The 144179-nt window shown below is 38.2% G+C and overlaps 2 long non-coding RNA genes across 3 annotated transcripts; one reads left to right on the top strand and one right to left on the bottom strand.

Annotated features, from left to right (window-relative positions):
* The first annotated feature begins 53752 nt into the window (after nt 1–53752).
* LOC117198039 (uncharacterized) lies at nt 53753–67585 on the top strand. Its single transcript, XR_004478965.2, has 3 exons — nt 53753–54698; nt 55769–55957; nt 67324–67585. It is a non-coding gene; the product is annotated as an uncharacterized LOC117198039 (long non-coding RNA).
* A 10784-nt stretch (nt 67586–78369) lies between these two features.
* LOC117198038 (uncharacterized) lies at nt 78370–112523 on the bottom strand. Of its 2 annotated transcripts, XR_007474982.1 has the most exons (5): nt 112270–112409; nt 111056–111183; nt 106990–107022; nt 102032–102183; nt 78370–86094 (listed from the first exon to the last, which is right to left on the bottom strand). It is a non-coding gene; the product is annotated as an uncharacterized LOC117198038 (long non-coding RNA). The 2 variants fall into 2 exon arrangements; XR_004478963.2 differs by lacking the exons at nt 106990–107022; nt 112270–112409 and adding an exon at nt 112437–112523.
* Between the last annotated feature and the right edge of the window lie 31656 nt (nt 112524–144179).

Here is a 144179-nt window from a genome sequence, read left to right on the forward strand (position 1 = left end):
CTTCACCAGATGGCACTGACCTGTGACTAAAAACAATATATATAGCAATCTATTTTAAATATAGATTGTGAAAAAGTATAGAAAAAACCCTAATAGCCATATTCAGTGTTAACCTTTTTCTTCACTCTTAAATTATTACTATGAATGCAAATAATACAATTTTGCATTTATATTATCACATGGTGCTTTTAGGGTCGGTGGATGTAAAAGGCCTTCAGACAGAGTCCCCAGTGTGCGGGGACTTAGGGACCTTAGCAAAGTGGCCTGGATACAGATTGAAGCAGCAGATGCCAGGATGTCAACTACCCATAACCAGAGCTAACCAGTTTCACTTTAGCCACCGAGAAACTTCTCAGACCATCCATTTCCCAGCAGAGGGTCTATGTGGGTCTGTTCATATAACAGTGCCAGAAGGAGGGTACTGGATTGGACAAAATGCAATAAACTTCCCCAGTCTCCAACCACTAACCTTTATTCTTTTTCTGGTTGGCTGGGAGGAATACAAGTAATGATATATTCAGCAAACATATATTGAGAATATGTTAAATGCCAGGATCAATACTGCTTAAGTTATGTGCATTCTCTCTTTTACTCTTCACTACACTTTTATGTGGTATGTACTTCCACTTCTAGTTCACAGATGGGGAAATAAATGTTTAGGGAAAATACATAACTCTGGTCAATTATCATGCAACCAGCAAGAAGTTTGAAGTCAGGTTTTTATTAAATATGTCTGTATATTGGATCTCTTTTTGAACAGGCCATTTTATTCCTGAACAATTTGTCATCCCCCTTCTAGCCATAAATGGGCACTTCTCACTTATAGGTCTAGGTATACAATATCCAAATGTAACAGCACCTTCAAATTAATGACATATCCCCATTCTATTACCCCATTTCTATCCTGGCACAAATCATGCTGAATTGGTGCCTGGATGAAGGGCAAATAATAGAATGAGACTCACCAAAAATTTAGTCTGCCTCCACCCCAAAAGGTTATTCTGTATGCCACAAGGAAGCTTTCCACAAAAGTCTGCTGTCCTATCCCAATATGATGGTTTTAAAGTTTGGTCAACTAGAAGTTCCTCTTTCCAAGGAATAGAAGTCTCCACACCTGATACTACTTACAACTGTGTGGCTCTTCCAGTGAAGAAAGATCTTAACTTAGTTCTCTGGGCCAGTATTGCTACATAGCATACCAGCTGTGGATCCACCTCATTACAGTGATACCAAATGAGGAGCCACTACAGGATCTGGGATGACAATGCCTATGACTCTCAACATAATAAACAGGCAGCCCCAGCACACCAGGGACTATATGCCAAAGGCCCAAAGTTGTGGAACATTCTAGTTCTGCTTGTTCTTGCTGTGCCTTATTTGGCTCATGGTTTGGATGTGGGATTCCACCACTTCAGCTCAATGCCAAACTGCTTGGGCTCCTTTTTCTCCTACTTGTTTGAAGTGTTCAGTCAGTTCACCGTTTCCCCATAAGAAGTTACTCCGTAACACCTGGAGGGCAAAAGGCAACTATTCAGCCACTTTTGTAATATTTTTCCAAATGTAAAACTTTGCTTTTAAGTCTTAAAGGTAGCTCAGGATTCATGTCAGGAGCTCCTGGTCCCCCTGCCCCACTAGGCTCCTTACAGGTATCACCCACAAGCCAGTAATGGACAAGGACACAGACAACAAACCATCACCTCAGAAATGATGCCCTCAGCCCAGCAGCCCAGCACTTTCAAGATGATGACCTCTGCCCAGTAGATGAACACATCTCAAATGATGATCTCAGCACAACTTGGCAGTCCTAGCCTAGACACTGACACTGCAAGATGTCCTGCCAACACAGTCCAATGCCAAAACCCACCAAATAAAGTTTCTGACCAGGCTCACCTTCTCTGTCTCCAGACTCAACCCTTGGCTCTTCCACCCCACCTATATACCCACCTGGATCCCCTATAATTTCCCTAACTGCCCTCTCTTCTCTCTCCTCCTACCTTATCCCTCAATTTCAATCTATTCAGGCCTCTCTTCCCTACCTAGATGATGCCAGTGCCACCATGGTTATTGTCAAATGCTTAAATGAAGATCCTACCCATCCTGCTTACCTACATCTCTATGATTTCATATCCTCTCTTATAACATGTAAGAATACCTTGCAAGGAACTAAAGCCTATTGGCAGGCCCCATTATCTATCCTGCTGCATCAAAGAACTCCTTGCAGATTATTTAGATTTGTTCTTGGCCCACTCTTTTCCATCTCCATGCACTGCCTTCTTGGTGTAAACTAGCACCCTCTAAGTTAGCTGATTTATTCCTACTGGTGCCACTCCATTCTCCTCTTGGGTACCTAAAACCTGAATTGGGATCCTCACCTCCACTATCTCTTCACAAAGGCCTAAAACTCTACCTACTACTATGCATAGCAGTTGGGACCTGGCCGTGATTACTGTACCTATAATTGTTCCCACATCATTTTCCATTGTGACCCCCACAACTGCAGTAGCTATGATTTTCCCTTGTCCAACAACCCACACTTCACTCTCCACTATCTCGCAGTCATCATTCCCACTTCCTCCTTTCTTTGACTTGCTGGAAAATATTTATGTAACATGTTACCTAAGAGCTAAACCTCTAATAATGCTGGACCTGCTACCTGGTGCTCCAGCCTGGACAACCACTTATACAACTAACCCCTGTCCCCTTGGAGGTGTTTGATGTCCATATTGACTACTCATCATTTTCTCCTCATCTGGCACCCCTGCATTTCTTCCCAGCATTCCCTTGCCCTCATTAAATTTCCCTTCATTGGGCTTCCCTGGTGGCTCAGTGGTTGGGGGTCCGCCTGCTGGTGCATGGGATGCAGGTTCGTGCCCCGGTCCGGGAGGATCCCGCATGCCGTGGAGTGGCTGGGCCCGTGAGCCATGGCGGCTTAGCCTGTGCGTCCGGAGCCTGTGCTCTGCAGCGCGAGGGGCCACAACAGTGAGAGGCCCGCGTACCGAAAAAAAAAAATTCCTTCATGGACCGTATATCCTTCCTGTCTCCCACCATCAATCAATATTATACACAGCCATGTCCCTCCATTAAGACTATTTGATCCTCACATGTCTGCACTGATCTAAATTTTCCCATCAGAAATCCCACTCTCCAAGCCCCCTTGGGCTACTGGTTCTCCTGTGGTACCACTCCTGTTCAGTAGGGTAGCATATTCTACTCCTCCATTCCTCCCCCTTCTGCCTTATGCACCTTGACCTTTGTTTTATGCATATTTAGTCTCTGGTCTCATTATATCTAATTAGAAAATCAACTTCTCTTATCTAGCCTTCCCACAAAAAGTAGCAGCAAATTATCTTTTTACCTATTATATTGGGCCTCTTCAAAACCTTTGGTATAACAGGCACAAATTTAGGTATTTTCAATTTATTAACACAAACTCAATCCATATAGGCCACCCAGACAATGGCATCACTCCTAGAAGACCATGTATATCAAGCAGCTCAAGCCTTAGAAGCCCTTAATGTGGCATAAATCTCTCTAGCTCCTATGGTAACTGATTAAAAGTTAGCATTGGACTACTTACTGCCATATCAAGGTGAAGTTTGTGCCTTAAATATGGGCCAATAGTACAGGAAAGATCTTTGGAATATTCCAACAGATAGAGAAAACCAAGTAATAAATATTACAAAAGTACTCTAAGATTTTTCAGCACAGGGAGATCAGCTCGGTGCTTTGTGACCGCCTGGAGGGGTGGGATAGGGAGGGTGGGAGGGAGGGAGACGCAAGCGGGAAGAGATATGGGAATATATGTATATATATAACTGATTCATTTTGTTGTGAAGCTGAAACTAACATACCATTGTAAAGCAATTATACTCCAATAAAGATGTTAAAAAAATATATAATCCATCACATCAACAGAATATAGAAAAAATTGTATGATCATATCAATAGATACAGAAAAAGCATTTGACAAAATCCAACACCAATTCATGATAAAAGTACTCAGCAAACTAGGAATTAGGGAAACTTCCTGAAAAAAAAAAAAAAGTACTCTAAGAGATTCCCTGGGCCCTGGTTGATTTCTTCTCCTGAATTTCTCCTTCTGCCTGCAGTGAAGGTGCTGGCTGTACTATCTTTCAGGGAGTTATAATAATTGCTGATCTGATTATTTTGAGTTGGTTTTGCAAATTTGATCTCTCTCAAGCATACGTTTATCTACAGGAAATGTAGTAGGTTGCTGTGCTAACTCAGACCTCAGGAAAAAATTTGTATCCTAACTGATGTTTGATTTAGTACCAGCGACCTCTAGGCCACATTTCCTATTTGTGTCTGTTGCCTCCTTCAGCATCCTAATAAGGCTCACCCTGCCCACACACATAGTCCACAAGCTCTTGCACCCTTTTGATGCCTCTTTAAAACTTTATGCTAATAGCTGTCTCTTAAATTTCATGCCAGTTGGGATTCCATATTTTTTAATTGAAGTATAGTTGATTTACAATATTATATTAGTTTTTAGCTGTACAACATAGTGAGTGATTTGGTATTTTTACAGATTATACACCATTTAAAGTTGTTATGAAATATTGCTATATTCCCTGTGCTGTACATTATATCCCTGTATCTTATTTATTTTATACCTAGTAGTTTGTACTTCTTAATCTCCTTCCCCTATCTTGCCCTTCCCTCCATCCTTCTCCCCTCTGGTAATGACTAGTTATAAAATGCCCATGCACTTGCCTCTCTCTCTCTCTCCCCCTCTCTCCCCCCAGACTTTTTCCCAAAACAACCATCTTCCTAGCATCTTGCCTCAGAATTTCCCCACTTGTGTGAGTAACACATCTTTCTTTGATAGTACCAAAGAATTACTGTCTTGATTTTCAGTATCTGAACCTAATATTTGCAGGCAAGGAGGTTTTATTTTTTAAATATTTATCTATTTATTTACTGAGGTAACATTGGTTTATAACATTACATAGTTTCATGTGTACAACATTATATTTCTACCTCTGTATACACTACAGTGTGCTCACCACCAAAAATTTAGTTTCCATCCATCAGCATATAGTTGATCCCCTATACTCATTTTGCCCTCCCCACCCCTTCCCCTCTGGTAACCACTACTCTGTTCTCTGTATCTATGTTTTTTTTTTTTTGGTTTGTTCATTTATTTTTTTTGTTTGTTTTTTATAGATGTCACAGTCGAGATGGTATAACAAGATGGTTTATTTACCCTCCACAACAGCCAAAACAATCAGGATAGGCTGTTCTTCCTCCAACTTGTTTGAGTCTGCCTAGGCAAGCAGGTACACATGCCCAGCTGAATCCTACACGAGGCCTCTGCTCCCACCCACTGTCCCCAGGCTTCATTCTGTATCATTCAATGCAACATATCTGAAAAGGGAGACCACCACCATTTCACATGCACATCTATTTAAGCAATAGGGCAGAGGATGAAGAAATGGAGATGGGAACTCTGAGAAACAATGAATACATTATAATCTGAAAAATCTGTCTTTCTTGGAGAGGAAAACCAAATTGGGGGGGGAATTCTGTCCTTTCGGAGAGAAAAGACAAAAACAGGGGAAAGACTTTTGCTGTGATATAAGCAAATTCATCCATTTAATTCAACACACACTTACTAAATATCCTCTATGTTCCAGGAATTGTACTAGATGTTTGAGAAAGAAAGGTGAATAAGAGAGCATACTCCTTGACCTTAGGGAGTTTATAGTCTGATGGAGTAGGCAGACAAGTAATCAGGCTTAAGATACATGTAAAGAGTGCTACGAGGATATTCCAGGATGAAAGGAGAGAGATCCCTGTTGGGTAATTAACTGAATATAGGGGATTCAGTGAGGCTTCACAGAGAAGTGACTTCTAAACTGGGGTTTAAGGATGAAAAAGAGTGGAACAGTTTGAGGGTATTTTAGACATAATATTTCAGAATTCAAAACAGATGAGCATGCATGATGTCAGGGAGACATGGGAAATTATAGTCCATTCAAAGGTCAGTGGGTGATTGGATTCAGCTGAAGTATAGGGTGTACATAGAGAAGAAGCTAAAGAAGGAAATGTCAGGAGACAAATCATTAAGAGTCTTGGGTGGTATGCCAAGGGGTCTGGATTTTATTCTTTGGTTGGTGTGAGTTACTGAAGAGTTTAAAGCAGGGAAGTGATAGAATCAGGTTTGTTTTTGAGATATAGCATTTTGATAGCACTGTGGAGGACAATTTAATTAGGAGACGGGAAAGGCTGGTTAAAAGAATTTACCAGTGATCTGTATCCAGTGATACAGTTTTATTGATGCAAAAATAGCTAAAATTAAGGCACTGACAATAGGAATAAGGAAGAGTGAACAAATCCAAGCGATAATTAGGAGGTAGGAATTGGCAGCCAAGTGGATGAAGGAGAATGATAAGAAGTGATCAAAAATGACTTCCAACTTTCTGACTTGGACCATGTGGCTGTTTGTTAAGGTAGAAAATACCAGAGGGAAAGAAAGAGAAAGAGAAAGAAACAGTTTTGGTGGAAGAAGAGGAAAGAAAAAAAGGGGAAGACTTTACTTTTGTATGTCCAGTTTGATGAGCTCTGAAGAATGTCTTAGAAGCAACTGAGTGTGTGGGTCTACAATTTAGGAACAAGATCAGGAGGCTGAGATTTGTGAATCATCAGCCTATAGGTGGCCATTAAGGCTAAGGGCCCGACTGGGCTCATGTAACAAGCTTGCATAAAGTGAAATGAGAATGAGCTAACAATAAAGCCCACCACAGGAAAGGCTAATATATCAGGGGCAGTTAGAGAAATAAAGCCAACAAGGGCAATTGAGACGCACTAGGCACATTTCATGAGAATCACAAGAAAGTGGTGTCACAGAATCAAGGGTAGGAAGTATCAATTGATGAAGAGTTCAAATAAGGTAAAGACTGAAAAGTATCTGCTGGAATTAGCCTTGGTAAAGCCATTTTACTGGAGGGATGGGAGGCCTGCAGTCCACAGTAGGTTCAAGAAGGAATGGGAAGTAAAAACGTGGAGATAACTATAAGAGACAATTCTTCTTTAAAAAAATACTTGATTGTGAAAACAATGACCAAAGAATCTCCATCTTCTTTATTGACTGCAATGAAAAAGCCAGTGGATAGTGAAATGTCAAGGGAAGGAGAAAGGACAATTTAAGGAGGAAGGTCCTAATGTCACAGGAGGGCAGGGGAGTTTCAGAACACAGATGTATGATTTAGTTTTGAAAAAGGAGGTCTCTCATTCCACTAAACTTCTAGGGAAGATTGTAAGGATGAGTGGAGATACAGATATTGTCATGAGGGTAGGAGGATGAACTGTAGGGAATCACATGTTCTGGACTCTGTTTTCTCTGACAAGTAGATGATGTCATTTGATGAAAACAGAGGACTCAAGGACAGTAGTGAATGTCTGAAATAACTACTGAGTTAAAGGGGAGAGAGAGCCAATGAGGGACACATAGAAGCATTTCTTTTCTTTTTTTAAAATCAATCCATTGAAGCATTTCTGGTTAGCACTGAAGGCCAAGTTGAGACTGTAGAACTGGAGCTTGTAGAGGCACATGTGCTTGGAGATGTGCTATTAAGGAAAATAACTAAGGAAAGCTATGATTACCACCCTCAAGTGAAGTAGGGAAAAATGGACAGTTAAATAAAATTGGTTCAAATGCTGCCAAACAAGCGGGTAGAATGGTCAAGAATGATAGAGGGTTTAGTGCATTGACAAGAAAGTGGTTAAAGTTATGAACTGGCAAGATAAGGAAAGATATGCAGACGGGAGATTGCTGATAGAGAAAATAGAATGTCAAATACTTGAGGTCTCTATGAGATCATACACTAACTTTAGTGGAAAGAAAGGAAAGATAGGTGAAAAGGTAGGAAGTGGTAATCAGAAAGTAGCACTAGAGTTTAAAATGTCAGAAGTATAGAAGTTATGAATTATGACTGTGTCCAGGATGTGGCCATGAGAGGGTATGCCTGGTATGGAAGAAAGGGGAAGACAACTGGAATTGAGTAAACCAAGAATCCGTGAAGTTAGGGAGTTAGTTGACTTGTATAAGCAGATATTGAAGGCAGTGAAGATGAGATGGATAGGATAGATAGTAAGGACATGAACATAAGGAAAATGACCAAGGGCTAGCAGACAGTAATGATCAAGAAGGGTAGCTGATTATATAAAATCAGATGGCATGAGTGGAAGTTTTTATATGCGGGTATAAAAATAATGCGTTCGAAGTGGCAACTGGGTCTCAGAGACATCTCTAGGAATGTAGTATCGGGGCTTGAAAGAACTATCAACTTTCCCATAGAAGCTGCAAGAAAAGGAAATGTCCTCAAATGAGAGCCGAGTTTCAATTGCAAGAATTCTTCCAAGAGATGGAGATTACATGCAATAGACAGGGTTCAGAGGACGGGAAGTATTCTGGGTATACAAGTATGAGAAACTGGAAAAGCTAACATTTCAGGCAGAGGTAACAGATATGGGGTATGCTGGGACCACCTGACTTCAAAATCAGGAACAAGTGTGGTCTCAGGGGTGTAGAATAAAAAAGCAGATAGAAGAGGGCTTTGCTGAAATTTTTGGAGATCTCAGAAGAATTTCTAGTTTAGAGTATCATACTAACTGAGTCAACTGATCCCAAGACCCTCGCTACTAGCAGAGACACAAAAGCAGTCTGCCAGAAAATGGGGAGATGTTGTCTACAATTTTAAAAATATACTTACTCAGTTGTACAGTGGACCTGAGTAGATGATTCCTTCTGGAAAAAAGACCAGCAGCTCCTTAAGGAGTGAAAAGAATTGGGGAGGGGTGCAGTGGAAGAAATTATGTAGAAGTAATATATTTTTTAAACATTTTTATTGGAGTATAATTGCTTTACAATGGTGTGTTAGTCTCTGCAGTATAACAAAGTGAATCAGCTATACATACACATATATCCCCATATCTCTTCCCTCTTGCATATCCCTCCCTCCCACCCTCCCTATCCCACGCCTCTAGGTGGTCACAAAGCACCGAGCTGATCTCCCTGTGCTATGCGGCTGCTTCCCACTAGCTATCGATTTCACATTTGGTAGTGTATATATGTCCACGCCACTCTCTCACTTTGTCCCAGCTTACCTTTCTCCCTCCCCGTTTCCTCAAGTTCATTCCCTAGTAGGTCTGGGTCTTTATTCCCGTCCTGCCCCTAGGTTCTTCATAACCATTTTTTTTTTTAGATCCCATATATATGTGTTACGAAATTTGTTTTTCTCTTTCTAAATTAATTCACTCGTATGACAGACTGTAGGTCCATCCACCTCACTACAAATAACTCAGTTTCATTCCTTTTATGGCTGAGTAATATTCCACTGTATATATGTGCCTCATCTTCTTTATCCATTCATCTGTCGATGGACACTTTGGTTGCTTCCATGTCCTGGGTATTGTAAATAGAGCTGCAATGAACATTTTGGTACATAACACTTTTTGAATTGTGGTTTGCTCAGGGTATATGCCCAGTAGTGGGATTGCTGGGTCGTATGGTAGTTCTATTTTTAGTTTTTTAAGGAACCTCAATACTGTTCTCCATAGTGGCTGTATCAATTTACTTTCCAACCAACAGTGCAAGAGGGTTGGTTCACTTTTCTCCACAGTCCCTCCAGCATTTATTGTTTGCAGATTTTTTCATGATGGCCATTCTGACTGGTGTGAGGTGATACCTCATTGTAGTTTTTATTTGCATTTCTCAAATGATTAGTGATGTTGAACATCCTTTCATGTGTTTGTTTGCAATATGTGTAGCTTCTTTGGAGAAATGTCTGTTTAGGTCTTCTGTTCATTTTTGGATTGGGTTCTTCGGGTTTTTTGATATTGAGCTGCATGAGCAGCTTGTAAATTTTGGAGATTAATCCTTTGTCAGTTTGCTTCATTTGCAAATATTTTCTCCCATTCTGAGGGTTGTCTTTTTGTTTTGTTTGTGTTTTCCTTTGCTGTGCAAAAGCTTTTAAGTTTTGTTAGGTCCCATTTGTTTATTTTTGTTTTTAATTCCATTTCTGTAGGAGGTAGGTGAAAAAGGATCTTGCTGTGATTTATAAAATAGAGTGTTCTGCCTATGTTTTCCTCTAAGAGTTTTATAGTGTCTAGCCTTACATTTAGGTCTTTAATCTATTTTGAGTTTATTTCTTTTTTTTTTTTTGAGTTTATTTCTGTGTATGGTGTTGGCGAGTGTTCTAATTTCATTCTTTTACATGTAGCTGTCCAGTTTTCCCAGCACCACTTATTGAAGAGGCTGTTTTCTCCATTGTATATTCTTGCCTCCTTTATCAAATTAAAGTGACCATACGTGCATGGATTTATCTCTGGGCTTTCTCTCCTGTTCCGCTGATCTGCATTTCTGTTTTTGTGCCAATACCATACTGTCTTGTAGCTTTGTAGTATAGTCTGCACTCAGGGAGCCTGATTCCTCCAGCTCCATTTTTCTTTCTCAAGATTGCTTTGGCTATTCGGGGTCTTTTGTGTTTCCATACAAATTGTGAAATTTTTTCTTCTACTTCTGTGAAAAATGCCAGTGGTAGTTTGATAGGGATTGCATTGAATCTGTAGATTGCTTTAGGTAGTATAGTCATTTTCACAGTGTTGGTTCTTCCAATCCAAGAACGTGGTATATCTCTCCATCTGTTTGTACCATCTTTAATTGCTTTCATCAGTGTCTTATAGTTTTCTGCTACATGTCTTTTGTCTCCTTAGGAACATGTATTCCTAGGTATTTTATTCTTTTTGTTGCAATGGTAAATGGGAATGTTTTCTTAATTCCTCTTTCAGATTTTTCATGATTAGTGTAAGTGAATGCAAGAGATTTCTGTTCATTAATTTTGTATCCTGCTACTTTACCAAATTCATTGATTAGCTCTAGTAGTTTTCTGGTAGCAACTTTAAGATTCTCTATGTATAGTATCATGTCATCTGCAAACAGTGACAGTTTTACTTCTTTTCCTATTTGTATTCCTTTCATTTATTTTCTTCTCTGATTGCCGTGGCTAGGACTTCCAAAACTATGTTGAGTAACAGTGGTGAGAGTGGACATCTTGTCTTGTTCCTAATCTTAGAGGAAATGCTTTCAGTGTTTCACCATTGAGAATGATGTTTGCTGTGTTTTTGTCATATATGGCCTTTATTATGTTGAAATAGGTTCCCTCTATGCCGACTTTCTGGAGAGTTTTTATCATAAATGGGTGTTGAATTTTGTCAAAAGCTTTTCCTGCATCTATTGAGATGATCATATGTTTTTTATTCTTCAGTTTGTTAATATGGTGTATCACATTGATTGACTTATGTGTATTGAAGAATCCTTGCATTTCTGGAATAAACCCAACTTGATCATGCTGTATGATCCTTTTAATGTGCTGTTGGATTCTGTTTGCTAGTATTTTGTTAAGGATTTTTGCATCTATTTTCATCAGTGCTATTGGCCTGTAGTTTTCTTTCATTGTGAAATCTCTGTCTGGGTTTGGTATCAGGGTGATGGTGGCCTTGTAGAATGAGTTTGGGAGTGTTCCTCCTTCTGCTATATTTTGGAGGAGTTTGAGAAGAATAGGTGTTAGCTCTTTTCTAAATGTTTGATAGAATTCACCTGTGAAGCCATCTGGCCCTGCATTTTTGTTTGTTGGAAGATTTAAAATCACAGTCTCAATTTCAGTGCTTGTGATTGGACTGTTTATATTTTATATTTCTTCCTGGTTCTCTCTTGGAAGGTTGTGCTTTTCTAAGAATTTGTCCATCTCTTCAAGGTTGTCCATTTAATTGGCATAGAGCTGCTTGTAGTAATCTCTCATGATCCTTTGTATTTCTGCCGTGTCAGTTGTTATTTCTCCTTTTCATTTCTAATCCTACTGATTTGAGTCTTCTCCCTTTTTTCCTTGATGAATTGGCTAATGGTTTATCAATTTTGTTTATCTTCTCAAAGAGCTAGCTTTTAGTTTTATTGATCTTTGCTATCATTTCCTTCATTTCTTTTTCATTTATTTCTGATCTGATCTTTATGATTTCTTTCCTTTTGCTAACTTTGGAGGTTTTTTGTTCTTCTTTCTGTAATTGCTTTAGGCGTAAGGTTAGGTTGTTTATTTTAGATGTTTCTTGTTTCTTAAGGTATGATTGTATTGCTATAAACTTCCCTCTTAGAACTGTTTTGCTGCATCCCATAGGTTTTGGTCATTGTGTTTTCATTGTCATTTGTTTCTAGGTATTTTTTGACTTCCTCTTTGATTTCTTTAGTGGTCTCTTGGTTATTAAGTAGTGTATTGTTTAGCCTCCACGTGTTTGTAGTTTTTACAGATTTTTTTCATGTAATTGATATCTAGTCTCATAGCATTGTGGTCAGAAAAGATGCCTGATACGATTTCAATTTTCTTAAATTAACCAAGGCTTGATTTGTGACCCAAGATATGATCTATCCTGGAGAATGTTCCATGAGCACTTGAGAAGAAAGTATACTCTGTTGTTTTGGATAGAATGTCCTATAAATATCAGTTAAGTCCATCTTGCTTAATGTATCATTTAAACCTTGTGTTTCCTTATATATTTTCATTTTGAATGATCTGTACTTTGGTGAAAATGTGGTGTTAAAGTCCCCTACTATGAATGTGTTACCGTCGATTTCCCCTTTTATGGCTGTTAGCATTTACCTTAAGTATTGAGGTGTTCCTATGTTGGGTGCATAAGTATTTACAATTGTTATATCTTCTTCTTGGATTGTTCCCTTGATCATTATGTAGTGTCCTTCTTTGTCCTTGTAATAGTGTTAATTTTAAAGTCTACTTTTTCTGATATAAGAATTGCTACTCCCGCTTTCTGTTGATTTCCATTTGCATGGAATGTCTTTTCCATCCCCTCACTTTCAGTCTGTATGTGTCCCTAGGTCTGAAGTGGGTTTCTTGTAGACAGTATATATACGGGTATTGTTTTTTTTTATCCATTCAGCCAGTCTATATCTTTTGGTTGGAGCATTTAATCCATTTGTATTTAAGGTAGTTATCAATATGTATGTTCCTATTACCATTTTCTTAATTATTTTGGGTTTGTTATTGTAGGTCTTTTCCTTCTTTTGTGTTTCCTGCCTAGCAAAGTTCCTTTACCATTTGTTGTAAAGCTGGTTTGGTGGTGCTGAGTTCACTTAGCTTTTGCTTGTCTCTAAAGCTTTTAATTTCTCCTTCGAATCTGAATGAGATCCTTGCTGGGTAGAGTAATCTTGGTTGTAGTTTCTTCCTTTTCTTCACTTTAAATATGTCCTGCCACTCCCTTCTGGCTTGCAGAGTTTCTGCTAAAAGATCAGCTGTTAACCTTATGGGGAGTCCCTTGTATGTTATTTGTTGTTTTTCCCTTGCTGTTTTTTATATTTGTATTTAATTTTTGATAGTTTGAATAATATGTGTCTTGTCACGTTTCTCCTTGGATGTATCGTGTATGGGACTCTCTGCACTTCCTGGATTGATTTGCTATTTTCTCTCCCATATTAGGGAAGTTTTCAACTATAATCTCTTCAAATTTTTTCTCATTCCCTTTCTTTTTCTCTTCTTCTTCTGGGACCCCTATAATTCGAATGTTGGTGCATTTAATATTGTCCCACAGGTCTCTGAGACTGTCCTTAATTCTTTTCACTCTTTTTTCTTTATTCTTCTCTGAAGTAGTTATTGCCACTGTTTTATCTTCCAGGTCACTTATCCATTCTTCTGCCTCAGTTATTCTGCTATTGATTCTTTCTGGAGAATTTTTAATGTCATTGATTTTGTTGTTCATCATTGTTTGTTTACTTTTTAGTCCTTCTAGGTCCTTGTTAAACATTTCTTGTATTTTCTCCATTCTATTTCCAAGATTTTGGATCATCTTTACTATCATTACTCTGAATACTTTTTCAGGTAGACTGCCTATTTCCTCTTCATTTGTTTGGTCTGGTGGGCTTTTAACTTGCTCTTTCATCTGCTCTGTGTTTCTCTGTCTTTTCATGTTGCTTAACTTACTCTGTTTGGGGTCTTCTTTTTGCAGGCTGCAGGTTCATAATTCCCCTTGTTTTTGGTGTCTTCCCCCAGTGGCTTATGTTGGTTCAGTGGGTTGTGTAGGCTTCCTGGTGGAGGGGACTAGTGCCTGTGTCCTGGTACATGGGGCTGGATCTCATCTTTCTGGTGAGCAGGTCTAAATTCGGTGGTGTGTTTTGGGGTGTGTGTCACCTTAGTATGATTTTAGGCAGCCTCTCTGCTAATGGGTGGGGTTGTGTTCCTGTCTTGCCAGTTGTTTAGCATAGCGTGTCCAGCACTGTAAATTGCTGGTCGTTGAGTGGAGTTGGGTCTTGGTGTTGAGATGGAGATCTCTGGGAGATTTTTGCCGTTTGATATTATGTGGAGCTGGGAGATCTCTGGTGGACTAATATCCTGAATTCGGCTCTCCCACCTCAGAGGCACAGGCCTGACATCCGGCCAAAGCATCAAGATCCTGTCATCCACATGGCTCAGAATAAAAGGGAGAAAAAAGATAGAAAGAAAGAAAAATAAATAAAATTAAATTAAAAGTTATTAAAATAAAAAATAATTATTAAAAATAAAAAAATTAAAAAGTAATAAAAAACAAGAAAGAAAGAAGAGAGCAACTAAACCAAAAAACTAATCCACCAATGATATGAAGTGCTAAAAACTATACTAAAAACAAAAGAGAACAAAAAAAAACCGGGCAGACAGAACGCTAGGACAAATTGTAAAAGCAAAGCTATAGAGACATAATTTCACGCAGAAGCATACACATACACACTCACAAAAAAAGAAAAAGAAAACAATATATATATCGTTGCTCCCAAATCCACCACCTCAAATTGGGGTGATTTGTTGCCTATTCAGGTATTCCACAGATGCAGGGTACATCAGGTTGATTGTGGAGATTTAGTCCGCTGCCCCTGAGGCTGCTGGGAGAGATTTCCCTTTCTCTTCTTTGTTTGTACAGCTCCTGGGGTTCAGCTTTGGATTTGGACCCGCCTCTGCATGTAGGTCGCCTGAGGGCGTCTGTTCTTCGCTCAGACAGCACGAGGTTAAAGTAGCAGCTGATTCCGGGGCTCTGGCTCACTCAGGCTGGGGGGAGGGAGGGGTATAGAATGCGGGTCAAGCCTGTGACAGGGGCCGGTGTGACACTGCAACAGCCTGAGGCGTGCCGTGTGTTCCCCTGGGGAAATTGTCCCTGGATCAGGGGAGCCTGGCAGTGGCGGGCTGCACAGGCTCCCGGGAGGCGAGGTGTGGAGAGTGACCTGTGCTTGCACACAGGTTTCTTGGTGGCGGCAGCAGCAGCCTCATCATTTCATGCCCCCGTCTCTGGGGTCCCTGCTAATAGCCGCGGCTCCGGCCCGTCTCTGGAGCTCTTAATCCTCTCTCCTCACGCATCCCGAAACAAAGAGGCAAGAAAAAGCCTCTTGCCTCTTCGGCAGGTACAGACTTTTTCTCGGACTCCCTCCTGGCTAGCTGTGGCGCACTAGTCCCCTTCAGGCTGTGTTCACGCAGCCAACCCCAGTCTTCTCCCTGGGATCCGACCAAAGCCCGAGCCTCAGCTCCCAGCCCCCACCCACCCGGGCGGATGAGCTGACAAGCCTCTCGGGCTTGCGCGTGCTGGTCGGCACTGATCCTCTGTGCGGGGGAATCTCTCCACTTTGCCCACTGCACCCCTGTTGCTGCGCTCTCCTGTGTGGCTCCAAAGCTTCCCCCTAGAAGTAATATTTGTTCAATGGAAACACTGAACTTTGTTGGCGACCTATGATATGGGCTAAAATGATAAAGCCCACCTTGGGATATATAATCTTATAAAACCCCGGAAAGTCAACTCTGCTGCCTCAACTGGTACCCTTAATCATCATACATGTGTACTTCTAAGGTTTTCCTTCAGCTTCACCCCTGATCAGACCCATAATCATCCAAGGCAGTCTGCAGAAGAGTCTTAGATATGAAAAGTGTCCAAATAGCTCTCATATAATTTTTAAAAACCCACAAAGCTTGATGGAAAAGGTGGGTGTGGGGAGACAATATCTTGCTTCAAGTGATATTTCTGGAATTATTTTTGAGATCTAGACTTTAAAATGAATCTTCTGGAAGATTAGGATGAGCACCCACTCACTTCTGCCAAAGCCTCACTTAGAAAAGGTTTCAGTACTCTTAGCAAAACCTAAATGGCACAAAACAACCCCCTCATCATAACTCCATGTTAATCTAAGGAAATTAGACATCATCCATCCTGTTGGGCAAGGCTCTGTGACTTGCAAATCAAAACAGAGACTGGCAAAGGAAAACGAGTAAAAGACAGGAAAGACCAGCAGTCCATTAAATACACACAAGATATGGATGAGAATCTGGACTTATCGTTACCCTGTCACTTTCAGCTCATGGATTACTACTACTTAATATCTGCCCCTCCACCCAACACAAACATTAATACACCTTCTTTTCCACACTACCTCTCTCTGATGGTTGTTTCTACTTTTCTCAAGAATTCTTGTAACAGATTAAGATACTGGGACTTATACAGAGCTTTATAACAGTAATAGCTAGTGTTTGTTAGGGGCTTCCCATACATTAGTTATATCACACAACAATTTAATTCAAAAATACTAATGTTATCCCCATTTTTTCAGATGTGGAAGCTGAGAGATCAATTTTCCCAAAGCCACACAGCTAAGTGGCACTTATTAAGTGATGGAGCCAAGATTATCATGCAGATATCCAGGTTGTAGCTCCTAAATCACTGTACAACTGTGACTTTTAAACCTGCTTTTAATGGGAATTGCAAAAAGACAGCATAATATACTGTTTATAATGCTCTTTCTCCTTATAACTTTTTGTTAAGAAGATGCATTACTAATAAAATCACACAATTTTAGTGCTAAAATAGATGGTAACAATCCTTTTTTGTCACTCCTTTTACAGACAGAGAAAATGAGATTGCCAGAGGAAAAGTGACTAGCCCAATAACATAGAGCTCATTAGTGACAGAACTGAGAATCTAACCCATGTCTTTCTTACTGCAAAATCTCACTACCATCCACAAGGTGTTTCCTCCAGTGGCCTACTGCAGTGAGTGCAAGTCCATCAATAGTAACTTCCTTTGCTATAGGTTTTGTGTTAAGCCGTCTTTTTTTCTTTTATTGAAGTATAGTTGATTTACAATGTTGTGTTAGTTTCAGGTATTTAAACCATCTGTCTCCATCACTCATTTGCACCAAGAGAAATCCTGCTATAAAATGTATTAGCTAAGCAATTAGTTGATGAGACATAGGAAAGTCATTTTTAATGAGGAGGAGGAAGAAAGGAAAGATCTACAACTAGAGAAAGGCAGGCCAGTGCAGACACAAGAGTTTCTGCCTCAGAAGTAAGGGAACAGAAGAAGGACACTGAATAACTGGAGAAATGAAATCTAAAGAAGTACTAAAGGGAGTACTGGGGTGCTGATAAAGGAAAGTACTCGCAGGTGGTAAAAACAAATCTCACTTACCCTTTACTATAATGAATAAAATTTCAAAAATGCTTTGCTATTTACAAAGTGCTTTATGTAAAGTAGTTCCTACAGAGCCTGCCTAGTAGGCATTTAATAAATGTTAGCTTTATTTATTTATTTATTTTGTGGTACGCGGGCCTCTCACTGTTGTGGCCTCTCCCGTTGCAGAGCACAGGCTCCGGACACGCAGGCTCAGCAGCCATGGCTCACGGGCCCAGCCACTCTGCGGCATGTGGGATCTTCCCAGACCGGGGCACGAACCCGTGTCCCCTTCATCGGCAAGCGGACTCTCAACCACTGCGCCACCAGGGAAGCCCTGTTAGCTTTATTTTTATTTTCCTCCTGTATTTACATTCTTGAAAATATTTTGAGATATATCAGGGCAGGCAGTGTTGTGTCTAACAGCAGGCTGTGTCTTACACTGGAAAGAGAATGGACGTCAGAGCCTCCAGACAGGACTTGAATCCTGTTTCAATCACTTAGTTGGTGCTAAGCAGGTGAAAACACAATTCCATCCTGAGAAAGATATTCAGGTTATTTTTCCCCTGAATTTCAATTGTTTTTCCTGAAAATATTCTAGGGAGAGGGCTAAGATGCTTCTGAGAGCTCCCAACATACTGTTTCCAAATTCAGATGAAATCTTTATGGAAAAGAGGCGCCAGATTTGTGTTTTTACCTTCTCAGTGCTATCTTGGTAGTGCTTTCTTTTAGCTCTTTATCTAATAAACTCTCAAAGAAATGAACCTTCTCATATTAACTAACACCTTTGGCCAGAATGCAAGCTCACATGCCAATGTGAATACATAATGCAACAGAGGAAAATGGAAGAGAGAAGACATGAGTGCTGCATTTTACAATGTATAACTGTTGCTGGCTGACAGCTCATATTTTTTAACCAAAAGCAAGTACTATTGCTTTATGTTGTCTCTAGAAAATGAAAGGGCTTTCTATGTGATTGTTAAGGGGAGAAGAAACTTTTCCAACCCCTTAAAATTAAGCTGGATCTCACTTTAAAGTAATCAAAGCAGAAGATGCTACCAAAATGATAGATGAGCTTCAGATTTTGAAAAGTCAAAGGATGGTTTGCCATAATTTCTGGCACCATATCTGATTCACTTGGTCTAGCTGTTCAGAGCACTGTGGTAAAAAGACTCAGTGGTAAAGAAAACCACGTTCAATTATTGATGCTACTATGGGTGTAGGAAGAAGTGGTTATACGGATGCCATATAGTTGCTGTATCCGGTATAGACACACTTATAAGTGACTGTCCAGGACCTATGATCATAACGTATATGTAACCATCTGATAAAAGAAATTTTTACCTACTGAGATATAGTGAAGTCTTTCTGGCTTATGCATGATTTAACTTGAATTTTATGCCTGTTTGTGGCCTATCAAACATACGCTGTACATCTGCTTTAATTATTAAAGAAAAGGGCACACTGACAAGAAGTAAAGAATGTCCACGTTAAAAATAAAGATTAAATGCCCTTCTTTCTGGGATGCTAATTCTGGTACTGCTTTGATGATAAGACTTCCTTCCTAGCTGCCAAGGCCATACTGTACGTGCTGTGCTGTATGTGTATGTGCTGGTCTGTTTTTTTTAAACATTGAAGAAATGTATCTCTGACTTGTTTAATGTTCTTTGTTCTGACAAGATATAAAACTGTGCTAAAAACCCTGCTTCTCTGGATCAGTTTCTCAGAGTAATCTAAGAAGCAGGATTCCAGGTTAGCTCTCAGTTTGGCTCAAATAAAACTCTTTTCTATTCTTATTATTGATTGTTTATTGATTATTTTCACAAACACATCCATCATCCTCTTGTCATAGACTGAGACCTTCTCAATGCCTGGAGGTAGGAAAAGACCTCAGGAACAATGCTCAGAATAGGTAGCATGTAGATGTTTGTGTGGGAAAATGCTGGCTCCTCTGTCTACAGGCACTTCTAACATAATTTCACAGCCCAGATGAGTCATCAGTCTTGTCTCCTATTGCTTGAGGGCAGATGATTATTTGAGCATATTTGAGCATCATGATGACATGGAGCACTCATTTTGTTTTACATGTGGGAATGTTCTGAAAGGGTTTGGAAATCCCTACTCATATTTAACTAAGATATAGTGTAGGTGAAGTAAAAGGAGAGATAAAGCTGACATACCAGGGTGAGGAGTTTTCATGTAGTCCAGTATGCAGTAGGGAAATATGGAATGACTTCTGAGAGATATGATAAATGCAATGTTTTAAAAAATAAATTGGTATTATAATAATAACAAACTCTATTAAGCATACTTGTACTACTTTATAAAAGTGTTGTGTGTGTGTGGTAATCCCACAACAACCCTAAGAATTAGATGTTACTAAAATTCTCATTTTTTTTACAGGTGCGAAAACTAAAGCACAAAGAAATTAATTATTTTGCTCACTATCACAGGAAGAATAAGTGACACAGCCAGGATTTAAACCCAGGCAGTCCAGCTCCCCAGCCTGTGTTCCTAACCTTGACTGATTCCCAATCCTGAGTACAAATTAAACTCACCCAGAGAGCCATTAAAATATATTCATATCCCTACCCAAGACCAAGTAAAACAAACCTCTGGGAATGGGACTGTAGCATTTGTAGGTTTTAAAAGTGTCTAGTGGTTCTGATACACTGTGAGGTTTGAGATTAACTTAACTACACTCTGCTGCAAGTGGGCAAAATGAATTAGCATGTTTCTTTGTCTAAAGGAGAATAAAGTAGAATCTCTCAAACCTGCCCCTGCCCAGAGATGACCACAGTTAGACTTTTGGTGAACATTCTATGCATATACAGAAAAACGATACTTAAAATATGAAACAAACAGTATAGGGCAGTTACCAAACAGAACAGACACTGGTCATAAACAATAACTATTTTGTTGCCTTACCAGTGTATACTGGTTGAATTTTTAAAATTATATATATACACACATTAATATATATTGTAGATATTTTCCATGTCAATAAAAGAGATCTACATTATACTTTTTAATAGCTATATCATTTCTCACTTATGGAGTTGGCATACTTTATTTAACCAGTTCCCTATGTTCTTTTTTTTTTCTTATTAGAATTGGACTCAACAGCTCTTTAGATTTGCTGCACACATTGTTTTATAAATTCAGTCTCCCCAGACTACCAAAAAGTAACAAAAGAGCAGGCATTAGTTCCAATAGAATAGAAACAATCTTACTTTGTAGAGGAAATCAAAATCTTCCCTCACATTTTTGCTAGCTGCTGTAGGCCAGCCCTACAATTGGCATTCATCTTGCAGAAAATATATGAATCCTCTGGTCAGGACAGCTTGCTTTGGGGCCAGGTCTCTGAATGTAGGGGACAATATATTTGCTTTTCAGCTCATGCCATCCATTTTGGCTTCTATAAAGTTCCTGACTGTGCTTGAACTTTTGACTACCCTCTTTACCTTGTCTTTCTGTATTTTGGTCCTCCTTGAATTTCTTCAGCATGCCTACCTGTGCCTGACCTCAGGATTTCCCCATCACATGCGTCTATCAATCCCATGTCTTTTGCTTGCAGGCTTGGTTTCTGATTTGATCTTTGCCTTGACCTTTGGTTTGGGTTTGATTTCAGGTTTCCAGCTATTTCCCTGCCTGGATCACCATTGCCTGTACCCTTGATTTCTAGCCCATTCTTTACCATGTCTCAAACCTGTGGATGTCTGTAGTATTGTGTAAATAAAAATCCTGCTAACAATGCAGAGTATTCACCACAAAGTGTAGAAAGGAAAGATTGATGTTTCATTTTTAATAAGCATCCAAGTTATGTGTGCATAGGCAGTTTGTAATATAAAACTATAAAGTCAGGGCATTTTCACATACATTTATATAGATAGATTGCAGCCATACATAACACATACTCTTCAGGTTTTATGGTATCCTTGTGTCTCCTATAAGAGGACTTAACAGGACAATTTGTATATATATATATTTTTTTTCATATAGTTCATCCTAAGTTCAGTTGAGAATTGAGATAGGTATTTGTTCTAGTTAATTACCTTCCCATAGGAATAGAAAATCCTCTCTTACCTCCTCTATAAGCAAATGGTTACAGCCTAAGACAAAGCTGGTTAAGCTATCAAGTGCCAGGAAGACTTTGCTAGGTGTTTACATTTCAAAGGGGATGAAATCCAGACCCTTGAAGAGAGTTATTTACATTCCAAAAGGTTAGATTACAGACTCTGGTTGAATTGGGTTTCCCAAAGAGTCTTAGAAGGAGAGGGCAAATGATCTATTTGCCCATTAAAAACAGAAACAATTATTTTTATTTACTCGTACAGTTAGCTCTGTCTTTGACAACACTGGGAATTCAGACCCAAAGAGCAGTTATGGGAGCTTCCTAAAAGGCAGTATAGAGCTGAAAAGACTCAGGAAACCTTATCTTCCAGATCTCATATTAACTCACTGAGCACTAGTAAACTAAGATTGCTCCTAAATTCTCCAACAGCATCCCGGAGCACACAAGTCTAGGAGCTGCCTACTTTCTACCAGTATTAGAGAATTAATTCATGCTCCTAAGACAACCAACTACTAGAAACTGGCTAATGTCTACAGAGAAAAACTAAATTCACTCAATAGAGTAATGATTTAGCCTTCTGTTAACTTGGATCATTTCTTTGTTTCAGACAAGTCTTTTCAATGAGTGTTTTTGCTTTCTTAAGTTCATTTGTACCAAGGCTATTTGTCAGAAGAGGTCATGCAGAGTGTTATGGTTGGTATTCCAGACATGCTCTTCACATCTGACAGTCTGCATGTTTACTTTAATACAACATCTCCTTGTAACCCAAGTACTAGATCTCAGAAATCACTCTTATTTATGATTACTGGTTGCTAGTCTCATCATCTTCAGATCTCAAAATTCTTAATGAACCTCTTGGCCATGCACTCAGGTCATTAATACAGATCTTGCTCAAATTTGTTGCAAGAGAACATATCACTTCGAGCTCTGGAAGTGAATCACAGTTTTAAGTCAATGGTCAACATTTTCAAACAACCTAACTGAGTGGTTGCAATTAACAGATTAATAAGCATACTTTACATAGATTATACAAAACAGGCTCCTCCTCTGAGAAGAGAGGGTTCCTATAGTTTGCTCCAGGTTTGAACAAGAGTGAAGGCTTACATTTCTTCTGATGCACGGACATGATTTAAAGGGCTCAGGCAGTGATAACTGGACTCTGATCAGATGCCTCAAAACTAATAGAAGGAAAACAGGGAGATGGGAACTGGGATCAAGGGGGAGAGGGGGAGGAGCCAAAGAAGGAGGAAGAAGGTTGTTTTCTCAAATTTGAGGAGTTGGCAAATATCTCCAATGTGGAATGCATGGGTGGAAGCTAGAAACAAATAGAAAAAAACCCATAAATGCCCTTAACACACAGAGGACAAACTAAAATTATTTACCATATCTGTATTTACATGTACATATATAAAGGAGTTCAGGGAAAAATTGATGCCAATTTAAAATTTCGAATGAGTCAGAGAGGTTTGCATTCTTTTTTTCTTTTTATTTATTTTTTTATTTACTTATTAGTCATCCATCTTATACACATGAGTGTATACATGTCAATCCCAATCTCCCAATTCATCACACCATAAACCCCACCCCCCGGCGCTTTACCTGCTTGGTGTCCAAATGTTTGTTCTCTACTTCTGTGTCTCAATTTCTGCTCTGCAAACGGGTTCATCTGTACCATTTTCTAGGTTCCACATATATGTGTTAATATACGATATTTGTTTTTCTCTTTCTGACTTACTTCACTCTGTATGACAGTCTCTAGATCCATCCACGTCTCAACAAATGACCCAGTTTTGTTCCGTTTTATGGCTGAGTAATATTCCATAGTATATATGTGCCACATCTTTATCCATCCGTCTATTGATGGGCATTTAGGCTGCTTCCATGACCTAGCTATTGTAAATAGTGCTGCAATGAACACTGGGGTGCATGTGTCTTTTTCAATTATGGTTTTCTCTGGGTATATGCCCAGTAGTGGGATTGCTGGGTCATATGGTAATTCTATTTTTAGTTCTTTAAGGAACCTCTATACTGTTCTCCATAGTGGCTGTATTAAGTTACATTCCCACCAACAGTGCAAGAGGGTTCCCATTTCTCCACACCCTCTCCGGCATTTGTTGTTTGCAGATTTTATGATGATGCCCATTCTAATTGATGTGAGGTGATACCTCATTGTAGTTTTGATTTACATTTCTCTAATAATTAGTGATGTTGAGCAGCTTTTCATGTGCTTCTTATTCATCTGTATGTCTTTAAGGAGAAATGTCTATTTAGGTCTTCTGCCCATTTTTGGATTGGGTTTTTGTCTTTTAAATATTGAGCTGCATGAGCTGTTTATATATTTCAGAAATTAATCCTTTGTCTGATGATTCATTTGCAAGTATTTTCTCCCATTCTGAGGGTTGTCTTTTCATCTTGTTTATGGTTTCCTTTGCTGTGAAAAAGCTTTTAAGTTTCATTAGGTCCAATTTGTTTATTTTTGTTTTTATTTCCATTACTCTAGGAGGTGGATCAAAAAAAATCTTGTGATGATTTATGTCAAAGAGTGTTCTACCTATGTTTTCCTCTAAGAGTTTTATGGTGTCCAGTCTTATATTTAGGTCTCTAATCCATTTTGAGTTTATTTTTGTGTATGGTGTTAGGGAGTGTTCTAATTTCATTCTTTTACATGTAGCTGTCCAGTTTTCTCAGCACCACTTATTGAAGAGACTGTCTTTTCTCCATTGTATATCCTTGCCTCATTTGTCATAGATTAGTTGACCATAGGTGTGTGGTTTTATCTCTGGGCTTTCTCTCCTGTTCCATTGATCTATATTTCTGTTTTTGTGCCAGTACCATACTGTCTTGATGACTGTAGCTTTGTAGTATAGTCTGAAGTCCATGAGCCTGATTCCTCCAGCTCTGTTTTTTTCCCTCAAGACTGCTTTGGCTATTCAGAGTCTTTTGTGTCTCCATACAAATTTTAAGAATTTTAATTCTAGTTCTGTGAAAAATGCCATTGGTAAATTGATAGGGATTGCATTGAATCTGTAGATTGCTTTGGGTAGTACAGTCATTTTCACAATGTTGATTCTTCCAATCCAAGAACATGGTATATCTCTCCATCTGTTGGTATCTTCTTTAATTTCTTTCATAAGTGTCTTATAGTTTTCTGCATACAGGACTTTTGTCTCCCTAGGTTTATCCCTAGGTATTTTATTCTTTTTCTTGCAATGGTAAATGGGAGTGTTTCCTTAATTTCACTTTCAGATTTTTCATCATTAGTGTATAGGAATGCAAGAGATTTCTGTGCATTAATTTTGTATCCTGCAACTTTACCAAATTAATTGATTAGCTCTAGTAGTTTTCTGGTGGCATCTTTAGGATTCTCTATGTATAGTATCATGGCATCTGCAAACACTGAGAGTTTTATATCTTCTTTTCTAATTTGTATTCCTTTTATTTCTTTTTCTTCTCTGATTGCCATGGCTAGGACTTCCAAAACTATGTTGAATAAGAGTGGTGAGAGTGGACATCCTTGTCTTGTTCTTGATGTTAGAGCAAATGCTTTCAGTGTTTCACCATTGAGAATGATGTTTGCTGTGGGTGTGTCATATATGGCCTTTATTATGTTGAAGTAGGTTCCCTATATGCCCACTTTCTGGAGAGGTTTTATCATAAATGGGTGTTGAATTTTGTTAAAAGCTTTTTCTGCATCTATTGACATGATCAGATGGTTTTTATTCTTCAATTTGTTTATATGGTGTATCACATTGATTGATTTGCATATATTGAAGAGCCCTTGCACCTCTGAGATAAATCCCACTTGATCATGCTGTATGATCCTTTTAATGTGTTGTTGGAATCCGTTTGCTAGTATTTTCTTGAGGATTTTTTGCATCTATATTCATCAGTGATATTGGTCTGTAATTTTCTTTTTTTTTGCTGTATCTTTGTCTGGTTTTGGTATCAGAGTGATGGTGGCCTCATAAAATGAGTTTGGGAGTGTTCCTTCCTCTGCCATTTTTTAGAAGAGTTTGAGAAGGATGGGTGTTAGCTCTGCTCTAAATGTTTGATGGAATTCACTTGTGAAGCCATCTGGTCCTGGGCTTTTGTTTGTTTGAAAATTTTTAATCACAGACTCAATTTCAGTGCTTGTGATTGGTCTGTTCATATTTTCTATTTCTTCCTGGTTCAGTCTTGGAAGGTTATACCTTTCTAAGAATTTATCCATTTCTTCCAGGTTGTCCATTTTATTGGCATAAAGTTGCTTGTAGTAGTCTCTTAGGATGCTTTGTATTTCTGCGGTGTCTGTTGTACCTTCTCCTTTTTCATTTCTAATTTTATTGATTTGAGTCCTCTCCCTCTTCTTCTTGATGAGTCTGGCTAATGGTTTATCAATTTTGTTTATCTTCTCAAAGAACGAGCTTTTAGTTTTATTGATCTTTGCTATTGTTTTCTTTGTTTCTCTTTCAGTTATTTCTGCTGTGATCTTTATGATTTCTTTCCTTCTGTTAACTTTGGGTTTTGTTTTTTCTTCTTTCTCTAGTTGCTTTAGCTGTAACATTAGATTGTTTATTTGAAATTTTTCTTGTTTCTTGAGGTAGGCTTGTATCACTATAAACTTCCTGCTTAGAACTGCTTTTGTTGCATCCCATAGATTTTGGATCATCGTGTTTTCATTGTCATTTGTCTCTAGGTATTTTTTGATTTCCTCTTTGATGTCTTTAGTGATCTTTTGGTTATTTAGTAACATATTGTTTAGCCTCCATGTGTTTGTGTTTTGTACATTTTTTCCCTGTAATTCATTTCTAATCTCATAGCGTTGTGGCCAGGAAAGATGCTTGGTATGATTTCAATTTTCTTAAATTTACTGAGGCTTGATTTGTGACCCAAGATGTGATTTATCCTGGAGAATGTTCCATGCACACTTAAGAAGAAAGTGTAATCTGCTGTTTTATGATGGAATGTCCTATAAATATCAATTAAATCTAACTGGTCTATTGTGTAATTTAAAGCTTGTGTTTCCTTATTAATTTTCTGTTTGGATGATCTGTCCATTGGTGTAAGTGAGGTGTTAAGGTCCCCCACTATTATTGTGTTACTGTCGATTTCCTCTTTTATAGCTGTTAGCAGTTGCCTTATGTATTGTGGTGCTCCTATGTTGGGTGCATATATATTTATAATTGTTATATCTTCTTCTTGGATTGATCCCTTGATCATTACGTAGTGTCCTTCTTTGTCTCTTGTAACATTCGTTATTTTAAAGTCTATTTTATCTGATATGAGTATAGCTACTCCAGCTTTCTTTTGATTTCCATTTGCATGGAATACCTTTTTCCATCCCCTCACTTTCAGTCTGTATGTGTTCCTAGGTCTGAAGTGGGTCTCTTGTAGACAGCATATATATGGGTTTTGTTTTTGTGTCCATTCAGCAAGCCTGTGTCTTTTGGTTGGAGCTTTTAATCCATTCACATTTAAGGTAATTATCGATATGTATGTTAGTATTACTATTTTCTTAATTTTGGGGGGTTTGTTTTTGTAGGTTCTTTTCTTCTCTTGTGTTTCCCACTTAGAGAAGTTCCTTTAGCATTTGTTGTAGAGCTGGTTTGGTGGTGCTGAGTTCTCTTTGCTTTTGTTTGTCTCTAAAGATTTTGATTTCTCCTTCGAATCTGAATGAGATCCTTGCTGGGTAGAGTAATCTTGGTTGTAGGTTCTTCCTTTTCATCATTTTAAGTATATCATGCCACTCCCTTCTGGCTTGTAGAGTTTCTGCTGAGAAATCAGCTGTTAACCTTATGGGAGTTCCCTTGTATGTTATTTGTCATTTTTCCCTTGCTACTTTCAATAATTTTACTTTGTCTGTAAATTTTGTCAATTTGATTACTATGTGTCTCAGCATGTTTCTCCTGGGGTTTACCCTGTATGGGACTCTCTGTGCTTCCTGGACTTGGGTGGCTATTTCCTTTCCCATGTTAGGGAAGTTTTCGACTATAATCTCTTCAACTATTTTCTCGAGCCCTTTCTCTCTCTCTTCTCCTTCTGGGACCCCTATAATGTGAATGTTGTTGCATTTAAGGTTGTCCCAGAGGTCTCTTAGGCTCTCTTCATTTTTCTTCATTCTTTTTTTCTTTATTCTGTTCTGCAGCAGTGAATTCCACCATTCTGTCTTCCAGGTCACTTATCCATTCTTCTGCCTCAGTTATTCTGCTATTGATTCCTTGTAGTGTAGTTTTCATTTCAGTTATTGTATTGTCCATCTCTGTTTGTTTTTTCTTTAATTTTTCTAGATCTTTGTTAAACATTTCTTGCATCTTCTTGATCTTTGCCTCCTTTTTTTTCCTGAGGTCCTGGATCATCTTCCCTATCATTAATCTGAATTCTTTTTCTGGATGATTGCCTATCTCAATTTCATTTAATTGTTTTTCTGGGGTTTTATATTTTTCCTTCATCTGGTACATAGCCTTCTGCCTTTTCATCTTGTCTATCTTTCTGTGAATGTGGTTTTTGTTCCACAGGCTGCAGGATTGTAGTTCTTCTTGCTTCTGCTCTCTGCCCTCTGGTGGATGAGGCTATCTAAGAGGCTTGTGGAAGTTTCCTGATAGGAGGGACTGGTGGATGGTAGAGCTGGTTGTTTCTGTGGTGGGCAGAGCTCAGTATAACTTTAATGTGCCTGTCTGCTGATGGGTCGGGCTGGGATCCCTCCCTGTTGGTAGTTTGGCCTGAGACGACCCAACACTGAAGCCTCCTGGGGCTCTTTGTTGGGGCTAATGGTGGACTCTGGGAGGGCTCACCCCAAGGAGCACTTCCCAGAACTTCTGCTGCCAGTGTCCTTGTCCCTTGGTGAGCCACAGCTGCCCCCCACCTCTGCAGGAGAACCTCCAACACTAGCAGGTAGGTCTGGTTCAGTCTCCTGTGTTGTCACTGCTCCTTCCCCTGGGTCCCGATGTATACACTAATTTGTGTGTGCCCTCCAAGTGTGGAGTCTCTGTTTCCCCCAGTCCTGTTGAAATCCTACAATCAAATCCTGCTAGTCTTCAAAGTCTGATTCTCTAGGAATTCCTCCTCCTGTTGCCAGGCTCCCAGGTTGGGAAGCCTGACGTGTGGCTCAGAACCTTCACTCCAGTGGGTGGACTTCTGTGGAATAAGTGTTCTCCAGTTTTTGAGTCACCCACCCAGCAGTTATGGGATTTGATTTTATTGTGATAGCACCCCCTCCTATCGTCTCATTTTGGCTTCTCCTTTGTCTTTGCATGTGGAGGTATCTTTTTTGGTGAGTTCCAGTGTCTTCCTGTCGATGATTGTTCAGCAGTTAGTTGTGATTCCGTTGTTCTTGAAAGAGGGAGTGAGAGCATGTCCTTCTATTCCACCATCTTGAACCAATCTCCAAGGTTTGCATTCTAATGGCATTATCAGGGTGGGATAAATCATAAGAATAAGAAAGGCAACTGATGACATAATAGATTGTCATTGTCTGAAGGAACCAATAATAAGTTAGTCCAACTTTCTCCTTTTATGAATGAGAACTGAGGTCCAAAATGAAGAGATATGCAGACAAAAAATGTTGCCTTCCATTTCTGTAAGCAACTAATGTTGCCTGCCATCAAGCCATCAGCCACTACACTACAGTATAGTGTAAGTATAACTTTAATATGCACTGAGAAACCAAAAACTTCCTGTGACTTGCTTTATTGTGATATTCATTTTATTGTAGTGGTCTGGAACAGAACCTGCAGTATCTCCAAGTATGCCTGGGATTCATGAAGGGTGTACAGTAACATAGATTTACCCTCTCCCCTAATTCTTTGCTTATTCTCTGCAGTTTGAAGCTCAAACATTCTTGTCTCCACCTTAGTCTTATGTTTTCCTAGAGTACAAGTCAGAGTACTGAGATAACTTAGTCATAATATACTTTAGGTCAGGAAACTCGGCTTTAGATGCAGTCTAAGATTCCTTCCACATCTGGGATTCTACCATCTTCCCCAGGACTCCTTGCTTTGTGATTTTATTATATCGAAAAAGATAGGCTGAGAGCAGGAGTGAAGGAGTGAAAGACTAAATATGATATAAATTGCTTCCTTGTGAAGGAGGGACAAGCAATTTGAAATAAGGAGGTAGCTATGGAAATTAGAAGTTCCCCTTTGGTTATTATCTATGGCCCACTATAGTGTCCAATCTATGACCCTTCCCTTTATCTGATATCTGACCCTCACCTCTCAGTGTAATGGGCCCCTGAGAAGTGCTATGCACACTAAATAGCTCTGCCTACCTAGTCAGGGCTGACTTGACCCGACCTAAGCTGGGCAATCAAGTATCAATAGAGGAACCTTCTTTCCCTCAAAAAAGAGGGAGATGTGGTTATTAATGATTTGTAGTGTTAAAGCATCCAGGATCTTTCTTTTGTGTGTCTGGGTAATGGAAATCAGATAAAATGAGAAAAAGGGAAGAAGATGGAGCAGCTTAAGGTAGGGGTACCTGGGCCAGCAAAGCTTGGGCAGTGCTTAGGAGATGCCAGATAAGATGAGAAGGAGCATGGATGTTACATTTCAGCTGAGCATACCTACCTGGGCTGAGAATAATACTATGGTTACCAAGTATGACCACTCCCTCTAGGAGATTCTAGACACTAGTACAGGATGTGCAGATGGTAATATTGATTCCCCAGCATTTTTAGCTAATCATGCACCTCAAGGATGTGAGAAAATGGAGATAAAAAGGCTTGCAATGTGCGCTGGTAGGGAGAGTTTTCAGTGTTCTGGACATCCATGCCTCACCACAGGGCAGATTTCATAAAAAACACCTGAAAATCTTAACCCATATCTCTGGAGTTTGAGGGCTAAAAGAGATCAGTACTTGAGTCCTGCCTGTGGAAGATGGAAGGGAAGAAGCTGTGACTAAAGTGGCCTCAGCCTGGTGCCAAAATGATACTATGGCTATGTTGGGAACAAACTGCACTTTCCATGAAAGCAGGACACAGTCTGATTCCAACAGAAGGGGACTCTTCTGTGGTCATCTTACAATGGACCCCATCCAAGAAGACTATCCAGAAAGCACCAAGATTCTGTCAGCAAAGAAGACCATCAGAAGCTCAGTGTCTGAGGGAGAACTCAGAAATAACAGCTGAAGGGGCATGGCCCATAGTCAGATGTTTCCAGTGAGGGATCACCAAAGAACCTGTCAAAACATCCTGTGAGAAGGGTCACCAACTTTTTATCCACTATGTTGAAGGTCCTGATGTCAGATGGCAACCATACCAGCCAGCAAGCCCTGTTCTGCTTTTAATTCTCCTTCCTCTTTCCTCTCCATTACTGTAGGTGCTCAAAGGAGTACTTAGTGAGTAGGGCAGAAAGTGGAGAAAGGAAAGAGTAAAGAGGCCAATGTTACTTCTCGCATCAGTCATGGGTTTCTCAGCCTGAAGCAGGCCAGAGCTAAGAGAGTGTAGTTTCAAAGTAAAAGTTTGAGTTTTCATATTACACTTGATGTAAATTTTTGTGACAGAAATCAAACTGTTGTTACATGTGAAAGGAGCACCCAAAGCTGTGAGATTTCTCCAAGATTTCTTAAAGAGGAGGAAATAATTCCCTTAAGCAGATTTAAAGGTTCAATGAGAGAAAGAATAAAGTTGCTTTCTGTTTGCTCCCTACTGAATCAAATTCATGCAATAAGCTTAAGTACCAGCAACAGTGTCAGATGGATCAGAATCCCTGCCACCTACTTTCTAGTTTTCACATGACTGGAGACCTCACGTGGTCTGTAACATAGGTCCTGCCTGTCTTCACAGGAATGTACCATATATGCATCCAGTACCCTGTCCAGCCAATGCCTTTGCCTATGTCCATCTGGTTTTCACAAAAAGGGGTTTTCTCAAGGTCTTCAGGACAAGTCTCAGATCAAAGGGGATATTTAGACACCTGGCGAAGTAGTAAGACTGAGCTCTGAACCTTGGATGTTGGATTACAGAGAGCTGAGCCCCTCAAACTGGGTCAATGGAGAGAATATATCCTGACTACACCCAGCTCAAGTTGGTTTCCATCTCCTGAAACCAACTCTCTTAATTAACACATCAAACTAGCTAATTTGTTAGACCTTGATAGGGATACCAAGGAAGATTCATTTGTTCAGTGGCTTCATTCAAGATAAAGAGTATACATCACTTATTAATTGTTACAAGCAAGATTTGTGTTAACATACTTGCTGTAAAATACAGATATAAATTTTATTAAATCTATCATTCTCTTATACAAAATTATAACAGCTTGCTTTGTGTCAGGGACTTCTCTAGACATAGGGATATAGCAGTGAATAAAACAGATAAAGTCATTGTCTTCATGGAATCCATGTTACTGTAGATGGAGGTAAAGAATAGACAACAGAAAATTAAACTAATAATTTGGTAATTTTTATAGATAAAAGAGATAAGTGAATAATAGATAACAGAAATAAGCTAATAAGTATAAAGAAATTATAAAATGTGAAATAGTGAAACATGTTGTGTTGAAACAACAGAAAAATAAGGTCATGGGATGAGGTCATGGGGTACTTGGTAGAGGAAGCTCCTGCTTGGCAGCAGTGGTAGGACACATCCAGAGCTCAACAAGAGTGGTAACAGCTTCCTTATCTCTGGGTAACACCCCTTTCTCCTTTTTGCTACAATAGCCCTTTGTAACATCTCTGCAAACAGTTCTCTGCATTAAATCCCTCTCTACCTAAAATACCTTTGAGTGATTTGTTTCTTAACCAGACACTTGAGATAATACTTTGGAAGGGCAAAGATCCTGCTAGCTCTTAGAAAGAGGTACAGTCAGGTTTCACTTTATTTGTCTCTTACACCTGCCACCATTGTGGGTTGGTCTCACTTTTTTATCTCTAAAGAAACATGCCTACCATGAAAAGCTCCTGACGCTTGGTAATAGGCAGTAGTGTGTAGTAGTTTAAGAGCATGTACTCTAGAGTCAAAATGCTTGGATTCAAGCCCTGGCTCTCGGGCTTCCCTGGTGGTGCAGTGGTTGAGAGTCTGCCTGCTGATGCAAATAACACGGGTTCGTACCCTGGTCTGGGAAGGTCTCACATGCCGCGGAGCAGCTGAGCCCATGAGCCATGGCCGCGGAGCCTGAGCTTCCGGAGCCTGTGCTCCGCAACGGGAGAGACCGCAACAGTGAGAGGCCTGCGTACCGCAAAAAAAAAAAAAAAAAAAAACCCTGGCTCTACCATGTTTTGGCTGTGTGACTTCAGGCAAATTGCTTGATTTCCTTTGCCACAGATTCTTCATCTACAAAATAGGGATAATAATAATTCTACTTCATAGGAGTTCACGAGGACACATTTGATTAATACATATAAATTTCTTAGAATAATCTTTGGTACATAGTAAGTATTTACTTACTATGGTACTTACTATAGTACATAGTAAGTTATTATCTTACAATTTCCCACCAGACAGGTGGCTGAGAAAAAGAATTTGCTTTCTCTTTCAATAAAAATTGAAAAAAAAACCATGTTCATGGATTGAAAGGCTTAATATTGTTAAGATGGCACTATTACCCAAAGCAATCTATAGATTCATCACGATCCCTACCAAGATCCCAACGGATGTTTATGTAGAAATTGACAAGGTAACCTTAAAATTCACATGCAAATACAGGGGACCCAGAATAACCAAAACAATATTGAAAAAGAACAAAGATGGAGAGTTCACATTTCCTATATTTCAAAACTTACTACAAAGCTACATTAATAAAGATTTTGTGGTATTGGCATAAATACAGACATACAGATCAATGGAATAGATTAAGAGTCCAGAAATAAATCCTTACATTTATGATCAATTGATTTTCCAACAAGGCTGTCAAGACTATTAAATGGGAAAGAATAGTCTTTTCAACAAATGATATTGTAACAGGGAAGAGCCAAATCTGACTACATGTTGGATCTGTTTCTTTTACTTTAAACTTTGCTTCCCATGGCTTTTGTTCATTAAAAGGATACTGTCTATGTCTATACATAATGGCCTAACCCAGGGAACCCTGCCCTTCTGCCTGAATGTTAAACCAAAGTGCCTTTGTTCAGGGAAACATCTGGACCCTGTCCACCTGTGGATGGCTGCAAGAAAGAAGAAATTAACACATCCCCTCTTGTAGGCTGGCCATTCCAGGGGATATTTGCAAAACTTATGGCCTTTTTACTTTACTTCCTCATCTCCTCACCCTCTCTATGCTATAAAAGAAACTGGCATCCAAACCCCGATAAGATGGTTATTTTGAGACATTAGTTTGCCATCTTCTCAGTCTGCCAGCTTTCCGAATAAAGTCGTATTCCCTGCCTCAACACCGTGTCTCCGATTTATTGGCCTTTCGTGCAGCGAGCAGAACAAGCTTGGACTCGATAACAATATTGCAATAACTGAATATCCTCGTGTTAAAGAATTAAGTTGGAACCTACCTCATATCATATACAAAAATGAACTCAAAATAGTTTATAAACCCATCAACCTAAATTTAAGATCAACAACTATAAAACTCTCAGAAAGGTATCTTAGTCATGACACTAAGCAAAAAACCAAAAAGAAATAGTTAAATTGGACATCAAAATCAAAATATTTTGTGTTGCATAGGACACCACAGGTAAATGAAAAGACAACACACAGATTAAGAGCAAATTTTGGAAATCATATATCTGATAAGGAACAAGCAATCACAATGTATAAAAACCACAATATATAAAACCACAATGTATAAAAACCTCTTATACCTCAACAGTAAAAAAAAAAAAATAACCCATTTACAAATGGGCAAAGGGTTTGAAGAGACATCACTCCAAATAAATACAAATGGCCAGTGAACACATGAAAAGATGCTCAACATCTTTAGTCATCAGAGAAGTGCAAATCAAAACCACAATGAGATACCACTTTACACCCACTAGAATGGCTGTAATAAAAAAGTTAGACTATTGTTTGTATAGGTGAGGATGTAGAGGAAATGAAACCCTTACATATTGCTAGTGGGAATGTAAAATGATAGCCACTTTGGAAAATATTTTGGCAGTTCCACTAAATACTAAACCTAGAGTTAAACTTTGCCTGGGAGGAAGAATCAATAGCCCTCTTGGGTTGTCTCTTTCAGCAAGTTCTTCCCAATGCATCTCTTAAATTTAGCAGTGGTTTTGGTGTCTCTTCTCTGGTTAGGGAGATACAAGGTAAATACATAAAATTTTATACACAAAAGTTTATAATGGCTTTATTTATAATTTTCCAAATTTGGAAACAATCCAAATGTCCATCAACTGATGAATGGATAAACAAACTGCTATGTCCATACAATGAAATATTATTCTTCAATAATAACTTGTCTTTCATGAACATGTACTCTGTCCAGCCCCTTCTTTGGCTCCACTGAAGTCTCCAAAAGCCCTAGTATATGAAGACCATGGCTTAGATGAATGGTTCTCAAATACTGAAAGTCTTGCCACATCAGAATCATCTGGGATCCTTAGCAGAATCTTCAGATAATCTGAACGGGTCTGTGATGGGGCCCAGGAATATGATTTTAATGGGCTCTACAGGGTTGAGAGCCCCTTCAATTCTGACATGCAGATTCTGTTAGGAACAATGCAGTAGACAGGCTTTCATCATGAGTATAAGTGCTTCCCAAGTATGCCTCACAGAGACCAAGGACAGAGGGTCTTCTGATTTAAGTCAACAGAACAGAATGGTTCTTAGGTGTGCCTGCAGCTCACGTTTGTAGTTTTTTTTAAAAAACAGCTTTTTTTTTTCAGAGCAGTTTTAAGCTTACAACAAAATTGAGAGGGAAGTATACCCCTGCCCCCACATATGCATAGTGTCCCTCATTATTAACATCACTCGCTAATTTTGTTTTTTAAAAGGATGCGTCTACATTGACAAATTATAATCACCCAAAGTCCATGGTTTACCTTAGGGTTCACTCTTGGTGTTGTACATTCTATGGCTTTGGACAAAAGTACAGTGACATGTATCCATCATTATAATATCATATGGAGTATTTTCACTGCCCTAAAAATCCTGTGCTCTGGCTTTTCATCACTTCCCCTGACACATACCCCTGGAAGCCACTGATCTTTGTGGCAAATCTCCATAGTTTTGCCTTTTTCATAATGTCATATAGTTGGAATCATACAGTATATAGTCTTTCAGATGGGCTTCTTTCACTTAGTAATATGCATTTAAGGTTTCTCCGTAGCTTTTCATGGCTTGATAGCTCATTTCTAGTTAGCACTGAACAATATTCCATCGTCTGGATGTACCACAGTTTATTTATTAACCTACTGAAGGACATCTTGTTTGCTTCCAAGTTTTGGCAATTATGAATAAAGCTGCTATAAAAATCCTTGTGCAGGTTGGTTTTTTTGTTTGCTTTTTTGGGTTTTTATGGTAGACAAAAGTTTTCAACTCCTTTGGGTAAACATCAAGGAGTGTGATTGCTGGATTATATGGTAAGAGTATGTTTAGTTTTGTAAGAAACTGCCAAACTGTCTTGCAAAATAGCTGTTCCATTTTGTATTGCCACCAGCTATGCATGAAAGTTCCTGTTGCCATCAATACTTTTCTATACCCATTCCAAAGCCATTTTAGACCTACGCTTTTCACAGATGAGAAAAGTGATGCAAGTATTACATAGCAAATCAGGGACCTAAGAAAGACTTGAACCCATCACTTGATTCCTTAACCAGGGACAAGCCACCACACCCACTGCTTAATTTAAATGATGCATTAGGAAGAACTTGAGGCAACCAAGAGTTATTGATTCTTCCTTTCAGGAAAAATGTGAGTCCTAGACAGAGTACCTGTCTGCCTGGATGGTGTCTCTATAGCCAAAATCTCCACTATCAGTGTCATGCCTTGAGAAGCCTGAATTCTGTATTCCCTGGGCCTTTGAAATGAAAGCTAGGTACTGTGGAAGCGGGAACTATTATTATGTATTGTTTTCCTTTCAGTATTGAAAGCATCATCTCTTAGAGCATTTAAAAAACATTATTATAGTAGTAAAAATGGAAGAGGCTCATAATTCCACCACACTAACCCCTGAAAATATAAATAAATAAAAGAAAATCATGGCACTATGGACATAAACATGAATACATTCTTTGTGTTTATTTCCAGCTTTTCCTGAAGATAAATTAATAAAAGTTGAATTTTGCAGGCAAAGTATATGCATTTATTTACATTCCAAGATTTTTGCCAATAAATAACATTAAAATATTTATATCTATTTAAATTCCCACTAACAGCATGGGAAAGACTATACTTCCCCTACATCATTCCTAACATTTAAATACAGTTCAATACAACTAACATCATAATAAATGGTGAAAGACTGAAAGCTTTCCCCCTAAGATCAGGACAAGATAAATACACCCACTTTTTCGACTGCTATTGGATATTGTAGTAGAAGTTCTAGCCAGAGCAATTAAGCAAGAAAAATAAATAAAAGTGGTCCAAATTGGGAAGAAGAAAAGTAAAATTACCTATACTCACAGATGACATGAACCTATATGTAGAAAATTGCAAAGCATCCACAAAAAGTCTACTAGAGCTAATAAATTCAGCAAATTTGCAAGGTACAAGATCAACACTCAACAATCCACTGTGTTTCTATACACCAGAAATGAACAATCCAAAAAGGAAATTAAGAAAAGTTTCATTTATAATAGCATCCAAAAGAATAAAACATAGGAATAAATTTAACCAAGGAGGTGAAAGACTTGTACACTGAAAACTATAAAACATTTGTGAATGAAATTAAAGAAGACCGAAATAAATGGAAAGACATTCCATGTTCGTGGATTAGAAACTTAATACTGCTATGGTGGAAACACTACCAAAGCGATCTATAGATTCAATGAAATCTTTATCAAATTCCAACAATTGTTTTTTCAGAAATGGAAGAGCCAATCCTCAAATTCATATGATATTGCAAGGAGCCCCAAACAGTGAAGACAGTCTTGAAAAAGTATAAAGTTGGAGGATGCATACTTCCCAATTTCAAAACTTAACTACACAGCTACTGTAATCAAAGCAGTGTGGTATTGGCATGAGAGACATATAGACCAATGGAATACAATTGAGATTTCAGAAATAAATCTATACATCTATGTCCAATTGATTTTTGATAAGGGTGCAAGTTCATTCAATGAGGAAAGAGCATTCTCTTTAACAAATGGCACTGGAACGACTGGATATCCACATGTGAAATAATGAAGTTGGACCCTTACCTTGTACCATATATAAAAATTAACTCAAAATGGATCAACAACCTAAATATAAGAGCTAAAATTATAAAACTATTAGAAAAAAACTGTAGGGGTAAATTATAATTTTGGATTTGGCAAACTGAAAAGAATGACTATGAATTGATACTGATAGTATCGTTTAAATGTTTTGATCAATTAAAAATTAACTTAAACTTGACCTAAACATTATAGTCAATGTTATTATCATAACTAATTTTATAAAAGTCCATTGATACAAGCCTCCAAAACAGGGGCTGTTTATCAGGTATCTGCTTTGTCAGGAACCTGGGAATTCTAAGTGTGTGCCTGATGTAGGTCTCTACAGATACTTCACCACAGTCTTCTGGGATATGGAAATAGCATCTCCATTCTGTAAGAGTCAAAGCTATAAAGCTCTTTTCTAAGATCCTACAGGCTTTTCTAAGATCCTTCAGTGGGAAACCTGAGATTGGTACAAAGGCTCTCATCCTAAACACCTGTCCCGGTCTCCACCCCTTAGTCCCTTAGCTGTCCATTACAGGTCTAGGAGAGGGAGATGTTCTCCTATTGTTCTATGGCATGGTATCACCAGAATACTCATTTTAAGTTCTAGAGACCTGGGTCTATGTTCCTTTCCTCCCGCTAATGAGCTTGGTTTTCCTCATATGTAAAGATTAGGGAGATGGCCTGTGTCATCAGGTTGTTTTTACCCATTCAGTATTTTATGATCTAGGATCTGATACTCATTCCTTGTTAAGCATTGATTTTGTCCCCCACCAAAATATGCTGGAGTCATAACCCCCAGTACCTTAGAATGTGACCTTATTTGGAGATAAGGACTTTATAGAGGTAATCAAGTTAAAATGAGGACATAGCCATGGCTCATTGAAAGGCTTTCTCCTTTTATTGGGACATAATTGGAATAATTGTTTACGCAACCAAGGCCTTGCCTTGGTATATTTTGGTGTACTCAAGAAAAGAAGAAATCATCCAATTTGAACGTACTGCAGATAAAATCTGGTAAGGAGATGTTCTTGGATATGATTCCTAGCCTCAGGATAAGGAAATAATAAAAGGCTTTTAAAAGTGCATTTTGACAATCCTTATGAAAATTTTGGCAAAGCAAACTAAAGGAGGCCTGTCTGGTAAATTAAATTTCTTCCTGCACCTATAAAAAATAATCAGACCAAGTCTAATGAGACCAGCCTTATTCTGTGATCAAGAATAATCTTTCTTTGAGATTAATTTTATCAGCAAGAGGAGACTATACAGAAAAAATTATGCTTCAAAGGAAAACTATGCATTGTCTATAGTACAATTTCTACATTGTCTCATTCTGCTTCTACGGGAGTTATTTTACAACCTGAAAACATACAGTAATAAAAAATAAGTTTTGTTTATAGATATGAAAGTGAGTTTTATCCTGGAGAGAATAATCCTCCTTTCCAGTGGAAAAAGCTGGTTTTGTTTTCATCTAAAGGTTTATTTCAATATTCTTGATTTATAAATATGTCTGTGTTTTGGATTCTCTTTTAAACAAGTTATAACACCTACCCAACTTCCTCATTATGAGTACAATAAAGTCATTAAGATGCGTTCATTTTATAATTCTATGAGAATCACGATTTTACTTTTTTTGAAAATTATCCTTTATTTATCCTTTAATAAACACTAGAGATGAGCTCAGTGAAAAATGTGTATGAACTATAATGAAGAAAAATATAAATCTGTTTGGAGTTTCAAATGGAAGTATGAATAGAGTCAGCAACAAGCCTTCTTGGGTAGGAACACTCAAATGTGAATTTGCCCCTAAATAAATCTGTAAAATCAAAGCAATCCCCCAAAGATTTTCCTATTAGAAAATTTCTAGACTGGTATTTCTTTTCTAATTTGAAAAAAACAGAAAACAATCTGAAACTTACTTGGAACACTATCAAAGGGAAGCAGAAAAATTCTGAAAATGTATAAAAAAGAAATGAACTAACAGATTTGGTAAATAAATTATAAAGTAAGGTATATGTAGTATATGATGAAAATGGAAAATAAAGTGAGAAAATATCTAAAGACAAGCAACCTTTTGAAATCATGTTGAGTCTAATTTGAATAAATACAAATCTTATCAGGTAATATTTGGGCAAAAAAATAATTTTAGAGCATGTGTGTAACAAAATGGAAAAAGAAAGAGAGAGAACCATGTGGGCTCACTCTGCGATTTAACATTTGTAGAGTGCCAGTAAAAACAGGCACTTCAATTTATCACAACCATTATTTCATAAACTCATAGGACTCAAAAAAATCTTTGGATCTATTGACTGGGTTCTCCCTAATAGTGGAGAATGTCACTGACAGTGGTACACATGATGGTCATAGTTTCAGAGGGGAGGCTGTTACTGAGCTGAATCTTCTTAGTAACATGTCAGCAAAGCAAAAAATCTCAGTGAATGGGCTCAAAAGCAGAATGGAGAAGGCAGAGGATCCTTCTACAGGTAGGTAGAACAACTGTCCTAGCAGGCCCCAAGCAACACATTGACATACTTTGTCTTGGTAAGGCATTTTAGGCCCTTCTTGGGAGAAGCAAAATCATATCTCAAGACATTATGACAAACTCATTTTGAAAAAGAGGTGTGAGTTGGAGAACGAGGGAGGATGATTATATACAGATTGTATTCAAATGAGCCTCAGAAATAGATGTGAACACTGACTGCCTTAAAAGCAATGGCAGGTTAGGTTGTTTATTTAAAATGTTTCTTGCTTTTTGAGGTTGGATTGTATTGCTAGAAACCTCCCTGTTAGAAATGTTGTGCTGCATCCCATAGGTTTTGGGTCGTGGTGATTTTTTGGTTCTTTTTTTGCTCTATGCGAGCCTCTCAATGTTGTGGCCTCTCCCATTGCAGAGTACAGGCTCCGGACGTGCAGGCTCAGCGGCCATGGCTCACGGGCCCAGCCACTCCGCAGCATGTGGGATCTTCCCGGACTGGGGCACGAACCCGTGTCCCCTGCATCAGCAGGTGGACTCTCAACCACTGCACCACCAGGGAAGCCTGGGTCATGGTGTTTTCATTGTCACTTGTCTCTAGGTATTTTTTGATTTCCTCTTTGATTTCCTCAGTGATCTCTTGGTTATTTAGTAGTGTATTGTTTAGCCTCCATGTGTTTGTATTTTTTACAGGTCTTTTCCTGTAATTGATATCTAGTCTCATGGCGTTGTGGTAGGAAAAGATACTTGATACAATTTCAATTTTCTTAAATTTACCAAGGCTTGATTTGTGACCCAAGATATGATCTATCCTGGAGAATGTTCCATGAACACTTGAGAAAAATGTGTATTCTCTTGTTTTGGGGTGGAATTTCCTATAAATATCAATTAAGTCCATCTTGTTTAATGTATCATTTAAAGCTTGTGTTTCCTTATTTATTTTCATTTTGGATGATCTGTCCATTGGAGAAAGTGGGGTGTTAAAGTACCCTACTATGATTGTGTTACTGTCAATTTCCCCTTTTATGGCTGTTAGCATTTCCCTTATGCTTTGAGGTGCTCCTATCTTGGGTGCATAAATATTTATAATTGTTATATCTTCTTCTTGGATTGATACCTTGATCATTATGTAGTGTCCTTCTATGTCTCTTGTAATATTCTTTGTTTTAAAGTCTATTTTGTCTAATATGAGAATTGCTACCCCAGCTTTCTTTTGGCTTCCATTTGCATGGAATATCTTTTTCCATCCCCTTACTTTCAGCCTGTATGTGTCCCTAGGTCTGAAGTGGATTTCTTATAGACAGCATATTTATGGGTCTTGTTTTTGTATCCATTAAGCCAGTCTATGTCTTTTGGTCGGAGCATATATTCCATTTGCATTTAAGGCAGTTATCGATATGTATGTTCCTATTACTAATTTCTTAATTGTTTTGGGTTTGTTATTGTAGGTCTTTTCCTTCTATTGTGTTTCCTGCCTAAAGAATATCCTTTAGCATTTGTTGTAAAGCTGGTTTTGTGGTGCTGAATTCTCTTAGGTTCTGCTTGTCTGTAAAGGTTTTAATTTCTCCATCAAATCTGAGTGAGATTTTGCAAGAAACAAGAAACGTCTTAAATAAAAAAACCTAAACTTACAACTAAAGCAATTAGAGAAAGAAGAACAAGAAAGCCCCAGTTAGCAGAAGGAAAGAAATCATAAATTTCAGATCAGAAATTACTGAAAAAGAAATGAAGGAAACAACAGCAAAGATCAATAAAACTAAAAGCTGGTTCTTAAGAAGATAAACAAAATTGATAAACCATTAGCCAGACTCATCAAAAAAAAAAAGGGAGAAGACTCAAATCAATAGAATTAGAAATGAAAAAGGACAAGTAACAACTGACACTGCAGAAATACAAAGGATCATGAGAGATTACTACAAGCAACTATATGCCAATAAAATGGACACCTGGAAGAAATGGGCAAATTCTTAGAAAAGCACAACCTTCCGAGACTGAACCAGAAAGAAATAGAAAACATAAACAGACCAGTCACAAGCACAGAAATTGAGACTGTGATTAAAAATTTTGCAACAAACAGAAGCCCAGGACCAGATGGCTTCACAGGCGAATTCTATCAAACATTTAGAGAAGAGCTAACACCTGTCCTTCTCAAACTCTTCCAAAATATAGCAGAGGGAGGAACACTCCCAAACCTCATTCTATGAGGCCACCATCACCCTGATACCAAAACCAGATAAAGATGTCACAAAGAAAGAAGGCTACAGGCCAATATCACTGATGAACATAGATGCAAAATTCCTCAACAAAATACTAGCAAACAGAATCCAACCGTACATTAAAAGGATCATACACCATGATCAAGTGGGGTTTATCCCAGGAATGCAAGGATTCTTCAATATACGCAAGTCAATCAATATGATACACCATATTAATAAATTGAAGGAGGAAAACCATATGATCATCTCAATAGATGCAGGAGAAGCTTTCGAAAAAATTCAACACCCATTTATGATAAAAACCCTCCAGAAATTAGGCATAGAGGGAACTTACCTCAACATAATAAAGGCCATATATGACAAAACCACAGCCAACCTCATTGTCAATGGTGAAAAATTGAACCATTTCCTCTAAGATCAGAAACAAGACAAGGTTGCCCACTCTCACCACTATTATTCAACATAGTTTTGGAAGTTTTAGCCACAGTAATCAGAGAAGAAAAAGAAATAAAAGGAATCCAAGTTGGAAAGAAGAAGTAAAGCTGTCACTGTTTGCAGATGACATGATACTATACATAGAGAATCCTAAAGATGCTACCAGAAAACTACTAGAGCTAATCAATGAATTTGGTAGAGTAACAGGATAGAAAATTAATGCACAGAAATCTCTTGCATTCTTATACACTAATGATGAAAAATCTGAAAGTGAAATTAAGGAAACACTCCCATTTACCATTGCAACATAAAAGAATAAAATACCTAGGAATAAATGTACCTAAGGAGACAAAAGACCTGTACACAGAAAACTATAAGACACTGATGAATGAAATTAAAGATGATACAAAGAGATGGAGAGATATACCATGTCCTTGGATTGGAAGAATCAACATTGTGAAAATGAGTATAGTACACAAAACAATCTACAGATTCAATGCAATCCCTATGAAACTACCACTTGCATTTTTCACAGAACTAGAACAAAAAATCTCAGTTTGTATGGAAACACAAAAGACCCTGAATAGCCGAAGCAATCCTGAGAAAGAAAAACGGAGCTGGAGGAATCAGGCTCCCAGACTTCAGACTATACTACAAAGCTACAGTACTACAGTAATCAAGACAGTATGGTACTGGCACAAAAACAGAAATATAGATTAATGGAACAGGATAGAAAGCCCAGAGATAAACCCATGCCCCTATGGTTAACTAATCTATGACAAAGGAGGTAAGGATATACAATGGAGAAAAAGACAGTCCCTTCGACAAGTGGTGCTGGGAAAACTGAACAGCTACATGTAAAAGAATGAAATTAGAACACTCCCTAACACCATACACAAAAATAAACTCAAAATGGATTAAAGACCTAAATATAAGGCCAGACACTATAAAACTCTTAGAGGAAAACATAGGAAGAATGCTCTGTGACATAAATCTCAGCAAGATCCTTTTTGACTGACCTCCTACAGAAATGGAAATAAAAACAAAAATAAACAAATGGGACCTAATGAAACTTAAAAGCTTTTGCACAGAAAAGGAAATGATAAACAAGACGAAAATACAGCCCATAGAATGGGAGAATATATTTGCAAATGAAGCAACTGACAAAGGATTAATCTCCAAAATTTACAAGCAGCTCATGCAGCTTAATATCAAAAAAACAAACAACCCAATCCAAAAATGGGCAGAACACCTAAATAGACATTTCTCCAAAGAAGATATACAGATTGCCAACAAACACATGAAAGGAGGCTCAATAGCACTAATCATTAGAAAATTGCAAATCAAAACTGCCATGAGGCATCACCTCACACCAGTCAAAATGGCCATCCTCAAAAATCGAGAAACAATAAATGCTGGAAAGGGTGTCGGGAAAAGGGAACCCTTTTGCACTTTTGGTGGGAAAGTAAATTGATACAGCCACTATGGAGAACAGTATGGAGGTTTCTTAAAAACACTAAATATAGAACTAGCATACAGCCCAGCAATCTCACTACAGGGCATATACCCTGAGAAAACCATAATTCAAAAAGAGTCATGTACCGCAATGTTCATTGCAGCACTATTTACATGGCCAGGACATGGAAGCAACCTACGTGTCCATCGGCAGAAGAATGGATAAAGAAGATGTGGCACATATATACAATGGAATGTTACTCAGCCATGAAAAGAAGCGAAACTGAGTTATTTGTAGTGAGGTGGATGGACCTAGAGTCTGTCATACAGAGTGAAGTAATTCAGATAGAGAAAAAGAAATACCGTATGCTAACACATATATATGGAATCTAAAAATATATATATGGTTCTGAAGAACCTAGGGGCAGGACAGGAATACAGACGCAGACGTAGGGAATGAACTTGAGAACACGGGGAGGGGGAAGGGTAAGCTGGGACGAAGTGAGAAAGTGGCAGGGACATATATACACTACCAAATATAAAATGGATAGCTAGTGGGAAGCAGCGGCATAGCACAGAGAGATCAGCTGGGTGCTTTGTAACCACCTAGAGGGATAGGATAGGGTGGGTGGGAGGGAGATGCAAGAGGGAGGAGATATGGGGATATATGTATCCTCATGTATGTGTGATTCACTTTGTTATAAAGCAGAAACTAACACACCATTGTAGAGCAGTTATACTCCAATAAAGACATTTAAAAAATTTTTTAAATTAGGAAAAAAAAAGCAATGGCAGATGTCAGACAAACTTGCAACTTCCAAGATACCTCTGATTGTATGGCAGGCTTAAATGACGTCATCCATTTAGCATGCAAATCACAATATACCTCCATTTCTTCAAGTGCCTCCTAATAAGGGATTTCATTCCAAGAATGCTAGGATGATTTTATATTGGAATACCATAAGTGTAATTTATTTGAATAAAGTAAAAGATAAAAAAATTTCATCTTAAACATTACTAAAAGGGCATGTGTTAATATTTGATGTTTTTTTATAGTACCTACGATGCTTAGAAATATAAAAATGTTATTTTGAACTGTTAGACCTCAAAAAAGCCCAATATCATGTTTGCTGAAGTAATGCTAATGTCATCACTCTTAGAGTCAATGTGACAAGAAAATTTTACACTAGCATTACTATTTGAGAGTATACAAAACATTAGGAAAGTGAAGTTTAAAAAGGTTTGACCGCTGAAGGACAAAAAAAAAAATTCCAGCTATTTACTTAGTTGCAGTGCAAGTGGATCAACTGAAAATGTAACCGAGCGTGACCCTATGGGGCCTTCGCAAGACAGACCCCGCCTTCAATATCCTCTGCTTTTCTCTTGTTTGTAGATAGAAAAGCTGTAGTCTCCCACACTTACCCTGAGTAACAAAAACCTGGCTCAAGAATGAATGACTGAAAGGATGTGACCATATAAAAACAAAAGTAGCAGTTGGTCCAGGAGGACTGGTAGGAATTTTAACAGTAAATCAGTCATATGGCAGTCACAGAATCTTTAGCTCCTAGATAACAGTATCTGCTGCACATTTCCCGAGTTGTTTTACAGATGCTAAAACCCCACCAAATGGAAGACATTAACTACTTGATGATTGTGAGCACATTGCTCCCAGACCTACTGGAGCCTGAGGATTGATAATGTTAACCCCTGTGACACCTTCCTTTTACCTCACCATCAACAAATCAGATCATTGTGCATGAGCTGATCACATACCTTGCAACTCCCCTCCCTCACCTGGCCTTTAAAAATGCTTCCCTGAAACCCATCAAGGAGTTCAGGTTTTTTTGAACATTAGCTGCCCTGGACTCCTGCCTTGCAATAAATGCGGCACTTTGTTTCACCACAACCCAGTGTCAGCAGATTGGCTTTATTGCCCGTGGGTGAGCAGACCCAATTTTGTTCAGTAACAATATTTAGCCCAAATATTGCATGCAACGTACTAATGCTAAAAAATTATTCATCGTTTATCTGAAGTTCAAATTTCACTGGGCATTCTGTATTTTTATTTGCTAAGTCTGGCAAACTAATTACATGATAACCTAAAATGCAAGTTCATATAAAAAATGTGTGGACAAAAATTGCTGCCTACCATTCCAGTAAACAACAAAAGTTATCAGCCATCAAGCCATCAGCCACTTGCAACCGCCCCCTACAGGTGTGCCCGGAGGGGAATTCAGGATGGAGAAAATGAAACATTCTGTGCTCTGGATACTGGCCCTAGATAGTTAAGATGCATATCTAAGGAATAATTTCAATGGGCCCAGATTCTTGCATCTTCCCATACATAGAAAAGCAGTAAAATCATTAACTTGAGATGTCTGTTTTTCTGTTTGATTTTGACTTATTTGACATCACACACATAATACACTTCTGGAAATTCCACTGTATACCCATGGAAGGATGGGTGTGGAAAAACAATAACATCATTATGAAAAATAGTTTTGACCTTACAGAACCCCTTAAAGGCTTACCTAGAAAAATAACTGCCAGAACTGCCCTTTTACTAAAGCAGTAAAATGGAATATTATTGGACACAATCCACTATTTTCTTCTGAACAAATTTCACTACAGATACATTAAACTTGAGATCAGATAATATTTAGCTCATTATAAGAATGACATCTTAAAATCAGCATAATGCCACAAGACCAAAAATTAAAATAGATCCAAATTTACTGGGCTATAGTTATTACTATTTTTTAAAAAAATATGTGAAGCTGAAAAAAGCCTTTGGTGTTCGTTACTCAAATCCTCCTGAGGGCAGTAAGTCTGTGGCTGATGTACTTGGTGATGGCCTTGGTATCTTCAGACCCAGTGTAATCAACCACCTTTATGGGTAGCAGGCACAAGGCTGTTTATATCTCCCTGGAGTTGACATTTGTGCAACTTGTGCTACAGGCAAGGTAGGAGGCCTTGTCTGAGACGCACTTGAGTATGTAGTAAAGGAAAGAATTCATGATGTTCATGGCCTTTGATGAAATGCCAATGTCAAAGCAAACATGCTTCGGAATCTTGTAGACATAGGTGGAGTAACTCAGCATCTCATTCACTTTTTTCTCTTTTACTGGGTTTTAGAGGTAGCTTTCTTGGAACATTTATTGCTAAACAGAAAAGTTAGTAGAAAGCTCAGGCATGTTGGTAATATCTTTCCAGTGCCTTGGAAAAAAGAGAATGACTCTTAGTGATAGGATGGGTCTCATATATAGGCCCCACATTCAAATGAGGTCTTGGGTGAACATAATAATTCAATTGGATAAAATGCTATGCAGGAAAGCCCATCAATAAACCACACCACGTTAGATGTGACAAGATAGTCCCCCTAATTGTGGTGAGCCAATTAAAAGGCAAGAAGCCTAGGAGATTCCTGTGGACTCCACCAAAAGAACTTTGAAATGATGCCCCTATAGCACCAACACTATAGAGATGTCAGCTTCAGCCCTTGAAAAAGTATGACCTCTATAACTCATAATGCCAGAGGATTGACACTGGCTACATTTGGGACACTTGTCCTCTGATCCAGAATCCCACTGTTGTCTCAGTATGGGGCCACCTTGGCTTAAAAATGAACTCTCTGACTTGGGGAAACATAGTGGTTCTGGAAAACCAGGGACCTTGCTGACCAGTCACTGCCTCTGATCTTATCAAAGTACCTATAGGTAATAATACTATATTATATACTTCAAAAAAGGAAAGGGAGTACAGGAATGCAATCCCCCCCATTACTAGAGAGGTGGCCTAAAATAATAAGAAGGTCACAGACACCCCAAAACACACCGCCAAACAGGGACCTGCCGACCAGAAAGAAAAGATCCATCTTCATCCATCAGAACACTGGCAATAGTCCCCTCCACCAGGAAACCTACACAACTCACTGAACCAACCTTAGCCACTGGGGGCAGACACCAAAAACAATGGGAACTACGAACCTGCAGCCTGTGAAAGCAGACCCCAAACACAGTAAGTTAAGCAAAATGACAAGACAAAGAAACACACAGCAGATAAAGGAGCAAGGTAAAAACCCACCAGAACTAACAAATGAAGAGGAAACAGGCAGTCTACCTGAAAGAGAATTCAGAATAATGATAGTAAAGAAGATCCAAAATCGTGGAAATAGAATGGAGAAAATACAAGAAACATTTAACAAGGACCTAGAAGAACTAAAGAGCAAACAAACAATCATGAACAACACAATAAATGAAATTAAAAATTCTCTGGAAGGGAACAATAGCAGAATAACTGAGGCAAAAGAACGGATAAGTGACCTGGAAGATAAAATAGTGGAAAAAACTACTGCAGAGCAGAATAAAGAAAAAAGAATGAAAAGAATTGAGGACAGTAGCCCAGGGGAAGATGGCAGAAGAGTAAGATGCGATCACCTTCCTCCCCACAAATGCACCAGAAATACATCTACACGTGGAACAACTCCTACAGAACACCTACTGAAGGCTGGCAGAAGACCTCAGACCTCCCAAAAGGCAAGAAACCCTCCACGTACCTGGGTAGGGCAAAAGAGAAAAGAATAAACAGAGACAAAAGGATAGAGACGGGACCTGCACCAGTGGGACGGAGCTGTGAAGGAGGAAAGGTTTCCACACAGTAGGAAGCCCCTTCGCGGGCAGAGACTGTGGGTGGTGGTGAGGGAAAGCTTCGGAGCCGGGGAGGAGAGCACAGCAACAGCAGTGTGGGGGGCAAAGCGGAGAGATTCCCGCACAGAGGATCAGTGCTGACCGGCACTCACCAGACCAAGAGTCTTGTCTGCTCCCCATCTGGGGCGGGCAGGGCTGGTAGCTGAGGCTTGGGCTTCGGTCGGAGCACAGGGAGAGAACTGGGGTTGGCAGTGTGAACACAGCCTGCAGGGGACTAGTGTGCCACGGCTGGTGGGGAGGGAGTCCGGGGGAAAGTCTGGACCTGCTGAAGAGACAAGAGACTTTTTCTTCCCTCTTTGTTTCCTGGTGCGCGAGGAGAGGGGATTAAGAACGCTGCTTAAAGAAGCTCCAGAGACGGGCGCGAGGCACGGCTAAAAGCGCAGATCCCAGAGACAGGCATGAGATGCTAAGGCTGCTGCTGCCACCACCAAGAAGCCTCTGTGCGAGCACAGGTCACTACCCACACACCCCTTGCAGGCAGCCTGTGCAGCCCGCCACTGCCACGGTCCCGGGATCCAGGGACAACTCCCCCGGGAGAACGCACGGCGTGCCTCAGGCTGGTGCAACATCACACCGGCCTCTGCCACTGCAGGCTCACCCCGCACTCCGTGCCCCTGCCTCTGCCCGGCCTGAGTGAGGCAGAGCCCCGGAATCAGTGGCTCCTTTAACCCCGTCCTGTCTGAGCGAAGAACATACGCCCTCCAGTGACCTACACGCAGAGGTGGGGCCAAATCCAAAGCTGAGCCCCTGGGAGCTGTGAGAACAAAGAAGAGAAAAGGAAATCTCTCCCAGCAGCCTCAGAAGCAGCGAATTAAAGCTCCACAATCAATGTGATGTACCCAGCATCTGTGGAATACATGAATAGACAACAAATCATCCCAAATTAAGGAGGTGGACTTTGAAAGCAAGATTTAAGATTTCTTCCCCTTTTCCTCTTTTTGTGAGTGTGTATGTATATGTTTCTGTGTGAGATTTTGTCTGTATAGATTTGCTTCCACCATTTGTCCGAGGGTTCTCTCCATCTGTTTTGTTTTTTAATTTTTTTCTTAATAATTACTTTTTATTTTAATGACTTCATTTTATTGTACTTTATCTTCATTCTTTCTTTCCTTCCTTCCCTCCTTTAGACAACGAATCATCCCAAATTGTGGAGGTGGACTTTGAGAGCAAGACTTATGATGTTTTCCCCTTTTCCTCTTTTTGTGAGTGTGTATGTGTATGCTTCTGTGTGAGATTTTGTCTGTAGAGCTTTGCTTCCAACATTTGTCCTAGAGTTCTATCCATCCGTTTTCTTTTTCTCTTAATAATTATTATATTTTAATAACTTTATTATATTTTATCTTACTTTATTATATTTTAATTATCTTCTTTCTTTCTTTTTTCCTTCCTTCCCTCCTTCTTTCCTTCCTCCCTCCCTCCCTCCTTCCCTCCCTCCCTCCCTTCTTTCTTCCTTCCTTCCTTCCTTTCTTTCTTTCTTTCTTTCTTTCTTTCTTTCTTTCTTTCTTTCTTTCTTTCTTTCTAATTTTTCTCCCTTTTATTCTGAGTGGTGTGGATGAAAGGATCTTGGTGCTGCAGGCAGGAGTCAGTCCTGTGCCTCTGAGGTAGGAGAGTCAACTTCAGGACACTGGTCCAAAAGAGACCTCCCAGCTCCACATAATATCAAATGGCAAAAATCTCCCAGAGATCTCCATCTCAACACCAGCACCGAGCTTCACTCAATGACCAGCAAGCTACAGTGCTGGACACCCTATGCCAAACAAAAAGCAAGACAGGAACACAAACCCACCCATTAGCAGAGAGGCTCCCTAAAATCATAATAAGTCCACAGACACCCCAAAACACACCACCAGATGTGGACATGCCCACCAGAAAGACAAGATCCAGCCTCATCCACCAGAACACAGGCACTAGTTTCCTCCACCAGGAAGCCTACACAACCCACTGAAGCAACCTTAGCCACTGGGGACAGACACCAAAAACAACGGGAAATACGAACCTGCAGCCTGCAAAAAGGAGACCCCAAACACAGTAAGATAAGCAAAATGAGAAGATAGAAAAACATACAGCAGATGAAGGAGCAAGATTAAAACCCACCAGACCTAACAAATGAAGAGGAAATAGGCAGTCTACCTGAAAAACAATTCAGAATAATGATAGTAAAGGTGATACAAAATTTTGGAAATAGAATAGACAAAATGCAAGTAACATTTAACAAGGACCTAGAAGAACTAAACATGAAACAAACAACGATGAGCAACACAATAAATGAAATGAAAAATACTCTAGATGGGATCAATAGCAGAATAACTGAGGCATAATAACGGATAAGTGACCTGGAAGATAAAATAGTGGAAATAACTACTGCAGAGCAGAATAAAGAAAAAAGAATGAAAAGAACTGAGGACAGTCTCAGAGACCTCTGGGACAATATTAAACACACCAACATTCGAATTATAGGGTTTCCAGAAGAAGAAGAGAAAAAGAAAGGGACTGAGAAGATGTATCAAGAGGTTATAGTTGAAAACTTCCCTAATAAGGGAAAAGAAAGAGTTAATCAAGTCCAGGAAGCACAGAGAGTCCCATACAGGATAAATCCAAGGAGAAACACACCAAGACACATATTAATCAAACTATCAAAAATTAAATACAAAGGAAAAATATTAAAAGCAGCAAGGGAAAAAACAACAAATAACATACAAGGAAATCCCCATAAGGTTAACAGCTGATCTTTCAGCAGAAACTCTTTATTCTGCTCTGCAGTAGTTATTTCCAATATTTTATCTTCCAGGTCACTTATCCATTCTTCTGCCTCAGTTATTCTGCTATTGATCCCATCTAGAGTATTTTTAATTTCATTTATTTTGTTGTTCATCATGCTTGTTTCATCTTTAGTTCTTCTAGGTCCTTGTTAAATGTTTCTTGCATTTTGTCTATTCTATTTCCAAGATTTTGGATCATCTTTACTATCATTATTCTGAATTCTTTTTCAGGTAGACTGCGTATTTCTGCTTCATTTGTTAGGTCTGGTGGGTTTTTATCTTGCTCCTTCATCTGCTGTGTGTTTTTCTGTCTTCTCATTTTGCTTATCTTACTGTGTTTGGGGTCTCCTTTTTGCAGTCTGCAGGTTTGTATCTCCCGTTGTTTTTGGTGTCTGCCCCCAGTGGCTAAGGATAGTTCAGTGGGTTGTGTAGGCTTCCTGGTGGAGGGGGCTAGTGCCTGTGTTCTGGTGGATGAGGCTGGGTCTTGTATTTCTGTTGGGCATGTCCACATCTGGTGGTGTGTTTTGGGGTTTCTGTGGACTTATTATGACTTTAGGCAGCCTTGCTGCTAATGGGTGTGGTTGTGTTCCTGTTTTGCTAGTTGTTTGGCATAGGGTGTCCAGCACTGTAGCTTGCTGGTCATTGAGTGAAGCTCGGTGCTGGTGTTGAGATGGAGATATCTGGGAGATTTTTGCCATTTGATATTATATGGACCTGGGAGGTCTCTTGTGGACCAGTGTCCTGAAGTTGGCTCTCCCACCTCAGAATCACAGCACTGACTCCTGGCTGCAGCACCAAGTGCCTTTCATCCACATGGCTCAGAATAAAAGGGAGAAAATGTAGAACGAAAGAAAGAAAGAAAGCAAGGAAGAAAGAAAGAAATAAAGAAAGGAATGAGGGAGGAAGGAAGGAAGGAAGGAGGGAAAAAAGGAAAGAAAGAAAGAAGAAGATAAAATAAAGTAAGATAAAATAAAATAAAGTTATTCAAATAAATAATTATTAAGAAAAAATATATATTTTTAAAACAAAAAACAAACAAAACAAAAAAAAACCCAAAAAACAAAAACAATAAAAAAAAAACCGGACAGATAGAACCTTAGGACAAATGGTGAAAGCAAAGCTATACAGACAAATCTCCCACATAAGCATACACACACACACACTCACAAAAAGCAGAAAAGGGGAAAAAATCATAAATCTTGCTCTCAAAGTCCACCTCCTCAATTTGGGATGATTTGTTGTCTATTCATGTATTCCACAGATGCAGGGTACATCAAGTTGATTGTGGAGCTTTAATCCGCTGCTTCTGAGGCTGCTGGGAGAGATTTCCCTTTCTCTTCTTTGTTCTCACAGCTCCCAGGGCTCAGTTTTAGATTTGGCTCCGCCTCTGCATGTAGGTCGCAGGACAGCGTCTGTTCTTCGCTCAGACAGGACTGGGTCAAAGGAGCAGCTGCTTTGGGGACTCTGGCTCACTCAGGCCGGGGCGAGGGAGAGGTACGGAGTGCAGGGTGAGCCTGTGGCAGCAGAGGCCGACGTGACATTGCAGCAGCCTGAGGCGCGCCATGCGTTCTGTTGGGGAAGTTGTCCCTGGATTCCGGGACTCTGGCAGTGGCGAGCTGCACAGGCTCCCCGGAAGGGGGGTGTGGATAGTGATCTGTGCTTGCACGCAGGCTTCTTGGCGGCGGCAGCAGCAGCCTTAGCGTCTCATGCCCGTCTCTGGGATGTTAGCCGCGGCTCATGCTCGTCTCTGGAGCTCCTTTATGCAGCGCTCTTAATCCCCTCTCCTCGTGCACCAGGAAACAAAGAGGGAAGAAAATGTCTCTTGCCTCTTTGGCAGGTTCAGACTTTTCCCTGGACTCCCTCCAGGCTAGCCGTGGTGCACTAACCCCCTACAGGCTGTTTTCACGCCGCCAGACCTCTCCCTGCGCTCCCGACAGAATCCCGAGCCTCAGCTCCCAGCCCCACCCACCCCGGCGGGTGAGCAAACAAGCCTCTCGGGCTGGTGAGTGCCGGCACCAATCGTCTGTGTGGGAATCTCTCCACTTTGCCCTCCCCACCCCTGTTGCTGTGCTCTCCTCTGCGGCTCCGAAGTTTCCCCCCTCCGCCACTCGCAGTCTCCGCCCGGGAAGGGGCTTCCTAGTGTGTGGAAACCTTTCCTACGTCACAGCTCCCTCCCACTGGTGCAGGTCCCGTCCCTATTCTTTTGTCTCTGTTTTTTCTTTTGCCCTACCCAGGTACGTGGGGAATTTCTTGCCTTTTGGGAGGTCTGAGGTCTTCTGCCAGCGTTCAGTAGGTTTTCTGTAGGTGTTGTTCCACAGGTACATGTATTTCTGGTGTATCTGTGGGGGGGAAGGTGATCTCCGCATCTTACTCTTCCGCCATCTTCCCCTCGTCTGTATCATTTGCTTTTGAAATGTTTGGAAGAATTCACCAGTGAAGCTATATGGTCCTGGAGATTTCTTTTTGGATAGGTTCTTATTTAAAGATTCAATTTCTTTAATACGTATGAGACTATTCAGATTTTCTGTTTCCTCTTGGATCCATGTAGATAGTTTTGTTTTTCAAGGAATTTTTCCCATTTTATATAAACTGCCAAATTTATTGGCAACCTGATTTCCAGTTTTACCAACCATTCTTTTGCATCATCAATGCAAATATCCAAACAGTGGAAAAGACACCTGAGCAAGAATCAAAGCTGTGTCATCACACTGTATTAGCATTCATTAATTCTTCAACTGCACATATTCATAGTAAAAGGAAGAAAAAGAAAACAAAAATACTTCACTGAAGAATATCCTACATGAAGCAGTTAAAATTAATTTTATCAGAGCTGAACCATTGAGCATATGTATGTTTAATATTCTGCGTGATGAGGTAAGTATATACAAAGTGCTTTTGCACTTTAATACTGTTACTGTAAAAATGCCCTTAACCTCTCTGTACCTATTTACTTATTTGTAAAATGTGAGCAATGATTCTTATATAAGTGAATTATTGTGAGTAGCTAAAGAAACAATCAATATAAGGTGCCCAATACAGCATTTGTATTCAACTGTTGTCATTTTCCCCTTCACTTCATACTCTACTTCTAATTGATGAAATAAAATTTATATTTTAAGGCAAGATAAGAAAAAATAAACATAAAATACTTTCTCTGCGTGATTGTTTGTTTTTCTTTCTTCTGACGCTAGTAATGTAGCTTCTTAAAAGAATAGCATTCTTTCCCAACTCTGTAGGGGGTCATAGTGACTTGCTCCTTGCTTTGTATATGCTTACCTGGACTGTGTATTCTTGGTGAACTTTACATAAAATATCAGTATGTCATTTTGATGTACAATCCTTTGTATTGAAAACGTATATGACTGTGCCTTCAACTTCTAATGGGAGGAACAGTTCTCAGAGCTTTCTGAAATTCTGCTTCCTGGGTTATAATCTTCAGTTTGGCTCAAATAAAATTCCCTTATTTTTCTTCTTAACTTGATAGTTAATTGAATTTTCATCGACATAACACTAGGACTAGATGGGTGATTAGTACACAACTATGTTTATAGTATCTAGATGATTAAATGCCTGTGGCTAATGCTGAAGCCATATGTGACAGTTTACAGGGTCAGCCTCAAACCTCCTCCAACGTGTAGTGAGGAAAGTTCCATCTGTGTTAGCACCAGGAAATTTTTGCTCATCTTATAGATGACAAAAACTTCTTAATAGCCAAGTTTTTCATCTGCTTATGATTGTAAGAAATGTAATGGTCTTAGAGGTTATCTGATCCACCAACTTCAGTTTAAGATAATCTGAAGCTCTGAGAGGCTAGATTAGTTATTAGCCAAAACAGTGGCAGGACCCAAAGCAGAAAACACTTTTGTGATTTTTCCTGATACTCTGCTTAATAATCCTGCCATTTAATCATTGTGCTTTCTTGTCTGATTCGTTTCGTGCTTTAGGTTATCAGAAAGTTTATGAACTGCATATCTATAAATAATTTTGAGCCCCTGGAAGACAAATGTACCCTTGATAAGAAGTTCCTGTGAAAAGAATCTAAGCATAATAATTGAGCTTCTGGTCAAAGCATTGAAAGGGAATCAAGAGATCTGGGTGCTGGTGCCTGTTCATCACTAGCTCTGGGAATTTGGGTAAGTCTCTCCCCTGTTGCTGTCCTCATCTATAAAACAGGGAAACATCATGTCTTTCTCTCAATCATCAGAATACGTTGTGCCAAATCCCTCTCTGACACCTTGCATTCTATAGGAATAAAACAGAGCTGAATGACAAATTTTATGTGTATTACCATCAGTGTATTGATAAAATAAGAATTTTCATATATAAGAATATAAATGTTTATTAATATAAATTTACCAAAATCTTATCTGTATAAATATTTTCAACCTGATTGTCTTGGTTTATATTTCCAGTTAAACCCTAAAAGGATATAGTCTAAAACATTTATTCATTCAGGTCTCTCTCTCTCTCTCTCTCTCTCTCTCTCTCTCTCTCTCTCTCTCTCTCTCTCGCACGCACACACACACACACACACACACACACACACACACACTGGACTCAAGCACACTCTGGTGCACATACATAGTCATAAGCCATGGGAATGGGTCCTTAGCCACACAGTAGGAAATATGCACTATCCTCTGTAGCAACAAGTGAAATCATGTGGAAAAACAAAGGGAAATACAATTGATTCCAAATTGTATGGGTCAAAGTGATCGGAGAAGGCTTTCAAATGAACTGAAAATAATCTGAAACTCATTCCTGCCAAGCTGATAGGCTATCTGATCTGAGTCAATACTGTTGGGTTTATCTAGCACTGAATCCTGTACCTTTCCCTGCTGTTATCAACTCTCTTGCCAAATAGTTTAGAGATAAACCTTAACTTGGCTGGCATGTGTTTGGGTCATGTGACCTTATTCTTTCAGTTCCACACTCCAGGTTGGTGAATCATTGGCAAGACTGGCTGCCCAGTCTCCCTAGACACACCTAGAGCCACCACTGGTCTTGAGATGGAAGAGTATCCTCCAAGGTTCTCCCTTGCAATCGAGGGACACAAAATGTATTCAATGAGTTACAGATAATAGGATGACTCACTGACTGTAAGCACTTCTGCTTCCATCCCTGCCACAATGCCACGCTGAAGCTTCCTACTGAAAAAGGGGTAGGAAATGAGAAAAACAAAAGGAAAGGAAGTAAACAATACCTCACAAGAATGTACTTCTACGTATGGTTTTCCTTCTTAGATATTTCTAAAATTCACAAACATCCATTCTCTTAGCTCATATGCTGTGAGTATCACAGGAACTTATATTAAGTATTAGGAAACTAAATTAAGAATTTTACTCAATATTTTAGCTATTTGAGCTCAAGTTTCTGAAGTTTTCCAGTGTAAAATGATGCCTCAACAATGTATCCCAAATGTGGTATAGATTTCCATTCATTCAGACCTTCTTTTATAAATTTTTATTGATATGTCACATGCATATAGAAAAGTACACAAATCATAGGAGTACAGTTCAATGAATTTTCATAAAGTGAACACACCTGTGTAATCAGCAACCAGATCACAAAACAGAACACTATATTCAAATCCAGAAGCCACTTATGAGCTCTCCCTCCCCCATCACTACTGGCCCATCCTAAGCAGGTAACCACTGTCATGCCATCTAACACCATACATTAGTTTTGCCTGAATTTGAACTTTATATAATTGGCATCTTATAATGTATGCATCTTTTGTGCCTTGCTTCTTTTGACCAACATTATTCTTGTGAGAGTCATCCATGTTGTTTTGCATCAGGGTTTAAAAAAATATCTTTTATTCACATTGTTACTATGTAACACTTGTGCACCTGGGACCTGAGCTCAACCATCTTGAGGTAGGAGAGACTGAGAGAGGGCAGTGAGTTGTCCTTTGTACAAACAATTACCTGAATTCTTTTGTTTGTTCTGAAACTGCAATGATGACTGCTGTGAGCTGAATTGTGTCCCTGCTCCCCCACCCCCAATTCATATGTTGAAGCCCTAACTTTCAATATGATGGTATTTGGAAACGGGGCCTTTGTGCAGTTGATATGAAGTCATAAGAGTGGGATCTGTATAATGGGATTAGTGCCCTTTTAAGAAGAGATACCAGAGAATTTGCTTTCTCTCTCTCTCTCTCTCTCTCTCTCTCTCTCTCTCTCTCTCTCTCTCCACCATGTGAGGACACAGCAATAAGATGACATCTGAAAAAGAAGTGAGAGCTCACTGGGAAACTGAATCACTGGCATCTTGATCTTGGACTTCTCAGCCTCCAAAACTGTGGGAAACAAATTCGTATTGTTTAAGCCACCTAGTCCGTGGTATTTTGTTTTGGCAGCCTTAACTAATACAATGACAGCTTGAATAACAAAATGGATCATTAGATATAAGTGTGATTTCCTTTCAAGGGCATCAATTTGCATCTGTTTGGAGACTCATTATTAAACACCTCTCATGATACTCTTCAAACATCCAGGAAGCAGGAAAGTACTTATTTGCCTATAGAATAAAAGACCTATTTGAGTCACATACTTTTCCTTCTCCCAGGCACCTGCAAAATCCTTTTTTTAAAGATTAAACTTTTAAAATTAAACTTTCTTTTGAGATGATTACAAATTCACAAGCAGTTGTACGAAATAATACAAAGAAATCCATGTACCACTTACCAAGTTTCCCCCAATGGTAACCTCTTACAAACAGGAAACAGATATAGCCAAGATACTGAACAATTCCACTACACAAGGATCTTACTTGTTGCTTTTTTTGTTGTTTAGGGTGTTTTTTGTTTTTGGCTACAACTTCTTAACCTTGTACTCCTATTCCCACTTCGTTCACCTCTGGCTACCACTAAATTGTCTCCATTTCTAAAGTTTTGTCATTTCAAGAATGTTACATAAATGGAATCATACAGTGTGGAAAGTTTTGAGATCAGCTTTTTTCACTCAGGATAATTCCCTGGAAAACCATCATAGTTGTTACATGTATCAGTAGTTCATTCCTTGCATTTACCCTTAGACCTAGCAATTCCATTTATTGGATTTTTACCCTAAAGATAAAATTTTAGCAATATGAAAACACATATACAAAAGGTTATTCATTGTAGCATTATTTACAGTTACAAAACACCAGAATACAATCTAAATGCCCAAATAAAGGATATTAGTTGAATAAACTATAGTACACACACTATGCAGCTATTAAAAAACGATAGGGCTTCCCTGGTGGTGCAGTGGTTGAGAGTCCGCCTGCCGATGCAGGGGACACAGGTTTGTGCCCCGGTCCAGGAAGATCCCACATGCCGCGGAGCAGCTAGGCCCGTGAGCCATGGCTGCTGAGCCTGCGCGTCCGGAGCCTGTGCTCCGCAACAGGAGAGGCCACAACAGTGAGAGGCCCGTGTACCGCAAAAAAAAAAAAAAAAAAAAAAAGTCACAGTACTTCTTTAAGCAAGATATATTTTACATTTTATCTGCCTTAATCTTAGCAGCTATTCACACTGCCAGTGATTATTCCCGTTTTTCAGATCAGATTATAGCAGTTAGGAGATGGTTAAATAAATCAGGGAAACAGCCTTGTAAATGCTTGTGCAGTAGTTAAAACTGGAATTACTCTAACGCTTTTCCGTTGTGTTCTGAAGGCTCCAGAGCTTTGAATGCTCTAATGTGGGTAATCGATGATGGCTAGGGTATTGCTCAGTTTCTATTACAATGATCTGTATTGCTTTAAAATCAACAAATTAATGAAAATTTTTGAACATTTTCTGTTTGGAAAAATAAGTAACAGTTGACTGAAAATCCAAGAGAAAACGTCTGCAAACAATGTAGGGTTTATATCAATAGTTTATAAAGCATGCTTACTATTAAACAGGAAGAGATCGGCAGATGATAAGAACAGGATATCCATTTAAAGAATAATCAATATTCATGCCCAATAAATATCTGAAGGTATTCCAAAACACATTAGTTAATGAAATGCAAATTAAAATCCTGAGAATAAAAATCCTGGATGAGATTGCAATATAGAAAAAGAATATGTGAATGTGAATACATTTTTGTGTACTTCCCCTGTTAGTTCTAAACATTTAAAATTTTATATTCCTTGGGATTTTCTATGTAAAAACTATGTCTTGTGCAATTAGGGGCAATTTCAATAGTACATTGAATAAGAATGTACATTGAATAAGACAAGAGCAGACATCCTTGTCTTATTCCTGATCTTAGGAGAAAGGCATTCTGTTTTGCATTAAGCATAATGTTATCTGTAGATGCCTTTTGCCAAGTTGAGGAAGTTCCATCTATTCCTAGTTTTCTGAGAGCTTTTGTCATGAGTGGGTGTTGAACTTTATGAAATACTATTTCTACACTGATTGATCACATTATTTTTCTTCTGTAGACTACTAATGATTGAGTTTCAAATGTTGTATTAGTCTTGCATCCTTGGAATAAACTCCACTTTGTCATGATGTATAATTCATTTTATATATTGCTGAATTCCATTTTCTAATATTTTGTTAAGCATTTCTGAATCTATATTCATGAGAGGTATTGCTCTATATATTTTTTCTGTTTTTAAATTAATTTTTATTTGAGTATAGTTGCTTTACAATGTTGTGTTATTTTCTTGCTGTACAGCAAAGTGAATCAGTCATATGTATACATATATCCACTCTGTTTTTGATTTCCTTCCCATTTAGGTCACCACAGAGCATTGAGTAGAGTTCCCTGTGCTATACAGTAGGTTCTCATTAGTTATCTATTTTATACATAGTAGTGTGTGTATATATATATATATATATATATATATATATATATATATATATGTCAATCCCAATCTCCCCATCTGTCCCATCCCCGCTTCTCCCCTTGGTATCCATAAGTTTGTTCTCTACATCTGTGTCTCTATTTCTGCTTTGAAAATAAGTTCATCTGTACTACTTTTCTAGATTCCACATATATATGTTAATATATGATATTTGTTTTCCTCTTTCTGATTTACTTCACTCTGTATGACAGTCTCTAGGTCCATCCACATCTCTGCAAATGGTATTTACTATTTCATTCCTTTTTATGGCTAATATTCCATTGTATGTATATGTACCATATATTCTTTATTCATTCCTCTGTTGATGGACATTTAGGTTGCTTCCATGTCCTGTCTATTGTAAATAGTGCTGCAGTGAACATCGGGGTGCATGCATCCTTTTGAATTATGGTTTTCTCCAGATATATGCCTAGGAGTGGGATTGCCGGGTCGTAAGGTAGTTCCATTTTAAGTTTTTTAAGGAACCTCCATACTGTTCTCCATAGTGGCTGTACCAATTTATATTCCCACTAACAGTGTACAAGGATTCCCTTTTCTCCACACCCTCTCCGGCATTTATTGTTTGTAGAATTTTTGATGATGGCCATTCTGACTGGTGTGAGGGGATATCTCATTGTAGTTTTGATTTACATTTCTCTAATAATTAGTGATGTTGAGCATCTTTTCATGTGCTTGTTGGCCATCTGTATGCCTTCTTTGGAGAAATGTTTATTTAGGTCTTCCACCTATTTTTTGATTGGGTTGTTTGTTTTTTTGATATTGAGCTTCATGAGCTGTTTGTATATTTTGGAGATTAATCCCTTGTCAGTTGCTACATTTGCAAATATTTTCTCCCATTCTGAGGGTTGTCTTTTCATTTTGTTTATGTTATCCTTTGCTGTGCAGAAGCATTTACGTTTAATTAGGTCCCATTTGTTTATTTTTGGTTTTATTTTCATTACTCTAGGCAGTGGATTAGAAAAGATCTTGCTGTGATTTATGTCAAAGAGTGTTCTGCCTATATTTTCCTCTAAGAGGTTTATAATATCCAGCCTTACATTTAGGTCTTTAATCCACTTTGAGTTTATTTTTGTGTATGGTGTTAGGGAGTGTTCTGATTTAATTCTTTTACATGTAGTTGTCCAGTTTTCCCAGCACCACTTATTGAATAGACTGTCTTTTCTCCATTGTATATTCTTGCCTCCTTTGTCATAGATTAGGTGGCCATAGGTGTGTGGGTTTATCTCTGGACTTCCTATCACTCTGTATTTTCTTTTTTTGTGTGTGTGCTCTTTGCCTGGTTTTGGCATCAGAGTAATTCTAGCTTCATAAAGTGAATTGAAAGTCTTCCACCCTTTTCTTTCTGGAAGAGATTGTGTAGAATTGGTGTTAATTATTCTTTAAATATTTGTGAGAATCTTCCAGAGAAATCATCTTTGCCTGCAGATTTTGTTTTTGGAGAGTTGTTAAATTAAAAATTCCATTTTCTTAGCAGTTATATGGCTGTTCAAATTATTTATTTCATATTGGGTGACTTGTGGTAGTTGGTGCTTTTGGAGGAATTTGTCACTTTCATCTAAGTAGTAAAATTTCTGTGTGTACAGTTTCAATATTTCTCTTATTATTTTGATGTCTGCAGGTTTTGAAACTGTCTCCTGTTTCACTCTTGATAAATGTCTTCTTTTTGTTTTGTCATTCTTGCTAGAGGTTTGTCAATATTATCAAACTTTTCAAAGAACCAGCTATTTGTTTGATTTTCTCTATTGTTTTTGTTTTCAACTTAAATAATTACTTGTCTTATTTTTATATTTCCTTCATGAGATAAAAAGAGAACCCAAGGAACTCACCATGATGTCATTCCTTGGGTCCTGAGGTCTTAGTCAGTCTCTCTTCTCCTTTCCACCTTTCAGACTCTTCTTAAGTTTGTATTGTATATAATGTCCTTAATTTTTAGTTGAATTTAGGGAGAGGAATAAAGAACAGTACTTGTACTCCATCTCTCCAGAGGCAGAAGTTTGTATGATATTTTAATTTGCACACTTGGGACATTTTGTTGGTAGAAGTCAATGAGATGAGTAAACCAGCACTTCTCTGTCAATATACTGTTCCTCAATTTGTCTGTGGACTTAGAGGTCTTCTTCTTTATGGATTGAGTTACTTTTCTATCACAGTGAATGGGTATTTTTATTTCCATCAAGTTATCATTATTTCTAACTGCACGAATGATGTGAATTATTTTGTAGGAAAACTATGAAATACAGGAAAGGAAAACAAAATCTACCTGAATCCTACCAACATTGCTATCATGTTTGTATATATGTGAATTCAAAGCAGAAAATAGGAAGGGCCAAGCTAGTCACACACTCCTGTCTGATACTGAGATTGTGTGAAGGGACAGAGGAGGTGTGAAAAGGCCCATCAAAAAGTAAAGCCAGAATGCTTATTCTTAACTCATGTGTTTTTAAGCAATTTACTCTAGTAATTTTTTGTCTACTTATAAGCTGCATAGACATTTTATTTAAAAATTTTATTGAAACACAGTTGATTTACAATATTATATTAGTTTCAGGTGTAAAACATAGTGATTCCATATTTTTATAGATTATACTCCATTTAATGCTATTATAAAATATTGTCTATATTCCCTGTACTGTACGTTACAAACTTGTATCTTATTTATTATATACCTAGTAGTTTTTACCTCTTAATTCCCTTCACTTATCTTTCCACTTCCCTCACTCTTCTCCCCACTGGTAACCACTAGTTTGTTCTCAGTATCTGTGAGTCTGTTACTGTTGTGTTATATTCACTCATTGGTTTTGTTTTTTAGATTCCATATGTAAATGACAGCAGAGTATCTGTCTTTCTCTGTCTGACTTATTTCACTAAGCATAATACCTTCAAGGTACATCTATGTTGTTGCAAGTGGCAGAATTTCATTCCTTGTGTGACTGAGTAATATTCCATTGTATGTATATATATATACATATGTATATACATATATATATATATATGCATACCACATCTTCTTTATCTATTCCTCTGTTGATGGACATTCCTTGTCTTGGCTATTGTAAACAGTGCTGCTATGAACATTGGGGTGCATGTATCTTTTCAAATTCGAGTTTTCTCTGAATATATGCCCAGGAGTGGGATTGCTGGATCATATGGCAGCTCTATTTTTAGTTTTTTAAGGAACATCCATACTGTTTTCCATAGTGGCTGCACCAATTTACATTCCCACCAACAGTGTAGGAGGGTTCCCTTTTCTCCACACCTTCTCCAGCATTTGTTATTTGTAGAGTTTTTAATTATGGCCATTCTGACTGATGTGAGGTGATATCTCATTGTAGTTTTGATTTACATTTCTCTAATAATTTTAACTTTTTATAATAGATATTTGTATATGTATGGTAGTTAATATAAAATAGTATCTACATATATTTTATGCATTCATGACATACCAAACTTTTTCTTAATTTATTTATTGATATTTCTAGGATACACAATTCATCTTCTAGTGCTTTCAAATTGTCACAAATCTCCTAAATATTTTCCAATGTATTTATTGAAAAACAACTGCATATAGGTGGGCCTGTGTTGTTCAAGAGTCAACTGTACTGTGGGCCATAAAAATTAGAAGGTGCTTTTGTGGAATCTGCTTTTATGTGCTGTTATGCTTGGGCTATGCAGGTGGATCCTGGCAAGCCCCTTCCATCTAGAAGTAAAGGCCATGCTCCTGAGACTTTGATATTGCTGAGGAGAGGAACAGTTGGGGTTCAGAGAAGCCAGCTGTAATCAGGGCAGGTGGGATTGAGATCACAGACATGGTGTCTAGAAGACATGGAGTGTTGAGCTCTAGTTTTGGACAGAAGCTGTCACCCTCTTCTCTTCTGTGCTCTCTTCTGGGCATAGCAAGTCTTCTGGGTGTGCCCCTGGCAAAGGTGGGATCCATATCTTGGCACCTTCCAGATTAAGACAAGGATGGAGGTTTAGGTCTAAAATGTCAAGTAAATGTCATTCAAGTGCCAGCTTCAATTGTTGGCAGCAACTGCCTTTGACACTGTATTTCAAATAATTCAAGATTTTATCTGGAAACGATGGGCAACAGTGCTGGGATCAATTAGCAATGCCTGCCTTGGGTATAGAAGATGAGAGAATAGTGCATATTCCTAATATTTGCTGAGACTGGGTCTGTCTTTCCCAAGTCTTATTCCAAAGAGAGGGGAAGTCAAGTGGCCACCCCAACAAGTGCAAATAGATTTATTTCCATCTGAGGCTAAATGAAATATTAGCTAAGCAAATAGTACTCTTTATGAAGGGTCTGTTCTCCTAAGCCTCTTCTCTTAGTCTGAATTATCAACAATGGGTATTTACTGCTTATTTAATTCCATCCATCAAAAACAGGCATGACACTATTGATGGTATAAGGCAGATTCCCAGGTATCAGTTATTCTTGAACACCTTCACATAATCATACACCAGTACCACATAATCATACACCATCAGTTGTATTGCTTTGCTAATATTTTCCATAAATTGCTTCACTTTATAGAACTTTTTCCTGAGTATATTATATACACAGAAAGGTACATACATCTTAAGTGTGCAGCTTAAATAATTTTCATAAAATGAACACACTGTGTAACCAGCATCCACTTAAAGAAACAACATTCCCAGCCGCCTCTCACCTGCCACCCCCAGGTGTCTGGAGGTGATGCTGGAACTTCTCCTCTTTGTTTCCAGACTGCAGGTGGAGTCAACACTTAAGACAGCAGATCAAAGAAGTGGACAAAATCTGGGCCTTTGATTATATCACTGACCTAATGACTCAACCAACCCAGAAGCCCACTGTACTTCTGGCCTTCCTTGTATAGGAAGGAGGTATATGGGAGGCATTTGGGAGTTTTTACCCTGGGGTATAATGAATAATACTCTGTAGACATTCTTTAAAGAAAAAGTAAAGCCGGAAAATATAGACTTGAAAATGGCCAGAACTTTGAATGTGTTCCTCTACTCACACATAGATACAATGACGGGGGTCAGAAACCTTACTGGCTTGAGATATTTGAGCACAAACTGTATCCAATCTTGTTTGACCATTAAGCTACAGAGACCAGGGGCTACTCCTACATAGCTCACCTTATAAATAGAAACAAATGTGTGTATACACACACACAAACACACACACGTACAAATACACAATTGAACAAAGACATCAGTTGCCAAATATCACAGCTGAGACAGTTTTAGCCTGGGCTTGTTACTAAACAATGAAAATAACAACTACTAGAGTTGAAAATATATTATCGAAAATTTCCAGTTTTCAACAAAATATTACAAGACATGCAAAGAAACAAGAATTTGTGACACATTTTCATGGAAAAAAAAGCCAAAAGAAACTGTCTTTGAGGGTCTCCAGATATTGGATTTAGCAGATAAACACTTCAAAGCAGTGATTAAAAATATGTTCAAAGAGCTAAAGAAAGCACTTAAAAATAATTATACAAAAGTGTGGCAACAATCAATCAACAAATAGAGATCCCCAATAAAGAGAAAGAAATAAAATAACCAAATTTCCATTTGGTTCTTTGAAGTTGTAAAGTATAATAAATGAAATGAAATTTCACTAGAAGCTCAATAGCATATTTGAAATGGCAAAAACAATAATCATAACACCAAAAAGGGGTAACATCATGAGAAATTATCCACTCCAAAGAACAGAGAGAAAAAGAATGATAAAAAATTAATAGTTTCAGAGAACTGAAGAACATCATGAAGTTTAACAAGCAATAGGAGTTGCAATAGGGGAGAGTGGGGGGGAGAAATATATTTGAAGTAATAATGCCTGAAAACTTCCCAAATTTTGATGACAAACATTACAGTAACAAGAGGCTCAACCAACCCCAAGTAGAATAATTACTAAAAGATCTACAATGAGACACATCATAGTTAAACTATTGAAAACCAATGACAGAGAAAACTTTGAAAACAGCAAAAGAAAAATAACTCAGCACATACAGAGGATCAACAATATGATTAGTACTCAACTTCTTATTGGAAGTAATGTGGTCAGAGGCAATGGTGGTAGAAAAAAATCCTGTCAACCAAGATTTCTATATCCAGCAAAATTATCCTTTAAAAGCTAAGGTTAAATAAAGACATTTTCAGAAAAAGATGAGAGAATTTGCTGTGCATACCTATATTACAAGAAATGCTACAGGAAGTCCTATAGGCTGAAAGGAAATGACACAAGACTGTAGCTTGAATCCTCAGGAAGAAATGAATAGCAACAGAAATGGTAACTATATGGGCTAATTTAAGAGAACTTATCAATGTATTGTCTCATTTATTCTCTTAAATTCTTTAAAAGGCATAAGATGCTACAAAGCAATAATTATAACTGTATTGTTGAATTTATAACATATATAGATGTAACATATATGACAATAATAGTATAACAGGGAAAGACTCTGACACCATAATGTATCTATCTCTTCTGCTGCTTTAACCTCTGAGTCATAATCCTCTGCTTAGCCCTGCACATAGACATATTAGTCACTAAAGGAATTTTGCCCAAAGCTTCGGGTGTACATGATAGCCTCATTTCAAAGAAACTCTACCTCCCGCGTGGTGATAAGGAAACATGAGCAAGAAAAACTAACATTTGTCTATCTAGTTCTGCAGGAACATCAGACCAGGTTAATGTCAATCAGAGTCAACTGACCAAGAAAAAAGAAGTTTCGTAACCTCCCTCAGACCACCACCAGTGCCCAGCTGCTTGAGGCTATTGCTCACCACCTGACCTTACCTCCTCCTGCTTCTCCCTTCACTAGCATAAAAGAAGCATGAATTATACCCCAAATTAATATGGTTCTTTAGGCCATTAGTCCGCCACCTTCTTGGTCTGCTGGCTTTCCAAATAAAGTCAAGATTCCTTGTCTCAACACCTTGTCTCACAATTTTTGGCCTGTTGTGCAGTAAGTAGTATGAACTTGGACTTGGTAACAATAGCACAGAGGAGGGAGGGATGGAATGCACTTTCATTTGAGCAAATTATTTTTATTAGTTTGGAATTGAATTAGTATTACTCTGCAATAGATTATGATAAATTAAGATGCATGTTGTAATCCCTAGAGCAACCTCTAACAAAAAAAAAATCTCAAAAACTATTGTAAAAACATAAAACCAACAAAAGAATTTAAATGGATACCAAAAATAATTTTAACCTAAAGAAAGGAATCCAGTAAGAATAGATGAACAGAAATGGTAAGAGACATATAGAAAACAAATACAAAAATGAGAAATGAAAATCTAAGCACATCAATAATTACATTAATCAAAAGGAAACAAATGACAAACTCAATAACAAAGCAAGACTCAACTATATGCTGTCTTAAAGAGACACACCTTAGATTCAAAGACACAAATGGTTTGAAAGTAAAAGATTCTTAAAAGATATGTCTTGCAAACAGTGACTACAAGAGTATTGGAATGAATTCATTAATATTAGAAAAAATAGACTTTAAAATAAGAAATATCATTAGGATATTAGGAAATATTTCATAATGATAAAAGGGCCGATATCTCAGGAACATAAAACAAAAAAGCTGAGCCCCAAAATACATGAAACAAAAACTGACAATTGAAAGAAGGAATAGTTGGAAACTTCAAAACTCTATCGTAATTGGTAGAGCAACTAGATAGAAAATTAACAAGGATATAGAAGACTTGAACAGAATTATCAACAAGTATTACAGGTGTGCATGTGCCTGTATATATAAAATGCTTCACTCCACATAGGCAGAATACACAATCTTTTCAAATGGAGATGGAACATTCTCTAAGGTCGACAATACACTAAGCAGTAAGACAAGTCTCAATAACTTTAAAATGATGAAAATCATGCCATATGTTTTCTCTAACCACAAGAGAATTAATTTAAGTATCAAGAGAGAAACAAATTTTTGAAATCCCAAAACATTCAGAAATTAACACACTTCTTAGTAACACATGGGTGAAAGCAAAAAAGAAAGTTAGAAAATATTTTGAAATGAATGCTCAATCATAGCATATCAAAGTTTTGGAATACAACTAAGCCAATGCTCCGAGATAAATTTATACCTTCAAACACCTATATCAGAAAAGAAGAGTCTCAAACCAATAACCTAAACTTCCATCTTAAAAAACTATATACAAGAAGAGCAAACTAAGCCAATGCAGCACAAAAAAGAATAGAGCAGAAATCAATGAAATGGACATTAGAAAAAGAATAGAAAAAAATCAATAAAATCAAAAGTTGGTATTTTGAAAATGTATGCCAAAGTGCCAAACTATTAGCTAGACTGACCATGGAAAAAATGGCAAAAGTAAGTAATGAAAGGGGCACATCACTACCAACTCCACAGAAAGTAAAACGATTTTAAAGGAATACTATGAACAACTTTATGCCAACAAATTTGATAACCTAGGTGAAATGGACAAATTCCTAGAAAAGACATAAATTATTAAAACTAGCTCAATAAGAAATAGATCTGTATAGACCAACAACAGGTAGTGAAAATTAATTAGTAATTACAAATACTCCAACAAAAGAAAGTCCAGGCCTAGATGGCTTCACCAGAGAACTCCACCAATATTTAAAGAAAAAAAAATCCTTAACAAACTGTTTTGGAAAATGATAGCAGTATTATCTTGATATAAAAGCTGAACCAAGGTGGCGAAAGAAAATTAATCTACAAACTAATATCCCACATGAACAAAGACATTAAATTTCTTAATAAAATATTAGCAAATTGAATCCAGCAACATATCCCAGGAAGGCAAGATTTGCTTAACATCTAAAAATTAATTGATATAATACATTTTATTAATACAATAAAAGAAGAAACACATGATCATCTCAACAGATGCAGAAAAAGCATTTGACAACAACCAACAACCTTACATGGTAAAAAAAATTCTCAGAAAACTAGGAATAGAGGTGAACTTCCCAAACATGATTTAAAAAAAGGCATTTGTTGTAGGTGCAACCTGGTGGAGAGTTTCTTAACATTGCTTCCTTACCTTAGGGCCTACCATACTCCAGCATGGCTCCATCTTGATTTAACTAATTACATCTGCAATGACCCTATTTCCAAACAAGTTCACATTCTGAGGTATGTTGTCATTAGGGTTTCAACATATCATTTTGGGGTACACAATTCAACCCTTAACAATCCCCTTGGACACTCAGGTACTTTGGCCTCAATACTCTAGTTTTCCCTTTAAAAATCTCTATTATAACGCAAGCTTTCCAAATGTTCCAAACTGTGCTAACACCTCCAGTTACATTTTGTCAGATCCACTCCCTACGCATTAAAATGCTTCTGTTCCAAGGTCAAAGGACTCAGGGAAGCCCAGGACTCATCCCCTGCATTTTCACTAATCCCTACCTACAGTAAGTTGGCAATGAGATTAATTAAGAGGCAAAAGAAAGGGGCATTATGGGCCCACCTGATAAGCCACTGAAGCTCTGCAAAAATAATCCAAAGTGATAGAGCTAACTATCTATGAGGGAACATGTGCAGATAACATAATTGAAATCCAGAAACAGTCCATCACATCCCAGGGGAAATCCTGTGTAGAGATTCTACTGAACACAGTTAAATAAATCAGGTAGTGTGGAGAGCAGTAAAATGTACATTTAAATGTGTCAAGCCCATGTGTCTACAACAGCACAGTTGCCCAAGCATAAGGGAGGGATGTTTTGTCAACAAATGCAGCTCTGTTTAGGGAGGTGGTTGGTCAGAGCTTAATTCTGCAGAAATGATCAAATGGGAAGCAAAGCCATGAAGGGGCAGAGGGAGCAGAGGGAAATGTAGTTGTCAGCACACTCTCATAGACACACACACACACACACACACGCGCACACACACACACACACACACACACTCACACTCACATACTCATCAGGCTCTCTTATAACAATGCTAGAATTTGCCCAAGATAGTTTGCTGAGGTTAAAGAGGACAAGTTCAGCCTTCCAGTGCAAATAGTTACCTGAAAGTGGCTTGAATTTTAGCCTTTACCAGTGTACAGACAGTGAAAACATGCCATCCACATAAAGCTGATAACAGGTAATATCAGAAACATTCTGAATTCCAAATAACATGAAGTTGTGAGAATTGATTATGCCACATCAAGGTAAGGATTAAAAGTGAGTTATAATGGAAACAAATGATGAGAGATGATTAACTGTCTATTAGATTAGCAATGATTCAAAGTATCACCAACATGCGAAAAATAAGCACTGTAATACCTAATTGTAAAGGATATAAATTAGTAATAGAATTTTGAATGTAACGTGTTTTTTTCATTTTTTATTAGTTATCTATTTTATACATATTAGTGTATATATGTCAATCCCAATCTCCCAATTCATCCCACCAATGCCCCCCTGTAACGTGTTAATATAAAAGTTTTCAAATTGTATAGTTTTGGAAGAAAAACTTCAGGAACTTACAAAGAAATGCGTACAAAGATATCTGCATATGTATGAGCAAGAGTGTAAAGTATACTATTGTCAGAATAGAAAATATGCTAAGGGAAATAAACTTTCATCACTAGGATACAGATGAAATAAATTTTGGAGCATCCGTATGATGAAATGCCTGGTCAATGTAAAAAAAACCTGAAATTATGTTGTAAAATAACTTAAAATATTATGATATAAAAATATTTGCATGGAAAGATGGTCATAATAAGTGCAAACATGGCTCACAAAGATCATTAATGGAATCGTAAACTTCAACCATCTGGGGAAGGCAAAAATCCCATCCACCGCAACTATCAGTTCGAAAGTAAAGTTGTACCGCATAATATCAGGATGTTATTTAAGAGTGCTCTTAAAAGAACACATGGTGTGTGGCTAACAGGGTCTTGGTGCCCTGGCTGGGTGTCAGGCCTATGCCTCTGAGGTGGGAGAGCCTAGTTCAGGACACTGGTCCACCAGAGACCTCCCAGCTTCACATAATATCAAACGGCAAAAGGTCTCCCAGAGATCTCCATCTCAACACTAAGACCCAGCTCCACTCAATGACCAGCAAGCTACAGTGCTGGACACACTATGCCAAACAAATAGTAAGACAGGAACACAACCACATCCATTAGCAGAGAGGCTGCCTAAAATCATAATAAGGTCACAGACACCCCAAAACACACCACCGGGCGTGGGCCCACCCACCAGAAAGGCAAGATCCAGACTCATCCACCAGAACACTGGCACTAGTCCCCTCCACCAGGAAGCCTACACAACCCACTGAACCAACATAAGTCACTGGGGGCAGACACCAAGAACAATGCAAACTATGAACCTGGAGCCTGTAAAAAGGAGACCCCAAACACAGTAAGTTAAGCACAATGAAAGAACAGAGAAACACACAGCAGATGAAGGAGCAAGGCAAAAACCCACCAGACCTGAAAAATAAAGAGGAAATAGGCAGTCTACCTGAAAAGGCACTCAGAATAATGATAGTAAAGAAGATCTAAAATCCTGGAAATAGAATGAAGAAAATACAAGAAATGTTGAACAAGGACCTAAAGAACTAAAGAGCAAAGAAACAGAGATGAACAATACAATAAATGAAATTTTAAAATTTCTAGAAGGGACCAATACCAGAAAAACTGAGGCAGAAGAACAGATAAGTGACCTGGAGGATAAAATAGTGGAAATAACTACTGCAGAGCACAATAAAGAATAAAGAATGAAAAGAACTGAGGACAGTCTCAGAGACCTCTGGGACAACATTAAACCCACCAACATTCGAATTATAGGAGTCCCAGAAGAAGAAGAGAAGAAGAAAGGGACTGAGAAAATATTTGAAGAGATTATAGTTGAAAACTTCCCTAATATGGGAAAGGAAATAGTTAATCAAGTCCAGGAGCACAGAGAGTCCCATACAGTATAAATCCAAGGAGAAACACACCAAGACACATCTTAATCAAACTGTCATAAATTAAACACAAAGAACAAAAATTAAAAGCAGCAAGGGAAAAAACAAGTAACATATAAGGGAATCCCCATAAGGTTAACAGCTGATCTTTCAGCAGAAACTCTGCAAGCCAGAAGTGGGTGGCAGGACATATTTAAAGTGATGAAAGAGAAAAACCTACAAACAAGATTACTCTACCCAGCAAGGATCTCATTCAGATTTGACGGAGAAATTAAAAGCTTTACAGAGAAGCAAATGCTACGAGAATTCAGCACCACCAAACCACAAATGCTAAAGGAACTTCTCTAGGCAGGAAACACAAGAGAAGGAAACGACCTACAATAATAAACCCAAAACAATTAAGAAAATGGTAATAGGAACATACATATTGATAATTACCTTAAATGTAAATAGATTAAATGCTCCAACCAAAAGACATAGACTGGCTGAATGGATACAAAAACAAGACCCGTATATATGCTGTCTACAAGAGACCCACTTCAGACCTAGGGACACATACAGACTGAAAGTGAGGGGATGGAAAAAGATATTCCATGCAAATGGAAATCAAAAGAAAGCTGGAGTAGCAATTCTCATATCAGAAAAAAATAGACTATAAAACAAAGACAATTACAAGAGACAAAGAAGGACAGTACATAATGATCAAGGGATCAATCCCAGAAGAAGATATAACAATTGTAAATATTTATGCATCCAATATAGGAGCACCTCAATACATAAGGCAAATACTAACAGCCATAAAAGGGGAAATTAACAGTAACACAATCATAGTAGGGGACTTTAACACCCTACTTTCAACAATGGACAGATCATCCTAAATGAAAATAAATAATGAAACACAAGCTTTAAATGATATATTAAACAAGATGGACTTCATTGATATTTATAGGACATGCCATCCAAAAACAACAGAATACACATTCTTGTCAAGTGCTCATGGAACATTCTTCAGGATAGATCATATCCTGGATCACAAATCAAGCCTTGGTAAATTTAAGAAAATTGAAATCATGTCAAGTATCTTTTCCGACCAGAATGCTATGAGACTAGATATCAATTACACGAAAAAATCTGTAAGAAATACAAACACATGGAGGCTAAACAACACACTACTTAATAACCAAGAGATCACTGAAGAAATCAAAGAGGAAATCAAAAAATACCTAGAAACAAATGACAATAAAAACACAACGACCCAAAACCTATGGGATGCAGCAAAAGCACTTCTAAGAGGGTAGTTTATAGCTATACAAGCCTACCTTAAGAAACAAGAACCATCTCAAATAAACACCCTAACCTTACACATAAAGCAATTAGAGAAAGAAGAACATAAAAAGCCCAAAGTTAGCAGAAGGAAAGAAATCATAAGGTTAGTTCAGAAATAAATGAAAAAGAAATGAAAGAAATGCTAGCAAAGATCAATAAAACTAAAAGCTGGTTCTTTGATAAGATAAAGAAAATTGATAAACCATTAGCCAGACTTATCAAGAAAAAAAGAGAGAAGACTCAAATCAATAGAAGTAGAAATGAAAAAGGAGAAGTAACAACTGACATTGCAGAAATACAAAGGATCATGAGAGATTACTACAAGCAACTATATGCCAATAAAATGGACAACCTGGGAGAAATGGAAAAATTCTTAGAAATGCACAGCCTTCTGAGACTGAACCAGGAAGAAATAGAAAATATGAACAGACCAATCACAAGCACTGAAAATGAAACTGTGATTAAATATCTTCCAACAAACAAAAGCCCAGGAACAGATGGCTTCACAGGTGAATTCTGTCATTTAGAGAAGAGCTAACACCTATCCTTCTCAAACTCTTCCAAAATACAGCATAGGGAGGAACACTTCCAAACTCATTCTACGAGGCCACCATCACTCTGATACCAAAACCAGACAAAGATGTCACAGGAAAGAAAACAACAGGCCAATATCACTGATGAACATAGATGCAAAAATCTTCAAAAAATACTAGCAAACAGAATTCAACAGCACATTAAAAGGATCATACACTATGATCAAGTTCCTGGTTCAACCCAGGAATGCAAGGATTCTTCAATATATGCAAATCAATCAACATGATACACCGTATTAACAAATTGAAGGAGGAAAACCATATGATCATCTCAAGAGATGCTGAGAAAGCTTTTGAGAAAATTCAGCACACATTTATGATAAATACCCTACAGAAAGTAGGAATAGAGGGAACTTTCCTCAACATAATAAAGGCCATATATGACAAACACACAGTCAACATCGTCCTCAATGGTGAAAAACTGAAACCATTTCCACTAAGATCAGGAATAAGACAAGGTTGCCCACTCTCACAGCTATTACTCAACATAGCTTTGGAAGTTTTAGCCACAGCAATCAGAGAAGAAAAAGAAATAAAAGGAATCCAAGTTGGAAAAGAAGAAGTAAAGCTATCACTGTTTGCATATGACATGATACTATACATAGAGAATCCTAAAGATGCTACCAGAAAACGATGAGAGCTAATCAATGAATTTGGTAACATACTAGGATAGAAAATTAATGCACAGAAATCTCTTGCATTCCTATACACTAATGATGAAAAATCTGAAAATGAAATTAAGAAAACACTCCCAGTTACCATTGCAACAAAAAGAATAAAATATCTAGGAATAAACCTACCTAAGGAGACAAAAGACCTGTATGCAGAAAATTATAACACACTGATGAAAGAAATTAAAGATGACACAAATAGATGGAGACATATACCATGTTCTTGGATTGGAAGAATCAACATTGTGAAAATGAGGCTACTACCTAAAGCAATCGACAGATTCAATGCAATCCCTATCAAAGTACCACTGGCATTTTTCACAGAACTAGAACAAAAAATTTCACAATTTGTATGGAAACCCAAAAGACCCCAAATAGCCAAAGCAATCTTGAGACAGAAAAATGGAGCTGGAGGAATCAGGCTCCCTGAGTGCAGACTATATTACAAAGCTACAGTAATCAAGACAGTATGGTACTGGCACAAAAACAGAAATATAGATCAAAGGAACAGGATAGAAAGCCCAGAGATAAACCCATGCACATATGGTCACCTTATCTTTGATAAAGGTGTCCAGAATATGCAGTGGAGAAAAGACAGCCTCTTCAATAAGTGGTGCTGGGAAAACTGGATAGCTACATGTCAAAGAATGAAATTAGAATGCTCCCTAACACCATACACAAAAATAAACTCAAAATGGATTAAAGACCTAAATGTAAGGCCAGAAAGTATCAAACTCTTAGAGGAAAACATAGGCAGAACACTGTATGACATAAATCACGGCAAGATCCTTTTTGACCCACCTCCTAGAGAAATGGGAATAAAAACAAAAATAAACAAATGGGACCTAATGAAACTTAAAAGCTTTTGCACAGCAAAGGAAACCATAAACACGATGAAAAGACAACTCTCAGAATGGGAGAAAATATTTGCAAATGAATCATCAGACAAAGGATTAATCTCCAAAATATATAAACAGCTCATGCAGCTCAATATTTAAAAGACAAACAACCCAATCCAAAAATGGGCAGAAGACCTAAATAGACATTTCTCCATAGAAGACATACAGATGACCAAGAAGCACATGAAAAGCTGCTCAACATCACTAATCATTAGAGAAATGCAAATCAAAACTACAATGAGGTATCACCTCACACCAGTTAGAATGGGCATCATCATAAAATCTACAAACAACCAATGCCGGAGAGAGTGTCGAGAAAAGGGACCCCCCCCCCCTTGCACTGTTGGTGGGAATGTAAATTGATACAGCCACTATGGAGAACAGTATGGAGTTTCCTTAAAGAACTAAAAATAGAATTACCATATGACCCAGCAATCACACTACTGGGCATATACCCAGAGAAAACCATAATTCAAAAATAGTCATGTCCCACAATGTTCACTACAGCTCTATTTACTATAGCCAGGACATGGAAGCAACTTAAGTTTCCATCGACAGATGAATGGATAAAGAAGATGTGGCACATGTATACAATGGAATATTACTCAGCCATAAAAAGAAACGAAATTGAATTATTTGTTGTGAGTTGGATGGACCTAGAGTCTGTCTTACTCTGACTCTAGTAAGTCAGAAAGAGAACAACAAATGCCGTATGGTAACACATATATATGGAACGTGAAAATAAAAATGGAATAAAGATGCAGACGTAGAGAATGGACTTGAGGACACGGGGAGGGGGAAGGGTAAGCTGGGATGAATTGCAAGAGTGATATGGAGATATATACACTATCAAATGTAAAATAGATAGCTAGTGGGAAGCAGCCACATAACACAGGGAGATGAGCTCGGTGCTTTATGTCCACCTAGAGGGGTGGGATAGGGGGAGTGTGGGAGGGAGATGCAAGAGGGACGGGCTATGGGGATATATGTATACGTATACCTGATTCACTGTGTTATACAGCAGAAACTAACACAACATTGTAAAGCAATTATACTCCAATAAAGATGTTGAAAGAAAAAGATCATTAATGACATGGATGCTTTGTTGCTTATATACAGGTCTCTAGCTATTTGGCCTTAGGTCTCAAAGGATAAAAATAAAAATCTTTTTGTTCTCACATAGAGCTTTCTCTTCAGCATGGTAAGAGGCTGAATTTTCTGTCTGGTGCCTGTCAGTATCCTTGTACACTAGCAATGCCTCCCTTTCCCCCCAGACTTTCAGAAATTTGTCCGGTGAGTTTTGGCCACCCTTCCCTCCCACCTTCCAGTTCCGGAAAGCTCAAGCTGCAGTTCAGGTTTGTGTCACGAGGTGGCACCAACGTACCGCTACCGTCAAACTTCTCTACAAAGACATTTATTCAAGGAGCAAAAGAATACAGTACTCTCCCTTAAACGCCAGCCTTTGAACCTATGCACTGAATAATTCTAATATTGTCTGAAAAAAAACTCATCGTAAAAGAAGACTGTAAAGATGTATATTCCAGGGACTGCACACGATGAAACACCAGGTGGCAATAGCTCCTTGGCAGTGGGCGGCAGGCGCGTGGAAGGCACCGCAGGCAGAGGTGACTGAGAGAGGATGGGGCATAGGAGCGATGTCTGGGTAGCTGTGTCCAGGGTCATGGACAAGAGATGCCCGATAGGGGGTGGGGGAAGGTCTGGGAAGCCTGTACAGGGGTGGGGTAATGGAGAGTGAAATGCCGTGTTCTCTGGGAGGGACCTTCTGCAGCCTATACACTTCAGCCTACACTGACGGAAGAGATACATCAATGAACGCGATGTAGATTTGTGGTCAAAAGCAGGTGGAACTGTTTTAATATAGATATGAATTTTCCAAAAAGAATTGGTATCATAGTAAACAAATCATATATCGTTTGTTACTTTTGGAAAAGGTACTTCTTTCCCTTAAAACAGAAAAAAAAAGGGGGAGGGGATAGATGCCATCTGGTGGCCAGACCCAGGATTGCAATCTCTGAGAGTATCAGACCAGGGGACTGGTCAGCAAAAGGAACGAAGGGATAGAGGTTGTGATCTTGTCTTAGTGATTGCAGCCAGTATTTTCTGGAAACTTGCGCTTACTGTGAGCAATCCCTCTGTGTCCATCATTTTCTGAGATCTCTAAACCTGAGATGGGGTGTCCAGCCCTGCCCCGAACTAAAGAGAAAGCTGCACTTGTAAGCATGTGTTTGGGGTGATAGAGCTAGAGGAGACCTAGAAACACACACACACACAGTCAATTCCATTTTAAAATCTACTTCATTTCCCCAGGAAACTGAATACAATGAATGCTTTTCCAAAGTAATAAATACATGTTCACATTACCTTTGTCAGTCTGTTCACAGTACTTTGTTTTCAATTTTTTATGAAAATGCTTTTTTCCTGAATACATTCCAAACAATACATGAAAGTACATTTTCTCACCTCTCTTACAGGCCTGACTCCCGCCCCTTGACCCAAAAGGATCTGTTGTCATAGAACAGTGCCTCCCCTCCAGACGTGTCCCTGTAGGTGAGGGTACATGACCATAGACAACTGCACACACACAGGTGTCTCTTCCTAAAGAGGAATCACATTATTCATCTTTTGCATCTTGTCTTTTCCACTTAATATTCTTCTTAGGATTTATATTTTCATCTCATTAATTGTAGTTGTGATGGTTAATTTTATGTGTTAACTCAGCTGGCTATGGGATGCCCAGATTAAACATGATCCCGGTTGTGTTTGAGGGTGTTTCTGGATGAGATTAGTATTTGAACTGGTGGACTCAGTAGACTGTCCTCCCCGCTGTGGGGTGGGACTCATCCAATCTGTTCAAAGCCTGAATTGAACAAAAGGCAGAGGGAGGAGGAACTCCCCCACTTCTGCTTCCTGCTGCACTGCCTGACATCTCATCTCACCTTCTCTGGCCCTCACTCCGGGATTTAAGCCATCAGCTTCCGGGGTTCTCAGGCCTTTGGACTCAGACTGAACTACGCCACCAGCTTTCCTGGGTCTCCAGCTTGCAAAGGACAGACTGTGGGACCTCTCAGCCTCCATAACTGCACAAGCCAATTCCTTTTGATGAATCTCCTTTTATATATAAATACATATCCTGCTGTTTCCATTTCTCTGTAGAACCCTGAATAACACACTAGTGGTTTAGGCATATTTTAACATGTTTACTATTCATATATATATATTTATTTGAGTTCTTTGTTGAAATTAGTTGCCAATCATTTGTTAATGAGTGTGCTTCACAAATCATGGATATTAACCCACTATGAGGCGTAGTTTACAAATGTTTTCTCCCCTCTTTTAACATAACTCTTTTTTTTAATTTAGAAAGTTTTCAATTTCAATAATTAGACTTAAAAACAATGCAAGTATTATTAAAAAAGGAAAGAAAATGTGAGGAGCATGTACCGCCAGCCTCCAGGCAGGTTAGAGCATTCAGAGTCCTGGAGGCATCAAGAGAAAATGCAAAAAAACTTTAAAGTATTTCCACAGTTGGCTGTTGACCTGGAAAAAACAAAGGTGTCTTCCTGATTTACATAAACTCCCCTAAAGTCAGTACCCTGGTATGATGTTGGCCAAAATGATGGGTAACTTGAATAGCTGTTAGGATTAAAGAAGACAAAATATAAAGCACAATTTCTTAAAGCACTTCCTTACATATCACTTTCCTTCCCTCCAGATCACCTGTCTCAAGGGCAACACCGAGCCTCTGTCTGAGCCCTACTCCCCACTTCAGGAATCAGCCAATGGATGTGGCCCAGACACCCAGGTCTCTTGGAATAAGGGGCAGAATTTCATCTCCTCTGTAATCTTCCTCACTCTGAGGGGCTGGTGAGTGAATACCCACGGGGCCACAATAGCAGGGAGTGTGACTGACCATTTTTCCAGCCCTGGAAGCCCATTGTCTAAAAGGGAGGCCGCTCTGTGTCCTCTATGGAGGGCGAGGGATAGAACCTCATCCCATCCTGCCACTTACTGGAGAGCTGACCTAGGCTCTGTCAGCCTGAGCTTGGGCATCTGTGATGTGGGACTCACGATACCTATGTCACAGAGCTGTCCTGAGGGGTGAATGACAAATACTGCCCAGAGTATATGGCACGTGGTGGGACTTCAAAGGCTTTTTAGAAGTCGAGACTCAGTAGCAGGGGCTGGCTGAGACTTAGGGCTAAGGCAGGCATTATGGAAAGGTGTTTTTCATTGTTTCTCCTAATGAGAATACACATATCTTTATGATGGAAGCAAATCTCTCTCTGGTGTGCGTTGAGTTCAAAGTTTAAAAGACAGAAGGATCTCTAGTTTCCTGGGAGACTCAGAAGCTCCTAAGAGCTGCCCAACATCGTGCCTCTGCGCCGACCCTAATCCAGTTCCCCACACTGGGAAGGCAGGCTTGCCTTTGACTCACCTGGTGAGCTCAGTGAGAGATGGCACCAGGGCAGCAAGCCGTAGTGTTTGCCTAACTCCTGCTCCTGGACTGCTACGCATGTTAATACGTTTATAGGAAAATTCTAGACCTGTCTCCCATTCAACAGTGTAGGGGTCCTCAGATCACGCGTCATCCAGTGACGTCACACCACAATTTCAACCATCCACTGCCTCACTGAGAGGCAAAATTCCACAAATTACTTCCATTTCTTTGACACACAAGTATCCATCTTACCATTCACTAATAACTGAATATATATTGTTAAATCCCATACTGTTCCATTGGAGGCATCTCATTAACTCTATATTGGAAATAGGAGGGTAAGAGGGGAAATGAATTATGGGCAAATTCAAAGGTTAAATCTGAGATGACATGGCTCCTTCACATTAACTTTTTTTTTTAAATTAAGACTACATTTTTTAGACAGTTGTACAATCACAGCAAACTTGACTGGGAGGTACAGAGATTTCCCATATACCCCCCGTCCCCATACATGCATAGCCTCCCTCATTAACATCCCCCATCAGAGTGGTACATTTGTTACAATTGATGAAACTACGTGGACACATCATAATCACGCAAAGTCCACAGTTTACCTTAGGGTTCATTCTTGGTGTTGTACATTCTATAGGTTTGGACAAATGTATAATGACATGTACCTATCATTATGATACCACACAGAGTAGTTTCATTGCCCTAAAAATGCTCTGTGCTCTGCTTATTCATCCTCTTCCTTTCTCCTTGAAAATCCTAGCAATCACTGATAATTTTACTGTTTCATAGTTTGCTGTTTCCAGAATGTCATATAGTTGGAATCATACAATATGTAGCTTTTACTTTTTTTTTTTTTTTTTGGCGGTATGCAGGCCTCTTACTGTTGTGGCCTCACCCGTTGTGGAGCACAGGCTCCGGACACGCAGGCTCAGCGGCCACGGCTCACGGGCCTAGCCGCTCCGCGGCATGTGGGAACCCGTGTCCCTTGCATCGGCAGGCGGACTCTCAACCACTGCACCACCCAGGAAGCCCTTAAGTTATTTTTAAAATAAATTTATTTATTTATTTGTATTTATTTTTGCCTGTGTTGGGTCTTCGTTGCTGTGCGTGGGCTTTCTCTAGTTGTGACGAGTGGGGGCTACTCTATGTTGCAGTGGGCAGGCTTCTCATTGCAGTGGCTTCTCTTGTGGCAGAGTATGTGCTCTAGGCATGTGGACTTCAGTAATTGTGGCACATGGGCTCAGTAGTTGTGGCTCACGGGCTCCAGAGCACAGGCTCAGTAGTTGTGGTGCATGGGCCTATTTGCTCCGCAGCATGTGGGATCTTCCCAGACCAAAGCTCGAACCTGTGTCCCCTGCATTGGCAGGCAGATTCTTAACCACTGTGCCACCAGGGAAGTCCCTTCTTATTTTTTATTGAGGTAACATTGGTTTATAACATTATATGTTTCATGTGTACAACATTATATTTCTAATGCTGTGTACACTACAGGGTACTCACTGCCAAAAGCTGTTTCCAGCTGTCACCATATAGTTTATCCCCTTTACACATTTTACCTTCTCCCTCTCTGCCTTTGTTTGGCTTGTTCATTTATTTTGTTTGTTTTATTCCACATATGGATGAAATCATATGGTATTTGTCTCATTTCATATGACTTATTTCACTTAGCATAATATCCTCAAGGTCCATATTGTTGTAAATGGCAAGATTTCATCTTTTTATGGCTGTGTAGTATTCCAGTGAGTGTGTGTGTGTGTGTGTGTGTGTGTGTGTGTGTGGTGTGTATGTGTATAACATCTTCTTTATCCATTCATCCATTGATGGGTACTTGGCTATTGTAAATAATTCTGCAATGAACACTATTAGAATGGCTATTATCAAAAAGGCAAGAAATAAGTGTTGGCAAAGATGTGGAGAAAAGGGAACCTATATATAGGTTGTATGTTGGAATGTAAATTGGTAAAATCAGTATGGAAAACGGTATGGAGATGCCTCAATAAATTACAAATAGAACTACCATATGATCCAGCTATCCCACCTCTAGGTATTTATCCAAATATGAAAACACTACTTCAAAAAAGATATGTAGTCTTCTTCTGATTGGCTTCTTTCACTTAGTAATATGCACTTAAAGTTTGTTCATGTCTTTTCAAGGCTTAATAGATCATTTCTTTTTAATGCTGAATAATAATATCCCACTGTATAAATGTACCACAGTTTATTTATCCATTCACCTAATTAAGGACATCTTAGTTGCTTCCAAGTTTTGGCAATTACAAATAAAGCTGCTATAAACATCTGTGTGCAGGTTTCTGTGTGGACATAAGTTTTGAACTCCTTTGGATAAACACCTAGGAGTGTGATTACTGGATTGTGTGGTAAGAGTATGTTTAGTTTGGTAAGAAACTACCAAACTGTCTTCCAAAGTGCTGTAACCATTTTGCATTCCCATCAGCAATAGATGAGAGATCCTGTTGTTCCAATTCCTCTCCAACTCCAGTTGCCAGTGTTCTGAATTTTGGCCATTCTAATAAATGTGTAGTGGTATCTCATTGTTGTTTTAATTTGCACTTCTCTGATGATATATGATGTGGAGTATCTTTACTTACGTTTATTTGCCATCTGTATACCTTCTTTGATGAGTTGTCTGTTAAGGTCTTTGTCCCACATGAAAATTAGGTTGTTCATTTTCTTATTGCTGAGTTTTAAGAATTCTTTGTATATTTGGGATGACTGTCATTTATCAGATATGTCTTTTGCAAATATTTTCTTCCATTCTTTGACTTGTCTTCTCTTTCTCTTGACACTGTCCTTTGCAGAGCGAAAGTTTCTAATTTTCATGAATTCCAGCTTATCAATTATTTATTTCACAGATTGTGCCTTTGGTATTATATCTAAAATGACATTGCCATAAAAAAGGGTAACTAGGTTTTTTCCTAAATCTTCTAGCCATTTTATAGTTTTATGTTTTAAATTTAGGGCTGTGATCTATTTTGAGTTATTTTTGTGAATGGTGTAAGGTCTGTGTCTAGATTCATTTTTTCCCATGTGCATGTCTGGTTCTTTCAGCACCATTAGTAAAAACTATCTTTACTCCATTCTTTTGCCTTTGCTCCTTCGTTGAAGATCAGTTGACTATATTTATGTGGGTCTTTTTACAGGCTCTTTATTGTTCCATTGATCTATTTGCTCTTTTGCCAATACCACAGTGTTGTGAACTTTATAAAAAGCCTTGAAGTTGGGTAGCATCAGCCCTCCAACTTTGTTCTTCTCCTTCAGTATCATGTTGGCTATTCTGGGTCTTTTATCTCTCCATATAAACATTAGAATCAGTTTTTCAATATCCACAAAATAACTGGCTGGGATTTGGGGGGGGGTTATTGCATTGAACCTACAGATCCAGTCGGGAAGAACTGACACCTTAACAATACTGAGTCTTCTTGTTCATGAACATGGAACATCTCTATTTATTTAGTTCTTTGATTTCATTCATCAGAGTTTTGTAGTTTTCCTCATATAGATCTTGTACATATTTTGTTAGATTTATACATAAGTACTTCATTTTGGAAGGTTATAATGTAAATGGATTGTATTTTCAATTTCAAATCCTACTTGTTCTTTGCTGGTATATAGGAAAATGGCTGACTTTTGTATTTTAACCTTGTATACCACAACCTTGCCATAATTGCTTATTTGTTCTAGAGGGGTATTTTTGTTGTTGATTCTTTTGGATTTTCTACATAGATGATAATGTCATTTGTGAACAAAGACAATTATATTTCTTCCTTCCCAAACTGTATACCTTCTATTTCCTTTACTTACCTTTTTGCATTAGCTAGAACTTCCAGTATTGATAGTGAAAAGGAGTTGTGAAAGTGAACATCCTTGCTTTGTACCTGATTTTATTGGGAAAACTTTAAGTTTCTCACCATTAATATGATGTTAGCTGTAGGTTTTTTGTAGACATTCATTATCAATATGAGGAATTTCTCCTCTATTCCTAGTTTATTGAGAAGGTTTTTTTTTTCAATCATGAATGAGTGTCGCATTTTCTCAAATGCTTCTGTCAAATGCACTGATGTGATCATGCGATCAATCTATTATACTTCCCTTTGCAATTCTATTAGTTTTTGCCTCACATATTTTTATACTTTGTTGTTAAGCACATAAATGTTAAAGACTGTTATGTCTTGGAGAACTGACTTCTTTAATCATTATAGAATGCCTTTCTTTATCCCTGATAACTCCCCTTGATTTGAAGTCTGCTCTGTCTGAAATGAATATAGCTACTTCTGCTTTCTTTTGGTTAGTGTTAGCATATTCCCCACGCATTTACTTTTAATCTATATGAATCTTTGTATTTAAAGTGAGTTTCTTGTAGACAACATATGGGTAGGTCTTGTTTTCTGAAAAATATTATATTCAACTATTTAATGTGCCTACTCACAAGTAGTAGACTTCTAAAGGGTTTCTAATTTTTCTTTTTTACCTTTCCTGCATTTCCCATTTTTATCTACAACAAAAGCACTTGCGTTCTGAAGCAAAAAGAATAAAGAGAAAAAATAAGTATCCCCAGCCATTCCACAGTGGGTCAGTGTCAGATAAAGAATATTCCTAAACCAAGGGAATTAGGTAATGAGGTGGCCACAAAACTAATTTATGAATCTATCCACATGACAGTCCCATTTTGGTAGCTTCAGGAAAAATATAATTGCCTAGGGGAAGGGCAAGCATATCTCTCAGATAAACCTTACATTTGACAGTCAGATGACATCTCCACTTCCCTGGATTTTAGATAAAAGTAGTTTCACAACACTCTTTATGTACTCTCCCAAATAAAGCTCCTTGAATTAAAAGAAGGCTCATCCGCTTAACCTCCCAATAATCTAAACAATGAATGCCACAAGGGAGTAAAAGGGTGACAGTCTGCATGGGATCACTCAGAGTTCAGCTCCACAGCATCCAGAGGGGGAAAAACCTTAAACAGTGGGATTCAGGGTTAAAGTTTAGTCACAGGCTTATTCAGGAGCAATCAACACATACATATTAAAACACCACTGAATCACCTTCCTTGTGCAACTAAGAATAATAAAAGGAAAGGAAAATATACACATGCCCAGCACTTGTAATACAAAATCAGATCAAGTTCAAAATGGGATGCATCCTCAAGCCAATCAAGGGATATGGGTAGTAGTCTGGAAACAGAAAAACTAAATTTCACCAGGATACTACAGATTAGATTCTAGGTACACAGGCCTACATGAGTAACTGAATGAAAGCCAGTAAATTAGGCCTGCACTTTGAGCTAGATGGCACTTGGGAAACTAAGCCTTTGAAGACCTCAGGGAAAAAAGGGTTGAAAATAGTATCTGCAGAATGTGCTAGTGCTCCCTACTGCACATAAGCTAAAAATAATGGTTGTGTCCATTTTAGTAGCTCTGCAAGAGAATATACATGGCAAGGAGGGCATATATGGCAGGTCACAATGTTGAGATGTGCATGTGTATTTGCTCTCCTTATGTTTCTTCCTTCCTCCTTTCCATCAGGTAGCCAGCACCTATAGATACAACCATGCAAGAAAACAATACCATATTTCACTTAGGGATATATACATACGTAATAAAATATATATATATATATATATATATATATATATATATATATATACACACACACACACACACACATAGGTAATAAACTATAAAGAAAAGTATTAAGTATGAAAAACCCAAAATCTTGATAAAAATTACCTCTGGGGAAGAAGGAGACTAATATAATCAGAGAAGATTCAAAGTGAGTTTCAACTGCATATGTGATATTTTATTTCTCAATTTGAATATACAGAAGTCTGTTATATTATTTTCTATAAATCTATGACTGAAAATTTCAAAACAATCGTTCTTTCTATAAGCTTTAATTCTGCTCTGAAAAATGATCCATTACTAACTTAGAAATTGTGGAAAATATTGTCAAGTCCAGAGATAAATAAATAAATAACCAGAAACCTACCATTCAGTGATTTAAAAATAATGTATGATGTTTGTGCATTTACTCTAATCATATTCTCCAGGTATGTACATATAATGCTTATATATTACATATGGGTCTCATATCTCTGGAGGCTCAATATTAGCTATAAAGATCATGAAATCAGTAATTAAATTTGCCCAGCTCACATCTAATTTTATCTAACACCAAAGCCCATGTTGCTAACCATTGGGATATACAAACTTTTTCTGTTATGGATGAGGCCAACACAAGGGAAATGACTATGCTTGGTCCTATAAAAAATAAATCTGTATTTAGGACATAGGTATCCTGATTTCAGTGTGTTATAAGGCAGACCCTTCTTAATACTCTGTTATTTTGTACTTTCTTCTTTCTGGCGCTCAATGGGTTAATGCTATTCCAATGTGAAAATGGAAGATAAAAGGGGAAGAGAAGAAAATACATTAAAAACTAATAAGAGAAGTGATGTCAGCAAAATGGCAGGCTAAGAAGCTCCAGGCCCTCATTCACCCACAAAAACATTATAAAAAAATAACTAGAGACTTGATAAAATAACTTTATAAGAGATCTGAGAATAGTCAAAGGTCTACAGCAACTAAGGAACACCCAGTCAGGAAAAGACCTAATTAAAAATGGTAGGGAAAGTTTTGAGTCATTACTTACCCTTTCCTTACCACCTGCCCAGTGTGGCAGCAGTTTTGATTTGGAGGAGGTGGCAACCCAGTTCCCAGTCCATCCTTCAAACCAGAGGAAGTAGAGTAGACCTTATTTCCAATATTCTAACTTGTCTGAGTGCTGCCTGAAGGACTCCTCTTTGTTTTTCCTAACTTTGCAGACAGGCGGGAAAGGCAACAGTGCCTGTGAAAGGGGCAAGGAGACTATAGGTCTACAGAAAGCTGAGACAAGAGATTATAGGTGGAGGCATACAATAGACTATCTAAGGTGCCAAGAAGAATCTGGGGTGAGACTCTTTGGGAAATTAATACATTTAAAAGTAGCCACCTATAAAGGGGAACTGAGATATTCAGACACAGGCCCACACAACATGCATGTTCAGAAAAGGCCTGAGAAGATCTTAAGCTTTCACTTCAGGCTAATTCCTATGATCAGAGCAAGTCCAGCTCATTGGTAAAGGATCACCCTTGTAGAGAGCAAGTCTGCAAAGACTGGTAGAGGTAGTTGTTATTTGAGATGTTCATACTGCAACCAAAAATGACAAAGCATACAAAGAAACAGGAAAATATAGCCCATTCAAAGGCACAGAAAAATTGATAGAACCATCTCCACCCAAAGAAGCCCTGACATAGGACTTACTAGACAAAGATTTTAAAGCAACTGTCTTATATATGCTCAAGAGACAAAGGAAAACAGACAAAGAACTAAAGGCAATCAGGAAAAAGAAGTATGAATAAAATGAGAATATCAGCAGAGACAGAAATTTTTAAAAGGAACAAAACAAATTCTGGAGCTGAATGATATTATAATGTAATTGAAAAATTCATTAGAATGGTTCAATTGTAGATTTGATGAGGCAGAAGAAAGAATCAGCGAACTCAAAGATAGGACATTTGTAAGTATTGAGTCTGAGGAGCAGAAAGAAAAAATAATGAAGAAAAGTGAACAGAGCCTAAGGGTCTTATGGGATACCATCAAGAGGACCAAAATACACATCATGTGAGTCCCAGAAGGATAAGAGAGCCAGAAAGTGGCAGAAAGATTACATGAAAAAAATAATGGCCAAAAACTTCCCAGCTTTGACATAATATGTAAATGTACAAGTAAAAGAGGCTCAACAAACTGCAGCTATGACAAACACAAACAGTCCCACACCAACAAATATTAAAATCGAACTGTCAATAGGAAAAGACAGAGAGAATCTTGCAAGTAGCAAGAGAAAATCACCTTATCACATACAAGGGATCCTCAATAATATTATCAGCTGATTTGTCAGCTGAAACTTTAGAGGCCAGATGTGGTAGGATAATATATTTAAAGTACTTAAAGAAAGAATCTATCAAATGAGAATTCTATATCTGTCAAAACTATCCTTCAAAAATGAGGGTGAAATCAAGGCATTCCCAGATAAACAGAAGCTGAGGAAGTTCATTAGCACTAGACCTGCCCTACAAGAAAGACTAATGGGAGTCCTTCAAGTTGAAAGGAAAGGACACTAAACAATAACTTGTGGCTATATAAAACTATAAAGATCTCTGGTAAGGTAAATATATGGACAAATATAAAAATCAGTATTTAAAAATTTTTGGTTTCTAAATCCACTTTTAATTTTGTACAGGATTTAAAAGACAAATACATCAAAAAATAATAAATCTATTTTAATAGTTACACAACGTATAAAAACGTAATTGGTGATATCAATAACAAAAAGTGGGTGGGAGGAGGACAACACTATAAACCAACTGGCCTTAACAGACATATACAGAACACTCCAACAAACAACAGCAACATATACATTGTTCTCAACTGCACATGGAATATTGTCCAGAATAGGCCATGTTAGTTACAAAACTAGTCTTAATAAATTTTGAAAGATTGAAATCATACAAATTATCTTTTTAAATCACAATAGAATGAAACTAGAAATCAGTAACAGAAGGAAAACTGAAAAATTCACAACTGTGTGGAAATTAAGCAACATACTCTTAAACAACCAATGGGGCAAAGAAAAAAACACAAGTGAACTTAGAAAATACCATGAGACAAATATAAGTGAAAATGCAACAACCAAAACTTATGGTACAGCAAAGCAGTGCTGAGATGGAAATTTATAACTGTCAATGCTTACATGAAAGAGATGATCTCAAATTAACAATCTAACTTTACAGCTTAAGGAACTAGGAAAAGAAGAACAAACTAAACCCAAACCTAGCAAAAGGAAGGAAATAATATGTGTGGTTTAAAGTGGAGATAAATAAAAACAGAAAGCAGAAAAACAAAAGAAAAAAATCAATGAAACCAAAATGGTTCTTAGAAAATATCAACAAAATTGACAAATCTTTAGCTACACTGACTAAATAAAAAGAGATTACACAAATACTAACATCAGAAATGAAAGTGGGGACATTACTACTGATTTTACAGAAATGAAAAGGATTATAAGAGAATACAATGGACAATTATACACCAACAAACTGAATAACCTGGATGAAATGAACAAATTCCTAGAAACACACAGCCTACCAATTGAATCATGAATAAACAGAAAATCTTTCATTCATTGCTGGTGGAAGTGCAAGATGGTATGGCCACCTTGGAAGACAGTTTGGCAGTCTCTTAGAAAGCTAAACATACTCTTACCTCATGATCTAGCAATTGCACTCCTTAGGATTTACCCAAATATGTTGAAAACTTATGTCCAAACAGAAACCTGCACAAGGATGTTTATAGCAGTTTTATCCATAATTGCCTAAACCTGTTAGCAATCAAGATGTCCTTCAGTAGGTGAATGGATAAATAAACTGTGGTACATTTATACAATGGAATATTATTCATTGCTAAAAAGAAATGACCCATCAAGCCTTGAAAAGACGTGGATGAACTTTAAATGCATATTACTAAATTAAAGAAGTCAATCAGAAAAGGCTACACATTGTATGGTTCCAACTATATGGCATTCTGGCAACGGCATGAATATGGAGACAGTAAAAAGATCAGTGATCGCCAGTGGTTGGGGGAAGAGAGGGATTAATAGGTTGGGCATAGAACAATTTTAGGGCAGTGAAATTTTTCTGTATGATATTACAATTGTGGACATATCTCAGCATATATTTGCCTAAACCCACAGACTGTACAACACCAAGAGTGAACCGTAATGTAAGCTATGGACTTTGGGTGATAATGATGTGTCAATGTGGGTTCATCGATGTGCCACAATGGTGTGGAATTTTGATAGTGAGGGAGGCTGTGTGCTGGAGAAGGGGTCATATGGGAACTCTTTAATTTTCTGTCCATTTTTCTGGGAACCTAAAACTGCTATAAGAAAATGGTCTATTTTCAAATATTCTCAAAGTATTGAAGAAGAGGGAACACTTCTTAACTCATTTTGTAAGACCGATATTATTCTGATACCAAAACCAGACATATACACTACAAGAAAAGAATACTTGGCCAATATCCCTTATATTGATACAGATATCCTAAAAAATGTTAGCAAACCAAATTCAGAAGCATATAGAAGGATTATACACAATGACAAAGTGGGATTTATTCATGGAATACAAGTGTGGTGCACCATTCAAAAACTAAACAATGTAATATACCACATTAACAGAATGAAGGTAAAAACACACAATAAATTCATGTTTAAAAAGCATTTGATAAAATTCAGTACCCTTTCATGATAAAAACAGTCAACAAACTAGGAATAGAAGGAAACCACCTTAACATAATAAATGCCATATATGAAAACCCACAACTAACATCATACTCAATGGTGAAAACAAAAGTTTTTTCCACTAAGATCAGGAATAGGAGAAGGATGCCCATTTTCACCACTACTGTGCAACATAGTTTTGGAAGCTCTAGCCAGAGCAATTAGGCAAGCAAAAGAAATAATAAGTATCCAAATTGGAAAGGAAGAAGTTCAACTATCTCTGTTCAGAGATGATATGATCTGACGTGTAGAAAACCCTAAGGATTCCACACACAAAAAAATTATTAGAACTAATAAGTTAATTCAGAAAAATTGGATACAATATCAACCTGCAAAAATAAATTATATTTCCATACATTAAAAATAAGTAATCCAAAAAGGAATTTATGAAAAATTACACTTACACTAAGAAGAATAAAATACTCTAGGAATAATCTTAACCAAGGAGGCAAAAGACTTGCAAACTGAAAACTACAAAACATTGTTGAAGGAAATTAAAGAGAACATAAATAAATTGAAAGATATCCTGTGTTCATGGATTAGAAGATTTAGTATTGTTAAATTGTCAAAACTACCCAGAGTGATCTACAGATTCAGTGTAATCTCTATCAAAATCTCAATTGTGTTGTTGGAGAAATTTTAAAAACGTATCCTAAAATTAATATAGAATCTCAAGGGATGCAGAATAGCCAAAACAATCTTGAAAAAGAAGAACAAATTTGGAGGACACAAATTCCTCATATCAAATTTATTTCAAAAATATAATAATCAAAACAGTGTGCTATTATCATACAGACAGACACATAGATCAATGGAATATAAGAGACAACCCAGAAATATACACTCACCCCTATGGTCAAATGATTTTCAACAAGGGTGCAAGACCATTCAATGGGGAAAGGCCAGTGTTTTCAATAAACGGTACTGAGAAAACTGATATCCACATGCAAAAGAATGAAGTTGGGCATTTATCTTACACCATATACAAAATTAACTCAAAATAAATCAAAGACCTAAATGTAAGAACTAAAACTATAAAACTCAGAAGAAAACATAGGGGAGAAGCTTCATAATGTTGGATTTGGCAACAACTTCTCAGAAATGATACCAAAAGCACAGGAAACAAAAGATAAAATAAATAACTTGAACTTCATCAATAACTTTCATGCCTCAAAGGACACCATCAACAGAGTGAAAAGGCAACACAAAGAATGGGAGAAAATATTTGCAAATAATATATCTGATAAGGGATTAACATCCAGAACATAAAAGGAATTTCTATAACTACAACAAAATGAACAATTTGATTAAAAACTGGGCAAAGAACTTGAATAGACATTTCTCCAAAGAATATGTACAAATAGCCAATGAGTACTTGAAAATATGCTCAACATTACTAATCATTAGGAAAATGCAAATCCAAACCACAATGAGAACAACTTTACACCCATTAGGATAGCTATTAATAAAAAAAATAAACAGAATAGACATTTTTGCAAAGAAGACATACAGATGGCTAACAGGAGCATGAAAAGATGCTCAATGCCACTAATCATGAGAGAAATGCAACTCAAAACCACAATTAGGTATCACCTCACACCTATCAGAATGGCTATCATCAAAAAGTCTACAAATAACAAATGTTAGCATAGATTTGGAGAAAAGGGAACCCTTGTACACTGTTGGTGTGAATGTAAATTGGTGCGTCCACCTTGGAAAACAGTATGGAGGTTCCTAAAAAACTAAAAATAGAACTACTGTATGATCCAGCAATTCTTTTTTTTTTATATATATCTGAAGAAAATGAAAACACTAATCTGAAAAGATACATGCACCCCAATGTTCATAGCAGCATTATATACAATAGCCAAGATATGGAAACAACCTAAGTGGCCATCAACAGATAAATGGACAAAGAATATTTGGGGGATATATATATATATATATATATATATATATATATATATATATATATATATATATATATATATTACACAGCCATAAAAAAGAATGAAATTCTGCCATTTGCAACAACGTGATGGACCTAGAGAGTATTATACTTGGTGAAATAAGTCAGACCGAGAAAGACAACCTATGTTATCACTTATATGTGGAATCTAAAAAGTAAAACAAATGTATATAACAAAAAAGACTCACAGAGAACAAACTGGTGGTTACCAGTATGGGGAGAGGGCAGAGAGGAGGAGCAAGAGAGAGATATGGGATTAAGTGATACAAACTGCTATGTTATAAAAGAGATAAGCAACAAGGATATAAATATTCTACAGCACAGGGAATATAGCCATTGTTTTGTAGTAAATTTAAATGGAGTATAATCTATAAAAATATTGAATCACTATGTTGTACACCTGAAACTAAAATATCCTAAATCAACTACACTTCAATTAAAAATTAATAACAAAAAACAGAAATTAGCAAGTGTTGGTGAGTATGTCGAGAAATCATTACTTTGTGCCTTGCTGGTGGGAATATAAAATGGTGCAGCTGCTGTAGAAAACAGGATGATGGCTCCCCCCAAAAATTAAACAAAGAATTTTCATATGATCCAGCAATTACACTTCTGTGTATATACCCCAAAGAATTAAAAGCAACACTCAAACAGATATTTGCACAACAAAGCTCTCAGCAGACTATTCACAATAGTCAGAAGGCAGAAACAACTCAAATGTTCATTGACAGATGAATGGAGAAACAACTTGTGGTATATGCATACGATGGAATATTATTCAGCCTTAAAATGGAATGAAATTCTGATACATGCTACAACATGAGTGAACTTTGAAGACGTTATGCTAAGTGAAATATTCCATACACTAAAGGACAGATATTGTTATTATTTCATTTATATGAAATATATATAATAGTCAAAGTCATAGAGACAGAAAGTAGAATAGTGGTTACCAGGGCTTGGGGGAGCAGATAACAGGGAGTTAGTTTTTAATGGGTACAGAGTTTCAGTTTGGGATGATAAAAAAGTTCTGGAAATGGGAAGTGGCAATGGTTGTACAACAATGTGAATGCACTAAATGCCACTGAACTGTACATTTAAGTATGGTTAAAATGATAAATTTGTTATGTATATTTTGCCACAAATAACAAAAGAGGGGGGTGGGAAAGAGAAGCATGCTGACACTCTTTTTCTGTCTCTGAATGTTGTTAATTGGGTGTGAAGCTTGGAACTATGGCAGCCATCTTGAGATCACGAGAGCCAGACAAACCAACACACACTGAAGATGGAAAGAACCTGAGTCCTTGATGACACTGTTGGAACAGCTAAATTAAACCAATCATGGAATTGGCTTTCTGCCAGATTTCTTGTTAAATGAGAAAACTCCCCTTATTGTTTAAAAATAAGTATTGAAAGGATGATTACTTCCTCTTCCTCAACATCCTCAAGTATCTCATCCTATAAGAATGTCAGCAAAGCTTACCCATCATATAAATATGCATATACTTCATTTCCTTCTGCTTCAAATTCAACTGATCTCTATGAGATATTCATGTTAAAGTCTCTTATATGGGAAGAAGAACTTTCCTAACTACGACTCAAAATTCAAGCACATTAAGGAAAAATGATTAGTAAATTTGACTACATAAAAAAACAATAACAATTTGGCATGGCATAAAACATGCTAGACAATTAAAAAGACACAAGAAAAATATGTGTAACTAATATCTAACAAACTGTTGATATTCCTTCTATATAGAAGCTTATCAGAGTCATTAAAATATAGTCATTAATAAACAACAACCCTATCAGAGACATGGAAGAAATAAACAATTAATGGAAAAAATGCAAATTGTCTTTAAACATATGTAAAAGATGCTCAAACTTGCTTTTAGTAAGGGAGATGCAATTAAAACTACAGTAAGATATACCATTTCTAAACTATTAGATTGGCAAATCCAAAAGATTATCAACACACTCATTTGATGAGGATGTAAAAAAAAACATGTCCTTTCACATACTGCTCATGGCGATGCAAAAGGTTATGATTACTGTAGTAGGTTTAATATTTGTTTCCAAAGATATCAGATCCTAATCTCTGGAACCTATAATTCTTACTGTATTTGGAAAAGGCATCTTTGCAAATGTGATGAAGTTAAGGATTTTGAAATGGAGAGATTATCCAGGCTCTAGAGGCAATCGTAAGTGTCCTTACAACAGAGAGGCAGAGGGAGAATTGACACAGACACAAAAGGAGAAGGCAATGTGACCAGGGATGCAAAGGCTGGAGTGACGCAGGCACAAGCCAAGGAATGTCAGCAGCCAAGAGAAGCTTGAAGAGGCAAGGAACAGATTCTCCTCTAGAGCCTCCAGAAGGAGCGTCATGCTGCTGACACCTTGAGTTTGTCCCAGTGAAACTAATTTTGGACTTCTGACCTCTAAACCAGTGAGTGAATTAATTTCTGTTTTTTATAGATACCAGGTTTGTAGTTATTTATTATGGTAGCTATAGGAAAGTAATGCAACCACTATAAAAGGGAATTTGATTATACCTAGCAAAATTATATGTTCTTATGCTTTGACTAAGAAATCCCATTTCCAGAAACATTATATCTATATACTAAAGATATATGGGTAATGACACAAAAAGATGACAGATATAAATACAGACATTCATTGAGGCACTATTTGTATAAGAAAAAATGGAAGCAACTTAAATATCCATCAATTCTGTGCTGGATGAACTATCACACAACCCACAGTATATACTAAGTAAGCTCAAAGAAGAATTATGAATAGCTCCACATAAAGCTACGGTGGGACCTCCAGGATATACTGCTAAGAGAAAAAGTCCATGTACACAAAGGTATATAGCATGGTATTTTTTTAATCTAAGAATTGGGGTAATTCAAATACAGTTGACCTTTGAACAACACAGGGACTAGGGGCACTGACCCTCCACACAGTTGAAAACCTGCACATAACGCATAGTTGGCCCTCCATATACTCAGTTCCTCCATATCCATGGGTCCTCTGTATCTGTGGTTCCGTATCTGTGGTTCAACCAACTTTGGATCAAATAGTATTGCAGTATTTACTACTGAAAAAAAAATCCATGTATAAGTGGACAAATCTGTATTGTTCAAGGGTCAACTGTATATACACTTTTACTTATATTAAAAAATAAAAGGAAAGGACTTTTGTTCGGGGGACAAGATTTAATAGACATACTTCTCCCTATTACTTTGGCTAGGTACGCTAAAAATCCTGGATATTACAGGTAAAACAAATATAAGACGCCTCTGAAAAGTGGAAAGAAAAAAGGCAGACTGGCTGGGGACTTTGAGATCCAAGTAATAAGGCAATTCCCTTGGCTTTATTTTTACCTCATACACACCAGATGGGGTGCTGGAGAAGCAGGAGACCCTAAAACACCAAAAGGAAAAGACAAAAAGAGCTCTAAGAAAAGCCTGCTGTATTTAGACACAGGACCAGAAAAAGGGGGAACGTAGCAAGAAACAAAGCTTTTAGACAACAACTGCCCTAACATCACAGAGTGAAACACAGCTGCACCCTCACCATGGCAGCAAAGACTGAGTGGGAAATGTGGATTCCATGCTCACTTGATTATAAACAAATACCCCTCCCCACTCTTTGGGGTGGTATCAGAGAAGACCTCATGGGGAAAAAGGGCTTTCATCCCCACCTGGTGGAAATGAGCACACACCCCACCCATGGTGTCAGTGGAGACCATGCAAGGAGTCTGACTTCCACCCACATCCAGTGAAAATTAGGCTCCGCTTCCCTCCTCTCTCATAGAAGGGAAGGCACCCTTCCCCTCTCTGGGCTGGTGCCACCCGAAGCCAAGTGAAACAGTGGAACTTTCACGACCATCCAGTGATGAGGAGCCCTCCTCCCTTCCACAGTGTCAGGGCATGCCACAAGGAAGGCAGGCAAGAAGTGCCTTCCCACTCCTACCTGGGTGGTGTCGGTGGAGACCTGGTGGGGAGTGAAATCCTTCTTCCACCAAGCAGTAGTAACAAGGCTCCACTTCCCTTCCATCCCCATGCCTGGCCCATCCCCCATGTTAGTAGAGCCTGAGTGGGGAACCTGGACTTTTATCCCCACCTGGCAGTAATGAACACCCCCTCCCCCTGGGATGGTGTCAGTGGAGGCCACATAGGGAACAGTAAGGAGGTGTGCTCCCTCTCCCAGCCAGGGTAGTGTAGGTGGAGGCCTGGTGGGGAGCCTGAAATTCCACCTCTACCAAGCACTAATGAGGCAGGCACCACTTCCTCTCCCTCTCTACCCTCCAACTCCTGAGTCAGAGAAGACTGAGTGGTGAACCTAGACTTTCATCCTCACCTGGTTGCTATAAGACTGTGATCCCTTTCCCCCACTGGCATGGTGTCACTGAAGCCTTGCTAAAACAGATGACTTAAATAAGACACAGTCTCATAACATAATACCCAAAATGTCCTGGATATAATCAAAACTCTTCTATCCAAAAAATCTTAATTGAGTGAAAAAATATGATCAACAAACACCACCACCACAACAAACAACACCACCAAGATAATAATAGATATTGGAATTTTCTAACGTAAATTTTAAAGTAGTCATCATAAAAATGTTTCAAAAAATATTGCAATGAGAAAATACAAACATGCTTGAAATAAATGAAAAAAGTAGAAAGTCTCAGCAAAGAAATGGAAGATACACAGAAGAACCAAATGGAAATTTTATTTTATTTAATTAATTAATTTATTTTTTACCATCTTTATTGGAGTATAATTGTTCTACAATGGTGTGTTAGTTTCTGCTTTATAACAAAGTGAATCAGTTATACATATACATATACATATATCCCCATATCTCTTCCCTCTTGCATCTCCCTCCCTCCCACCCTCCCTATCCCACCCCTCTAGGTGGTCACAAAGCATGGAAATTTTAGAACTGAAACATACTGAAACAGAAATTCAATGGATGGATGTAACTGAAGAATGGAGAGGAAAGAGGAAAGTTAACGTGAAGGCAGAACAACAGCAACAACCCAACTTTAACGACCGAGAAAAATGGACTAAAAAAATATAGAACAATGCCTCGGGGACCTACCTATGGGACCATAAACAAAAGATGTGATATTCATGTCATTTTTTCTTGGAAGGAGAGGAGAAAAAGTGTTTGAAGAAATTATGGCTAACAAATTTCAAGTTGAGCAAAAGACAAACCTAGAGGTTCAAGAAGCTGAGCAAACCCCAAGAAGAATTGTTCCAAAGAAATCCATGAAACACACATCATGATCAAACTTAGGAAAATATTAAAGACAAACTCCCAAAAAAAATCGGAAAAAAATTTGAAAGCAGGGAGAGAGAAATGATGTGTTATCTATAGGAAAAAAACAATTCAAATAACAGCATTTTTCTCATCAGAAACCATGGAGTATAGAAGGAAGTGGCACAACCTTTTTCAAGTGCTGAAAGAAAACTGTTAACCTAAAATTCTATATCTGGTGGTTATGTTATCCTTCGGGAAAGGTGGGGTATGCAAAGACATTGTCGGATGAAGGAAAATGAAGAGAATTTATCACCAGCAGAATGTAAAGTAAAAGAATCACTAAAGGAAGTTCTTAAGACAGAAAGGAATTGATAATAGAGGTGCTCATAGAATGTCAGTTAGGAAGAAAGAAAATTGGAAAGAGCAAAAATATAAACATAGTAGCTTTTCCTTTTCCTCTTGAAATTTCTAAAATTCTGTTGAATGGTTGAATCAAAAAGTATTACACTATGTTACGTGGTTCTCAATGAATGTACAGAAAATACTGAAGACTATTCTACTACAAAATGTGGATAATAATGGAACTTTATTGATCACACAATGGAGAGTTGGGCATGCAGATACTCACCACTGTTTGAGCTACCTATTTGATAATTAAAATCTCTACATCATCTCCATGAACACTCACTTACTTTGGTATCATTCTCTTTCCTCTGCCCTTAGAAAATATCCCTATCAGAATGCAGTGCTTTTCAGATGTTTCAAATCTGTTCTAACACCACCAACTGCATTCTGTAATATCCACTCCCTGGTTATTAAATGCTTCTATTCCAACGTCAAGGGACTCAGGGCAGCCCAAGAATTGTACCCTGCATCTTCATTAATCCCTACCTTCAGTAAGTTGGCAGAGAGATGAATTTAGAGACAAGGAAAGAGGCATTGTGGGCCCACATGGTAAACTACTGAAGCCGTCCAAAAAAGATCCAGTGATAGGGCCAACTGTCTATGAAAGAACGTGTGCAGATGACATAGGTGAAATCCAGAAACAAACCATTATATCCCAGGAGAAATCCTGTGCAAAGACTCTACTGAACAGAGTTGAAAAAGGTCAGGAAGTATGGATAATAACACGTTTAAGTTAAGTATACTGAGCCCATGCATCTACAACAGCACAGAGTTACCCAAGCAGAAGGGAGGAGGGGTTTTGTCAAAAAAGATCTGTTTGGGGCAAGGGTCAGATCTTAACTCTGCAAAAATGATAAGTGCACAAGAAAAATATGTTTTTTTAAAAAAGCCTAAACTTGTCAGAACAGTGCTGTGTTGTGATGCACCTCACTGAGAGGATGAAAGGAGAAAAGCAACAAAGGAGGAGAAAAGCCTGAGTGACCTCAGGGATGACGCAGAGATGAAACAAAGGAGGGTGTGGGGAGAGACAACAGGTGGACCGAGTGTTCTGGTTAAGAATGTGACTCCAGGAGGCAGGTAGAACCTCGCTGGCAGATGGAGTCCATGGGACCTGGGATCAGAGAGAAACTAAAGAGGGTGTATGGTTTCCAGATAGTGTGGGGGATCCATTAGTCGTGAATCCTTCCCCTTGATGTCTGCTTCCTACTTTAATGGAGGTTTAGGGAACTGAGCATCAACTCAGCTTCCCTATTGTCTGTGCTCCCAGTTCTTCTCTGCCCCCATGGACCAGCGACACACCAGCAGGGCACTTTCCTCCTTACCATCGTTGTCCCATTTCAGTGTAAAGGGGCTATGTAGTGTCCCATGGAAGCGAATGTGTTCCTTCCCCAATCAGTCCTACACCCGGACAGCCTCAGACCCCTGGAGTGTCCCATCAGTTACCTCCGAGCTCTGTCTGCTCACCCGGGAGCCCCCACTCTTCACTCCAGTCAGGGTGGACTTCCCCCCTACTTTCTCCCATACAGCCCCCACAAGTCCAGCCCACTGTCCCAGGCCCAGCTCCTCTTTGAGGAGTCTCTGAAAACTTCCTCCTCTTTATAAATTAAGAGGGTTCTACAGAGGTGACCATAACACCACAAGGAACAAGAATGTGTGAAATCATAAACATGACCTCTGTAGCCCCTGAGTCAGTAAAGGTATGAATAGTGACACATGCTTCATAACACACAGCAGGGAAAGGAACTCACCCTGGGTGGCTCAGGCTCTGGGACCCAGAAAGAGATCCTGATTCTTGTTCCAGTGTCCCTCCCTGCCAACCCCCAGTCACCTCTTCCTAGAACTCCAAGTAGGTCCCGAACCCTCAGGTCACCAACAGAGGATGGGAAAAGCACTATTATTCACTGGAAAGAATGAGGATTTTTCCCCAGCCCAACTCCATTACACTGCATACCACAGAGATGGCACTGAAATTCCTACGTAATATAGTTAGGTGTGTGGTTCCCTTCCTTTTCTTACATCCCCAAATGCTCACTCAAATATAGTAATGTTATTGAGGTTAATAAACAACAACCCTGTTAAAGATTGGAAATTAGGATAGGAAGGAAGCAAACATTGGTGTTGTGGACGATGTGCCAAATACTGTGCTGGGATCTTGATGAAATTTTACCCTTGAACTCCTCATGTCACTCCTTTGAGTGTAAGGACCAGGAGATAGACATATAAACACATATACACACATATAAATATATATATACACATATACATATGTGTGTATATGTGAGTGTGTGTGTGCACACGTTATATATTAAATAAATTAGCAAGCTAGAGGATAAGAACACTTACTCTGTGTGTGTGTGTATAGTGCCAACATGCAGAAAAATATTATAATTTGTTTAGGAAAGTTCTCATATGGAATAAAAGGATATAGTGATGCATGGGAATAATCATCCCTTTCTGGAGAGTAATTATCTCTAGGGGAGAGGAAGGGGATACAATCAGGGAGGAGTAAAGTTTTCTCTTAAGCTGGATTGATTTTATAGCTCTATGCTCTTCATCTGAAATCCTTCATAAGTAGTAGCACTTTTAGGGGATTCAGGTTTTTTTAATATCATAAATGTAATACATACTCCATTTAGCAAATGTTTAATATTTTGAGTAAAATGCGGTGTTAAAAAATATCAATACCCAGCAATCCCATCATCATTGAAATTTACACTATGCTATTTCGTTCCATTATTTTCCTCTGCATGTAAATATGTAAACGTAATATACATGTATTACATACACATTTCCTATAACTATTATCTTACTCTATATACAATTCAGTATCCTTTTTTCTTGTTGTTATTTTGGTTTTGCTTTTATCTTAATTCTTGCCTTGAGTACTAGCATGTAGAGAAAGTTTTCTGATTAAATGACAAGGTATAAGATGAGATGTAACTATGATTTGTAATGAAGCCTTTACCAGTTAACCCAGCCCCAACTCTTGAACAAGATATATGATTGGAAATGCCATACCTGTAACATATTAAATAATGTTACATGTCTGGGTCTGCTCATGAGCTGTCTATAGACCTCCTTTTATCTGTGTGTCAATCACTCTATCCAACAGTTATAAAATCATAGTTCGGTGGAACACTGTAATGCCAGGCAGTATAATCTTCACTCCTATCATTCACCCTTTGGATGGGTGGTAGGAATAATAATAATAATAACAACAATAATAAGCAATAATAATAATAATAAGCAATAATAAAAGATACCAATGATCATAGAGCACATAATAGATAAACTGCTTGCTGAAGATCATGCAACCAGCAAGTAATGAGTCCCAATGTCAAATCCCAGTCCATCTGACTCCAAAGCCCATGCCCCTAACCACTGTTTCTATATTTAGTGCCCTTCTATATTAGGCCCGAGGCTAGCACGAGGGAAGAGACTCACCCAAGGTCCTGTGCTCTGTTGATAGGTCTGGCTACTGGGACACATGTTTGATGATTCTCATCTTCTGTCTAGCTGACCCATTATTATTCCTTCTCTTCTGCACTATTTCTTCTTCCTGGGGCTCAATAAGAAATTGCTTCACTCATATCAAACTAGAAGGAAAATAAGGAGACAGGAAAGCATGTGGAAAAAAAAGAAATGATGAGATGGGACCAAAGTTCACTTCTTGCTGATACAATTCCAGATGCTGGTTCAAATCTTCTATCTTATGGGACAGAGGAGGCAGGATGGGCCAGGAGTAATATGTCTCAAAATCCCGCTACATGCCAGACATTCTTTGAGGTTTTTTTTCCTTTTCTTCTTACAAGTCTGGAAATATGCACCCTTAGTCCCATTTTACAGATGGCCAACCTCAGATTCAGAGGTATGTAAATTTTCCAGGGTCAAATGTCTACACTTTGCCCACTACACAGATCAAGCAGCAGCCTCCTGTTTTAGATGACAGAATTCCAGGGCTTAAAAGACTTATAGTGGAAACCTCGCCTGATGTAGAATCTGGGCTGTGTCATGCTCCCCATTGGACATGAAGATGATGGTAGGGATGAAATCCTACTCTGTGGGCCAAGAGGACTGGGTGTGGGGGCCACAATGACTAGCTGATTCTTGAGGTGCTGAACTGGACCCAGAAAGCAGCACAAGCTGTTGCCCTTTGGAAAGAGAACCTGAATGGTAGGATATTAACATGTACACAACTACTATATGAAAGGGGTTTTACATTTTATCTCATTTAATGCTAACTCTATTTAAGACAAATAATTATCCCTATTACTCAGATAAGGGAACAGAAGTACAAAGTTAAGCAACTTGACCTAGGGAAACAACCGTATAAATTACTGCTCCAGGACTCAAAACCCAAAATGACAAAAAGACTAAGTTTTTCCCCCCCCGTCCTGTGAGCTAACATTCGGATTACCTCAAAGCATTACTATTCAGTTATACTTTTTCAAACAATGGAGTGAAGCACTCTTTAAATAATGAAAATCACTATAAAATATAAACTACCATGTGAATAACAAAAATTAAAAATCAAAATGTGTGTGAAAAGTTGGGAAAATTATTTACCACTTATATTCAGACATAAGGTTTATAACCTTGACGTGCAAAATACTCAAACAATAAAGATAGGTCAATGATATCAAGTGATAATGTGCATAAAAAGCAATAAATTCCCAATAAATACTTGGAAACATTCCATGTCAAATAAACAAATGAAATGAAAATGAATTTTATTAAATGAAATAAGGAAGTCATAAAGTATGCAGAATATGATCCTATTTCTGCAAAAGAATACACATCAATGTGTGTATGTGTGTGTCATTAAATATAAGTTAGTGCATTACATACAGAGAAAAATCTGGAGAGTAGGCACCAATAAATTAAAAGATACCTGTATTATGATGAGCAGAAGATGGAGGCAGAGGGAGAGATAGAATGATTTCAGTTTCTTAATATACATTTCAATATTGTTTAAAGCTTGTTAAAAAACAAAAAGTATTAACTGGTAATTTGAAAAAGTTATTGAGATAAAGTTTTGTAAAATAGGAAAACCTTCAAGGCAAGCCACAAAACGACAATGCAAAGATCCATTTATTGATTTAGAAACATGTTCATATACTGTTGTGTGAAAATAACACATTAAAAAGATTTCTTTGATAATAATTCAATGTGTGTGGGTTGATGGGAGAGAGAGGATATTTTCATTTTATAAATTTGCATTTCTGTAGTGTTTTAAATATGGAGCATTTATTGTATAAAATGTTAAAAACTTATAATAATTATGATCTGGTTATAAATATCATGCTCATATATTCATTGCTTTGGAAACATGTTCATAGCATACTGTTTTATGAGTAAAAGAAGCAGATCATAATGATTTATTTGACACTGTTCCTCTGTATGTGTGTATTTCTATGTCTCAAACTTCATACCAATTACTCATATACCAACTCATGCAGCTTTCCATTTAGCTCACATGGGATGGGACTTCTAGCTTTAGGGCTTGAAAATCCCAGGATGGGCACAAATATAGAGGGATCACCACCAGTATGTGGAAAGTTCCAGAAAGCTTTGGCCTATACGATGGAATTCATTCACCCCCCCCAATCCCCCTTCCATTACCTAACCCTTTGCCAAGCCCCTTAGGGGGCTGGTGATTCTGATGCATATCGCCAGGTGGCATCTTTCTCCATTTTCTATGGATTATTTTTCCCCCCAAAAGGCATAATTTTTAGAAATAGAAACAAAATAGTTTCTGAAAAGTAGATAACTAAATAAGTACAGGAACTTTCCTGGTAGTCCAGTGGTTAAGAATCTGCCTTCCAATGCGAGGGACGCGGGTTCAATCCCTGGTCGGGGGAACTAAGATCCCACATGCCACAGAGCAACTAAACCCACGCGCTGCTGCTAGAGAGAAGCCTGCAACAAAGAGCCCATGCACCACAATGAAGACCCAGCGCAGCCAAAATTAAAAAAAAAAAAGTACAGCGTAGTTCCAACCCTCTTTGTAAAATTCATATGTATTTAAAAGACTGAGAGGATGTATACTTAGTTTTGTTTCCTATATCTACAACTGCATTTACATCTCTTTTATTTATTAATGTGTATAGTCTACTGTGTACTAGGCACTGTCAGTCCAATTCCACATTTGCATCCCACGCCTTCCCTCTCTTGATCTCTAGACCTGCATAACTGGAAATGCTCACAGGGAGCAAAATGGATGTTAGTGCCTACCCAAAACAGACTCCATTCCAAGCAAGTGTAGTTCAAGCTTCACTCCGAGTCCTGGAAAACCAACATCTAAACAGGAAATGATGCCGTTGAGTGGGGAAAGTTTGCCACCTTGGGAAACTGAGGCATTTTATAATCCTCATGTCTGTTCTTTTGCATACTACTAAGGGGCTACTACCTTCTAACAGGATCTCACTCTCAGATACAGAGTAAAGGATGCAGTGACCTTTATGTGATTTCAGTGTTGATTCTCCTCATGGGTTTTACTTTCTCTTTACTCCTTGTCTAGGTCTGGTGGTAGATTTCAGAACTGGTTTTGTGTCTGTCTTATCCCTAGGGGATGGTCCCTTCCATTTAGTCATCTGAGAGGTTCATGTGAGGTGACATGGAGTTTCTGCTTCAAGTAAGATCTCTACCAGTAAGCAGGCCTGGCCCAAGTTCCACAGGAGACAGAAAAGAGTAGAGACCAAGCTCTCAAATACAAGCACTGGACTGGGACGCTGGTCTAAGCATCTAATTCTCCTGATTTAGTGGAATAGTTTTTGTAGACTTCTCACATGATGGACACCTCCCCTCAGCATTCCTCTTATACCCAACACCCCAATATGATCCAAATTCTCTTCTCTATCTCCTGCTTATTAAACTACACTGTCAGAGAAATTCTCCTATGACCTGGTAGTGGAGAAAACTTGTTTAACTATGACATACATTCCAGAAGTAATAAGGGGAAAGAGTGATATGTATAATTTGTTTTTTCATTAAAAATTGAATGGTTAAAGAAAAACATAAGTAAAGTAAAACAAAAAATTAAAAATTGGGAAAAATACTTACAATTTAGGTAACAGTTATATCCCTAATATGTAGAAGTCTTATGAAAAAGTGGATGCAAAAAACAACATAAGACAAAAAAAGGGGCAGGTATTTCACCAAAAAATGTAGATGCAAGAGTAAAAAAAAAAGTCTTTAAACACAAGAAAAATGCTCAACCTAACTCATGATAAGCAATGCAAAGAAAAATAACTATAATGATATACCTCTTCTTACCAATTAGATAGTCTGTGAAGAAATAGACATTCTCATATATTGCTGGTGGTAATGTAAAATAATACTGCCCTATAGAGGGGATTTGATACTATCTAGTAAAATTACATAGGTATTCAGTCTTGGAACCAGTAATCTCTCTTTAGAGAATTTATCCCCCCAAAACAATGCAAAAATACAAAAAGTCATAATAAGCACAAGGCCATTCCTCGCAGAACAGTCCTTAACAACAGAAGATTATCAACAAGACAAATGTCCACCAACAGGGGGCTGGTTGAGTAATCTAAAGTACATCTATATCAGAGAGTACTCTGCAGCCATAAAAAGCAATGAGGATTCCCTCTCTAGACTGTTAAGGAGTGATCACCAGGATATAATGTTACATGAAGAAAGCAAGGTGCAGAAAAAAATGTATAGAGCTGCTGCTGTCTAATATGGTAGCCACTAGCCACAAACAGCTATATAAATTTAATTTTAAAAAAATAAATGAAACTAAGAATTCAGTGATTGTACTGGCCACATTTTAGGTGCTCAGCCACCACTTGTTGCTAGTGGCTATAGTGTTAGTGCAGATAAAGGACATTTTCACTTCTGCAGAAATTTCTATTGGACAGTGCTGGTGAAGAATGTGCCACCTTTTAAATCTGGATGGGGAAGGAAACTAATATACATATTTCATTTGCTTGCATATTTAAAATATGGAAAGTTAAAACAAAAACGGACAAAATTACCTACAAGCAGATGGAGGAGCAGCCCATGCTGCAAGGCAATGATGTGTTTTCTCTTGCTTCATGCGTTGAAAAGTTCAAGAAACAATGACCAACCCAGAAGCAATGCTCAATTCTAGTCCCCAGGTAGAGTCGTCTGAAAACATGTCCCACTAAAAGGAATCAGGCTTCCTTTTAGGTCTGGGCAGGGACTGTACCAGGTGAGTCTAGACCAAACTCTCATACCAGAAAGCATATCAAAAGGACTCAAGCCAACATGAAGGGCACCCCCCCAGACAAAGAGAACAATTTGAACATCAGAAAGATTAATGACTACAATGGGTTAAACCACATCAAATATGTAAGCATCTGTGAGCTCACTACGGCACTTAAAACAAACAAACAAACAAACTCACTGCTCACCTTTGGTGGATCCCAGAGAAAGAACTCATTATTCTGAAAAGTGGAAATAATGCAAAAGAATTACATATACGTTCCTCCTACCTTCCTGTGTGTACCACACCTCAGTGTAACCTCATAGTTACTTTATAGAAGAATTCCAGCTAATAAATGCAGAAGAAAGTATAGAATTAAAACATCACCTTTCTGCAACCTTTAAAAGCATATCTAGGCAATTATCTTCAGAGGCTGCAAAAAATGTGTGATGAAAAGCAGATGCAAAATTTGAAAATGGATGGATCAGGCTGACAACACCTAAGACCCAGTGATCAATCTCAACAACACAGAAGGAGAGAAAACCACACAAGATGAGCCCCCAGGTATAACACCACCGCATCTGAGGTACTCTTGCCAAAAACCTGAATCTGATCAAGCCTCTAGATCTACTTACCAATTTAAAGGAAATAGGAGGGGGCCAGTAGAACGTAATAAATACATAAAAAACACAACAGGGATACAATCATCAAAATCCAGAAAGCAAACTCCACAGGACAAAAGTTATAGTTTCTTAAGCAAATCAACTGGAAGGTTAGAAAAAAAAGAGGGTAGACATTCTTTAGATAAAAAGAGATTTCAGAGAAATTAAAATTAAAGTCACATGAGCTACTATCACATGAGCTACTACCGCACACACAGTAGAAGAACAAGAATGAAAAAGGTGGAAAATACCAAGTGTTGGCAAGGATGTGGAGCAAATGGAACTCTTATATCCTGCTGTGGGGGAATATAGATTGGAACAACTACTTTGAAAAACTCATTGGAAGTATTGACTGAACCGAACATACACATACCCTTTGACTCAGAAATGCTACTCTTAGGTACATACCCAAGAAATGAAAAAAAAAAGCCTATTCAAGAAAGTGTATAGCCTCATTATTCAATAAGACAAAAAAGTGGAAAATATCCAAATCTCCATAACAAAGATATTGTGAAATATCCACACAATGCATTTGTTTTCATAATTATTCCCTTTCTGTTTTTCTTAAAACTCTAGTATATGACAAAATGACTCCTGAAGCATAATTTCCACACAAAGAGATACGACCCCGCCTAACCTTAACCACTGTGGGCTGAGATAGTTCAAAAAAGGTCTTTTTTCTTCTTCCTAAGTGCACTGGTTCAGTGTGGGTTCTAGAAACAGAGTCCTGCCCCTAGTTCTGCCACTTACAAACTGTGTGAGTTTGAATAATTTTATTTCATCCTACAGTCACTCAATTGTCTCATCTGCAAAACCAGGATTATACAGTACAGTAAGTCCCCTACATACAAACCTTCAAGTTGCGAACTTTCAAAAATGCAAATGTGCATTCGCATGTCCAGTCACGTAAGTTAGTTCTCGTGTCTGGCGTACATTGTCACGTGTGTGCATCCTCTACAAGTGGTTGTGCTTTTGTGTACTTTACTGTACAGTACTGTTGCTGTGCAAAATGAGGAGCTTACTAATGATGACCTGATGGAATTGGAGGCCCAGAGAAAGGACAAGGAGAGACAAGAGGAGGAAGAAGTAACTGAAGAACTAAAGAGATTCACGACACAAGAAATGGCAAGAGGATTTTTTTTATTTGAGGAGGCACTGCTAGTTTTTGAGGAACAGGACTCAAATGTAGAATAGTACACGAAGGTTGCAACAGCCATTCAGAATGCAATACTGTACTACAATGTCATCTATGACGAGAAAAAAGAGCTACTACCCAGCTATCACTGGATCATTTTTTCAAGAGGGTAGATAGAATTGAATCCAGCAAGGAACCAAAACCTGTGCCATCAACGTCAGGCATGAGTAAAATTGCAGCTTGCCCTCCATCTCCCAGTGAGGACAATCCTTCAGGTCTACCATTTCCCACCTCCTCTCCCTCCTCCAGTCAGTAACTCTTCTTGCCTGTTCACTCGATGCCAGCCCCTGTATGCCAGCTGTTGTACTGTACTACTGTACTTTTCAAGGTACTGTACGATTAAAATTTTTTTTAAATCTTGTGCTTGTTTTTTATGTATTATTTGTGTGAAAAGTATTATAAACCTATTACAGTACAGTACTATATAGTCAATTGTGTTAGCTGGGTACCTAGGCTAACTCTGTTGGACTTAACAAACAAATTGGACTTATGAACATGCTCTAGGAATGGAACTCATTCGTATGTAGGGGACTTACTGTACTGATCATAGAAGAAAAAAGTTTTTAAAAATATTGCCTTGTGTTTTGGTTTTTACAAGGATAAATGATCAAGAATCACATTATTTTAAAAAATCAACTGCAGAGACATTGGAATACTGTACTCTCTGTGATCTTGGGAGAGTGAAAGTATCTCAGTGTCTCTGTTTCCTTTTCTGTAAAATGGCAAAAACAATCATCTGTACCTCAGGGGTTGTTGTTTTGAGACTTAATACATGAAAACTCTTAGAACAGTACTAGACATACAATAACAACTCAATAAATGCTAGATGATTTTTAGAAATACAAGTTTTTTATCATTTTGATAGTCTGAGTTTCCATGTGTCTTTAATAAAGCTTAATGATCTAACAACCGAATCCTATTCATCAATTGATGCATATTTAAATCACTAAATTTCACTATAACCACTGTTGAATGACTTAGTTCTTTGGAGAACGTCTCAAAAGCACTTGGAACAACTAATCTCAGGAAGCACACCACCATTTCTGCACATGGCCAAACATAAAGCTGAGGTCCCATGCAGGATCCTGCCTTATCCTCACATACCCCCCATGCACCCACACTGCAGGTCCCTCCTGCCCTACCTCCAACAGGCCCTGTCCAGGCCACCCATCCTCTGCACACCACTGCAGCTCAGGGCCAATCCACCCTCGTCTCTCCCCTGGACCCTGCAAATTCTCCTAATGGTTATCCCCATAGCTATCCTGTCCCTGTCCAGTCCATTCCCCACACAGCAGCAAGAGTCACCTTGTGAGCACATGAATCAGAGCATGTCACTCCCACCCTCTAACCCTCAGAATAAACTCCAAACTCCTTACACAGCCCACACCATGTGGCTCCTGTCTGCCCTTGACCTCATCTCCTACCATCTGCACTTTGTCTGCCAAGTAACTGCCACTTGAGCTTGTCCTTTGCTCCTGGAACAACTGGTGTGACTCACACCACAGGGTGAATGACCCAAAGGCCTGCCTTGGTTTCCTCTTGTCATTCAGGATTCAACTCAAATGTCACTTCCTGATAAAGAGATTCACTGACAACTATTGGATAATAATCTATTGTATAATAATCCCTGTCCCAGTCATTTTCTATTCTATTTATGTGTTTATTTTCTTCAAAGTGCAAATCCCCATATGAAATTGCCCCGTTTATTGATTTACCTCCTTATTGCCAGTTTTCCCAAACTAGAATGAAAGTTCCAGGGATCCTGCCTGTCTTGTTCTCTGTGCTGTGTCCCCAGTGCCTCTCATACACATTTTTGAATAAATATTCCTTAAATCAAGGAATTGTTAACCTATTTAACACAAAGGAGCAGGCACAGATTTAAAGCTGAGTGTCAGGAACAAATGACAACAAAATTAGACATCAAAGGATTCAAAATTTTAAGAAGATATTGTTGCAAATCTATAGCAGTATTTTTCAAACTTGGGTGAGTACCATAATGAACTGAAGAAATTATTCAAAAGTAGATACCTACCACCCCACCTCCCTGGTTTGGGCTCAGCAACCTAGGGTGAGCCCAGGTATCTGCAATTTTAACAAGCACCACCTGACAATTTTGATGAGGTGGTCCATGGACCACACTTGGAAAAATCCTGAGCTAAACAGCTGACGTTTGTGTAGCATTAATCTGATGCCTACCATGCATCTGGAACCATGCACCAGAGTTCTATGATACCTGTGGTGTGTCTGTTAATATTATTACTTGAAAGTTCACTGGTCCTTCCCTCCCACCTACAATCACAGATTTCTTTCCCACATGGGCTCATACCTAAACTCCACAATACTCCTGGGTGGTCGGAAGCATTGGGTACTGTTATCCTGTTGTATACAAGACAATGGAGGGAAGGGTGGTGACTTACCTAAAATGTCCCAGTGATGGGGCCTGATCTCTTCACTCTTGCTCCAGGAACCTGTCTAGCAGATTCAACATCACACTTAGTTCTTCTCTACTGGATCCTGTTTCTGTGGCTCAGAGTCCATACCTTCTCTGATGTTCCACCGTAGGAAGAGTAAGAGGATAAGACAGCACATGGAATAGAGAGGAATGTGAAAGGATGGAAAAACACGTGAAATGCAGGGGAAGGGGTTGAGGATGTGCTTGTCTGTCCCCACTCAGTTCACTGCAAGTTGTGCAATGATACTTTTCCTCTTCCCCAGCTCCATCACACAGCCCCCTCCACACACAGCAGTGACACTGAGGCTCTCACATCATGGACATGTGCGCTTATTCCTGCTTGTTTAACATGTCCAACTATTCTCTCTGGAGGTCATGCTATTATGGTAATGTCAGAGGCATCAAATTGATAGAATGAAGGAGGTAATGTTGGAATGGAGAAATACAATTTGCTGAGGGCCTACTAGATGCCATACATTGTTGGTTGTAATTTTTGGACTTTTGCTCTTCAAAAATGAAGTGGGTATCATTATTTCCTTTCTACAGACAGGGAGATCGTCAGGCTCTGAGAGCAAAGTACATGATCAAAAAGTTCTAGGGAGGTGTCAACGGACATAGAAGCCAACCTGAAGGGGCTAACACTGGCCAATTCTGTGACAATTTGAGCATCAAAATATATAATGATAGTAACAAATGTAAAAAAGGTAACCACTTGAGCAAAGTAGGAATCTGTGAGTTATACAGATATAAATACATGAATAAATACATAAATAAGGGGGAGGGAAAAGCTCTACCATGCACTCAAGTGCCAACTAATAAATCTGGAAGGAATGAGGGAATCAGAAAAGCAACACTTGACAACTATCATAGTAACAGATGACTCAGCCAAGAATCAAAAATGGATGTTCTGTCTGCACTAAATCCCACAGCCGTCACTGAGCCACCATGGTAACCAAGCTGGCCAAGGAAAGCTGCCAAAAAGAAACAATAACCCAATTTGGTTCCTAATATGTGCTAGGAACTGAATAGGACAGACACACGCGCACACACATCCATACACACACGCATGTGCTCTCTCCCTCTCTCTCACTACCCAAGACCTTGCCTTATCCTCCCTCGCCCCTGTTTTTAAAAGGCAAATAGCTCCAGGACACCCCTGGAGCAAGACACCACACTCACTGGGGCCGGGAGGCACCCCAAGGGCACATCTCTCTGCCCCACCAGACAGCCGGGACACCGATTCCCAAAGCAAGAAAGACACGACTTGGATCCCTTTGTCTCCCCACACCCCAGGGCTGCTCAGCCCTCACCGCCAGGACCCACACCCTCAGCGGAGTCTCAATCACCTGAAGGCGGGACCTGCTTTTCTCGTCAGGCCACGTCTGTCTCTGTAGAAAAGTCGTCACGGTCGCCATATTGACGTCAGGTTTCTATGGCAACTGAGATACGCTGGCTAGTCCCCCACACCGGAAATGCCACTGCACACTCCTCCACCCCCAGGCTTCTCGCTTGAAAGCAAAACACCTTCGCTCTGCTCTTTAGGCTGCCACGTGAGAAAGCGTAATAATTAGAAGAATTAGATTGGGATACAGACAATTGGCGGAACTCTGCCTAGTTTGGTGGAACAGAGCATGTCCCTGCTGTCAGGAAGTTTGTTTGCTCTAAAGAGACAGTAGGGGAGTATTACCAGTACACAGAGACCCAGGGAGGTATCCTAGGGTTCTTGGAGATGAGCTAGCCCGCAGAGGGTGAACATGTAAAATCACAGGCCATGCTAAGCAGAGAGTTAATGTGGCAGAAAACTAACAGACTGTCTATAATTATGTGACTGGATGATGTAGGAACACCAAAAGATGGTTTGATGATCTTCCCTTACCACAAATACATCCTGCAAAACAGAAGTGGTCCCAAAACTTCATTATACATATTCTACACATTTTACTTCTTGATGCTACATTTCCAGGTGGTCTTTATGGCAGTTATACTGTTTGGTTTAGGTAAAAGTCATTTTTTCTCTGGGAGAGAGGAGAAAGGTGGGCCAAGATTAACATTTGTTGAAGTCCTACTGCATGTTATACACTCTGTACAGGGTTTTTCATTTGCACCTCACAATTCTGTAAGAAAGACATCATGGGTCTCCTTTACAGATGACCAAAGGCAGGCTTACAGAGGCTAAGCAAGTATTCCAGCATCACACATGAAGTTAGGGGCAAAAATGGGGGTTCAACTTTTGCCCACATCACAATATACTTTTCATTCATAACAGAAGCAGCATCACCTCCAAGGAACTGAAAATTGATTCTTAGGGGTGAAGAGATCTTAGATAGTACTGTGTTGTGTTGCCCCCAGAAAGATCAAGGTACATAAACAGATATACACCACATCTCTGGTATTAAAAATTTCACATTCTGTGGATGGGGCAATGATTAGGGAAAAAAGTGTCTAAAAAACCTCCATAAAGTGGATGATAATGAAAAAAGGTTGAGAAACACTCATATATTCAATGATATAGCATGTAGATGATGGGCCACCAGGGCTTAAGGACTGGTCATTTTACACTCCCTCATCGATGCTCACTCTTCAACAGCGAATATTGGTGGTGGTGGTGGTGGTGGTGGTGGTGGTGGTGGTGATGATGATGATGATAATGAAGAAAATGAAATCCTGTTCCTGGGGTCAAAAGACCTGGGTATGGAGACTGTGTGAACTGACTGGTTTTTAAGATGGCAGACAGGGGCTCAGTCAGAAGAGTAGGTGTTTCTTCTGGCAAAGATGATCTGGAGAGTAGGATATTAATGTTTTTAAAACTAACGTAAACAAGTGGAACTGTAAGTTGTGTCTTCTTTAATTTTAACATTTATTCAAGTTACAGGTTATTAAATCCATAATTCGGATTAGACCATAGTAAGTTTGGAGATGGTTAAGTAAATCAGGGAAATTTCATTGCAAATGCCTGCTCAGTAGTTAAAGCTGGAATTATTCTAAAGCTTTTCTCATTGTATCTGGGCAATTGATGCTATCCAATATACTGCTATTTTTTTTTATAGTGAATTGTATTATATTTTAAATTAAAATAGTATTGCAATTAAAAACATTTTGTATGGCAAAAAAATCAGCAAAGCTTGTCTGAAACGGCTAGAGTAAATATTTTCAAATTATATGAGGGTAATTCTTTTTTAAATTTATTTTTATTGAAGTATAGTTGAATTACAATGTTGTGATAATAGGCTAATTCTTGTGATATATAACAGATGGGCAAATGAAGTGGTAGGCAGCCTCCAAGAAGACACTCAATGATCCACACCTCTGTATTCATGCTCTTTTGTAATCACTTTTCCTTGAATGTGGGCTGAGGTTAGTTGCTTCTAAGGAATAGAATATTTGTGAAGTGATGGGATGTTACTTCTGAGATTAGTTACAAAGAGGCTGTGGCTTCATTTGAAGTACGCTCTTATGCTCACCCTGAGGAATGCCAACCACCATGCTGTGTGTTGCCCACATGTCAAGGAACCGATGTCTCTGGCCAGCAACCAGTGAGGCCCTGAGGCCTGCCAAAAGACAAAAGTGTGAGCTTAGAAGTGGGTCCTCACCCAATTGACCCTTAAGTGACTGTAACCCCAGCCTATACTTTAATTGAATCCTTGTGAGAGACTCCGGGCCAGAAGCATCCAGCTAAGCCACATCCAGATTCCTGACCCCCCAAAATGGTGAATTAATACATGTTTGTTACTTCAAACTGCTTTTATTTTGGAGTATGTTATTATGCATTAATAGATAACTAATACATATATAATCACAGAATACATGTAAAGAGCAATATACATGTTCAACAAACATTTGAAAACAGTTTATCTAATGAAGTACAAATGAAAACTAGAGATATACTATTTTAGATGAAAAAAGGCATGTTGCAGAACAATAGGGATAATGTGATTCTAATATTGTAGAAAAGGTATGTGTATTCTGTGTGTCTGTGACTATATGATAATAATTCACCTACAAAGAAACACAGCTGGTGAACACGCAACAACCTATTGATATTGAACACCTTTGGCTCAGAGCGGAGAGTTAGGCAAGAGTGAGATTCAGGGTGATTTCATTTTATGAATATAAAAAATATATTTATGCATACAAATATGCAAATTTATACATAATATGTAAACAAATATATACATTTAATATTTAGAATATAATTATATATTGCTTGAAATACTATAAACAGGACATAGTATGAAGATAAAAATTTAAAAACAGAAGTGACATTTAAAGAGATTAAGAGATAATTTACTAATGATTTTATTGTTTTGGAAATATATGGTATGTTTGAGTGTACATCAGCGTGTTTCTATTCCTGAAACTTGATACTATCTGTGTGAGTATATGTCTCAAACTCTATCACCCTAAATATTCATGGGCTGTAGCCATTATGATTTGGGTCAAATTCACAATGTGTCACTTTCTAAGTGTGCAAGCTTAGGAAAAGTACTTAACCTCCCTGTCTCTCAGTTTCTTCATCTGTAAAATGAGGTTGAACAACCTCACAGTATAGATGTGAGAATTAAATGTCGTTACTTGATCCAAAGCAAATGTTAGCTAATTTTAATACTTTCATTTTTTTTGAGCACCAATCTTTTTGAAAGCACTAAAACCTATAATGTAAATGGCAGATTACTGACATTGAACGACATTCAGTATATATTAGTAGTGAATAAAGGCAGGTTACAATATTACAGGAAGGAAAACATCTTAGATTTTAAAAATATCATGACTGTATTTGCAGAGGCAAAACAACAGAAATGGTAAATATCTGGGTAAATATAATAGACTATTCATCTCCTCTTGAGTTCATTAAAATTTTTAATCGTTGAAAGCAAAAAATATAATAACATTTTCTGATGACATGTCAGTGAATGTAAGTAAAATACATTAGAGAACCATAACCTTAAGAGCGGAGGGCAAAGGGATCTACAACATGGTAAGGTTACTACATGTCATTTGAAGTGGTAAATTAATGATTTTAAACAGACTTTGAAAAGTTGAATAGGGAGTTTTATAGCAACCACTACCAATGGCTATACAAAACCAAAAATGTTATACAAAGAGACATTGTCAAAATCAAAATAGAAAAATTAAAATGAAGTATCAAGTAATGTTCACATAACCCAAAAGAAAGCAAATAATGCAAAGAAGAGGAAGCAGAGGAATGAAAACCAGAGGGAACAGACTGAAAAGGAATAATAAAATGGTAGACTGAAATTCAAATATTTTAACAATTACTGTACATGGTCTAAACACACTAATTAAATGACAGAGATTGTCTAGATGTTGTATCAATTTTAGAGGAAGGAGTTTTGAAGTCTGAATAAATTGTGGATTTTTTTTACTTCAGTCCTATCTGAAACGTAGTTATATGTTTATATGTCTATAATTTGCAGCTCTGCTGTTCAATGAATACACATTTACGATTGCTATATCTTGTTGGTGGATTGACCCCTTTACCATTATGTAATATCCCTCTCTGTGTCTGGTAATTTTCTTTGCTCTGAAGTCTACCTTATCTGATGCAAATATATCCACTCTTGCTTTCTATCAATAAAATTTTCCTGTTGTTACCGTTTTACATCCTTTCACTTTCAAACAACCTATATCATTGTATTTGAAGTGAGTTTCTTATAGGCAGCATTGAGTTGGGTCACATTCTTTCCTTTAATCCACTTTGCCAATATCTGTCTTGTAATTGGTATATTTAAATGATTTACATTTAATGTAATTATGGATATGTAATGGATTGTCTGTAATTTTATTTTATTATTTTTGTTCCCTCTCTTTTTTGTTTCTGTTTTCTTTTCCCTGCTTTCCTATAGGTTACTTGAACAAATTTTAGAATTCCAATTTTATTTATTTATTGTTTTTTTGAGTATATCTCTCTGTATAGAATTTTTTGCTGGAGATATATTATCACTGTCTGTTGTTGTTAACACTTCACTACTTCTACTGGGTGTTAATGCTTTCAAATACCTTTTGAAAGCATCTATAGACATGGGCATTTTTCTCCTTGACTCTATTATTACACTAGATTATATTAATGGATTTCCTGAGATTGAAACAGCCTTCTGTTCTTAGAATAAGCTCCACATGTTATGATCTACTTTTTAATGTGCTGTTGGATTGTGTTTGCTAATATTTTACTTAAGAATATTCCTTCATATTCATGTAGGAAACTGTTCTATAATTCTCACTTGTGATGCAATCTTTATTAGGTTTGGAATGAATTATATACTTGCTTCATCATAAGAATTTAGAAGTGTTTCTTCTTTTCCATACCCCCAGAATAGTGTGAGTAGCATTGGGATTATCTTACTTTTAAATGTTTGGTAGAAAACAAACCAAAAAAAGAAATAAACAAACAAAAAGGTTTGGTAGAATTCTCCCACTGAAGCATCTGAGCCTGCTACATTTTCAGGGGAGAAATTTAACCAATTTCTCTATTTCATCAATGTAATTGGTCTGTTTGAACTTTTTGTCTCTACTGGGGTAAATTTTTATGAGTTGCATTTTTCTAGAAACATCTATTTCATCTGTGTTTTCAAATGTATTTAAATAGAGTTGTGTAAATTATTCACTTAAGAATCTTGAAATTTTTCTTTGATTAGATGACTATTTCTGAAGAATTCCCTGACAGTCCAGTGGTTAGGACTTGGTGCTTTCACTGCCGTGGACCCGGGTTCACTCCCTGGTCTGAGAACTAAGATCCTGCAAGCCACTTGGCATGGCCAAAATAATAAATAAATTAAATAAATTAAATAAAAATAGATAAAACTGAATGACTATTTCTCCTTTGACATTTTAGATGTTGTATATGTTCATTTCCCTCTATTTTCTTGATTAATTTACCTAAGGATTTGTTCATTTTGTTGACCTAAGTTCTGCTGTAGTTTTTTCTAACTCATTCATTTCTAGTTTTACCTTTAATGATTCTTTCCTTCTGCATTTTTAAACTTATATTGTGGTTCTTTATCAGGCTTTTGAAATGAATATTAATTTATTTTAATTTTTATTGTTATAGTTATTTAATACTATAAAAATTCCCGCTGACAACTGCTCTAGCTGTATATTCTGATATGTGGTATTTTCATTATAATTTTGGAATCAAATTGTGCAAAATTAATCTATATCCACTTTGTCCCAAATTCGTCTAGGAGCCTCAGATAGAGTCAATTTGCATAAATATTCCATGTTTATCTGAATTGTAGTTTTGTTCTCTATTAGCAGGCATCAGAGTTCAATACATAAGATCTACCCTTTGGATTATGTTCTTTAGAGCTTCTATATACTTAACTGAAATTTTTTGTCTACTTGAATATTCTTGGATTGAGGCAAGTTATAGTAGAAGTATATATTTTGGTGTTTTTTTCTATTTCTCCTTACACCTCCTGTGGTGTTTATTTTATGAATATTTTGTTATGTGTCTGTGGACATAAATATTAATAAAACATCTTCCTTGTGAATTTTAGTGTTTACAGTTATCAAGTGTGTTTTTAAAAACCTCTTTTAATCCACTTTGATCTCAATTTTAAGTCCTTAACCACCAAGATTATAACCTTTTCTTTCTTTTTATTTATAACTGCCTGGTATATATTTGCTTATTTTAGAATTTTAACCTCTCTGACTGTTTTTGTTTTAGGTATATGACTTGAAAAAGCATTGTGTTGGATTTTGCTTCCATAGGCAATATGACAAACTTTTTAATAGATGAGTTAAACTCATTTACAGGTATTTGATATGAACAATGTGTTTGGTCATTTGGGCTCAGTTCTGTCAAATGGATTATACATATATAGAAATGACATATATTTGTGTATATATACACAATGAATAGAGAGATTGGCAAATGATATCAGCAGATAATTCACATAAAAAAGCAATATACAGACTGATAAAACTTTCTAAAATATATCAAATTACAACAACTAAAGAAATTCAAGTTAATATCCTAAAAGGCAAGAAAACCCCCACGTACCTGGTTAGGGAAAAAGCAAAAAGAATAAACAGGGACAAAAGGATAGGGACGGGACTGCACCAGTGGGAGGGAGCTGTGAAGGAGGAAAGGTTTACACACACTAGGAAGCCCCTTCGCGGGCGGAGACTGCGGGTGGCGGAGGGGAATGCTTCGGAGCCGCGGAAGAGAGCGCAGCAACAGGGGGGCGGGGGGCAAAGCAGAGAGATTCCCGCACAGAGGATCGGTGCCGACCGGCACTCACCAGCCCGAGAGGCTTGTCCGCTCCCCCGCCGGGGTGGGCGGGGGCTAGGAGCTGAGGCTCGGTCTTCGGTCGGAGCGCAGGGAGAGGACTGGGGTTGGCTGTGTGAACATAGCCTGCAGGGGGTTAGTGCACCACGGCTAGCCAGGAGGGAGTTCGGGGAAAAGTCTGGACCTGCTGAAGAGGCAAGAGACTTTTTCTTCCCTCTTTGTTTCCTGGTGCGCAAGGAGAGGGGATTAAGAGCGCTGCTTAAAGGAGCTCCAGAGACGGGCGCAAGGCGCAGCTAAAAGCGCGGACCCCAGAGACAGGCATGAGACACTAAGGCTGCTGCTGCCGCCACCAAGGGGCCAGTGTGCGAGCACAGGTCACTATCCACACACCCCTTCCGGGGAGCCTGTGCAGCCCGCCACTGCCAGGGTCCCATGAGCCAGGGACAACTCCCCTGGGAGAACGCACGCAAGGTGCGCCTCAGGCTGGTGCAACGTCACGCCGGCCTCTGCCACTGCAGGCTCGCCCTGCACTCCATGCCCCTCCCTACACCCGGCCTGAGGGAGCCAGAGCCCCCGAATCAGCGGCTCCTTTAACCCCGTCCTGTCTGAGTAGATGCCCTCCAGCGACCTACACACAGAGGCGGGGCCGAATCCAAAGCTGAGCCCCAGAAGCTGTGCGAACAAAGAAGAGAAAGGGAAATCTCTCCCAGCAGCCTCAGAAGCAGCGGATTAAAGTTCCACAATCAACTTGATATACCCTGCATCTGTGGAATACATGAATAGACAACGAATCATCCCAAATTAAGGAGGTGGACATTGAGAGCAAGATTTATGATTTTTTCCCCTTTTCCACTTTTTCTGAGTGTGTATCTGTATGCTTCTGTGTGAGATTTTGTCTGTATAGCTTTGCTTCCACTCTTTGTCCGAGGGCTCTATCCATCCGTTTTTTTTTAAATTTTTTTCTTAATAATTAATTTTTAATTTAATAGCTTTATTTTATTTTCCTTTATCTTCTTTCTTTCTTTCCTCCCTTCCCTCCTTTAGACAACGAATCATACCAAATTGAGGAGGTGGACTTTGAGAGCAAGATTTATGGTTTTTTCCCCTTTTCCTCTTTGTGTGAGTGTGTATGTGTATGCTTCTGTGTGAGATTTTGTCTGTATAGCTTTGCTTCCACCATTTCTCCCAGGGTTCTATCCGTCCTTTTTTTGTTTGTTTGTTTTTTGTTTCTTGTTTTCTTTTTTCTCTTAATAATTTTTTTATTTTAATAACTATATTATATTTTACCTTACTTTATTTTATTTTACTTTATCTTCTTTCTTTCTTTTTTTCATTCCTTCCCTCCTTCCTTCCTTCTTTCCTTCCTCCCTCCCTACCTCCCTCCTTTCTTTCTTTCTTCCTTTCTTCCTTTCTTTCTTTCTTTCTTTCTTTCTTTCTTTCCACTTCTACTAATTCTTTCTCTCTACTTTTTCTCCCTCTTCTTCTGAGCCGTGCGGATGAAAGGCTCTTGGTGCTGCAGCCAGGAGTTAGTGCTGTGCCTCTGAGGTGGGAGAGCCAACATCAAGACACTGGTCAACAAGAGACCTCCCAGCTCCACATAATATCAAACGGCGAAAATCTCCCAGAGATCTCCATCTCAACACCAGCACCCAGCTTCACTCAACGACCAGCAAGCTACAGTGCTGGACATCCTATGCCAAACAGCTAGCAAGACAGAAACACAAACCCACCCATTAGCAGAGAGGCTGCCCAAAATCATAATAAGTCCACAGACACCCCAAAACACACCACCAGACGTGGACCTGCCCACCAGAAATACAAGATCCAGCCTCATCCACCAGAACACAGGCAATAGTCCCCTCCACCAGGAAGCCTACACAACCCACTGAACCAACCTTAGCCACTAGGGACTGACACCAAAAACAATGGGAACTACGAACCTGCAGCCTGCAAATAGGAGACCCCAAACACACTAAGATAAGCAAAATGAGAAGACAGAAAAACACAGAGCAGATGAAGGAGCAAGATAAAAACCCACCAGACCTAACAAATGAAGAGGAAATAGGCAGTCTACCTGAAAAAGAATTCAGAAAATGATAGTAAAGATGATGCAAAATCTTGGAAATAGAATAGACAAAATGCAAGAAACATTTAACAAGGACCTAGGAGAACTAAAAATGAAACAAACAATGATGAACAACACAATAAATAAATTTAAAAATACTCTAGAAGGGATCAATAGCAGAATAACTGAGGCAGAAGAACGGATAATTGACCTGGAAGATAAAATACTGGAAATAACTACTGCAGAGCAGAATAAAGAAAAAAGAATGAAAAGAACTGAGGACTGTCTCAGAGACCTCTGGGACAACATTAAACGCACCAACATTCGAATTATAGGGGTTCCAGAAGAAGAAGAGAAAAAGAAAGGGACTGAGAAAATATTTGAAGAGATTATAGTTGAAAACTTTCCTAATATGGGAAAGGAAATAGTTAATCAAGTCCAGGAAGCACAGAGAGTCCCATACAGGATAAATCCAAGGAGAAATATGCCAAGACACATATTAATCAAACTGTCAAAAATTAAATACAAAGAAAACATATTAAAAGCAGCAAGGGAAAAACAACAAATAACACACAAGGGAATCTCCATAAGGTTAACAGCTGATCTTTCAGAAGAAACTTTGGAAGCCAGAAGGAACTGGCAGGACATATTTAAAGTGATGAAGGAGAAAAACCTGCAACCAAGATTACACTACCCAGCAAGGATCTCATTCAGATTTGATGGAGAAATTAAAACCTTTACAGACAAGCAAAAGCTGAGAGTTCAGCACCACCAAACCAGCTCTACAGGAAATGCTAAAGGAACTTCTCTAGGCAAGAAACAAAAGGAGGCAAAGACCTACAATAACGAACCCAAAACAATTAAGAAAATGGGAAGAGGAACATACATATTGATAATTACCTTAAATGTAAATGAACTAAATGCTCCCAGCAAAAGACACAGATTGGCTAAATGGATACAAAAACAAGACCCATATATTTGCTGTCTACGAGAGACCCACTTCAGACCTAGAGACACATACAGACTGAAAGTAAGGGGATGGAAAAAGATATTTCATGCAAATGGAAACCAAAAGAAAGCTGGAGTAGCAATTCTCATATCAGACAAAATAGACTTTAAATAAAGACTATTACAAGAGACAAAGAAGGACACTACATAATGATCAAGGGATCGATCCAAGACGAAGATATAACAATTGGAAATATTTATGCACCCAACATAGGAGCACCACAATACATAAGGCAAATACTAAGAGCCATAAAAGGGGAAATTGACAGTAACACATTCATAGTAGGGGACTTTAACACACCACTTTCACCAACGGACAGATCATCCAAAATGAAAATAAATAAGGAAACACAAGCTTTAAATGATACATTAAACAAGATGGACTTAATTGATATTTATAGGACATTCCATCCAAAAAAACCAGAATACACATTTTTCTATAGTGCTCAAGGAACATTCTCCAGGATACATCATATCTTGGGTCACAAATCAAGCCTTGGTAAATTTAACAAAATTGAAATTGTATCAAGTATCTTTTCCGACAACAACACCAAGAGACTAGATATCAATTAAAGAAAAAGGTCTGTAAAACATACAAACACATGGAAGCTAAACAGTACACTACTTAATAACGAAGTGATCACTGAAGAAATCAAAGAGGAAAGAAAAAAATACCTAGAAACAAATGACAATGGAGACACAATGACCCAAAACCTATGGGATGAAGCAAAAGCAGTTCTAAGAGGGAAGTTTATAGCAAAACAAGCCCACCTTAAGAAGCAGGAAACATCTCGAATAAACAACCTAACCTTGCACCTAAAGCAATTAGAGAAAGAAGAACAAAAAACCCCAAAGTTAACAGAAGGAAAGAAATCATAAAAATCAGATCAGAAATAAATGAAAAAGAAATGAAGGAAATAATAGCAAAGATCAATAAAACTAAAAGCTGGTTCTTTGAGAAGATAAACAAAATAGATAAATCATTAGCCAGACTCACCAAGAGAAAAAGGCAGAAGACTCAAATCCATAGAATTAGAAATGAAACAGGACAAGTAACAACTGACACTGCAGAAATACAAAAGATCATGAGCGATTACTACAAGCAACTGTATGCCAATAAAATCGACAACCTGGAAGAAATGGACAAATACTTAGAAATGCACATATGCCAAGACTGAATCAGGAAGAAATAGAATATATGAACAGACCAATCACAAGCACTGAAATTGAAACTGTAATTAAAAATCTTCCAAACAAAAGCCCAGGACCAGATGGCTTCACAGGCGAATTCTATCAAACATTTAGAGAATAGCTAACACCTATCCTTCTCAAACTCTTCCAAAATATAGCACAGGGAGGAACACTCCCAAATTCCTTCTATGAGGCCACCATCACCTTGATACCAAAACGAGACAAAGATGTCACAAAGAAAGAAAACTACAGGCCAATATCACTGATGAACATAGATGCAAAAATCCTAAACAAAATACTAGCAAACAGAATCCAACAGCACATTAAAAAGATCATACACCATGATCAAGTGGGATTTATTCCAGGAATGCAAGGATTCTTCAATATATGCAAATCTATTAATGTGATAAACCATATTAACAAATTGAAGGAGAAGAACCATATGATCCTCTCAATAGATGCAGAGAAACCGTTTGACAAAATTCAACGCCCATTTATGATAAAAACCCTCCAGAAATTAGGCATAGAGGGAACTTTCCTCAACATAATAAAGGTCATATATGACAAGCCGACAGCCAATATCATCCTCAATGGTGAAACACTGAAAGCATTTCCACTAAGATCAGGAACAAGACAAAGTTGCCCACTCTCACCACTCTTATTCAACATAGTTTTGGAAGTTTTAGCCACAGCAATCAGAGAAGAAAAGGAAATAAAAGGAATCCAAATCGGAAAAGAAGAAGTAAAGCTGTCACTGTTTGCAGATGACATGATACTATACATAGAGAATCCTAAAGATGCTACCAGAAAGCTAATAGAGCTAATTAATGAATTTGGTAAAGTAGCATGATACAAAGTTAATGCACAGAAATCTCTGGCATTCCTATACCCTAATGCTGAAAAACCTGAAAGTGAAATCAAGAAAACACTCCCATTTACCACTGCAACAAAAAGAATAAAATATCTAGGAATAAACCTACCTAAGGAGACAAAAGACCTGTATGCAGAAAATTATAAGACACTGATGAAAGAAATTAAAGATGATACAAATAGATGGAGAGATATATCATGTTCTTGGATTGGAAGAATCAACATTGTGAAAATGACTCTATTACCCAAAGCAATCTATAGATTCAATGCAATCCCTATCAAAGTACTACTTGCATTTTTCACACTACTAGAACAAAAAATTTCACAATTTGTATGGAAACGCAACAGACCCAGAATAGCCAAAGCAATCTTGAGAACAAAAAACGGAGCTGGAGGAATCAGGCTCCCTGACTTCAGACTACACTACAGAGGTACAGTAATCAAGACAGTATGGTACTGGCACAAACACAGAAATATAGATCAATGGAACAGTATAGAAAGCCCAGAGATACACCTACACACATATGGTCACCTTTTCTTTGATAAAGGAGGCAGGAATGTACAGTGGAGAAAGGACAGCCTCTTCAATAAGTGGTGCTGGGAAAACTGGACGGGTACATGTAAAAGTAAGAGATTAGAACACTCCCTAACACCATACAAAAATATAAGCTCAAAATGGATTAAAGACCTAAATGTAAGGGCCGAAACTGTTAAACTCTTAGAAGAAAACATAGGCAGAACACTCAATGACATAAATCACAGGAAGATCCTTTTTGACCCACCTCCTAGAGGAATGAAAGTAAAAACAAAAATAAACAAATGGGACCTAATGAAACTTCAAAGCTTTTCCACAAAAAAGGAAACCATAAACAAGACCGAAAGAGAAACCTCAGAATGGGATAAAATATTTGCAGATGAAGCAACTGACAATGGATTAATTTCCAAAATTTACAAGCAGCTCATGCAGCTCAATTACAAAAAACAAACAACCCAATCCAAAAATGGGCAGAAGACCTAAATAGACATTTGGCCAAAGAAGATATACAGACAGCCAACAAACACATGAAAGAATGCTCAACATCATTAATCATTAGAGAAGTTCAAATCAAAGCTACAATGAGATATCACCTAACACCAGTCAGAATGGCCATCATCAAGAAATCTAGAAACAATAAATTGTGGAGTGGGTGTGGAGAAAAGGGAACACTCTTGCACTGCTGGTGGGAATGTGAATTGGTTCAGCCACCATGGAGAACAGTATGGAGGTTCCTTAAAAAATTACAAATAGAACTACCATATAACCCAGCAATCCCACTACTGGTCATATACCCCGAGAAAACCAAAATTCAAAAAGAGTCATGTACCAAAATGTTCATTGCAGCTTTATTTATAATAACCCGGAGATGGAAACAACCTAAGTGTCCATCATCGGATGAATGGATAAAGAAGATGTGGCACATATATACAATGGAATATTACTCAGCCATAAAAAGAAGCGAAATTGAACTATTTGTAATGGGGTGGATACACCTAGAGTCTGTCATACAGAGTGAAGTAAGTCAGAAAGAGAAAGACAAATACCGTATGCTAACACATATATGGAATTTAAGGAAAAAATAGTCATGAAGAACCTAGGGATAAAACAGGAATAACGACACAGACCTACTGGAGAACGGACTTGAGGATATGGGGAGGGGGGAGGGGGAAGTGTGAGCTGTGACAGGGCGAGAGAGAGGCATGGACATGTATACGCTAACAAACGTAAGGTAGGTAGCCAGCGGGAATCAGCCGCATGGCAGAGGGATATCGGCTCGGTGCTTTGTGACCGCCTGGAGGGGTGTGATAGGGAGGGTGAGAGGGAGGGAGACGTAAGAGAGAAATGATATGGGAACGTATGTATATGTATAACTGTTTCACTTTGTTATAAAGCAGAAACTAATGCACCATTGTAAAGCAATTATACCCCAATAAAGATGTTAAAAAAAAATCTTCCAACAAACAAAAGCCCAGGACCAGATGGCTTCACAGGCGAATTCTATCAAACATTTAGAAAAGAGTTAACACCTATCCTTCTCAAAATCTTCCAAAAGATAGCAAAGGGAGGAACACTCCCAAACTCATTCTACGAGGCCACCATCACCCTGTTACCAAAACCAGACAAGGATGTCACAAAGAAAAGAAACTACAGGCCAATATCACTGATGAACACAGATGCAAAAATCCTCAACAAAATACTATCAAACAGAATCCAACAGCATATTAAAGGGATCATACACCATGATCAAGTGGGGTTTATTCCAGGAATGCAAGGATTCTTCAATATACACAAATCAATCAACGTGATACACCATATTAACAAATTGAAGGAGAAAAACCATATGATCATCTCAATAGATGCAGAGAAGGCTTTCGACAAAATTCAACACCCATTTATGATAAAAACCCTGTAGAAAGTAGGCATAGAGAGAACTTTCCTCAACAAAATAAAGGCCATATATGACAAACCCACAGCCAACATCATCCTCAATGGTGAAAAACTGAAAGCATTTCCACTAAGATCAGAAACAAGACAAGGTTTCCCACTCTCACTACTCTTATTCAACATAGTTTTGGAAGTTTTAGCCACAGCAATCAGAGAAGAAAAGAAAATAAAGGAATCCAAATCAGAAAAGAAGAAGTAAACCTGTCACTGTTTGCAGATGACATGATACTATACATAGAGAATCCTAAAGATGCTACCAGAAAACTACTAGAGCTAATCAATGAATTTGGAAAAGTAGCAGCATACAAAATTAATGCACAGAAATCTCTGGCATTCCTATATACTAATGCTGAAAAATCTGAAAGTGAAATCAAGAAAACACTCCCATTTACCAGTGCAACAAAAAGAATAAAATATCTAGGAATAAACCTACCTAAGGAGACAAAAGACCTGTATGCAGAAAATTATAAGACATTGATGAAAGAAGTTAATGATGATACAAATAGATGGAGAGATATACCATGTTCTTGGACTGGAAGTATCAACATTGTGAAAATGACTCTACTACCCAAAGCAACCTACAGATTCAATGCAATCCCTATCAAACTACCACTGGCATTTTTCACAGAACTAGAAGAAAAAAATTCACAATTTGTCTGGAAACACAAAAGACCCCGAATAGCCAAAGGAATCTTGAGAACGAAAAACAGAGCAGGAGGAATCAGGCTCCCTGACTTCAGACTATATTACAAAGCTACAGTAATGAAGACAGTATGTTTCTGGCACAAAAACAGAAAGATAGATCAATGGAACAGGATAGAAAGCCCAGAGATAAACCCACGCACATATGGCCACTTTATCTTTGATAAAGGTGGCAGGAATGTACAGTGGAGAAAGGACAGCCTCTTCAATAAGTGGTGCTGTGAAAACGGGACAGGTACATGTAAAAGTATGATATTAGATCCCTCCCTAACACCATACACAAAAATAAGCTCAAAATGGATTAAAGACCTAAATGTAAGGCCAGAACCTATCAAACTCTTAGAGGAAAACATAGGCATGACACTCTATGACATAAATCACAGCAAGATCCTTTTTGACCCACCTCCTAGAGAAATGGAAATAAAACAAAAATAAACAAATGGGACCTAATGAAACTTCAAAGCTTTTGCACAGCAAAGGAAACCATAAACAAGACCAAAAGACAACCCTCAGAAAGGGAGAAAATATTTGCAAATGAAGCAAGTGACAAAGGATTAACCTCCAAACTTTATAAGCAGCTAATGCAGCATAATAACAAAAAAACAAACAACCCAATCCAAAAATGGGCAGAAGATCTAAATAGACATTTCTCCAAAGAAGATATACAGACAGCCAACAAACACATGAAAGAATGCTCAACATCACTAATCATTAGAGAAATGGAAATCAAAACTACAGTGATATATCATCTCACACCAGTCAGAATGGCCATCATCAAAAAATCTAGAAACAATAAATGCTTGAGAGGGTGTGGAGGAAAGTTAACCCTCTTGCATGGTTGGTGGGAATGTAAATTGATACAGCCACTGTGGAGAACAGTATGGAAGTTCCTTAAAAAACTACAAATAGAACTATCATATGACTGAGCAATCCCACTACTGGGCATATACCCTGAGAAAACCATAATTCAAAAAGAGTCGTGTACAAAAATGTTCATTGCAGCTCTATTTACAATAGCCCAGAGATGGAAACAACCTAAGTGTCCATCATGGGATGAATGGATAAAGAAGATGTGGTACATATATACAATGGAATATTACTCAGCCATAAAAAGAAACGAAATGGAGATATTTGTAATGAGGTGGATAGACCTAGAGTCTGTCATACAGAGTGAAGTAAGTCAGAAAGAGAGAGAAAAATACTGTATGCTAACACATATGTATGGAATTTAAGAAAAAAAATGTCATGAAGAACCTAGGGGTAAAATAGGAATAAAGACACAGACCTACTGGAGAATGGACTAGAGGATATAGGGAGGGGGAAGGGTAAGCTGTGACAAAGCGAGAGAGAGGCATGAACATCTATACACTACCAAGCGTACTGTAGATAGCTAGTGGGAAGCAGCCGAACAGCACAGGGAGATCAGCTCGGTGCTTTGTGACCACCTGGAGGGGTGGGATAGGGAGGGTGGGAGGGAGGGAGACACAAGAAGGAAGAGATATGGGAACATATGTATATATATAGCTGATTCATTTTGTTGTAAAGCAGAAACTAACACACCATTATAAAGCAATTATACTCCAATAAAGATGTTAAAAAAAAAGAACGCAAAAGGCATGATGCTGAAAATTATGTATGTGATCTTAATCTTGCAAATGATGTATGTATATTCATTGTTATATGCATGCATAAACACAATAATGAGAGAAAATGGCAGACAATATACATTTTTTAAAAATTAATGAGTGGTAGTGTTACTGATTAGTTACATATTTATCTCTGTTCTTTACTGTGTTTTCCACTTTTTCTAAATTTGTATGGATCATTTTAAAAATCAAAATTAAAGCTCATAGAAACATTACTTGTTATTAAATATTTCAGATATTCAAAAAGTTACAGAAAAGAATAAAACAGGCTTCTGTGTACTCAACTTAAGAAATAAAACATTACATATGCAGTTGAAACTCACTTTGAATTTTTTTATGATTACATTAGTCTCCTTCTTCCTCAGAGGTAAGTACTATAAAGAACTTTAGTTTTCATTCTTAGGAACTTATAGTTTTATTACATATGCATATATTCCTAAGTGAAATATGGTACTGTTTTGTTGCGTGTGTTTATCTGTAGATGCCTGGATGAATGATAGAAAGGAGGAAGAACAAAAAAAGGAGAACAAATACACATAACAGCTTGGCAGTATGACCTGTATACGTGCCTTCCTTGCAATGTGTATTCTCTTTCAGAACTTCTAAAGTGGACACACCCATTATTTTTTCAGTTTAATATGCTGAAGGAGGCACTAACAGAATCATACAATTTGCAAACACTATTTTCCTGATGTGTTCAAAGTCTAAGAGTTTCCCTGGTACCAGCTATTCTAAAACAATGTTCAGTGTATTCTGAACATGAAACATCTTCAGATCTGTCTAGGCCTAATTTTCTGTCTTTTATTCATGCTGTTACTCCTTTAGGCCTGTATATCCAGAACTTAATCTGGGCCATCCTGGTGAAAAAAGACAGTGATCACAAAAGGATTAGTTTTCTGGTGTCCTGACTAACACCCATAACCTTAGGTTGGTATAAACATGCATTCCATTTTGAACTTGAGCTTATTTTGTATTACTAGTGCTGGTCATGTGTACATAGTTGCCTCTTTGTTTCCACAGGTTTCACATCTGCAGATTCAACCAACTATGGGTGGAAAATAATTGAAAAAAATATTCCAGAAAGTTCCAAAAAGCAAAGCTTGAATTTGCCGCAAACTGACAACTATTTACATAGCATTTACATTGAGTTAGATATTATAAGCAATCTAGATTTGATTTAAAGTATACAAGAGGTGAATAGCCATATCAATCTTGAGAAAGAAAATGGAGCTGGAGGAATCAGACTCCCTGACTTCAGACTATACTACAAAGCTAGAGTAAACAAGAAAGTATGGTACTGGCACAGAAAAAGAAATATAGACCAATGGAACAGGATCGAAAGCCCAGAGAAAAACTCACACACATATGGTCACCTTATTTTTGGTAAAGTAGGCAAGAATATACAGTGGAGAAAAGAAAGCCTCTTCAATAAGTGATGCTGGGAAAACTGGGCAGCTACATGTAAAAGAATGAAATTAGAGCACTCCCTAACACCATACACAAAAAATAAACTCAAAATGGATTAAAGACCTAAATGTAAGGCCAGACACAATAAAACTCTTAGAGGAAAACATAGGCAGAACAGTCTTTGACATAAATTGCAGCAGGATCTTTTTTGACCCACCTCCTAGAGTGATGAAAATAAAAACAAAAATAAATAAATGGGACCTGATTAAAAGCTTTTGCACAGCAAAGGAAACCATAAACGAGATGAAAAGATAACCCTCGGAATAGGAGAAATTATTTGCAAACGAAGCAACTGACAAAGTATTAATCTCAAAATTATACAAACATCTCATGAAGCTCAATACCAAAAAAAGCAAACAACCTAATCAAAAAATGGGTGGAAGACCTAAATAGACATTTCTCCAAAGAAGATGTACAGATCTCCAACAAACACATGAAAAGATGCTCAGCATCACTAATTATGAGAGAAATGCAAATCAAAACTACAGTGAGATACTGCCTCACATCAGTCAGTATGGCCATCAAAAAATATACAAACGATAAATGCTGGAGAGGGTGTGGAGGAAAGGGAACCCTCAAGCATTGTTAGTAAGAATGTAAATTGATACAGCCACTATGGAGAACAGTATGGAAATTCGTTAAAAAGCTAAAATAGAACTACCGTATGACCCAGCAATCTCACTACTGGGCATATACCCAGAGAAAACCATAATTCAAAAAGGCACATGCACCCCAATGTTCATTGCAGCACTATTTACAATAGCCAGGACACAGAAGCAACCTAAGAGAGGAATAGATAAAGAAGATGTGGTACATATATACAGCCATAAAAATGAATGAAATTGGGTCATACGTAGAGACATGGATGGGCCTAGAGATTGTCATACAGAGTGAAGTAAGTAAGAAAGAGAAAAACAAATATTGTATATTAACACATATATGTGGAATCTGAAAAAATTGCCATAGACAATCTTATTTACAAAGCAGAAATAGAGACACATAGAACAAATGTATGGATACCAAGAAAAAGGGGGGGTAGGATGAACTGGGAGATTGGGATTGACATATATACACTATTGATACTATGTATAGAATAGATAACTAATGAGAACCTACTGTATAGCACAGGGAACTCTACTCAGTGCTCTGTGATGACCTAAGTGAGAAGGAAATCAAAAAAGAGGGGATATATGTATACATACAGATGATTCACTTTGCTGCACAGTATAAACTAACACAATATTGTAAAGCAGCTATACTCCAATAAATTTTTATTTTAAATCTACAAACAATAAATGCTGGAGAGGGTGTGGAGAAAAGGGAACCCTCTTGTACTGTTGGTGGTACTGTAAATTGATACAGCCACTATAGAGAATAGTATAGTGGTTCCCTTAAAAACTAGAAATAGAACTACCATATGAACCAGGAATCCCACTACTGGGCATATGCCCAGAGAAAAACATAATTCAAAAAGACACATGAGCTAATCAATGAATTTGGTAAAGTAGCAGGATACAAAATTAATGCACAGAAATCTCTGGCATTCCTATACACTAATGATGAAAAATCTGAAAGTGAAATCAAGAAAACACTCCCGGGCTTCCCTGGTGGCGCAGTGGTTGGGAGTCTGCCTGCCGATGCAGGGGACGCGGGTTCGTGCCCCGGTCCGGGAGGATCCCACATGCCCCGGAGAGGCTGGGCCCGTGAGCCATGGCCGCTGGGCCTGCGCGTCTGGAGCCTGTGCTCCGCAACGGGAGAGGCCACAGCAGTGAGAAGCCCGCGTATCGCAAAAAAAAAAAAAAAAAAAAAAAAAAAAAAAGAAAACACTCCCATTTACCACTGCAACAAAAAGAATAAAATATCTAGGAATAAACCTACCTAAGGAGACAAAAGACCTATATGCAGAAAATTATAAGACACTGATGAAAGAAATTAAAGATGATACAAATAGATGGAGAGATATACCATGTTCTTGGATTGGAAGAATCAACATTGTGAAAATGACTCTACTACCCAAAGCAATCTACAGATTCAATGCAATCCCTATCAAACTACCACTGACATTTTTCACAGAACTAGAACAAAAAATTTCACAATGTCTATGGAAACTCAAAAGACCCCGAATAGCCAGAGCAATCTTGAGAACGAAAAACGGAGCTGGAGGAATCAGGCTCCCTGACTTCAGACTATACTACAGAGGTACATTAATCAAGACAGTATGGTACTGGCACAAACACAGAAATATAGATCAATGGAACAGTATAGAAAGCCCAGAGATACACCCACACACATATGGTCACCTTATCTTTGATAAAGGAGGCAGGAATGTACAGTGGAGAAAGGACAGCCTCTTCAATAAGTGGTGCTGGGAAAACTGGACAGGTACATGTAAAAGTATGAGATTAGATCCCTCCCTAACACCATACACAAAAATAAGCTCAAAATGGATTAAAGACCTAAATGTAAGGCCAGAACCTATCAAACTCTTAGAGGAAAACATAGGCAGAACACTCTATGACATAAATCACAGGAAGATCCTTTTTGACCCACCTCCTAGAGAAATGAAAGTAAAAACAAAAATAAACAAATGGGACCTAATGAAACTTCAAAGCTTTTGCACAGCAAAGGAAACCATAAACAAAACCAAAAGACAACCCTCAGAATGGGAGAAAATATTTGCAAATGAAGCAACTGACAAAGGATTAATCGCCAAAATTTAAAAGCAGCTCATGCAGCTCAATTAAAAAAAACAAACAACCCAATCCAAAAATGGGCAGAAGACCTAAATAGACATTTCTCCAAAGAAGATATACAGACTGCGAACAAACACATGGCAGAATGCTCAACGTCATTAATCATTAGAGAAATGCAAATCAAAACTACAATGAGATATCATCTCACACCAGTCAGAATGGCCATCATCAAAAAATCTAGAAACCATAAATGCTGGAGAGGGTGTGGAGAAAAGGGAACTCTCTTGCACTGCCGGTCGGAATGTGAATTGGTACAGCCACTATAGAGAACAGTATGGAGGTTCCTTAAAAAACTACAAATAGAACTACCATATGACCCAGCAATCCCACTACTGGGCATATACCCTGAGAAAACCATAATTCAAAAAGAGTCATGTACCAAAATGTTCATTTCAGCTCTATTTACAATAGCCCAGAGATGGAAACAACCTAAGTGCCCATCATCGGATGAATGGATAAAGAAGATGTGGCACATATATACAATGGAATATTACTCAGCCATAAAAAGAAACGAAATGGAGCTATTTGTAATGAGGTGGATAGACCTAGAGTCTGTCATACAGAGTGTAGTAAGTCAGAAAGAAAAAGACAAATACCGTATGCTAACACATATATATGGAATTTAAGAAGAAAAAAACTGTCATGAAGAACCTAGGGTTAAGATAGGAATAAAGACACAGACCTACTGGAGAACAGGCTTGAGGATATGGGGAGGGGGAAGGGTGATCTGTGACAGGGCGAGAGAGAGTCATGGATATGTACACACTAACAAATGTAAGGTAAATAGCTAGTGGGAAGCAGCCGCATGGCACAGGGATATCAGCTCGGTGCTTTGTGACCGCCTGGAGGGGTGGGATAGGGAGGGTGGGAGGGAGGGAGACACAAGAGGGAAGAGTTATGGGAACACATGTATATGTATAACTGATTCACTTTGTTATAAAGCAGAAACTAACACACCATTGTAAAGCAATTATACCCCAATAAAAATGTTAAAAAAAAAAGATGTGGCACATATATACAATGGAATATTACTCAGCCATAAAAAGAAATGAAATTGAACTATTTGTAATGAGGTGGATAGACCTAGAGTCTGTCATACATAGTGAAGTAAGTCAGAAAGAGAAAGACAAATACCGTATGCTAACACATATATATGGAATTTAAGAAAAAAATGTCATGATATGGGGAAGGGGAAGGGTAAGCTGTGACAAAGCGAGAGAGAGGCATGGACATATATACACTACCAAACGTAAGGTAGATAGCTAGTGGGAAGCAGCTGCATAGCACAGGGAGATCAGCTCGGTGCTTTGTGACCGCCTGGAGGGGTGGGATAGGGAGGGTGGATGGGAGGGAGATGCAAGAGGGAAGAGATATGGGAACATATGTATATGTATAACTGATTCACTTTGTTATAAAGCAGAAACTAACACACCATTGTAAAGCAATTATACTCCAATAAAGATGTAAAAAAAAAAAAGAAGAAACAAATAAAATTTTAACAGGGACCATGCCATAAAGAAAATAAAGGCACATGAACCCCAGTGTTTATTGCAGCACTATTTACAATAGCCAGGACATGGACGCAACTTAAATGTCCATCAACAGAGAAATGGATAAAGAAAATGTGGTTCAAATATACAATGGAATATTACTGAGCCATAAAAAGGAAGGAAATTGGGTCATTTGTAGAGATGTGGATGGACCTAGAGACAGTCATACAGTGTGAAGTAAGTCAGAAAGAGAAAAACAAAAGTCGTATATTAAAGCATATATGTGGAATCTAAAAAAATGGTATAGATGATCTTATTTGTAAAACAGAAATAGAGATGCAGATATAGAGAACAAACATATGGACACCAAGGGGGGAATGGGGGTGGTGGTGGGAGGAATTGGGAGATTGGGATTGACATATATACACTATTGGTACTATGAATAAAATAGATAACTAATGAGAACCTACTGTATAGCTCAGGGAACTCTACCCAGTGCTCTGTGGTGACCTAAATTGGGAGGAAGTCCAAAGAGAGGGGATATATGTATACATACGGCTGATTCACTTTGCTGTGCAGTACAAACTAACACAACATTGTAAAGCAACTATACTCCAATAAAAATTAATTTTAAAAAATTAAGCATATGGGAGGGAGGATGTGCACTGGTTATATGAAAATACTACACCATTTTATATATTTTTTATAAGAGAGTTGAGCATCCGTGTATTCTGCTCTCTGTGGGGCGTCCTGGAACCAATCCCTTGTGAATAGCGAAGGACAACTGTATTTTTCTCTCCTTTTATTATTTTTAGTTGCACAGGGAAAATATATCAAAGGTGTTTTAATCTGCCTGTGTCGATTGCCCTGGGGTCCTAGGCTGAAAGAGACTGTGATTAAACTTTTACTCTGAAAGCCTCTGTTTAAGAATTCTCCCTTTCTAGAAGCTGTGGGGCCGAGTGATGGGTGATCTCATGCAGACACTTTCCCTCCCCTTAGGCACTCACTACTTGGCTAACTGGGTTGTTAAATATAGTTTCAATTCAAGGAGTTTTATTTGGGAGAGAACAGAAGGAAGCATGTTGTGAAACTATTTTCATCTCATGACCTTCACAAATATCCAGAGAAGTGGAGACATTGACTGTGGAATGTAGGTTTATTTGAGAGACATGCTTGTGTTTGCTCTTCCCCTAAGCATCTTTAATTTCTCTGGAGCTGCCAAATGGGGATTGTCAGGTGGTAGCCTTGGCTTAGGGATGTTCCCCACTATGACACTGAGGCACTTTCCTATGGAAAGGTCTAGGAAGTTTATTATTTATCTTTTCACTTCCAAAACCAAGACACTTTCATTGTAGATAAAGATGGAAAATGCAGGAAAGAAAAAAAAATCATTAGAAACACTTAAAACTCTACTAGTCTTGAGTAAGCACTGTTATCATTGGAACGTACATATTTTTTTCAGAATTCTATGCAAATATAGCCTCATATTTAATTATAACCATATTTAAGAGTAACAATGAGATGTTATCTTACAGTTTTGTAAACTGATTTATTTATAGACAAACATCATATTATGAATGTCAATCCATGCCAATCAGTATAAATCCACATAATTAAAATGACAATAGAAGCACTAATGGTCAATTCAGGTATGAAAATAATGATGGTAATGGTTATTATTTATTGCTGACTTCCTCAGTGCCTGACACTGTTATAAGTGCTAAACTTATATTACTCATTTAATCCTCACCACAACCTATGAGGAGGAGTTACTGTTGCCCAACTTTAAACATAAGAAACTAAGAGCAGGGGCTTCCCTGGTGGTGCAGTTGTTAAGAATCTGCCTCCCAGTGCAGGAGACACAGGTTCGAGCCCTGGTCTGTGAAGATCCCACATGTCACGGAGCAACTAAGTCCATGCACCACAACTGCTGATCCTGCGCTCTAGAGCCTGCAAGCCACAACTACTGAGCCCGTGAGCCACAACTACTGAGCCCGTGTGCCACAACTACTGAAGCCCGCATGCCTAGAGCCCATGCTTCAAAACAAGAGAAGCCACCACAATGAGAAGCCCACGCACCGCAAAGAAGAGTAGTCCCCACTCACCGCAACTAGAGAAAGCCCATGCGCAGCAACGAAGATGAAACCCAGCAAAAAATAAATAAATAAAATAAATTTAAAAGAAAGAATCTAAGGGCAGGGCTAGCAGGTGGTAAGGGTAAGATAAACTGTATGGCTCCTGAGCCCATACATCTAACCAGGATATGCTATTGCCTCTCCTATGACAAGGCCTTCAACCTTACTGCTATTCAGGGCAAAGTAAGATAAAAGAACCTGAGGTGCCATGTTTTTTTCCCAGTTAACTAGGCAGAAATTTAAAATATTGATGATAATCAGTGTGGTTTGGAGTTTGGGGGAAATGTGTCCTGGTATATTGCAAAAGTTCTCCCCCATCTTGTTTCCCTTCCTGTGCCTCAGGTGCATTCCACATTCTAAAGCTGAGTGAGTTTCCTGTTGGTAGAACTGAAAATATTTGTTTCCATACCATTTAATTATTTTGTATTGCTGCAAGATCAATAAATGTGTACTATAGGTTAAAATATATAACATAGAAATGAAATAAAATAACATTACCCCAAAACATACCATCTAAAGCATACCCACTGTATTTGTTTCTTAGGGCTGCCTTAAAATAGTACCACAAAGTAGGTGGCTTAAAAACAGAAGTTTATTGTCTTATGGTTCTGGAGGCTAAAAGTCAAAATCAAGGTATCAATGGGTCATGCTCTCTCTGAAACCTATAGGACTTCATCCTTGCCTCTTCCTAATTCCCTGCAGTTCGAAGGGAATCTCTGGTGTTTCTTGGTTTGTAGATGCATCACTCCCAATCCTCCATCTTCATGTGACATTCTCCCTCTGTCCCTTCATATTATCTTCTATCTGTGTGTGTCTCTGTGTCTAACTTTCCCCTTTTTATGAAGACACCAGTCGTATCAGATTAGAGCCCACCCTAATAACCTCATTTTAACTTGATTACCTCTGTAAAGACCTTATTTCCAAACAAGGTCACATTCTGAGATAGTTGGGATTAGGACTTCAGAAAATGTTTTTCAGGGGATACAATTTAACCCAGAATAACCACTAATGTTTTCATCTGCATTGTATTCTTCTAGTAGTTTTCTTATGCAAGAATTTATATAGTTATGCATGTGTGCAGGCATTTATAGATTTACGTATAAATATAAGATCACATTTACATTTAGTTTTGTAACCTGCTTATCTCACTAATAACATTCCTCAAAGTCAGTGACTGTGAATAAACATCAATCTATACCATATGGATAGTAGGTATACTAGTGCCTGATAAAGATACAGAAAAATAAATTAAAATGGGTAAAATTTTTATGTGTTGAGTGCTTTTCATGTATTGAGTCATTTAACGATCACAGCACCATTATAAGGTAGATATGGTGTTAATCCTCATTTTATAGATGAAAAACTGAGGGACAGGGAAAATAAGGACTTGACCCAGGACTGAACATTTAGGGAGCAGGACAGCTTGGATTTGAACCCAGAACCTCATGCTCAAAGCCTGGGAAACTGTCAAAGATTTGTTAGGTGACAGGAGCAGTCTGCAAAAACATTCATATTTTAGGAGGTCATTAAAAGTAGCACTAAGTATGTTAATATATTATGCAAAATATCTCGACCTAGTGACAAAAAGGTGTTTTGTGACCATTTTGAGAGCATGTGACAGAATCCATAGAGCAGTGGGATAATGAGTCAGTTGGAAGTGAAGAATGTTAACAGGGAATGCAGAAAATGTCTTTGAAGGGGGGGGCGGGGGACATTGGAAGTGAAGTGAGAGAGATATCTTGTGGCTGAATGGGGATGAGGGGTCCAAAGAGAGTTTTGTTTTTTTTAAATCTTCAATGCCTTGAAACTTGAGTAAGTTTAAAAGTTAATGTTAAAGAGCCATCTCTTCTCAGATTTAATCCTTGAATTTTCCCATATATTCATTTCCCTCCTTACCCTCCTATTTCCTCTATAGATTTAATGAGATACCTCTAATGCAACACTGTGGGTCTTAAGCTCAATATGCATTTAGTTATTAGTGAATAGAAAAATGAGTACTCGTGTATCAAAGGAGTGCTAGTCCTTTTGGGATTTTTGCCTCTCAGGGAGGCAACAGGTAGCTGGAATCCTGGTGGATGTAGCTGCTGGGTAATGCATGCTCTGAGGATGTCTGCACTGGTGACTGTGGGATGGGTCCAGAGTTTTCCTATAAATGTATTAACATACAGAGCAGTCCAGGAGCAGCAGTTAGGCAAACACCACAGCTTGCTGCCCTGGTGCCATCTCTCACTGAGCTCATCAGGTGAGTCAAAGGCAAGTCTGTCTTCCCAGCGTGGGGAACTGGGTTAGGATCTGCTCAGAGGCACAGTGTGGAACAGTTCTTATGAGTTTGTGAATCACCCTAGAAAGAAGAGAACCTCTGTCCCCAAACCTTTGAACTTAAGACCAACCAGAGAGATATTTGTTCCCATCATCTGGATGCCTGCACTCTCATTATGAGAAAACAATGAGAAATGATTTATAACTTCTAAACTGTTACCAATGGAGAAAAAAAAAGATGGTACCCAATTGTATTTTTCAAGATGGTATAGCATACAGTGCTAATTTTTCTTTGACTTAATATAATAGAAGTTTATTCTTCTCTCATAAAACAGTCCAACTCTGGTATTACTTGTCAGGTTTTTTCATTGATGCCTTTCCTGCAAGGGGGTTACAGGGACCCAGGTTCTTCCATCCTGTAACCTTGCCACTCCCTTGATATTCAGAGTTCTATTACAAATTCTCTGCTGACAGAGAGTGAAGGCATGGAGTATTGCTTGGGAGGTTTTTATAAGCCAGATGTAGGAGTGACAAATATCACTTCTGTCCACATCCATTGGATAGAACTCCATTGTTCCGTGTTTCAGTTTGGGTTCCCCCCAAAGCAGAACTTGGGTGCTGATAGTTTATTTGGGAGGTGATCCCAGGAAGCAACAAAGAGGTAAGAGCCAGAATTGAGTCAAGAAAGAGTTAAAGCCAATATAATGGTGCATTGTCGACATGACTGCTGTAGGTAAGTAATGGGAACTAGGGTTAGCTGTGACCTCTGAGAAGCATACAATATGTCTCCCAGAATTGTCTGCTAAAAAGTTGGAGGGCTGGAAGGTTTATTTATCTCTCCATGTCTCCATGTTCTGTTGGTTAAGGATTGCTTCGGGGGTAAGGGAGGGCATTAATTCCCCTGCAATTCAAGAATGAGCTTCTGTGGGGGTTATGAGAGTTGCTTGAGTCAAATGAGAAGAATCTGATACAAGAAAGTGAATGAAAGTGGCCTGCTTGAGTAGGACACTGCTGCTATCAGTGTGAGCTCACAGGCAACTGTCCACGATAGCTGTGGATGCATGCCAAGGAGATATGATAGGAGGCACCAAAACTTCTTGCTACACATGACCTTCACCTAATTACAAGGGAAGTTAAGCAATGTAGTATAGCTGTGTCCTGTAGAGGTAAAGAAAATTGGAAACAATCTAAATTTTCATAAAGAAGTAGAATATTTAAATAAACTATGAAGTGCGTTCATTAATGGCAAGTTCTCTGAAATGCATTTTAAAGGGAAAAGAATGAATTGCAGAGCAAGTCAAATAACATTACCCAGATATCAGGAGTGAGATATGGACTTGGTGAGTCATAATTGTATGGATATCATGAACTAGTTGAAATTATCTATTAAGTAAGGAATAGATAGATAGGTAGATAGATAGATAGATAGACAAACAGACAAAGGTTTTTGGACTGCTTATTTCACCCCTTTTTGTTTTCTGTTTCAGGCAATGCTGAAGCGAATATCCTTTTGTCAGCCTATTCTTGTACATGTGAGAACATTTTCCTATATTACATGCTTACACATATATTCCCTGGGATTTTACTTCAATAATTTAAACTCTCTCAAAAAGCATATGAGAATTCTCATTTCTTCACTTCACTTCAATTCCTGGTGTCACCAGAATATTTAAACTCATGCCTAATTGATAAGGGTGCTTCTATTTCCTTGATTTGTATTGAAATTGAGTCTCTCTCTCTCTCTCTCTCTCTGTCTCTCTGTCTCTCTCTCTGTCTCTCTCTCCCTCCACACACATACAGAGCCAATTTAAAAATTCTTCTTGTGGGGTTTCCCTGGTGGCGCAGTGGTTGAGAGTCCACCTGCCGATGCAGGGGACACGGGTTCGTGCGCGGGTCCGGGAAGATCCCACATGCTGCGGAGCGGCTGGGCCCGTGAGCCATGGCCGCTGAGCCTGCGCGTCTGAGGCCTGTGATCCGCAACGGGAGAGGCCACAACAGTGAGAGGCTCGTGTCCCACAAAAAAAATAAAAAATAAAATTCTTATTGTGTAAATTTTGGTCCATTTTTGGGGCTTCTTTCTATACTTAATTTTTGTCAGATGATAGGTGATAAAAGTTTACTTAGATGCTTTTATTTGCATTCCTTAAATTATTAGTAAGTTTGAACTTTTTCTTGTAGCTATTGACCAGCTACATTTCATCATCTGTGTAAATTTTGTCCATTTTGCTATTTTGTTATAGGGGATCTTAAGGAATTATGGCTAATATCTTTCACTGATACATATATTTATTATTTCAACAGATATTTATTGGGTGTTTATTATTTGACAGACACTACAGCCAAATTCATGTCCCAGATCTTTCTTCTGAGATCTAGATGCTTATATTTATTGGAAATGACCACTTGAAGAAAGAAAAGTATTAGTATCCATCCATACGTGCATGAATTATCAAGAACATACACATTTCGGGCTTCCCTGCTGGCGCAGTGGATAAGAATCTGCCTGCCAATGCAGGGCACTGGGGTTCAATCCCTGGTCCGGGAAGATTCTACATGCTGTGGAGCAACTAAGCCCGTGCACCACAACTACTGAGCGTGTGCTCTAGAGTCCGTGAGCCACAACTACTGAAGCCTGTGTGCCTAGAGCCTGTGCTCTGCAACATGAGAAGCTACCGCAGTGAGAAGGCCATGCACTGCAAAGAAGAGTAGCTCCCGCTCGCCACAATTAGACAAAGCCCGCATGCAGCAACGAAGACCCAACACAGCCACACACACACACAAATAACATACACATTTCAAAACACTTATCCCAAAGTCCTGCATGACCACAAAATAAAAAGGATTCAGTGTGTTATTTCAGGAGAACTACTGGCTCAGAGTTAGTTTTTCTGTGATCACTATACCTATGGGAAGATGCTTAACAATAACCTGATGTTTCTGAGTTTTCTTCTTCTCATTTGTAAAATGGGAATAATTTTATCTATATCAGACAATTAATGTGAGAAGCAAAAAAGCAAAATATTTCAAGTGTCATACACAGCATATAGTTATTTGGTACTCAACAGAGGTTAGTTCCCTTCCTTTCTCACATCCATCCTTCCTTTAAAGAAGACTCCTTTGACATAATCCAAATAGCATGATTACATGTTAATCATGGGGAAATGTTAATTAAGAAAATGTACAAGTTTCCATTAAGTATTAACGTCAGTGTCGTTTCTATGTATGGGTGTGATCTCTCTGATAATTTAGGAAAAAGAAAAACAATCACTGGGCCAGTTCCGTAGGGTTTGAAAAAGAAAACCATCATGCCATCCCATTTTATTTTATATATTTCCCCATCCTACTTTTTAACTGTATGTTATTTTCTCACGAATAATTTGTGCAATGTGACCCATAAAGAAAAGGCTTTGCAGTGGAGCATTGCAATAGAACACTGGGGGCCAGGCACACCATAGGGTCTTGGGTAAGTAATCTCCCCTGTGCTGGTTGTTTTTTGGATAACATCCCAGATAGATGTAGGGGTTTATGAGATCCCATCTGGGAAAGCACATATGATAAAATGTCATATAACTAAATACACACACTCACACAGAAATGAGTGCATGTAAAATGGTGAAATCTGAATAAGGTTGGTGGGCTATATCTGTTGACAAAAAAATTAATCAACAGTCAATCTAAGAAAGAAATGGAAAATTAATTCAAGCCAACCTGAGGATTACAACCCAGGAGACAATCTTTCAGAAAGCACTGGGTACTGTTCCAAAAAGGTAAAAGGGGAGACCAGTATATATGTGATTTTAGAGAAGAGGTATGTACAATCAAGCACACATCTTGGTAGAAGGTTACTGCTATTTGCAAGGGACAGATATCTTAGTTAACGGTTTTAGTGCTTTTCTAAGTATGAGAAGATGCAAGAAACTGGATTCATAAAATTTTTCTCCTGAAAATATCTAGCTATCTGAAGGCCAGTTCTGCCACTTGTCCCAGAGCACAGAGTGCCTCATTCCTGATCTCCACCCTAAACTCCTTTCAGGGTGTGTTGAAGGTCAGAGACTTGTAGAGCCTCATGGTAAGCAACCTTCTTTAGTTGGCCCAGCTCCCTCATAGTCATAAATATGACCAAGGGTTGGGAGACATTTCATGACCATTTTGTCCCATGGTGTTAGAAATGCTCATTCCCAGGTCAGACCAGGATTTCTTTGACAGGCCACTCAATGTGCTATTACTGGACTAAGCTCTATTAACAGTAGCTAAAACTCTCTAGACCGCATGTCTTACTAATTTGTTATGGTCCAGGAAAAGATTCCCTCTTGTTGCTTCTTCACATATCTAGAGTTACACTATTACAATCATTACTCTCATATAGAATTACATATTCGGTCAATTGTTTCAAGTCTCCTAGTCTTCGTTATTTTTATTGGAGGTTCAGTCACACATTTGGTAATGGAAGAAAAGAAAACAATCATAAAATAGGGATAATACAAGTAATATACATAGTAACATTAGTAAGGTCATAAGTAAGTGTTTAAGCTAAGACCTTCCATTAGGTGGGGCGCCCAGTATCTCCCCAGGTCATATGACCAGCCTGTTCTTCACCAATCACTATCTTTAAGGGAAGTGATATATTGACATTGTACATAAAGTTCACCAAAGATGTTTGTATGTACAAGGTGAATGGTGGGTCATCGTGACACCTTACATGATTAAGAAAGGAATGTTATCTTCTAAGGAGTTACATGGCTGGCATCAGAAAAAGAAAAATTGTCCTTTGTG

Source organism: Orcinus orca, chromosome X, assembly GCF_937001465.1.
Source record: "Orcinus orca chromosome X, mOrcOrc1.1, whole genome shotgun sequence".
Taxonomy (NCBI): domain Eukaryota; kingdom Metazoa; phylum Chordata; class Mammalia; order Artiodactyla; family Delphinidae; genus Orcinus; species Orcinus orca.